This window comes from Chlorocebus sabaeus, chromosome 3 (genome assembly GCF_047675955.1).
Source record: "Chlorocebus sabaeus isolate Y175 chromosome 3, mChlSab1.0.hap1, whole genome shotgun sequence".
NCBI classification, from domain to species: Eukaryota; Metazoa; Chordata; class Mammalia; order Primates; family Cercopithecidae; genus Chlorocebus; species Chlorocebus sabaeus.
Genome location: NC_132906.1, coordinates 71,277,460 through 71,421,638, shown reverse-complemented (window position 1 = coordinate 71,421,638; position 144,179 = coordinate 71,277,460). Strand labels below are relative to the sequence as shown.

At 33.8% G+C, this 144,179-nt stretch overlaps 2 long non-coding RNA genes across 2 annotated transcripts; one reads left to right on the top strand and one right to left on the bottom strand.

The window, feature by feature from the left end:
• Positions 1–27,566: 27,566 nt before the first annotated feature.
• On the bottom strand, positions 27,567–140,612 carry LOC140711466 (uncharacterized). Its single transcript, XR_012092680.1, has 4 exons — positions 140,275–140,612; positions 127,013–127,147; positions 53,652–53,724; positions 27,567–30,232 (listed from the first exon to the last, which is right to left on the bottom strand). It is a non-coding gene; the product is annotated as an uncharacterized lncRNA (long non-coding RNA).
• Positions 73,604–95,958, top strand: LOC119627553 (uncharacterized). The gene is made up of 5 exons (XR_005243740.2): positions 73,604–73,745; positions 90,328–90,353; positions 91,180–91,318; positions 92,570–92,629; positions 95,484–95,958. It is a non-coding gene; the product is annotated as an uncharacterized lncRNA (long non-coding RNA).
• Positions 140,613–144,179: the final 3,567 nt, after the last annotated feature.

Here is a 144,179-nt window from a genome sequence, read left to right as displayed (position 1 = left end):
TCCTCTTTCTCTCTTGCTCTCTTTCTTTCCCTCTTTCCCTTTTTTTTTTTTTTTTTTTTTTTTAAGTCTTGCTCTGTCTTCCAAGCTGGAGTGCAATGGCAGTATCTCGGCTCCCTTCTACCTCTGCCTCGTGGGTTCAAGAAATTATCCTGCCTCAGCCTCCTCAGTAGCTGGGATTACAGGTCACACGCCACCATGCCTGGCTAATTTTTGTGTTTTTACTAGAAATGCAGTTTCACCATATTGGCTAGGCTGGTCTCAAACTCCTGACTTGAGGTGATCTGCCTGCCTTGGCCTCCCTAAGTGCTGGGATTACAGGCGTGAACCACCACGCCCAGCTGTCTCTTTATTTCTATAGCCCTTGTTCCCCCTCAACTCTCCACTGGGTTGATGGTCTCCTGTGTTTATTTTTAGAAGCATTTCTAGGTAGGACTATAACTGTCTGTGCTATATTTTATTTATTTTACAATTGTATCTTTCCCCAGTTTGTTTTCTCTTTACTCTGCATGTTAATTCTTTTTTTCATGATTTAAAAACTTTAATTTATCCAATTTATTTATAGTTACCCTTAGTGCTTCAGAGTTTTAATACGTAGTTATGAAGGATTATTTCAGGTTTGGTAGATTATAAAAATGATCAGGAATTTTCACTCCTTTCATACAAAGATGAATCTGTTTCTCACTCCTTCAATCTGAACCAACAAAGTAACTTGCAATAATTGTCACTGAGGCATTAGTGAAGGTGAGTGACAGAAGCAAGAGCAAAACAATCCTCGTACCCTGGAGGTTATGATCATCTTCTTGCTCTAGGAACACAAACAAACCTGGGTTAGCTGGCTTGTTGGTGAGAGACTATTACCCTTGCTGACACTGAGTCAACCTCCAGATAAAGGGGTGAGTCCATCTGGAACCAACCAGTCCCTAACAGACCCACAAACTGTCTGGACATACTTGATCAAGCCACATGGAGAGCTGCTAAGCCCAGCCCAGATCAGAAAAACTGCCCAGTCGAAGCAAGAGCAAAGCACGGTTGTTATTTTATTATTACAATTTTAAGTTCTTTAATAATCAGCGATACAAAATTTCTACTTACTGAACATTATAGAGGAAATAAATTTGCAATTTATCCCACATATTTTATGGTTGCCTCTTTTTTTTTTTTTACATTTAATTCTGATCCATCTGAAATTTGGCCCCCCCATAGAAATGGGTTAAATTTGTAACATTTTGTCTGTATGTGTACATCAATACCTCACTGATTTGAAGTGTACTTTGTGGTGGTGGGATACACAAAATTGGGAAATTTTCTGAATTTTGTATTCTGTTTCACTGATTATTACTTGCCAATGCCAAACCTCTGTAATTATATAGGTTTTAAAATATGTTTTAATATCTGACAGCACTTACTCAGCTTCTCACTCTGCTTTTGCAATGTTTCTGTTCACGCTTTTGTGTTTGTCCTTCCAAATAAATTTTATAACAAAGTTATTTAGATCCAGAAAAAAACAACTCTCAGCATTTTAAACAGGTAACACTCAATTACAGATTACTTAAGGGAGAACTACTATTTCTTGAGACTTTATATTCAAGAAAATAAACTGTTTTTGTATTTGTTTATGTCTCCTTTGTGTCAAATATTTGTCTGGATAAGACAATTTTATGATTTGCCTTGTTAAAATTTTGAATGTTGTATTAGTCTTTTCTCAAGCTGTTAATAAAGACATATGGGAGATTGAATAATTTATAAAGGAAGAGGTTTAATCCACTCACAGTTTCACATGGCTGGGGAGACCTCACAATCATGGCTGAAGGAGAATGAGGAGCAAGGTCACGTCTTACATGGCAGTAGGCAAGAGAGCTTGTGTAGAGGAATTCCCCTTTATAAAACTATCAGATCATGAGACTTATTCACTATCACGAGAGCAGCATGAGAAAGATATGGCCCCATGATTCACTTACCTCCCACTGAGTCCTTCCCATGACACTTGGGAATTATGGGAGCTACTGTTCAAGATGAGATTTGAGTGGGAACACAGTCAAACCATATAAGATGCCCCATTCTATTCTGCTTTCTTTTTAAAATAGACTCCTTCTTAACCCTAATGTAAAGTTCTGCAGGATGTAGGACTTTGAAAATTTTTTATGAAGATGAGGGGATAATATAATTATTGAAACTCATAAACATGAACCAAAAGCAACAGTTGGGTTAATAAATATTATCTAAATAAACTCTTACTTAACTTTAGGACATTCTAATATTCACAATGGTGTAAATATATTTTGGACATTCAATACAGTCAATAAATATTTTTAAGATAACATATAGATACACAGATATGTTTACTCTTTTCTGGGTGAGAGAGTGAACACTATTTTATCAAATGTAATATTTTCTGGAATTGTTCTAGCCTCAACTGTGTTTATGCTCATTAGTCTGTGCTCATATAGAGAAGAAGTTATTACATAAAATGAATGTCTTTACAATAAAGGTTCAGAATATATATTCTGCTCTAGTAAGCCTGGATACAAACATTTTTATTCCACACCAGATGGCATAGGCTCAGCCCCATGACAGTAATTATAGAAGCATTTTTGCACCATTATGGGTAAGCAAACAAGTATTAAACAGCTTCAACAATACATTTGTGACAAAAAAAGAAGCATTTCTGTGCTAATGTGTCAGCTATTACACAGAGAGCTCATTGCCATTAACAATACAATTTTGGATTGATAGGCCTCTGTAATGTGACAATGCAGTAGGAAATACACTACTCATTCATCATGTGTAACGCTAGAATACAGCAATTCCATGCTAAGAGTTAGTTCTGGATAACATGTTTCCAAGCACCTAACAGAGAAGACAGCTCTATTTCCATCATTTCCATTAACCACGTTTGATCTGAAAACCAATAATAAACTATCTACAAGGATATGCTGATGAAAAACAATAGTATTATCACAAAAATCTCACAGTATCAAGAATATATGAGACATCATATGAAAATAATTTACAGTTGAGTTTAAATTTTAAATAAACAATGGCTGCATTTGCTTTCTTTCATACAAATACATTGAAAAAGCCATTAATTGAATAGCAATGCATCCATATATTTTGATAGGTTTGTTGAAGTTTAGAAAGATAAATATATGATTTCTCTCTTACAGAATTTTTGGTCTAGTAAGGTATATTTTTAAATCTTTATATATTATGTGTTAATGTAATATTTATAAAAGAATATTTTGTTTCATAATAAAATATATTTGCTTCTATTTTTATCTATTTGTTATCTACTATGTAATAATTTAAATTGTAGTTCTTACTAAACTAGAAAGCATTCTGAATGAGTGAACTGAAATTTATGAACATTAGTAAGCAAACACAAGCATGTAGAAAGAAGAGAGAATTGAATGAAACGAAATATTTTTAGTTATAAATTCTGTTACAAGTTTCAAATATTGAAGCTTTCACAGTCAAAAAACCTTTGATTAATTTTCTTTGAATAGTGTAGTTTTTATACAATAAAACATACAAACAATTCTATTACCTCCTATGACATCTTTGCAGGTTAAATATTTCAACTTGCTAGAACCTAGAACACCCCCTCAGAGAAATCACACACACACGCGCACACACACACACACACGCACACGGTTTGTCAGTCTTGTCTCAAAATTATTTTAGTTCTAAAGCCAGACAAAATGTGAGATAGAACTTGCCAATCTAGAACAAATATACAATCAAATCTGAAAATACTACAAACATATGTTTTCTTATTTTGATAAGAACCCATGTTACATATTTGTGCATGCAAGTGCTTGGACAAATGGGATAGTGAGATTTTGACCAAGTTATCTTCTGAGTGCTACGATTTTCCTAGTGAAATAGGAGGCTACATCAGTTAAATGAGATGGAGTGGCGGATAAAGTTAGAGGTTGAGAAGAATGTAGAAGGTATGAACTAAGTATCCAGGAAAGATGTGGAGTGAATAATGACGAAACAAGGTAAGATTTTTGGGCAGCTGAAAGGAAGATGCCAGATTGCATTAAGGATAAACTTTTACTTTTATAGTTATAAATTATAGTGAACAATGAGCATAGCTATGAATTACTTTTCAGCCAGGTTCTGTAACAGAGTTTTGGATGTTTATTATGGATAAATTTGTATGTAATCAAAATTTTATGTGTAATCAAAATAAACAGAGAAATGGAGTTGAGGGTACATGAAAGCAATTGATAAAAATGTCTGACTATGGAATTTCACCTTTAAAAACAAAATGTTAAAACAAAGTGTTTCTTTTTTTTAAAGGTGAAACAAAGTACATGAGGCTAGAGATAGGAATAGAGCAAAGACAATATAATCAATTAAGCTTAAATATTCATTAGTCAAAAGATTTTGGTGTGAGGAAGCTGGCGAGAATACACTCAAAGTGCAGATCCCAATGGACAACAAGCAGAATGTATGCTTTTGTCATTATAGACAATGTGCTGCCATGGATAAAGACAAACAGTTTGGTTATGACCAAGAGAATAACTGGTCACAATAAGATGAAGAAGAAACTTATAGGGGAAGACAAATTCCAAGAGCTGAGAGTCAGACTACTGGAAGGACCTCCTACATCTGCATAAAATTGACCATGATTCAAGATCAAGTTAGATTTGGAGATATTGGAGTTAGTTAAAAAATTCATTTTAAAAATGAGAAGTTATTGGCTGCCATAATGAGAGCACATAAGATTCAAGGCCTGATGGTTTTAGGCTAGTTGGAGGCAAAATGTTCTGGAGGTAGCTCTCAGAAAGAGAGCATTTTTCCATCCAGTGTTACTAGAGCTGTGGTGGAAAACTCACATACTCTCCTACATGAGTCTCTATTAAATTAAACTTATAAAAACAGTCAGTGCCAGTTGTGGGTTGAGTTGCGTCCCTCTAAATCATATGTGAAACCGAACCCCAAGTAGCTGTGAAGGTGAACTTATTTGGAAATAGGGTCTCTGGAGATGTAATCATATTAAGACAACGTCATTAGGATGGGCCCTGATCAAAATAATCAAAAACACTTTATAATAAAAGTGACACAGACATATAGACACCCAGAGAGAAGGCCATGAGATGACACGGGCAGAGAGTGGTGTGATGGAGAGAATCCAAGGAATGACACAATTACTGCGAACTACCACAAGCTGGAAGAGACAAGGAAGAATTCTTCCCTAGAGCTTTCAGAGAGAAGCACCTGCTGACACCTGGATTGTGGGTTTCTCATCTCCAGTCTTTGAGAATAAATTCCTGTTGTTTTAATCTACCTGGTTTATGGCAATGGATTACCAAAGCCTTAGAAAACAATGCCTAAGACATTTGCAGGAAAATTGATGTTCTCAGGGAAAAATCATGTTTTCTGTCAGAGTAAGAAGGGAAATCTAAGAGACAGAGTTGTGATTTTGGTGATTATTGGACTTAATTCTAAAGGGCAGAGTGAAAGTGTGTTAGCAATATTTTCTCACAGTACAGATACTGACTTAATGCTTAAAAATAGATTCTCAGGTTATAAATATACATATTGTCTTATCTAAAAATACAAAAGATAAAGTTTATAAATTAAATTTAATTATTGTTTATCTTAGTATTGTGAATAGAATCAGTCTATTATTTCTAATACAATTAAAAGCTGGAATGACATAATGATTTTTTCTTTTAATTTTTCTTTCAAGGTTATTATAAACCTCAATATATTGATTTCTTTGTTACTAATTAACCAATTTCAAAGAAATATTCTTCATATGTAAAACAAATATAAACATCATAGTAAAAATGAAAAGGAAATACATATGTCCCATTAAACATATATAATAGAAATGAAAGACTAATACCCTCATTTCTTTGTCATGGATAATTTTTCACTTTTTAAAGTAAATGTGTTGATGAAAACAGACATCACTTAATTTCATCATAAATTCCAAAGAGGAATGGTAATAAAAACACGTCTATCTTCCTCTGTTCATTATAAGCTAAATTTATCTACAGGAGATAAGGTTGTTGTTTCAATTCAATTAAACTTGGAGATAAACTAAGTATTTCTTTTCCAGAAAATATGAAATAATTAAAGCAAGTTTTAAAATGGTAAGATGCATGTCTCTGTTTTAAATACATCTGTGGCATATGCTGAAACAATTTTTGCTGCTATAATGAAGTAAATGTTCTGGTTACTGTATTTCTAAAATATGTCACACAGTAGTCCTTTCACTATGTATACTGTTTGTTATGCTTTTGAGCAATCTTGGTAAATGCCATCATCGACATTTAATTAAAAGGTGGTAGATACTAGCACTGTAAAAAAAATCCTCTAGGCTTTAAGTGTATTAATTTATCTAATTTATCTTTTTTACTCAATTTAAACTACAGATAGATATAGTTATATAGAGATATACATAGATACATAGATATTCAAGAGAAGGATGTGAAAGCTATTAAACCAGTGATACAAATAAAATATACTGATCTTTGAACACTTGACCCTATCTCTCTCCCTTTCTGTATCAGTTCCTGTTGGTACCTTGTCCATAACCCAATGATACTCAGTTTTGCTCCTATATGCTGAAGAGTTTCTACTTCCAGAACCTGTGATTCCCCCTGACGTCTTCATCTGCAGGGATCAGTTCAGCCTAAGTAGGCAGGTCAGAAGTGCTGCATAGGTAATGATCCCAGTATTGCCCTCACTCAATGTTAGAAAGGAATTGGCGAGTAAATTACTGCAACTCTTGTTCTTTGAGAGATAAAACCTTGAGTGTATTTCATGTGGTCTTTCAGAGGTCTCAGTAGTACTAAACACCAATTCCCCATAGTGGTTATCTCATAGCACACAGTTATTGGCTTCCTTTCTTCCTTTCCTCTCATTCCCTCATTCTTTTATCATTCAAATAAACTATTAGTATTTGAATTCATTCTTGTTATAAGACCTATTTCTGGGGGCTCCCAAACTTTGACATTTAGCAAAGAATATCAACGCAGATACTCTCATCTTTTTGATCACTATCAATTCCTACTCGCCACTTCCACTATATTACTTTCACCTTAAAAAAATAATAGTAATAATCCTGACCCGAGTTTACTCTTCAGCTTATGCCCAACTGCTTCATTCCCTTTGCAGCAAAACTCCTTGGACCTATTGCTTAAATTTAGCTGTAATTGACAGAACACACTCTTATTTTTTGCTTGTATTTGTCAGAATAATGACCGCTGAAAGACATTAACTACTTATCCCTGGGACCTGTGAATACTACCTTGTAAAGAAAAAAGATGTGTTTATATCAGTGATCTTGTCATGGAAAGATCACTATTAATTATTGAAGTAGGTCCTCAATTCAATCACAAATGTCATTATAGGAGAGAGGCAGAGGGAGATTTGACACATACAAAAGAGAAAATACGATGTGAGACTGAAGGGGAGATTGGAGTGATGTGAACACAAGCAAAGAAAACCTGGCAGGAGCTAGAGGAAGCAAGGAAAGCTTCTCCCCAGAGCCTCTGGAGGGATCATGTCCCAGAAAAAGTGGATTGAACGTCCTATCTCCACTCTTGTGAAAGAATAAATTTCTGTTGTTTTATATCACCAAGTTTGTGATAATTTGTTAAGGCAGCCGCTGGAAACTAGCACAATGCCTATCTCAAAATTTGCTCCTCAATAACTTTGCTGATATTTCATCTATTAATGTTGACTATTCCACATTTCACAGCTCCTGATACTCATCTATTTCCTGTCTAGAATCTTTCCTTTTATAATCTCATCAAATTTTATCTTTAAAAATTATATTTTTGCCAATAATTTTCATTTTTTTTCTAGATTGCTGCTTTCAATTGCATATTCATCTAACCAATTGACATACAGGCCTAATAGAGATATATCAATGTCAAATCAAACTCCTGGTCTTTCTTCCTTGAAACTATTCCCCATGCCCCACCCCATCCTCCTTTACTCAAAGTGTCCCCCCTTGTACTTATTTAAATATAATAACTTGGGGTCATATTGTTTCTTTCTTTCTTTCTTTCTTTCTTTCTTTCTTTCTTTCTTTCTTTCTTTCTTTCTTTCTTTCTTTCTTTCTCTCTCTCTCTCTCTCTTTCTTTCTTTCTTTCTTTCTCTCTCTTTCTTTCTCTCTCTTTCTTTCTCTCTTCCTTTCTTTCTTCTTTCTCTTTTATTTTTTCCAAACATGATCAATACCTCAGCAAACCTGCTTGGCACCACCGTGGAAATACACCTAAACTGTAACCACTGATCATCACTCTGATTATCTTGGTTCAAGCCAATAGCAATGCTTCTCCAGATTATTACACTAACTTCCTTCTCCTATCCTTAGAAAGGCATATTCTATACTCCAGACAGCCTCTAGAGTGATACCTTAAAAATGTGAGCCAGCTGATGTTACTATTCTGCTTTAAGCCTTGCAGTGATTCCCCATTTTATGCAAAGAAACAGTCAAAGTCACTGTAAGGGACTAACGAGTCAGTTAGTATTACCTCTCACACTTCATCCCCTACTATTTTTCTACTGATTACCCCTTTCAAAGTCACCTTGGCCACCTTAATGTTTTGTTTTGTTTCGTTTTAATAATCCAAGGGTAATGCTTTCTTATCTCCTCTTGCTTTGACTGTTCCTTTTATCACGGATGCTCCTCTAGATATTCATCTGCCTAACTCACTTCAAATGTTTGCTTAAATTCCACCCTATTAATAAAATCTACCATTTTCATCCTATTTAAAATGAAATAACAATTTATTTCACATCCTATCGGCTCATTTCAGCATTCATGATACAATTCATCCTCCTCAAGTTTTCTGAAACATTAAAAAATTTAACATATTATTTACACAAGATATTTACTTTTTATTTTCTCCTCACACCACAGAATGTATGCAAACCAGTAACATATATATAGCATTTTCTCTTTAAACTCCTGATATACTTAGATTCCTAGCATGGTGTCTTTCACAGAACAGGCACACAGCCAATATTTGACTGACTGAGGCAATTAACAAAGAATAGCTATTAACATTTTCATTTGTATATATCAAGAGCACAGGAATTTCAGTCTATTTCTGAAGTGCAAGAAACATTTTTATTTATATTTCCATAGTTCTTTTATTGTTAACACTATTACATTTTAAGACTTAAGAATCTAATTGATGAACACACTTAAAGTCATCAAAAAATATACGTAAATACCCATAGTTCCAGGGTAAAATTATTAAAAATTTATCAAACCAAAGGCTTAATTATCTAGATTTACGTTCTGAAACAAATCTCTTAGTTTGTGGCTTTCATTCATTTAATCCAAATGCTCATTCTTCTTATCTTTCTCCACCTCCTTTATATCGTTAAATCAGTTTGACTGAAAGGTATAGACTAAAAATAAGTTATTAGTTCTTAGTGACCCTATCATTAGATAATTATTGAATTGCACCCTGATCGTTAATTTTCAAAATAAATGATGCTCATTACCACTCAAATTGTTTACTCTCCATAATAAAATATGAAAATATGCACTTGCCCAGAAGATAAGAAAAATAAAGCCAGTTGAGTAGGAGCAAAAAACGGTAAGATATGGAGACTCTTTTATAATGAAGCATTTATACTCTTTGAAATAAATGCAGGTGCTCTCCACCTAAATGTTATCTTTGAAAAACCTGGTTTTTGAAGAAAAAGTAGGTAAGCATATTTTTAGAATGTAGAACAATACTTCATTTGTTCCTTTGTTTAAAAATATTGTTTGAGCTACAACCATCCAAGCCAAACCAAACTCATATGTGAAATGGATTTGGCCTGCAGGCTACCAATATGTGCTGCATTACTCCATCATCCCCAGAAAAATGACAACCCATCAATCACTGCATTTTTCTAGGTTAGCAAACATTTAATAAGATTAAAAAGTGTTTACAGTATTCCTTAATCTTTAAAACCTAGTCCACACTTTATTTTCCACATTCCTAGTCCCAACCCTTAATAGAGAGTGATTTTCTGATAGTTCATGATTAACTCATGGTCATATTTCTTCTGAATTTTATTAATTCATGTTTTGATTTAAACAATGTACGTGTTTACCTACCTGAGTTTGTAATCTAGATGCATATGTATGAAAGAGTACCTGCTTCATTTGCATTCTAAAGGGTCACATCAATACAAAACAATAGTATCATCAAAGGCATAGGCAAAAAAAAATGGAGATAAAATGGACTTCATGAAAATGAAAAATATTTGTCCTTCAAAAGGCATTATCAAGAGAGGAAAAAGATAATTCACAGAAGGGGAGAAACTATTTGCAAATCATGTATCTGATAAGGGATTGATAATCAGAATATACAGAGAACTACTAAAATTCAACAACAGAAAAACAGCCAGACTCAAAAGTAGGCAAATGACTTGAGTAGACGTTTCTCCAAACAAGATGTAAAAATGGCCAATAAGTACACAACAAGATGTTCAACATCATGAATCATTAGATAAATGAAAATCAAAGCTACAGTGAAATACCCTTTAGGATGACAACTATCAAAAAAAAAAAAAAGGAAAATAGAATATAATAAATGAAGATGTGGAGAAATTGGATTCCTTGTGCACTGTGGGTAGGAACATAGAATGGAAAAGATTCTATGGAAAAGAGTATGGTAGTTTCACTTATAGTTTTGTAACCCCCTCAATTAAAAGCAGAATCCTGAAGTGATACTTGTACATTCATGTTTTTAGCAACATTATTTACAATAGGTAAATGTGGAAGCAACCCAAGTGCCCAAAGACAGATACATGGATAAGCAAAATATGGTACATATAGACTGTAAAATATTATTCAGGCTAAAAAGGAAAGGAATTTTGACACATGCTACAACATGAATGAGTATTGAAGACAATATGCTAAGTGAAATAAGCCAGTCACAAAAAGACAAAGACTGTATGATTCCATTTATATGATACACTTAAAGTAGTCAAAACTACAGAAACAGAAAGCAGAAGAGTGGCTGCTAGGTGCTGGGTGACAGAGTGTATAAGGATTTATTGTTTAATAGATACAGACTTTCAGTTTTACAAGATGAAAACAGTTACGGAGAAGAGTGGTGGTAGTCTTTGCACATTATGAATTTATAGAAGACCAATTTAAGTGGATAAGGTTGCAAATTTTATGTTACATATATTTAATCACAGTAAAATACAAATAAATAAATAAATAAAACCCACAAAAGTAATTTACTGCAAACTGGTGGCTTTACACTGTGGTTTAAAGGTATTAAAGGAAAAATATGAGACATCATACCATCGTTGGCTTCCTGCTTAAATAATTGTTGATAGAATGACACTAAAAACAACACTGAAAATGAAGCAGTTTAACACAAAAAATATTTTGTGTTAATCACACTCCATATTCAATGAAGTTGGTACAAAAAAAATAAAGGGCCCATACAATGGCACTCAGGAACTCAGTTGAATCAGTCTCCCCTTCTAGAATGTTGCTGGTTATCGTAGTAGGAGAAGGAATAGGATTTGCTTACAATATGTTGTTCAAAATGAGATACTTGGCCATGACTAACATCCGGCGGGGGCGAATATGTTAGATGGAGATTAACTGGTGAGACCCACTGTCCGTGCCTGATCGGAACTAAGGTATTTTTTTGGTTGTAAATTTCTTCCTTTCAGAATATTTTGTTTTCAATAAAGTATATTGACCTGAAAACAGTAAAATTTTCTCAAAATCATATTTTTTGTAAATATTGTATTATTCTTAAAAGTCAATTTAGAAATGTAAGTTTTCATATTCCAAATCATATTGTATTGATAGGAAGTACATTTTTGTTTCATTAATATTATCTATCCAACTAGTGGCTTCAGAGTGTATGCATGCAGCTTCACATAATACAATTCTTCAAGAAACTTAAAGACAACCAGAAATTTTAGAGGAGCAATTATTTTATAATAACTTAGACCTTGCCTCTGAAATGTGTGTGTGTCTCTCTCTCTATATATGGATGTATTTATATTTAAGTATGTGCACATGTATGTGTGTAACATTCTATTTGGCCATTAAAATCCTAAGCAATGCATTGCTTAATAAAATTATTTAGAAACATTTCAGATTTTAATTACATCTATGGCTTTTTATTCATGTGACAAGTAAAATTGTATGCATTTATTGTGTGCAACATGCTGTTTGAAATATACACATATATAGCAAATGGTTAAATCTAGTTAATTCATATATTCATTACTGCACAAAGTTATTTTGTGATGAGGACATTGAAAATTACTTTCTTAGTATTTTTTCAGAAGAGAAAATACTGTTATTAACTACAGTTACTAAGTTGTGATATGGATCTCTTGAACTTATTTCTCCTAGCTAATTGAAATTTTGTATTATTTGACCAATGTCTCCCCAACACACTCACCACTCCATTGTCCTAGTCCCTGGTTACCACTTTTACTCCCCTAAAATTGTAGTTTAATGTATGCTAGAAAATTATATGTTAAATAATTTTATGAACCACATCTAATTATACTATGTGGCCTAAAAGGTAAACAAATTATAAGTGTATCATTAAATTTTAAGATCAACACAGTCTTGAAATATGAAATGAAATGAATGGTGAAATGTGATTTAAAGCAGTGATTAATCATCTTTAAGTTTTTAATAAATGCAAAATAATGGATGTTTAAAAAGAGAAATGATCTACCACGACTTCTAAGGGTAATGGATTGATGATGATGATGATGATGATGATGATAATAATAATAATAATGATGAGGAGGAAAAGGAAAAGAAAGAAGAGCAAAAATAAAAGGGAGCGAAGGAAGAAGAGGAGAAGGAACATTTTTGGGAGGTAGGTTAAAATTCCTTTTATAATTTTTTGATTTACCAACCTCCAATATATGACTTGGAAAAAGGAAGCATTAACTTCTCTGAAATACCATGAAATGTTGAATAAATAAAAAATTACATACTAAACAAATAAATTAAATGAACATTTGGAAATAGCACAGTTAATGTATTAGTACCATCTTAAAAGTTAATGTGATCCATGACATTCACAATTTGATCTATTGTGTGTATCTTTCTCATTAATTCCAATGTTAGTTATGCATAGTTAATTTCATTCATAAATGGCAAGCAGAATTTGTATGAATAGTGCTTTCTTGCGTACAGGATTTGAGGGATAAAAAATTTTCTCCTAATCTATATCCAGATATAAATCTTACTGGACCACTTTATTGATCACACCACCCACCAAATGAAAGGCCACCGTGTATCATTATGACTTATCTCCCTCATCACTAATGATTCTTTAGATAAAAAAATTTATTGCACAAATAATTTTCGGAGAATGCTTATTAAGTATGACACCTCAGATTGGTACATTCTGCCACATAAATAAAACTGCTGCTTGCTCTAAGAACCTATCTTTTCATACTTACAGAAAATAAAAAAACAATTTAAGCTAGACAAGCCCTCTCTAGGCATGTAGAAGCACTGTGACTTACTGGCCAATTATGTTGTTCATTTTTTCACATCTTGCAATCCATTACGTATCAGGTGCTGTGCTGAGTCGAGTGCCGTGATGCCAAGTGCTGTCCTGAGCACTAGCCATGTACAAATGAAAATGCATCTCCCATGCCCTGTTCCCAGTAAAGTTGATATTTGACTTTGAACAAATATGATAAAATAATCTATCTAATATTATGATGATACTTATTTAATATAGTGAGTCCAAGGGAAAAGGGACTCCAAAGTCAGTGAGAGATTTGGAAACAAAGTTTATAAAGAATATAGCATTGGATTAAGATTTACAAATGATGAAAGGGGCAGATTTACAGGCAGATGGAACAACATCTGCCTGTGTGACAGAAAAGATGTCACACACCTTAGTTTGTGGCTCTCATTCATTTAATCCAAATGCTCATTCTTCTCATTGTGTGAAGTGTGTGACAGAAAAGAACCTAGCAAGTTCATCAAGAAAACAGTCAACTGTGATTTAAAAAAAAAAATTAATGGGAGAAGACACAATTGCAGAAGATGAAGGGCCAGATTCTGAAAGTCTTTCTATGCAAAAGCCCAGTTACTGGAAACTCTTGATACACAGAAGAGGAAGAACTTGCATTTCCCTCAAGATGGTCTTTAGTTACTGGGTTCTAGATATTAACATTGTCTGAAGTAGATTGAAATACTAAATAGATTAAAAATGTTTAGTTCAGTATGTGTAGAAGTTAAATGTTATGGTATATTCAGTTGGAGATATACAGTAAATTATCACGTACACGGGTAGCCAAGTAGCAAATTTTGACCTGAAAGCTAAAATCAGGGTCTCAGCTTATGCATGGTGGTAGAATAAATCATTATGGGTATAAAAATGATTAGGAAGAATATATGTGATAGTGTTTCTCCACCTATATTTTTAAAACATGTATTGAGATGTAATTGACAAACAATATACTCTCTTAAAGTATAAAATTGAGTATGTTTTACATGTGTTTAATATTGTCATCTGTACATGAGTGGAGCCATCAGCGCGATATAAGCAACGAATGTGTCCATCACACCCAAAAGTTCCTTTGTGTCCTTTGTAACCTTTCTCACCAGTCCTTTAGGATCCCTCCTCTCCATCCCCAGGCAAACACCAATTTGCTTCCTGTTACTATATATTAGTGTATATTTTCTAGAATTTTACATAAACCAAATAGAAGGTATTCATTCTTTTCCTCTAGCTTCTTCCATTCAGCATAAGTATTCATGAATCATTTATGTTGTAACTTGTATCAGTAATTCATTGTTACTCCTGAGTAGCATTTCATTTAACTGTGTTTTTGTCAGGATTCTCCAGAGAGACATAACCAATAGAATATATATGAAAGGTGATTTATTAGGGAGTTTTAGCTTACATGATCACAGAGGTAAAGAAGTTCCACCACAAGCCATCTGCAAGCTAGAGCACCAAAGAAGCATGTAGCATGGCTTGGTCCCAGAACTAGAGAAGCTGATGATGCAGCCATCAGTTTGAAGCCAAAAGACCTATTGACCCTGGGAAGCCACTGGTGCAAATCATGAGCATAAAAGCCAAATGCATCTCACGTCTGAGTTCAAGGGCAAGAAGAGAAAAAGCATCCTGCCCCAGAAGGGAGAGAGAGAGAGTCCCCTTCTTTGTTTATCTTAGGCAGGCCCCCAGACAACTGGATGGTGTTTGCCTGCATTAATGGCAGGTCTTCTTATGCTCAGTCCACTGGCACATGTCAATCTCCTCTGGAAACACCCTCACAGATACACTGAGAATCAATGTTTCACCAGACATCCCAGCATCCTTCAATTCAAACAAGTTAACACCTAAAATAAAAAAAAATAAAAAAAAACCCCTCACATATGAATATACCACATTTTGTTTATCCATGCAACTGATAGTGGGTGTCTTAGTCCATTTTGTGAAGTTATAACAGAGTATCACCGACTGGGTAACTTATATACAATTTACAGATTTATTTCTCACTGTTTTGCTGGATGGGTAGTCCAAGATCAAGTTGCTAGAATCTAGCAATGGCCGCTCTATGCTTCTGAAATAACACTTGGAATGCTGTGTCCTCCAGAGGGGAGGAATACTGTGATCTCACATAGCAGAGCATAAAAGAGCAAAAGGAGAACTGGCTCCACCAAGCACTTTTATAATGGTATTAATTCATTTATGATGATAGAGTCCGCGTGACCTAAACACCTCACCTGCCTCACAACATCATTGCATTGGGAATTAAGTTTCAATATGAATTTTTGGAAGGGACAAAAGCATTCAAACCGTAGCATTCTTCCCTGACCCCTCAACATTTATGTCCTCCTCACCAAATATGTTTATTCCATTTCAGTAGCCCTAAGTCTGAACTTGTTCCAGCATCAACTCAAAAGTCTAAAATTTACCATCTCATTTTAATCATATATGCATTAAACTCAAGGTATAATTCATTCTGAAGCAAATTTTCCTCCAACCAAAAGTCAAATCAAGATATGTACTTTCAAAATACAATGGTGGCATAGTCATAAAATAGACAATACCATTCTGAAAGGGAGAAATAGGCAAGAAAAAAGGAGTAACATATCCCAAGTAAGCCCAAACCCAACAAGGCAAACAACATTCAACCTTAAGGCTGAAAAACAATCTTCTTTGATTCCATGTCCTGTCTTTGGGACACACTAGGCTAAGGGTTGGGCCATCAAGGGCCCAGGCAGCCCCACCCCATGGCTTTGCTGGGGGTAAGCGATGCTTCAGCAGTCACATGCTTGCAACTTTTCCAAGCTGTCAGTGCACACGGATGGCTCTACAGTTCTGGGGCATTTTGGAAGGTCCTGCTCCCATGGCTCCACTAAACATCCTCCTGGTGGGGGCTCTCCATAGTGAAACTTCTGCACCCTGAGGCTCTTTGACGCATCAATTGAAGTCTAGGTAGGGGAAGCCATGATTTCACGGCTCCTGCACTCTGTGTGAAAGCTTAATTAACACCATGTAGACAGTGCCAAGGTACAATGCTTGTATCCACGGGAGCAGTGGCCCAAGACACACCTGAGCCTACGTGAATTGTATCTGTAGAAGCTGAATAGCACTACATCAAAATGTGGGGAACAGAGACCAATAACAGTCCTGTGTAGTGAGTCTCAATGTCCTAAAGGGACCCTGGGCCCCTCTCCAAAAACCATTCTGCCCCCAAGGCCCCAGCACTCAAGGGTCTATCATGGACATGGCATCCCAGAGAATATGGGAGGTATCTGTGGGGTCATTCTTCCTTTGTCTCAATGAATAGCAGCTGGCTTCCTTCTATCCTAATCTCCTTATCAGACTTTAGTCTTATCCTTTAGTCTTATCCTTGGTTTTCTATCCCAAGCTTGCTTTCTTATTCTTTACATGGACAGTATGAGAATTTCCCAAATCTATTTGTTCTGCTTCCATTTTAATTGTAAATTCTATGTTTAAACAGTTTCCCTCTTCTTGTGTTTTACAATAGTCAAGAGAAACAACATAGTATATCCTAAATGCCTTGCTGCTTAAAGATTTTGTCCACCCCTGTATCTTAGTTCCTCATTAAGTTCTGCCTTCCACAAAGTCTTAGGACATAAACACAATTCAGTCAAGTTATTTGCCACTTTAAAACATGGATAGCCTTTCCTCCAGTTTCTAATACCTTTTTTCTCATTTCCATCTAAGACCTCATGAGAATGGCCTTTACTGTCCATATTTCTACCAACATTCCATTCACAACCACACAAGTAATCCGTAAGAATGGGGCTTCTTCTACTTGCCTTTTCTTCTCAAGCCTCACCAGAATCATACTTAATGCTCCATTAATGGCAATCCAGGCTTTATCAAGCATTTAATTCTAAACTAGTCCAGTCTTGACCCATTACCCACCTTCAAAGCCATATCCACATTTGTAGATATTTTTTTAAGCAACATTGCACTTTTTTGATATTGATTTCTCTTTCAGTTTGTTTTGTGCTACTAAAGCAAAATACCCAATAAACTGGGTAATTCGTTAAAAATGAAGGTTTATTTCTAGCAGTTCTAGAGGCTGAGAAGTCCAAGGTCATGGTGCCGGCATCTGGTGAGGTCTGCTTTCTGCTTCTATGATGGAACCTTGAAGACTTCATACTCCAGTGGAGAAGAGCACTGTGTCCTCAAATAGTAGAAGATGAAAGAGCTAGAGGGAGAAATTTTCTCTAATAAGGCGTTTTATAACATCATTAATACATTCATGATGGCAGAGTCCTAATAATTCATATGCCTCCCAAAAGACTCTATCTCCCAACACTGTAGCATTGGGGATTAATATTCAATATGGATTTCTGGAGGGGACAAAATATTCAAGCCGTGTTAATGGACATTTCAGTTTTGGACTATTTTAAGTAAAACCTCTATGGCTATTCACATACAAGTATTTTTATGGACATCTAGTTTCATTTCTCTTGCATAAATTCATAGGAGTAGAATGGATAGATCACACAGTAGGAGTATGTTTAATTCAGACTAATTTCATTAAGATAAACTAAACTTTATAAATGTAACTAATCAAGTAAGAAAGTGTGATGTTGTTATAAAAACATAAATAAATGAATAAGGATAAGAGAGTTCTGAAATAAATAATAGACACACATCTATATATAGACAACTAATTCTTAACAAAGGTACAAAGGCAATTTATGCAGAAAAGATAGTATTAACAACAAATTATTCTGGATAAATTGGATAATCTGTTTTTTAGAAAGAGTTTTTATGCCTTATACTACATTTTTAAAAATCTCAAATATATAGTAGATTTAAATGCAAAACCTGAATTTATTAAACTTTCAGAAGAAAATTCACTGGAGTAAAACATTTCAACCTTGGGATTGCAAATATTTCTTAAGTACTAAGCCAAAAATACAATCTATAAATAATCTTCTGATGACTCTGACATTATCAAAATTAAGAATGTCTGCTCTTCTAAAGGCAATGTTAAGATAATAAAAAGAAAAAAATGCAGACTGAGAAAATAGTTACGAATAAGTTAGTTGATAATGATACTTTACCCGGAATATTCTGGGAACACGCCTCCCAAAATCTGGCCATAAACTGTCCCCAAAACTGGCCATAAACAAAATATCTGCAGCACTGTGACATGTTCATGATGGCCCTAACGCCCATGCTGGAAGGTTGTGGGTTTACCAGAATGAGGGCAAGGAACTCCTGGCATTCTTAAACCACAAACAATAGCATGAGCGATCTGTGCCTTAAGGACATGCTCCTGCTGCAGTTAATCAGTCCAACCTATTCCTTTAATTCATGAAGAAATAAATGAAATTCAGATGACGCAAACAATATAAAAGACCAATAAAACCAAAAAGTTGCTTTTGAAAAGTTAAACAAAATAGCCAAACCTTTAGCCAGACTAAGAAAAAAAAAAGACAAGACCCAAATAGATAAACAAGATCAGAGATTTGCAGGATACAAAATCAACATTAAAAAAAAAAACTCAGTAGATTTCGATATGTCAACAGTGAACAATCTGAAAAATAAATAAAAGGTAATTCTATTTACAATAGTCTCACATAAAATAAAATACTTAGGAATTAACTGAATCAAAGAAGTGAAATATTTCTAAAATAAAAACTATAAGACACTGATGAAAGAAATTAAAATGTACAAACCAAAAAATGGAAAGGTATTCCATGTTTGTGGATTGGAAAACTCAATATTGTTAAAATGTCCATACCACTCAAAGCAATCTACAAATTTAACACAATTTCTATCAAAATATCAATGAAATTCTTCACTGAAATAGAAAAAAAATTAAATGTTATATAATACCACAAAAGAAAAAGACACAGAACAGTCAAAGCTATCCTAAGTAAAAAGAACGCAACTGGAGGAATCACATTAACTGACTTCACATTATACTGCAGAGCTACAGTAACCAAAACAGCATGGTACTGGCATAAAAACAGACACATAGACCAATGGAACAGAGTAGAGAACCCAGAAACAACTTCACGCCTCTACAGCGAACTCATTTCCACAAAGGTGCCAAGAACATACACTGGAGAAAAGACACTCTCTTCAATAAATGATGTGGAGATAATTGGATATCCACATGCAGAAGAATGAAACTAGACCCCTATCTCTTGTCATATAAAAAAGTAAAATCAAAATGGGTTAAGGACTTAAATCTCAGACGTCAAACTATAAAACTGCTAAAAAAATTGGATAAACTTTCTGAGACATTGGTCTGTGCAGAAACTTTTGAGTAATGCCCTACAAGCACAGGCAACCAAAGCAAAAATACACAAATGGGATCACATCAAGTTAAAAAGCTTCTTCACAGCAAGGAACCCACAGAATGGGAGAAAATATTTGAAAAATACTTACTTGACAAGGTATTAATAACCAGAATATATGATGAGCTTAAACAACTATATAGGAAAAAACAATTTTATTAAAAAATGGGCAAAATATTTGAATAGACATTTCTCAAAAGAAGACATACAAATGGCAACAGGTATATGAAAAGATGCACAACAGCCTTGATAAGCCAAGAAATATAAATCAAAATTACAATGAGATATCATCTTACCCCAGTTAAAATGGTTTATATTCCAAAGACAGGCAATAAATCCTGGAAAGGATTTGCAGAAAAGACAACCCTCATATACTGTTGGTGGGAACGTAAATTAGAACCACCATTATGGAGAACAGTTTGGAGGTTTCTCAAAAAATTAAAATAGAACCCACATATGATCTGGCAATCACACTGTTGGATATATACCCAGAAGAACAAAAAAAATAGAAATCAGTATATCAAGGAGATATCTGCACTCCCATGTTTGTCACAGCACTGTTCACAGTAACCAAAATTTGCAACCAAACTAAGTGTTTATCAACAGATGAATGGATAAAGAAAACGTGGTATTTATTCACAACGGAATACTATTCAGCCACAAAAAAACAATGAGATGCTGTCATTTGCAACAACATGGGTGGAACTGGAGGTCATTATGTATGTTATCTGAAATAAGCAAGGCACAAAAAGACAAACATCACATTTTCTCACTTATTTGTAGGATTTTAAAATCCAAACCATTGAACTCACAGAGATGCAGATTAGAAGGATATTTACCAATAGCTGGAAAGGGTAGTGGGTTTGTATTGGTGGGGAGGTGGGGATGGTGAATGGATACCAAAAAAATAGAAAGAATGAGTAAGACCTAGTATTTGACAGCATAACAGGGTACAATTGACAGCAGTGGCTTCTGCAGATGGCCTGCTGCTGCCATCATATCCGCTACAGCAGGGAGGCGTGGCCAGGGCTGCACTCTCCATGGAGCCAATGGGAGCCAGGGACAAAAGTGATCTCTGCCACTTCTGAGTAGGGGTGGAAGCTTCCTGGGTGCTGCTGCAGCCACCCAAACCATGGCTGCAGACCTGGGCCTCTCACTCCACAGAGCAGGCAGGAGAGCCACCCTCCCAGGTGGGGCTGCAGCCACCCAAGTCGTGACTGAGGAGGCAAGGGATCCAAGCCTCCCTGTTCTCTTGGGGACCAGGAGCAGCTGCACCCCCAACAGGACAGCTGCACCACCCAAACCATGGCTGCAGACTCAGGCACTCTTTGGAGCCTAGGAAGACCCCACCCTGCCTTTGCAGGCTCGGAAGTGCGTGCTCCCACTGCCTGGCTTCTCTCTACTGCTGCCACCTGCTGCAACCTTGGAACAAAGTCCAGGCTGACCCCGGGCACCATGAAGGGCAGCAGGAGACAGACATATTCCTAGATGGAAGGGAGTGGTTCCCCGGTGAGGCCTCGCCTGAAGGCTGGGAGCTGGACTGCCAGACCCAGGGACTGAAGTGGTAACTTGTGGTGACTCTTTTGGGCCTTCCCATGGCTGTCCATGGACCAATCAGCATGCACTTCCTCTCATCTGAGGCCCATAAAAGGGCCGACCTTAGCCGGAGCAGAGAAGATGATGGGACAACCAGCTGCAGAGAGGAGTTATCCTCTAGACATCAGGACTACTAGCTGCAGAGAAGAGCAACCCACTCCAGGGCTTCCTCTCTGCTAGGAGCTGGGCAGACACTGGGATAAGCAGCTGCAAAGAGGAGCTACCCTCTCCAGGGACTCGTTAGGATAACCTACTGGCAGAGAAGAGCCACCCACTCCAATCTCTCTGCTGACAGCTGCAGAGATGACCGGATGACCTGGCTGCAGAGAGAAGCCACCCACTCCAGGGCCTCCTCTTTGTTGAGAGCTCAACACTCAAGGGGACAACCTGCCTACAGAGAGGAGCTACCAACTGCAGGTCACCTCTGAGCTGTTCTAACACTCAATAAAGCTCCTCTTCATCTAGCACACCCTCTACTTGTCTGCATACCTCATTCTTCCTGGATGCAGGACAAGAACTCAGTCAAAGGCACCACTGGACACAGAGTTTTCCAGCCAGAAAAGCAACACCCCAAAGATCCTGTAACACTATCTCATCAATAATAATTTTAATTGTACATTTAAAAATAACTAAATGAGTAACATTGGATTGTTTATAACACAAAGGATAAATGCTTGAGGAAATAGGTACCCCATTTGCAATGATATGATTGTTACACATTGTATGCCTGTATCAGAATATCTCATGTACTCCATAAATATATACACATACCATGTAACTATAACAATAATTAAAAATTCAGAAAAAAGAAAGCACTTTCTTTTATCAGTTATCTCCTGGACTGTGAAAGAGAAAATTAACAACATTGGGACATGGTATTAGTTCACAAGTGCTGCCATAACAAAATACCACTCACTGGGTGGCTTACCAGAAATTTGTTTCTCACATTTATGGAGACTGGATGGATGTTCAGGAGAAACGTGTTGGCACATTCAATTTTTGGTGAGGGTCCTCTTCCTGGCTTGCAGAACACCTTCTTGCTATGCCCTCACATGGCGTTTTCTCTGTGGGCACTTCCCTGGTGTCTCTCTCTTTCAAGGACACCGGTCGTATTAAATCCAGTCCCCAACATTATGCCTTCATTTAACTTTAATTCATATTGAAAGACCTTATCTCCAAATTCAGGTACAACTGGGGGTTATGACTTCAACATACGAGCTTTGTAGGGACACAATTCAGTCCATAACATGGCATACGATTTATATAAACATTTCTGAGACAGTTTTAATTTAAAATAAAAACTTCCCAAAATATGACAAACATTGAAATACATTGCAACTATATTGTTAATAAGTCCTTTTTATTTAAAATATGTTATAGTAATATTATGGTGCTTTTTTTTTTTTACTTTCCCAAAGGGCAAGTTTTAAGGTAGGTCAATAAAAAAAAAAATCACCATTTTTGGAAGCTTTTCATTTTTTATTTATACCAGTTTTGTGTATTTTTATCCATCACTGGGTTAAGTGGTTACATAATATACAAATAATTGTAAATAACCTTAAATATTTTTGAATATACAAATATATTGGAGAACATAGCAGTATTTTATAATAATTAGTACCATTCATCAATAATTATTAAAGATAAATTATTAAATATAAACTATTATTAAACATAAATTTCATGTTTATACAAAATCAGCTCATTCTGATACTCTGAGACTCCATAACCATTTGAGGACTAAGAGGGAATTGTACAGTGCAATTTTGACAATCAGCCCAAAGAAAAATAGTATTTTTATTTACTCCAATTATAAAAGTGACACCTATATGAAAAAGGAAAAACTATATTTAGTGGCATATATTTCTAAACCAAATTGATGCTTTTCAACTGTGTCAGTGTAATATATTTAGAAATGCTGGTACAGACTTAGATTACATAGCTAGAGGAGATGACTTATTATATTTTTATATGCCCTTTTTCCCCTAAATGTGAAGATCTCTGAGAGCTTTTATGTTTACATTTTATGGCACTTATATTCTTCCTAGCATTACTTAGCACTCAGTTCTACATTACAACATAAAAAGGTGATGAAATTGTTGTTTTGCGAGATGAGATAGTGGTATATATTATTTTAGGAGAAATGAACATTAATTCAATTGAAGACTGTGTGTGTAAATACAAGTAACTTATACAAATAACAAAACTACACTTTAAAAAAATTAGAAAATGCAACATTTTGCCAAGTACAATATATCTATTATAGTTAAGGTTGTTGTCAGCAGAAATGTACGTATTTAATTCCATTTTGCATTGAGTCATGTTTGACTTCAGGCTTCATGAAATTCTAAGTAGCAAAATCGATGACTTTTCTGTAATAATTCTTCAGACTTATTTTGCTCAATATTAATCTCATAATCCCATTATGCATGTTCTCTGATAACTGTTTTTTTTGACCCTGTCAAACAAATGTCCTTCATATACTATTGAATTATTCTCATTACTATTCTTATTTAAATAGAGATCTTACTGAAACCTGTTTCATAATGAAACAATAGTTACACAATGCTAAACCCACACTTTATTTAGTTTAAAATACATTTATACCTCTTTCCCGTGTAAAGAGACAATATACACTTTTTAGGTTTCCTCAATGGAAAATATGTCATCCAAGTTGCTCATGTTAATGTCAACAATAATAAATTTAAACAAACAATAAATCATAATTACTATATTTTGTGCCTCTAGAATTTCCAGTTTAATTTTATCAATATAAGTGTAGAGGCAGGACATGGGGGCATTTATGAACATGAAGCAGAGGCAATATATAGAAAACATAATGGAGAATATGATAAACATTTTACTTAGTAAATAACACTTTGAAAGTCACAAAAAGAGAGGAGGAGAAAACCAAAAGTAAACCTAACTCTAGTTTACAGAGGGTACAAATGTGCTAGTTCAAGCCTGAGACAATAATGTCTTTTCAAAATATTTATTATTTTCACCTATATTTTGAAACTGAGAAAAAATATTTCTCAAATTATGTCAATATAATGCTCAAATCTTGATGAAATTATAAGAAAAGATAGCAGAAAATTGTGTGTCTGAATAGTGTATCATAGATTATGTGAAACATCACAGCATGATACACATTAAATTTTTAATGAACATCATGGAAAACCTATATTTTATGATACTTCTCACCCAAACAGGATTAATTCTTCAGAGTTTCACTCCAACTTTGTGTAGATGTCTGATACTAATCATAAAATCAATTACATTGTGACAGGGAGTGAATAAATGAATGAGTTGAGCTTCTCACCTGCGAAATTACACATAACATATCGAAAAAAATTTGACATATTCATAAAATCTAATTTAAAGCAGGATCTGAGAGAAACTTTCAAGCCTTTGCTATTTGTACATAGGATTGTATGTTTGTTACTTTTCAGCAAGTCACATATCATAGGTTCATAGAAAAGTTTATGAAACTTAAACCAACAAGTGGAACAAAAAATAAATTATGCATTGCTAGCTTCACATAATTAAAGGCAGCACTGTATGGTCAAGCAAACACAGACACATAATTTCCTAGAGATAAAAGAAATTTAAGCATAAAAGCTGTGGAATTTCATGCATTATTTTCTCTTCTCTATGATTAGGTCAAATATTGCTAATTATTCAATAACATAAACAAAAGAGAAACTTTATTTCTAACTACATATAGTAGAAAATGTTTTACAAGTATGCAGAATGAGATACACCAAGATACTGATAACTTTAAGAGTAGAAAATGAAAGTTGGAAATTGGTAATAATTGTCCAACATCAGGAGAAAGAATAAACAAATTATGTTTGATAAATGAGATATAATACTGGGAATCAGTTCATAATAAGAGACATGAATCTCACAAATATAAATGTAAGCAAAGACATAGGTGACATAATAATATATACTAGATAATGTCATTACACAAACACACAATGGAATACTATTCTGAATTAACAAGAAGTTGCTTACTTATACATACTACAACATAGGTAAATGCCAGAGCAATAATTAAGTGAAAGAAGCAGTATACTAAGGCACCATACTATGTGGTTCCATTTGTGTGAAATTCTTTGAAAAGTAGATCAATGGCTGCCTTTATCATGTGGTGGAAATAGGAGACTGCAGTCTCTCATGACAGAACTTAAAGGGATGATGGAAAGGTTATAAAACTGAATTTTGCTGACGGTTGAATGAATCTATATATTTACTAAAAACCCTTCCATTACATTGCATTAAATATGCATGAACCTGCGTTGCATATGAATGAAATCATCTACATGCAAGTTATACCTCAGAAAAGCTGTTAAAGGTAAATAACAGGATATGAAAGAGTCCCTATATGTCCATGTAATTGACATGATATTGCTAAACCAATCAGTAACATACATCTTAACATTAAAAAAATTTCTAAACATACAAAAACATAATTGATTGGTCATTGTGTTAGTTTCTTAGGTCTACCATAACAAGTCATTATAAATTTGGTGGGTTAAAATAAGAGAAATTCATTCTCTAACAGTTCTGGTAGTTAAAAGTCTGGAATCAAGGTGTTGGCAATGAAGGTGCTGGCAAGGCCATGCTCCCTCTAAAGTAAATCTCTGGGATAGAAGTCTTTTTGTCTTTTGCAGGTTCTGATGGCCCAGCGAGTCTTTGGTTTATGGCAGCACAACTCAATTCTCTGACCCCATCTTCACATGGCCACCTCTCTGTGTTTCTCTGAGTGAAGTCTCCTCTTACAACAATACCAGTTATCAGATTTAGGGGCCTCCATAATCCAGTATGATTTCACCTTAACTAATTACATCTGCAAAACCTTATTTCCAAGTAAGGTAACATTCTGAGATTCTAGATGCATGTGGATTTTGGGAGGACATTGTTCAACCCACTAGAGCCCTGGTGAGATTACTGCCTCCTTTAAAATTCAAGAATATTATATGAAATGTCCCAGGAAAACATTCAATAATCTTTTGCAAACATGTTATAAAAGAGTATGCTTTGGTTGTTTCAATAAAATTAATTTGTTGTAGTGGTTTTCACTGTGGCCACTATTGAGTTATTTCATTATTTTTCTAGGAATGATTCATTTGCATTCTCATACACATATTCAACTAAGTCAAAAACAAAATTTGGAAAGAAGAGTGTCAATGGATCAATGCCAACACGTTAAATTATTGACTTGTTTTGTTTTTTTGACCAAAGAGTTTAATTTTCTCTGCAACTTGAGCCAATTTATCTCTGCTTATAGCCATGGCCTCATGGTCTGCTGTAGAAAAGCATTTCTCACTAGTTCCACAGGAAATTAATAGACACACTGTGAATAATGGGTTTTTAAATTAAGTATAGTCAGAGAAAAACTGCGTTCAACAAAGCAGGTTCGTTCCTGTCAAACTTTAAATAGCTTTAAATTTGCTAACCTGTATTATGACACACCGAGGGTGGAATCAGCTATGCAGTGTTTTGTAAGTTTACTTGAAACGGAACTCCTGTTGGACGGACTATCATTTACAACTATAAAAAATTATATGTGTATGCAATCCCTTAGGTAGGAGACGAATATGTCGTTACTGTGGCAAACCCACCTCCAAACTTGTGATCCAAGTTTAATAAATGGTCACCCTCTTGTTTCTAAATGTAAAGCTGTACTTTCCTCCCAGTTTATGGTAATTGGATTTCTATCTACAGCTGAAGTTTTGATCTTGATAAACTAATAACACCAAATCATTTAGAGGGGACTCCTGCCTTGCATTTGTCAATTATTTTTAAGCAATATTACACCTTAAACCAAAAACTGTGCAGCTTCTCAGTACCTGATTACAGACCTTTTGAACACATATTTCTTAATGTTGTCATCTTGACCATATTCCAGGACAGCAATTAATTCTACTGTAGTTTCTTCAGCCCAGTTACTCTCCAGGTCTGTCACCACATGCTGGATCTCCCCACGGATCTTGTTACCATATCATATTATTCCATCTCAGCTTTTAAAATTCAAATATGCACCCCTTTTCCTCATTTCATATCCTTCTAGAAATTTCACTATGTCACTCGCATGTTATTTTTTTCTTTATATATTTTATTAAATCTAGGTTCTTTTTTCCCCACCATGTCCCACCCCAACTATTCAAAAACATTTGTTTAAAAAATGAATTGAGTTAAAAAATAAAATGGTGGGTAGTTTTAGGTTTTTCACCAAATCAGTTATTTATTTTCTTCAATAAGAACAATTATAATATGTCAGGTGCTTCTCCAGGAGCCAGAAATACAGTGATAAAAGAGAAAAATGTCATTGCACTTATGGTTCTTACATTTTGGTAGAGGATAAAGACAATAATCAAGATAAATATAGTATAACAATCAGTGCAAAATTATAAGAACAAATCACATCAGGAGAGGGCATATAGAATATCTGGAACATACACTGAAGTTTTAGGTAGAGTGGGAAGGCAAGTCTTTCCAGGGAAATCTTTTCATATGGAAGCTGACTTTGCAAAAGAACAGAGGGAAGTAAGGGAGCCTCTTGTGCTTACACAGATGAAAGTGACTGAAAAGAAAAGGAACAAGTGAGTGGAGAAATGTGCCTTGTAAATAATGCGCAGTAAGTTTCCCATCACGTTTAAGCACAATGATGATAGAAAGAAAAATCAAAATTTTCAGAAAACTAAATGGTTTACTTATGAAGGAAAAGTAAAAGAAAAATCACAATAGATTATACAATGTTTAAATTTTTTGCTGAATGTTACTTTTTTAGTTGTTTTGTTTGTTGTGGTTTCTTTGTGTATTTTTTCCACCTAGTCCATCTCTCTTATGGTGTTGGTTTTTTTCAATAGCCTTGAGACCCTTATAAAGTATCTTCCCTGAATTTATGAGTTGATTTTGTGGACAGTATACCTGGGAAGTGTTTGTTGATGGCTGACTGCATCTTTGGATGAGTAAGGAGAAGTAAATAGAAGGGTTGGATCCCCTTACCTTTATTCCAATGCCAAATAGGGAAGACTTAATTGTGGTTACCACACCCATCATTTAAAAAAAAATCAGTAAATCATTTTGAAATGTTTTCCCTTACTTTAGCCTAAAGACAAATGATGCAAACCTCAGGGTGTGTGTGTGTGTGTGTGTGTGTGTGTGTGTGTGTGTTTGCATGCATGTCAGGGAGAAGAAGATAAAGGAGGATTATGCAGTCATCGCAAGTCAGATTTATAAGTACATAGTTTTTTTTCTTTGGACATTTCTGAAGAATTTCTCAGGAAGAATCACTTATATAATTTCTCCATGTTTTCTGAAATGTGACTATCTCCCCTCTGTTATGTCCCTTTATGTATTTATATCATCTTTACTTGTTCCTAAAATTTTGTCAAAATCTTTAGACCAGAGATCACTTCCAAATCAACTGTTTCCAAGAGGATTGAAGTTCAATATCTTTCTTATACTTCTGCTGTCATTTATATTAATTTTCAGTGGATGATTGTTCTGAACACTTTCTGTTCACCCTGTTGCTGAAGAAGGAATCCCTCATTGTAAATAATACAAGGTGGTTGAACACAGGACACTTGACAATGAACAGATGCAGTTAGCAGCAGATTATTAGTCACGTTTACTCACAGTCCAAGAAAGGAGAATGCCACATGCAGCGCAAGGCTACGCTCAGGAACAGAGTGAAACAGGAGGGGATGTGAGAGGCAGGCTTTGTATTAATAGGAGGTTGGGGTGCCACCTGGTTCCCGTGGGGGTTGTGACTGACTGGTTTGAATAGGATCTTGTGCAGGTGGGAATGTTGAGGAACAAGTTGGGTGCAGGTTGTTCAGCTGAAAATGGACCTAGCTGGATGGGGAGCTTTTGCTGCTGAGGTGAAGGGCATGTTTGATAAGAAATAAGGTTGTAGCACTGAGAATTCGGAGCCCTCAGAGGTTCAGAGGTCACAGGCAGCACATGGAATGTTGGGTCTTTCAATGCAGAAATGATCTATTTACTACTTTGGATAGAATCTTATCATATTTTTTCAATTTGTACAGACTCATAGAAGAGTTTGTAGTATTTGATAATGTAGTATTTTATCATTTTTACTTTATTTGCTTATGAATATAGCTTCCTGTTACTTCTCTCTGTTTATTCCTATAGATTTTTCTTCAAAATTATCTACTCATGTTCTATTGTGACAAGGTACTCCTGTGACTATGCCTAGACATCTTCATTTCATCTTCTCTATCTTCTGAACACTCTCTCCTTCTAAATATCTTCTGAATAGTTTTGAACCTCAAAGATTTGCTGTTGTTCTTTTCATTCTACTCATTCTTTTGAGTGATTACTCTTTCTTTTTTTGTATCAATTAACAACCAAGGCTGGTAATTCTTCAGTCTCAATCTTGATCCTTCCTCAAGTTATGCTCATTTTATTTTAAACATTTATAATTTCCTTTCTCACACGCTACTCAAAAGAAACATGTATGAAATTTAAATTATCATTTTTTTAAACAGTATTGGTCTGAGGAGTCCAACTGCTGGTTAAAAACCTACTCGCTATTTTCCAGGTGTGATCACAGATTATTACAAAGGCTTTACCTGGCAGGTCTAGAAGTGGAAGCTGCCCTTCCCACAGGAGGCTTGGTGCCCAGTCAGATGTTGGCAGTGTCCAAGGGGACTGACAGAAAAGGACTCAGGTCAGGCTGCTCTGGTCCATCATGTTCTTCCGTCATTCGCATTCCAAGTCCAGGCACCCTCATTCGTAGCTGTCTTTATCTGAGGTTTTAGGTGGAGTCCTTCTTCAAGCACCTCCACTAAGGCCTCCTTACTGGAGGAAAGACAGGGAAAACGTGAAGACAATTTCCACACATTTCTAATACTTTTCCACTCCTGACTTTCTCCTGTATCATCATTCCAGGGTCCATATAACTGCAGAAGCCTTTATTTCAGATTCCCTCAACTGAGGGGACCTCCATACCCAGGCTGACCCTTCACTGAGGCACGACTCTATGAGGTAAAATAAGACAGGTTTTTATCAGTGCTTTCTCCAGTTTTAGCTTTTTCCACTACAGAAAATGATTAAAGGCTTAATTATTTTACGTTTGGCTTGTTGCTTTAGTAGGCTATGCTGATATTTGCCAGCTCTGCTCTCTCCCACCTCAGCTGGGCTCCTGCCAGTCCCCTAAACTCTTTACTACATTTTATGCAGCATCATATATTTTCACCCTAGCTAATATACAAGGAGATATATTTGACTTGCCCCAAATGTTTACTACACACTAACAATAGTTCAAATTCTGTCCACTTGGCTTCCTAAATATTGTAATTCTATACTGAATTCAACTTTTCCTTTTGACCACTTCTAGTATCATCTAAATCCAGTCTTCATTCTTTAATTCCTGGCCTCCTGAAAAGAAATAATAAATGTACCCAGAGTTACCTACAAATCTATCTATACTGTAGACATGGCGACAAATTCAAAACACAGTACCTGACATTTATCTTCTCACCCTACCAAATCACTGCAGTTGGATGAAATCTTAGCTTTTCATTATAGTTTGGATGTTTTTACTTTTCCTGCCTCATAACTCACTGGTCTTTTCTATTCACATTATTTTCCCAAAGGACTAAAATTCTTCCATAGCCAAAATGTATTTTAACTTTTAAAATCATTTATTTAGTTATTTAATTTTACTTCTGTGGTTATACTCATTCTATCACCATTGCTTAAAATACTTTGCTGCCTCTTTTTAAAAAAAAATTGGAAAATATTTTATGGGAACATACTAGGCATATATATTCAGGGGGTACATGAGATATTTTGATACAAGCCTACAATTTGTAATAATCACATCAGGGTAAATGGGGTAATCATCACTGCAAGCATTTATCGTTTTTTGTGTTTCAAATATTCCAATTATATACTCAGTTATTTTAAACTATACATTAAATTATTGTTGACTGTAGTCACCCTGTTGTGCTATCAAATTCTAGATCTTATTCCTTCTAATTAATTGCCTCTTTACCATAAATAAATCATCTCATTTATCAAATCCAGAAAGGAAACTTCTGTTTGTATATGTGTGTGTGTGTATAAAACAAACGAGCATTAATCACCAGTGGGATATACTTAGTTCAAGGAAAAACATACTGGGAGAAGTATCAGCAATATTACAGGAGGGACCCACTCAGCACAGGAAAGAGTTGAGAGATGGGAGTGAATGTCAGAAGCTACCAGATGATGGAAGGAGTAAGGAACACATTTATGCCTCTGGGGGGAGTAGAACCCTGAAAATACCTTGATTTCTGCCCAGGGAAACTGACTTCAAAGTTTTCGCCTCCAATACTGTGAGAAAATAAATTTCTGTTATTTTAAGCCATTAAGTTTATGGTAACTTACTACAGCAGCTATAGGAAAATAATGTAGATTTACTGGCCAAATTCAGCCAATTGCCTGGTTTTGTAGAGTCAAAAATTTTGAGTGTTTTAAATATTTTTAAATGGTTTAAAAAATCAAATACAGAATAATATTATCTGACATGTGAAAATTGCAAGAAACTCAAATTCAATTGTCCTCAAATAAGGTTTTGTTGGAATATACCCAGGCTCCCCTACACATCGTTTGTAGCAGCTTTCATGCTAAATAGTAGAGCTTTGGAGTTGCTGCAGAGAGAATGTGGCCTGCAAGGCTGATAAGATATGCTCTCTGGTCTTTCATAGAAATGATGTGCTGTCCCCTGTACTGGATTATTTTATAATTGCCACTTTCTATGTTTGTCTTTTTCATTGAATTGTTAATTACTTGAGGACCAACATTTTACACACAGTCCAAGGTAAACAAATATTTAAAGACTCAGTAAACTTTTTGTTGTCTCTGAACAATACAAGAATTGCATTCTAATGCCAAATACCAAAGTACCTATGAATTACTTAGTTATAGTTTTCTTAATTTCAAAGGCTTTATATTTTTAATATATTCTAAATGATGGTGGGAATTTAGAATGATGAAATGATTTGGACTAAAACATCTAATATCATCCTGTAAGGAATCAAGATGCCTTGCAATAGATGAATTTTGAGATTATTAGAAATGTCATAATGTTGGTAATGACAAAATAAATGAAACAAAAGAGTAAATGTGAGAAAAATTTAAAAGATGTCATCAATAAGAAAGGTTGCATAGCTTCCTATAAGATGTTTATTAAGAGAACAAATAAATTAGGTTTAAGGAGCAAAATTTTTAATAAAACTGATTTTTAATTTGAACTGAGGATATTTGGGACTTAAATATTTAGATTTTTAAATATGGTAGAGACATGCTAATTAAAGATGAAAGAGCATAAAATATTAACCAACATACAATGTTATGCTGTAAGATATTACTGAAGAGTTCACAGTTTCATATTATTCTGTAATTCATGCTTTATTACTAATTGATTTTTCCTAAACGACAAACTTGTAATTGGTAGTTACTGAAGCACATATTCTCAAAGGTCGTGAAACCCCAGTGAACCTTCAGTGAGAAAACTTTCTCATAAGATAAAGTTATTTCTGAAGTCAGCATAAAACCAAGCTTTGTACTTACTATCAACTTACGAAGTTTAAATGTTATGCTAATACAAAATGGATATTCATTTTTATAAAAGACTTCAAAAGAGAAAAAAACAGTCAAACACTGCTCAATAGAAAGAAATGAGGAAGAACTGGAAAACTTAAAATTAATATCATCTTACTAGCCTCTAAGTTTATAACTGACATTAAACTATTGAGCATAGAGAACTATAAAATAATTTTGTTGTTCATTTGCTCATATGGTGGAGTTTGCACAATTCCACAGGAATATGTATTGAACTCTCTGAATTCATTTCATATTTATTACCTCTTCTTTTACAAGAATACAAAGTATTCTCTTGTTACTGGAAACGTGAATTATATTTGCACTTGAAAAGAGGAGGAGGAATTTTCTGCCCTTAATTAAGAATCACCCTTTTTTAAGGCACGAATCCATGTGTTCAATACCAATGGTAAGTTAGCTTTGGAAAAGTGTAGCTTAGAGGCTAGAAAAGGCATCAATGGTGGCCCATTCATTTTTCTACTTCTACTTTTTATTTTTTCTCCTCTCTTTATCCTATCATATTTTCTTAACTCAGTTAATTTTTACAAACTAAATGTTTATTTCCCAAAAAATATGTGTGACCATAATTGTCATGTTACTAACCAATCTCGATACTTTTTTAGATGACAGTAAGGCCACAGCTTATTGTGGGAAACAGGCACATATTAAATATTTAGAATAGAATGTGGTTTTTAATTTAAAAATATAAACAGCAGCAGGTTTAATTATCTATCTAATTGTGTAGTACAGTGGTTCACTCTTACTTAAATGAGACAACCTGATTTCAATTTTAGTGAAAACAGTTTTAGCTTTGTGGTCAAGAAAAAGATATGTGAAATCTATCTTCAGATTCTTCACTGAATTCTCGATCTATTTTACAAACTTAATATACTAGCACCTGCCTCGTAGAATTATTATAAGAATTAAAATCAAATAAGCAGTTTGTTCACTGTCACAAAAATTTGAGATTTTATTTACATGAAAAATAGTTGTCACCAAAATTGTTATATTTTGTCTTTATTATTGAGGGGAGTAGAAAACTATCAACATTTTATTTTTCTGCTGATTATGTTCTGCTTCAAGAAAAATCATGTGACTAAATTTAGACTAAGTGAGCCCATCTAAACTATTTTGTCATTTTTAGTAGTAATCGGTTAACAATGGATGTTATTGAGGAAGAAAATGCAATTTCAACTTAACGTTCTTGACTTCTCAGGGAGGATAGTTATTTTATAAAAATAAAGTTCACATTTAAACCATGAAAAATCAATTATTAAACAAATCTGTGCCCTTTCTTACAAATACTGGGAGACAAAGGTCAGAGACAAAGTTTATAACTTTCACACTACAAAACTAAAAATAAAATAGGGATAGTCTACTCTTGGCCGTAGAGAGTCATTCAGAATCTCATTCCAGAGCTTCTGTTACATAGTTGCCTACTAAAATTTATGTAGGTATATGATTGATTACATATATACTAATTTATATGTATATACAGATATATATTGTGTGTGCATGTGTGTGTGTATACATATATATATACACACACGCAGAGACACATAGCAGCATTAGCAGATCAAGTTATATTGTGTTTATTTCAGCTCTCTTAATATAATGTAGCATATTTTTTAATGTTCTCAATGAGGAAATATAGGATAATAAATAGATGATACATTTAATTTGGCCACAGACACACCTCTTCATAAATATTATATAATTTTGGGCACATTATTTGATTTACTTGACCTGTGTTCCCTCATCTATAAAACGGAGACAATAAAGTCTAATATAAAATGTTTGTATAAGCCTTAAATGAAATAGAATGGAAAAGTGGCTAATCCAAAATAAAAACTCAAAAACTTATGATTTTTGCATCAAATATATGATTATTAAGTGACAGGAATTACTCAAACCTGAAATATGTTGTATATATTAAGAGGAAAGCACCAACTTTAGTGAGGAGAGCCAAAAATGAAATTGTATTATTAAATGCAGGAAAATTGACATGTTAGCACAGCAATGTTAAAGGAGAGTGAAATAACAAGATGGGTTAATCACGTTATCTTTTTTAATCATGTTTATCTATTACCTTCTTTTTATCATAAAAGAATTAAATTGAGGGAGGCTAAGAATGTAGCAACCCTCTTGGGGAGTAGATACGAAGATCTTGTTCAGAGAGCATTGCTCAGATGTCACTCTTGTTCTACTGGAAATGGGACCCAACCACCTCATGGTATATTATGACACGATAACAAGAAAAATATATATAGAAATAAGCTAATTCACGTTAGCATCAACACTGATATAATTAGCTCCACATTGATGGAATTTCTGGGGGAAACAAAAAACACAAAGTGAATTGATCTTCAGACAAAGAATGGGGCTTTTAAAGGGCTGACTCTGAATTAAGTATGAAAGGAATAGCCTAAACTCTAAGGATTCCAATTCTGTGGCTTCTCCTAGTAAATTTGATTTAATATTTTTTGGTAGTAAATAGTTTATATATCTCTGTTTTCTGGCAGGTTCTAAATCTTACCATAAATTTTAGAGGGAAAAAATTTTTAGGGAAGGATCGATACACATTACTCTGAGTCCTTATTTTTTAAAAGTTCCCAGAAAAAAAAAAAATTGTAAATATGCTGATTTGGGGGCTACCCCTACCTTGAATAAAACCCAGAGCATCAGGCCTAATAACCATAGCTTCAGCACCACCTCCTTGATACATGAATTATCTGTGAATTAACAAATCTAATCCTTATCGTAGGATAAAGAAACTGAGATTTTAAAAGATTAAATAATTTGCTTCAATTGCATACAGTAAATAATTAATGTGTCTACATCACAGGTACAAGTTTTGGAACATATTGTCCATGTTTGGGAAAAAGCACTTTAATTTGTTCAAAATATACAGAACCTTGCAAAAACTCCCTAATAAAATAACATTTTATTTTTTACAATAAAACCTATGAAGTCTCTTAAAGTATCAATCATAAACCAGAGATCTAAAAATGCTTCAGACTTACAGAGAATTTTAAAAAATATACTTTTTTCCAATTCATGTGTGTTTTAATATATGAATTCTAAAAGCCATTTTTGGCAACGCACTGGCTTAATCATTTGAAACACAATTCTCATTATCTCCCCAAATATTTTTTTCTTTAATCTACTTTAATATAAAGATTAGGCTTTTAAAATTCCTTCAGGAAGACATCTAATTGCTTGTCATCTTCTTGTTCTACAATTAACACCATTTTCCACTGAAGTGAACTATACCTGCAAGCAATGAATATCATCAGGGGATTTTGATAATTAACCTACAATTGTAGCTATTAAAAAGGTTTTAGCAATTGTCCTTTTGAAATATTTGCTACATGATTACAATTTATTTACTTAAAAATGTCCCAATTTTAGCACCTCAAGATATAACAGATCTCGTAAAAGCTATATTGACTTAGCTTTCTCATATCATCTTGTATCACTTTAAGAAAGGCAGGCCGAAATGCAAGTAATGATTACGGTGCAGAGGAGTTTCTCTACAGGAGTAGCTATTATTAATGCCCTTTAGCCAAAGACCACCAGGAACACAGCTGAAGTTAAAAAAAAAATGGATTTATTACTCTTTGAAGTGAGGATGACTGCTTACTATAGGGAATTGTTGGGTGTCACGATAAGAAGGTTAAAAAATAAGTAATCTTTTACAGGATTTGGACTTAGTTTGGGTGATTTGGCAGAAGGTCCAAGGAAGCAAGGTTTTCTGCTAGTTTGAATGTATTTTATGTATTTCAAAATAAGAATTTCACATTGATTTTAATACACTGGTTGATGTGAAAGGAAAGCGGGGCAATTTTATGGTTGGTTAAAAAAGAAGTAGCTGTCACTAGTTTAGCAAAAGAATGGAAATACTGTTATTTTTGTGGGCTAAGGAGCAACCTAGATTTTGTTCTGCTTAGACAAATTCATGAAGTAGCCTTGCTTTGTCTCATTTTATCATGGATTTAAGATTGGTCTGAGGTTGAAATTCTGTGGAATTGTTACATAAGAGAATAACATGGCCTACAGTGAGTACTGGGTCACCTTCTGAGTGTCAAGAAATGCTCTTTGTTTTCTTAGTCACTGTGCATACCAGAAAGATAATGATTAAGAAAAATGTCTAGAAGATAATGTAAAAAAAATTAAAATATTAATTTTCAATTATTCATTTTCTTAGATCAATATTTCTATCCTAATTCTTCAAATAAATTGAGAATGCTTTTCAAAAACAGTGCTTGATATAAATTAATAAGAGAAAATATAATTTAAATTATATTGTTCTGGTAGCAGAGACAGAAATCAAAGTAAATTCAGTTACATATTTTCATGATGTAAAAGAAACAACATGGTTATCTTTTTGTTTTTCTCTTCAGAGCTATTCCTTATCCTTGTTCATCCCTCTTCTTGTCCCCAGGATGCTGGCTGGATTGTTACTCTCTGTCTTCCAGGTAATAGCTGCCAATAGGCATCCCCAGAGGGAGATCAGTAGAAGGGAATAGAGTGAGGTCAAGGTAAATGTTAGCCATCATTTTCTTCATGTCCTAGATGTGTCCCTGGACCAAAATAAACAGCTCCTGGCTGGCTGCCACCCCATGCAGCTCTTTTTCTGTATTCCCCCATCTTCTTCAACCCTTGGCCCCTTTTGGCCTGCACTGTAAAGACACCTATTTCTACCAACCAGAAGGCATTTCACTATTTATTGTGGTTTCACTACACCTGGCTTGTTCCTGTGTATCTATTTCACTCATTAAACTCTTTGCAACGTATCCCTTTTTACCTTGCTAGCAGTTTTTTGCTATAGGGCAGAGTGAAACACATATATTATATATAATATGTTTTGAAATAAAAGTATCACATTGATTTTGATACATTGTCTGATGTAAACATATTTCCCTATAAGGATTTTACTAATATTTTCAACAAGCAATGTGGAGGATTCCATATAGCTGCCAAATTGATATTTTGAAATAATTCATTGTTTAAAATGCCTATTGTTTATATTATATGCTAATGCTGATAACTAGATAGTCTGTGTTTTCACCTAGATCTGGAACAATGATGTTTAATATTTCCCAAATAATCATATTTGACCTATGCATCATCAACAAGTCACATATTATGACTTGCCTGGGAGCATCCTGGCTTATACTCAAGGTCCCTTTTACCTCCAGTTTAATATATATTAAATGTTTTTGTTTTAAAAATGTTTTGTTTATATTTGCATTAACACAAGCTAGAGGATTTGCTATACCTCCCAACTAGACTTTGAGTTTCTGATGAAGTGTCATGTATTAGTGGATGCATGTGAAACGGAAAGATTTACCACAACAATACATCACTAAATCTGAAGCAAAGGAGATCAAACCTGTCTTTCTTTTACCTTCCCCAGAAGCTAACATCTTCCCCAGAAGCTATCATTGCTAACATCTCCTTTGCATGGGTAGACTGCCGGGTGCCTACTGATAAAACATGAGTCTGCAGGGAAAGCTAGCTACTCCTGGTTGCTGGCAGGGGTCATAGAAGTGGGATGCTGCTTTCTCTGTCAGGAATCTGGTTTTAATTTTATTAAATAACAAGGCATGGCAAGAAAGAGGATCAAAATGAAAAAACCCAGAAGAAATGAATAACATAGCAATTCATTCCCACAACTAATATATATATTCAATTTTTCAGAAACAAAATTTATAATTACTTTGATAAGATTGTTCCTTATCTTGTGATAAGGAAAGAGGTGCCCAGTTTCCAGCCAGTGAAGTCATTGAAAACCCAGGAAGATTGTGGTCTAGGGGCAAGCAAATTTGTGCAGGAAATCTTCATGGAACAGCATTATGTGGAGTACATAAAGTATACGCCAAAGGTTTAAAAGAGTGGTTTAGTATTTTATTGTATAATGTAAGTCTAAATCTATTTATATAATTTATAATTTATTATTTCCTTATATCTTTTTAGGCAATAATCACATTTATCAGCAAAAAGCTCAAAGAGTTTAACTAAAAGAAATAATAAAATTTAATGTAACATTTAACTACAGACTTTCATTTACTTTGGACATTTTTCATGAATTTGGAACGAGAAACAAAATCTTTGAGAAAGTTATTCATGTTAGGAGTTGTGTTAATATTCCCGACAAGATGAAAACCAAATAACGCCAGATTAATTAAGAAATGTCATCATTTACTTCAAAAGTAAAAAATGTATTTAAAGAAAATGTGCCCAAAAGTGATGCTTTCACAAGGTACAATCATAGAAAGTGCATTTCTATTTCTGTGAACGCTGTCACAGAAATAGAATAGTTACCTATTCTATATATGTTAGAAATAGTTTTATCTGAATGTCACAATTGTACTTCCACATTAATATGGTTAATTTTTTCAAGTGTTTTGCACCTATATGCAAAGTGAAGCAATAATTATGTATTGACTTTATTATCAGAAACCTTCCACAAATGACTAGTTTTACATCAATATTATCAGAGAATTCAGAGTGAAAATCAGTAAGAATAAATTCTAACAAATGTTTTGAATTTTAAATGGAATTTATTAAATCAAAGTCAAATTTTTGAAAGTTCATTTTGTAAAAGTAGAAAAACTTCATTATTATAATTGTACTTTACAGTTACTATTTTAATAATGCATGCAAAAATATTTTTAAATATAAATATAAATTCAAGTATAGTGCTATTAAAAAAAAACAACAGCAATAACCACCTAGATTCTTATTAAATTAATAGATATATGGAGTAAAAATGTACTTGACATTGATTGTAAAGAGCCCTTAGTCCATATTTACATCTGAAATTTGATTATTCTGTTATAATTTAAAATAGGAACTATGTATTAAAATTTCATGTAAATTATACATAATATGATACATATATTTTGTATAATCTATCATTCATGTATAATATCTAAATAATTTATGTATTGTACATGAATATATAATATACATATGATACATGAATAGAAATGTATATACTTTATATATAATTTATACATAATAATGTATATATATTCACACACTTACACATTCATATATGAAACATGTATAAATAATTAAGATGGAAAAGCTGATGTTGACAACAAAAACCAATTTCAGCAGGGTGTACCTGGCATGAGACAGATGCCAGATGAACAGAACTACAAAAGATGAATAAAATATTTAAAAATCACTGAAGGCATTCATAAAACAACAAAGGCTGCCAGAACTCCAGAGCCACAATCCTATAGGACAGGGTCACGCATTGAGGTGAGCCCTGCATTTACTGCTGCTTTTTCTTTTTGAGCTTTTATTCAATTCTAAGTGCAAGACATAGGGGCAAACTGAGAGCAGCCATCCAGGACTTGCAGCGTTCCCTTGGCTGAGAAAACAGTCACTAAAATGTGTGACTTCCAAACAACCTGGAATGCAAGGCAATATCCTAAGAGAAAAGCAAACCATAGAGAAATGACCCACACAGTGTGAGCACAGTGTTGCTGTAAGACATTATTCAACTTTTACACTGTTCGAGTACAGGTGATGACGCAGGGAAAGAAAACATAAAAACAGCTGCTCAGAAACTACAAAGCAAAGCACAGATTCAACAGTCTCACCGCTCGGGAGAGACAAATACAGAGCTTAGGAACCCCTCAACACATGAGAAAGGACCTTTGTACACACCCTAGGATTTCACTTGGGAGACTTGAAAAGGTTAAACTCTAGATGTAAGCACAAACCAGGTATGTATTTCTTGTTCTGTGCAAGGTGGTGAAAATAGGTAGATCTTCTGCAGAGAAAAATAACACCATGCACACACTATATAATTTTCCATATATGTTTAGATAATTTAATTTAAAAACAAATAGTGGTTAGAAAGGGGTCCAAATGAACAAAAACCAAAAGAAATGCATAAGATAGTAATTCATACCCACAACCAATAAAGATATTGGAGTTAACTGGAAATGAAGTTTAAAATTACTGTGATTTAAATATTCAAGAATATTGACAAAAATAGAATTTCAGCAAAGAAAAACAAAAGTCAATTAGATGGGAGGTTTAGAACTGGATAATTCAATATTATATCATGAATTTAATAGATTGGTTTAAAAATAGTGTCGTCACAGCATTAAAAAGAGCAAATATACTGAAAGAGCAGGATAAGTTGTCTGAATTGATGAATCCAGAATAGATTTTAAAAACACAGTAGTGTATAAAAGACATACAATTCATGATAATAAGATCTAATAAAGCTCCCTAAGGAAGGGAGAAAGTATGAGTCAGAAACAACACTTGAAAAAATAAAACTGTACAATTTTCTAAAACCTATGAAAGCCTAATGTGAATCTACAATTTTAAGGAGATCTAAAACAATATGAAACAAAACACTACACACACACACACACACACACACACACACACACAGGCAGGCGAAATGCAAAATAAAAGCACACCTATGTTATTTTACTAAAAAAGGAAAGAAAGAAATCTTAAAAGCAAAACGAAGAAAACACATTTTCCTTAAAGAGGCAATAATAAGAATGACAGCTAATTTTCAAATAGAAATAGTGGAGATAATAAAAATATAAAAATATTACTTGAAAGTGCTAAGAGAAAATAACTGCCAAGCAAGAATATTTTGTGCAGAAAGTATCCTCCAAAAATGAAGGTAAACAAAGGTATTTTTGGCAAAAACAAAAACAGAGTAAAATATTCACCAGCAGAGCTCTGCCCTTGGAAATTGTAAAGTATATTATTTAAGTAGAAATAAAATTAGTCCAAATAGAAACTGTAATGCAGAAAGGAATGAAAAGGAATACAGATGGCTAATATGTGAATAAATCTAAGATAACATCGACTACTGAGAACAATAATAGCAATATCTTATGAGGTTTAAAATATATGCAGAAATATAATACACAAGAAAAAGAATGGGAAAGCTAAGAGGGGACATAAATGTAGGTAAAAATTATGAGGTCTTTGAATTTTTTAGAAATAAATTAGACATATACTCATTTCATTTGACTAATCAAGAGCAAATATTGCAACGTGTGCAATAGCCATTAAATACAAGTAAAAGTAGTTTCAATTAACAAGTTAACAGAGAGGAAGGAAAGAAAAATATATTTGTTATGTAACACATTGTATTCCATAAAAACAATGTATTTTTAAAAGAATAGAGCATAGAACAAAAATATAAAATGATAAAGTGGTACATTTAAATACAAAATCCCTTCATTTCATAAAATGTAAATGTTATATATTCTTCAATTAAAAGCAAACGTTGTCAAACTAGCTGAGAAACAAAATTCTAACCATATGCTGGCATAACAGAAAACCATATTAAATATAAATAAAATGGTTGACAGCCAAGGATAAAAACATGCATAATGCAAGAACATTAACAAACAGGAAGCAATATAGCTACATTAATACTAGAGAATGTATACGTCAAAGGAAGAAGCATTTCTAGAGATAAAGATCTAATAATGCCAAGAAGTTAAACATCAAGAAGCTAAAATAACCCTAATTTTGTATATGCTCAATGAAATAGTTTAAAGATATTTAAAGGAAAAACTGCAAAATAGCTTGACGAATAGATAGAAATATTTCAAAATTGGTGTTCTTAATGCAACTATCTCAGTAAACAACAGAACAAGCACACAAAAGAAAAATCCATAAGTATACATTTAAACAACACTCAGCAAGTCCCAACTAAATTATATTTATAAAATATAATATCTATCATTATTCTAAAGTTTATATCAAAAAGTAAAAAACAGTAGATCATCTGTTATTTTAAAAATTTGAATTCAGAATAATGGTTGCCGGAGCTAGAGGGAGGGAGGAATAGAGAGATTCTGGACAAAGGATAAAAAGTTCCATTTAAGCAGGATGAATTTTTCTGAGAATCTAATGTATTGCATGGGAAATACAGTTAATAATACTGTATTGTAATTTGAAACTCACTAAGGTAGTAGGTTGTTAATGTTCTCATTTTCCCCCACAATGCAAAAAAATATAACTACTGAGATGATGGATATGTTAAGTAGCTTGATTAAGGTAATCATTTCACAATGATTTTGTGCATCAAAACATCACATGATACATCATATACATATATACACACACACATACAGTTTTTAGTTTTATATCTCAGTAAAACCAGAAAAAATAAATCAAGAAGGAAATGAATAACTTGATTAAAAATAAACAAAATAACTCAACAGACACCCCACTAAAAAAGATATACAGATTGCAAGTAAATTTATAAAAAAAGTAATGTCCTTTGTTATTAGGAAATTGGAAATTAAAACAGCAATAAGATACCACTATGTATGTATTAGTATGGCCATAATCTGAAACAGAGATAGCGTCAAATGCTACTGAAAATTTGGAATGACAGAAACTTTTATTGATTGCTTGTGGAAATGCAAACTTGTACAATCCCACAACTAAACATATTCTAACCCATATTATCCAGAAATCATGATCCTTAATATTTAGCCAAATGAACTGAAAGCTTATGTCCACACAGAAGCCTCTACATGGACATTTATCTCAGCAACCAAGATGTCTTTCAAAAGGTGAATGAATAATTAAACTGTGGTACAACCCTAATGTAAACTATGGACTTCAGGTGATAATGATGTGTCAATGTAGGTTCATAAGTTTTACAAGTGTACTACTCTGGTTGAGGTTTGTCTATAGTGGAAGAGGCTGTGCATTTTTTTTAGTGTGGAGTACATGGGAACTCTCTGTACTTTTCATTAAATTTTACTGTCAACCTAAAAGTTCTCTAAAAAATAAAGTTTATAAATTAATAATAAAAAAGAATTTATATAAAAAGTGCCTTGATAAGTTACAAGTTAATACAATAAAAATAATAACAGATAAAAGCACAAATATTTGGAAACTAAACAAGCAAACTGTATTAAGTGGCTGGAAAAAACTACAATAAAAATTAGAGACATCTTGAAATTAATATTAATAAAATATAAAATATAATACATTAAACTTATGGGGGTACAAATAAATGTCTACTTGAAAGGAAACATATAACTTCAAATATATGCATTTAAAAAAGGAATCTTAAAATTCAAAGATCTCAGAATCTGTGTGAAGAAGGTAGAAAAAGTATTAGAATTAAAGGCAAAATATGCGATTGGGAATAAAGATAAGCACATATATACTTTCAAATAGCAAATAAAAGCAAAAAAGAGAAAATCAGCAAGAAAAGTCTCCCAGAAAAAAAAAAAAAAAACTCTGGGACTTGATGGCTTCATTGTTGAATTCTACCAAACATTTAAAGAAAAACTAGTACCAATTCTACTCAAAACATTCCCAAAAACAGAGGACGATAGAATACTTCCAAACTCATTTTACAAGGCCAGTATTACTCTGATACCAAAACCAAAGGCATCTCAAAATAAAAAATACCAGCAAATGAATTCAACAATACATTAGAAAGATTATTTATCCCGACCAAGTGGGATTTACCACTGGGATGCAGAGATTGTTTGACATACAAAAATAAATGTGCCACATCATAGCAACAGAATGAAGTACAAAAACCATATGATCATTTCAGTTAATGCCAAAAAAGCACTTGATAAAATTCAACATTGTTCATGACAAAATCCATTCAAAAACAGGATATAAAAGGAACATACCTCAACATAATAAAAGCCATATACGAAATACCCACAGCTAGTATCATACTGAATGGGGAAAAACTGAAAGCCTTTTCTCTAAGATCTGGAACATGACAAGGATGTCCACTGTTCCCACTGTTGTTCAACATAGAACTGGGAGTCATAGCTATAGCAATCAGACAAGAGAAGTATGTGAAAGTCATCCAAATAGGAAGGAATGAAGTCAAATTATCCTTGTTTGCTGATGACATAACCTTATATTTGGAAGATTCCACAAGAAAACTATTGGAACAGATAAACAAATAAATTTTCAGGATACAAAATCAACATATGAAAATCAGTAGCATTTTTGTATGCCAACAGTGAACAATGTGAAAAAGAAATATGAAAGTAATCCCATTTATAATAGCCACACATAATATTCAATACTTAGTTAAGCAAAGAAGTGAAAGATCTCTATAATGAAAGCTATAAAAGACTAATGAAATAAATTGAAGAGGACACAAAAAATAAAAAGTTATTCCATGTTTATAGATTGAAAGAATCAATATTGTTAAAATGTCCCTACTACCAGAAGCAATCTACAGATTCAATGCAATCCTTATCAAAATATTAATGACATTCTTCACAGAAATAGAAAAAACAATTCTGAAATTTACATGAAACCACAAAAGACCCAGAACAGCCAAAACTATTCTAAGCAAAAAGGACCAAACTAGAGGAATCACATTACCTCACCTCAAGTTCTACTACAGAGCTATAATAACCAAAATAGCATGGTACTGGCATAGCAACAGACACATAGACGAATGGAAGATAGTACAACCTGGAAACTAATCCACACACCACACAGTGAACTAGTTTTCGATAAACCTGCCAAGAATATACAGTGGGGAAAAGTCTCTTCAATAAATGGTGCTGGGTAAACTGAATATCCATGTACAGAAAAATGAAACTACATCTCTATCTCTCATCATATACAAAATGAAATTAAAATGCATTAAAGACTTAAGCCTAAGACCTCAAACTATGAAACTACTAGAGGAAAACATTGGGCAAATTTTTCAGAAAATTGTCTGGGCAAAGATTTCTTGAGCAATACCCCACAGTCACAGGCAACCTATGCAAAAATGGACAAATGGAATCACACCAAGTTAAAAGACTTCTTCATAGTAAAGGATGCAATCAACGAAGTGAAGAGACAATCCATAAAATGGAAGAAAATATGCAAAATAGCAATTCAACAATGAATTTATCACCAGATTATATAAGGAGCTCAAACAACTCTGTAGGAAAAAATCTAATAATCTGATCAAAAAGGGCAAAAGATTTCAATAGACATTTCTCAAAAGAAGACATACAAAGGGCAAATAGATATATGAAAAGGTGATCAATATCACAGATCATTAGAGAAATGCAAATTAGAAATACAATGATATATCATCTCACCCCAGTCAAAATGGCTTATGTTCAAAAGGTGGGTAATAACAAAGGCTGGTGAAGATGTGGAGAAAAGTGAATCCTAGTACACTGTTGGTGGAAATGTAAGTTAATACAACTACTATAGAGAACACTTTTGGAGACTCCTCAGAAAACTAAAATAAACTAAAAATAAACAATAAACAAAAAATAAACAAAAACCTAAAAATAGAGGTACCATATGATCCAGCAATCCCACTGCTAGGTATATACCCAAAAGAAAGGGAATCAGAATCTGAAAGAGATATCTGCACTCCTATGTTTGATGTAGCACTGTTTATAATAACTAAGATTTGGAGGCAACCTAATTATTCCTCAACAGATGAATGGATAAAGAAAATGTGGTACATATACACAATGGAGTACCATCTGGTCATAAAAAAGAGTGGGATCCAGTCATGTGAAAAAACATGGCTAGAACTGGAAATCATTATGTTAAGTAAATAAGCCAGGCACAGAAAAACAAACATCGCATGATCTCACTTATTTGTGGAATATAAATTAAAACAATTGAACTCATGGGTTTGAAAAGTAGAAGGATAGTTACCTGAGACTCGTGTGGGTAGTGAAGGTGTGGGGGAAGTGGAGGATGATTAATAGGTACAAAAAATAGTTTAAAAAATGAATAAGACCTACTATTTGATAGCATAACAGAGTGACTATAATCAATAAGAAGTGTACATTTTAAAACAACTTAAAGAGTGTAATTGCATTGTTAATTCAATGAATAAATGCTTGACTGGATCGATATCCCATTCTTCACACTGCATGCCTGTATCACATTGCATGCCTGTATCAAAACATCTCACATACTCCATAAGTATATACATCTGCTAAGTACCCACAAAAATTTTTAAAAAAAGGAAAAACAGGTAAAGGTTGTCAGAATTTAAAAATGCACATTAAATACACAAACTGTCATTTAAAAATCTTAATAAGAAATATTGAACTGATTCATGCTTATAGTATAAAATTTCAAATTAAATGAAAATACTCCTGAGAATATAATATAACCAAAACAGATCAATAAAATTATGACTAGTGCCATTGATATTTAAAGCACCAAGTCCATAAATTCTACCCTCAAGGAAACCATTAGCTTAGATGATATCACTGGTAAATCCTTCTAAGGATTTAAGGAGACAATAACACTCCAGGAAATGTAAGTAACATTTTGAGCCCGACAGAACACTGATAACAAATTATATTAAGAATTATAAACAAATTTCCAAGTGATTACAGGCAAATATTTCATAATCATAATCAAAAGGTTAGGAACTCTGTTATAAAAGAACATTAAGGACAATAAAAATTATAATATGCTAATGAAAGAAGAATACCTAATCATAAAATTGGTTTTATTTTAGGAATGCAAGTACGATTTATTGTAAGAAAATCAACACATAATATTAAGAAAATTGATAGAATGATAGAAGAAACTCATATGATTATTTGGGTACAGAATAACCACTTGAAAAAAATGTACACAATTCTGGATTATGAAACCAAATAAAAATGTGATAAGCAGGAATGAAAGGAAACTTCCTTAATATGTTAAAATTGTAATTGTAAAATCTATAGTATATTGTATTTAATGGTGAAATTGGGAATATTTTTGACTGAGATTAAAAATAGACAATACCTCTGTCACCATTTGTATTCAATATTATATTAGTAGTCTCTCCAGTGCAATAAAGCAAGAAAGGAAATAAGAATTAAAAAATTTAAAAATCTTTTTTCAATAACTGTGTTTAAAAACATTACAAAAGAATCTAAAAATAAACTGTGGAATATTTATGATGAATTTAGTAATACAGGATACAAGGTTCATAGGCAAAAATAAATCATATTACCAAAATAAAAAGGAAAAATGTTTAATGCTCTGATATAATTTACATTAGAGACACTAATTATATATGACCACATCAGGACTTTTTTCTTGCTTATATTGTAATGTTTGTGTATTTATCAACCAATATGTTTTTCTTCTCTTTCTTCTCCTATATTTTTCATACAGGAATTTTGGTGGTGATATTACTGCAATTTAATCTTTAGGTTAAAGATTAACCTAAGATTGGGTGTGTTGTGTCTGTACCAGATAAGAAATTAGCCAAACATAAAATCAATAAAGGGCAAATGAGATAGGATTTCCCTCATTTGGGAAAAGTGAATCGAAGCCTCTTTGTTTGAACTAGAGAAATTTAAAATTACAACAGGCAGAATAAATTCTTACCCTCTTGCTGTATTGAAGTTTAAATATGAGTTGAAGAGAATACCTTTTGAAGATTTATGTCTTGGATGTTAGACTCACACTTTCTTATTTTCTGATATGCACAGAATGGCAAGGGGACCTGGCAGCTGTGTTTATCAGAATCTCTTACCTATTGGTTTCTTATTAAATCTGGCCAATGAGATGTAAAATCCGAGAAGAAGAAAAAATAATCTATATTCTGCTTCAGAATCTTAGAGCTGAAGTGATGGTCAAGGAAAGGTGATTGGGGCTCACAGTGTTGTTGGCCCGCCCAGAGGTGTCAGTGTGCCTGGAGGGACTCAACCTCTTGTTGACAGTGAGGTGTGGCTTGTGGTTTCCTGCTCAGTGACTGGGGTGTTCAAGGACAGTGTTCCCATATCCCCATTTCCATGTGAGTTTGTGAGCTCTGGTAGCACCAACTCTCCTTTTGTATTCTTGCCTCTGGAGGCCAAGTGACTTTCTGCATTTATTGATTTCTGAGTAGAATCATTTTCTCTTTAAGGTTCTTTATCATTTCTAACTCTTCCGATCAAATCCAGCAGGGATATACTGGAAATACAGCAGGGCCTTGAATAACATCATTTTCTTCATCCACAATTCATTATAACAGTGATGAGAAAATTTAAAAAATGGATTCCTGGCCGTGTCCATTGTCTGTGTGGACTTTTCACATTCTCTCCACATCTATGTGGATTTTCTCTCCAAGTACTCTTGTTTTACCCCCTATCCCAACAATGTGTGCATTAGTTCATGGGCATGTCTATACTGTCTCAGTGTGAGTGAAGGAGGGAGGTGTGTGCATGCACCCTGTCATGAAATTGTGCCCTGTCCAGGATTGAATCCTGCCTTAAGTCTTGAGCTGCCAGGAGAGGTTCAGTCACCCTCTATCCTGAACTGGAATAAGCGGGTTGGAAAAGGGATCAATGAGTAAATGAATACAAATGATTATCAAATAAAATTCATAAAGTGTACAACAATCATACAAATTCACAGAAACTGAAAACTTTGGCATTTGGAAATAAAATTTGACATGATCAAGACTCATTTGTTGGCAAAACATGATGAAAACTGATGTGAAGCTATTTATAGTATTTATTCATGTTACTGTGAATATTTATAAGAGTGTCTATTTCCTAACATCATAGCCAAAGCTAGGTAATTTAAAAATAATTTTATTTTTGGCTATTTGACATAAAATATTTGATTTCATTTTTGCTTGAATTTTTATTTATATAATGATGAAAGAAGTAGAGAGTATTTTCAAATATTTATTGGCCATTTGTATTTGTCTCATGTTTATGTGAATTGGCTACTTTTTCCTTTTTAAACATATTGATACATAAGCTGCCTTTTTATTAATACAATTAGCCTTTTGATAAATATTGCTTTTCCAATGTTATTGTTTGCATATCTTATTTTTTCCATGTTGACAATTGAAAGATATGTTGTCTTAAATTTTATGAGGCAAGCTAAAGACCTATTTCCTGCTGGTCTTCACTGGACCCTTTTTGTTATTTATTTATTTATTTTCAGCCCATACGTAGTCTCCAAGCGGGAATGCCTTTCAGCTCTTTTTTCCAAGAAAATTCAATAAGAAAAACATAATTGGAGAAAAGCTTCCAGACATTGTCATTAATGTTTTGGTATGTTCTTATACTTTTCTTAACGCTATTACCAGTTAGCAGGTTATCTGACTTGTAAGTCAGCAGGTAAGAGATTAACAGGGGTCTGGCTAAGTCATTGGAAACTTTACCAGATTTTCAACCTGCAAACTCTAGATTCTCTCACTCTCATTCTCTCTCTCTCCCTACACACACACAAACACACACACACACACAAACACACACACACAGAGATAGAGAGAGAAAGAGAGAGGTCTCCTTCATCAGACCAAACCACACTAGCTTTCTGTTATTTTAGAATCCACCTTCCAAATCCCAAATTCTGTAATGATTACAAATTACATTCTGCTTCTAGTAATTAGAAAATTACAGTGGCTTAAGCATCATAGACAATTACTTCCCTTGGGCAAAAATTAATTCTGGATGTAGCCCTCCAGGAATAATGTTATGGTCTTACATCTTTATCACTAAGGATCTTTATATTATTAATTTTTTTGGCACAGCCATTTTTTCCTGGAGCTCATTCTTCAGGTAGGTGGAGAGGCATAAGGGCATACCTTCTCATTTTGAATGAGACTTCCCAGAAGTCCCATAAAACTCTTGAGCTTATATCCAAGTTTTCAGAATTAGTCACCTAGTCAGATATAGCTGCAAAGGACATTGATGATCATATACTTTATTCTGGGTTATACAATACCCAACCAAAATATTCAGGTTTTTGCTAAAGAAGGAAGTAAATACATATTGGTAGGCAATTAGAAGTGACTCCCACACCGTTGTTTTTTAATGCAGTTTTCCTGGTATTTCTCTTTATTTTTCTACATATAATAGAGGAGAAAATAGATACCTGCCCTTGCATTGCCTAATTTATATTTTGCTAAGCAAAATATAAATCTAGTTGATAAAATTGTTCCCATATTTCCATGTCAGCATAATTTACATTACTAGAGAAAGTAAATGTTAATGAGCCAGTAAACTAAAAAATCCTTTATTTTCTGACTTATATATGTCGTAAAAGTGAAGCAAGTTCGCTTGATGATAAGCATAATCTGAGAAAATTTTATTTTTAAGATCTTACTTGTTTTCATTATTTTCATTATGCAAGTTATATATTAATTTTATGCTCTCATACATAATTTTGTACATGTAAACATGTAACTACATGTTTGTTTGTTTGTTTTTTGTTTTTGAGGTAACTACATGTTTGGAGTTCTCTCCAGAGTAAGTATTCTAGTATTTAAAAGTTTGTCTTTAAAATTCCTGCGTACAAACTCCAAGCATAGTCGCTAGGGTAGTTAAATAAAGGTTCTTTATATTTGAACACAAAATATCTTATCGGGCACATATTTGACAAAGAAAATTTTATATTTAATATTTCCTATTTAATATTCCAAAGTGAGTTAATATTTTGAGACCAAACATATTAGTATGGATTTCAGGGGGATGTTAAGTTTACTTAGGGAAAAAAATGAAAGAGAAAAATGCCTACTAGAGGACAAAGCAAAGCATTATATCAATTTTGTAGCCTCCTGTTCTCTTATGCTCTCAGGATAGATCTACACATGGTTTGAACTTTTTTCCTGTTTATGAATGTATTCCTTAAAACCCTTTGTTTTTCAGCAGTGAAAACAGAGGCTACTTGATAAGTGGTTTTAGTTGCAAAGGGAATTAATCTCATAGGCTGGCTGACAAGAAGAAATATTATAAGGATATGAGTACAGAACGCATAGAAAATTATACAGCCCACTCTATACACATTTAAACATATACCAATGGAAAGCAAAACTGTATGACAGCAAACTGGAATGTTTTAACTAAGTGATCTAGTTTAACATTGTTCAAGTCATTTTTCTTGTTCCATTTCCAACTAGCAAATTATTTCAATGCTTCTAGATTACATCATGAAAGAAAGAAGAAAACAAGAATTAGATTCAATCAAGCAATAAAAATTGCAATTGCTTAGACAAAAATCTGACTGCATTTTAGATTTGGACCACCTAGGTCTAGTGCCCAATCTTAGCCACAATAAGAGCAGCCCAAATAATTAGCAGCCCGGTAAAGGTCCTCTTAGTAGATAATGAATGAAAATGTGTAGCAGCCTGGGAAACTGAAAGTAAAGAGACACTTTCTTTATATAAATACATCCTAATAATATGATATTATAATTTTACCAGCTACTGGATATTGTTAAAAATAATAATAGCTGATTCTGAAAACACAACATACTTTTTCCTTTATGAAGATTTAAAGAACATTTATTTGAAATCTGCAATTAGTATTTTTCTATGTATATCAGCATGATTTTCTCTGTGGTATAGGCATTCACTGATTAAAAATATTAAGGATTTCTCTAGGCTCATGAATACTAATTTGTTCTCTTTCTTTTTTAATTAAAATTTGACAGCATGAGTCCTACAAATTTTCTTCCTCAATTAATTGGGAAAAGCACAAGTAAATAAAAAATATTATTGAAAATGTTTAATTTTTATTTTACATATATGCTTCTCTGAAATCTCACAACCCAAACCAGAAAACTGTAAAATCTATGGATAACATTTAGCAGTAGATCAAATTATTTAGTCAGAGATACTTAAATTTTAACCCTTGAGTCATCTGGATGCACATCATTACATGATTTCTAGCTTTCCTAAGCAAAATATAAATCTAGTTGATAAAATTGCTCCCATATTTCCATGTCAGCATAATTTACATTATTAGAGAAAGTAAATCAAATTAAATATTGTTACCCTATGGCATATTTAGATTACAGTCAATGTTTTCCAGTTGCACTTCTTCTGTTAGCAACATAATTTTTGCAGTTAATTAATGGTCATTGTGAAGAATACTTTCTGAATAAATTATAGGAAACTCCTTGGCTTTAAAAAATTTGTAATCAAATTTGATAAGGCAGATAACATTATCAGCACACCTGGAAAGCCTTTTTCTTATATTGTTACTCATGAATTTTCAAAGGGTAAAATAATATAATAAGATATATTTTAAAAATACTTATTAATAATTATATGCATACTTTTTAAATTTCGATATCCATTCCCATATTGATAAGCATTTAGGTTGTTTACAAAATTTTACAAATAATGCTGTAATACACTTGTATGTGTGAAGTATAACTCCAGAACTATGAATAGAAAAATTTTACACCAGTTTCAGAAGAGTGATGTACTCAGTGAAAGTGGAAGGGATGAACAAAGTCACAGAGTTTCCCTGACCTTTATCAACAAACATAATCAATTTATAAAACTACACACATCAAATGTGACATCAATCATTCCTTGTGGCATAGTGCTCAAATTATTCTTATATTTTAAATATGGTTAAATTTAAAAGGCAAAAGAGAAAAAAAGAATACAAGCATGACTACACGAAATTAGTATTTTAAATGTAGGACTTGTTTAGAACTTGCTTCTGCAACCATATTTAATTACACACATCTTAATAATACTTCTTAAATTTACTACCCAGTTTTCCGATTGTTATTAAAACTGTTCTCAGAAACTGGGAATATCGCATGACTGTCTTTGTATTAGTCTGTTCTCACACTGCTAATAAAGACACACCAGACACTGGGTAATTTATAAAGGAAAGAGGTCTAATTGACTCACAGTTCAGCATGGCTGAGGAAGCCTCAGGAAATTTACCAGTATTGCAGAAGGGGAAGCAAGCATGTTCTTCTTCCTGTGGCAGCAGGAAAGAGAAAAGTGAGAACCGAATGAAAGGGAAAACCCCTTATAAAATCATCGGATCTCGTGAGAACTTACTATCATGAGAATAGCATAAGGGTAATTGCCCTATGATTCAATTACCTCCCACCAGGTCCCTCGCATGACATGTGGGAAGTATGAAAACTACATTCAAGATAAGATTTGGGTGGGCACACAACAAAACCATATCAGTCTTTTAAAAGGTAAGTGAGTTGAATCCATGTGTAGTAGAAGTCATTATGAATGCTTTTATTTTAGCCAGGAAATTAGCAATGAAGTTGGTAGTAATGAATCATCAGTTTTAAGTGTTATCTTAGGATTCAGACCACTTGATTCCTAAGATAAGAGCTTTGTGGACTTGATTAAGCAATGTCTTAAGGTAGCACAATTGGTATTGAAGGATATCTGGGGTGACCACAGTACCAAGTACCACATTTCATCTGGGGTTATTAAAAAGAGTTAGCAAATTGCTCGAAGTCACAAACACTTAGTAAGTCTCAGAAGCAGTATTTGATTCCAGGTGGGAGGAATTCTAAGTGGAAGAAAAACCTCCAAATTGAGTGTCCCCATACTTGTCCAAGGCACTGATATGGAACACTTAAAAATGTGGATCTTGAAGTTAGGCTACTTGGCTTAAATTCCCCAGGAAACCACTGGCCAGCTGCTAGCCTTTGCACACAGGTCTCTAAATTCACAGGCTAACATCCCCCTATCTGCAATTCCAAAATTCAGTAGCTTTGACATATCGAAGACTGTAGAGGTTTGGTACAAACTTACTTGGTGTCCTTTAAAATGAAATTTAAATTTTTTATTAACTCTGTTACCTATGGATATCCAAACGTTTCATACAGACCTGCTAATATTTTTATTCATATGTTTCTCAATATGTTTGACTGTACTGCTATAGACACCTCTAGAGTTGTTATCAAATAGAGTAAATGGATCACATCATATTTCTAAAATATTTTGTATGCTCTAGCACGTCTAGTTTAAATAATTCTGCATAATACATTTTTGGTCCTTTTTGATCAATCGTAGAATTGGAGGAAAAAAGTATCTCTCATATAGAATTTTCATGGCAATTAAAATAATGTAGATTAGTCACTGAGCTCAATATCTGCCTCTTATTTTAATTACTCAGTCTACATTTACTATCATTAATATACTCTCAGGGTAAAAGTCAAAACTGACTTGTAAAGAAACTCTTATAGGATATTCTAAATAACTTGAAATTTCTATCTGACCCAGATCATTGCCCTACTTCCATTTCTTTAGCATACAGATGGCCTATGTCTATAAAGAAAATCACATAAAATGAAAAAAATAAGGTTAACTTGAGATAGATAATCTTTCTCAGCATCAAGATTTATAAAAGAGTGGTATGATATCTTCAGACTATGCAAAGATTCCAGAACTACCTGACCTAGGGTTTTAATTTTTTAATTTTATTAATTTTATTTTATTTTTGTTTTTTTGTCAGGAGGTCAGGCAAAAATGTAACCATAAAGGACAAATTCTAAAATAAGAAACTCAAATCTCAAGTTTCAAAATAGGAAGACTTATTTGATGGTGAAAACTTGGAACAAATATAAGAAAAGTCAAAATAGATAACGCATGCTTGCTGTTTCTGTGGCGACAAAAGATCAAGTACTGAGTGCTGTACCCACTTGGAATAGGATAGGCAGCTGGTAAGAGGCCTCCTGATGGTCCCTGCCTCCTGGTACTTACACCCTTGAGTAATTCTTTCCTCTTGAAAGTGGGCTACATTTAGATGTTTCCTTCTCATGAAAAGAGTATGGCAGAAGTCAGTTTCAAGTATAGGTTGCAAAAGGACCATGTCTTTCATCTTACATCCTGTTTCTCCCTTGCTTGCTCTGAGATAAGCCAGCTGTCAGTATGTGAGCTGTAGTAAGGAGAGGCGTTAAGTGGAGAGGCCCTGAGTCCATGAGAAACTCAGGGCTTCTGCCTACCATCAGGTTTGGAATTCTGCCAACAACTGCATTCCAGCCTGTAGCTTATCAACGATCAGGAACCAGAGGCACTCAGCTAAGCAACATTTGGAATCTTGGTCCACAGAAATGGACAAGGAGCAAATGTTTGCATGCTTAAGCCATGAAGCTTTGGGATAATTGTTTACATGGCAATAAAATATATTTAACTATAGAGATAATGCTACATGTCTTCTGTTATGGAACTGAATATAATTTTTATGTATATGAATAAAGCTAAAATGGATAGTGTAGTTGGAGGTGACAAAAGAAATAGTATAGTGTGAGTTAAGTGCTGGTACAAAGAAATATATGTGTTCTAATTTTTAAATGGATGTTATAGTGGAGTAAAAATACTATTTAGAATTCAAAAGTTACGAAATGTAAATATAAGAATATGATTTGTCAATAATGAGCACTAAATGAAACCAAATAACATAAAATAGTGCACAAATAATGCATAATGAAACATGGATATTATTAAGAATAATAATGAAGAGAAAGAGGAAGGGGGAAGTAGCTAACATCACAATTTTGTTATTGCTGTATTAGTCAATTTTCATACTGCTATGAAGAAATACACAAGACTGGGTAATTTATAAAGAAAAAGAGGTTTAATAGACTCAGAATTCCACATGGCTGAAGAGGCCTCGCAATCATGGCAGAAGGCAAAGGACAGGCAAAGACACATCTTACATGGCAGCAGGCAAAGAAAGCACGTGCAAGAGAACTGCTCTTTATAAAAGGAACAGATCTCATGAGACTTATACACTATCATGAGAATAGCACAGGAACAACCCACCCCCATGATTCAGTTACCTCCTATCTGGTACTTCCCATGGGGAGTTTATGGGAGCTACAATTCAAGGTGAGATTTGAGTAGGGACACTGCAAAACTGTATCAATTGCTGTCCATCTTTTTAGCCCTTTATATTCATTAACTAATTCAATCCTCACAACAACCCTAGAAAAACTGTGAGATTGACTGATTGATTGATTGATTGATTGATTGATTTTGAGGTGGAATCTCACTCTGTTACCCAGACTAGAGTGCAATGTCATGATCTCAGCTCACTGCAACCTCTGCCTCCAGGGTTCACGCAATTCTCCTGTCTCAGCCTCCTGAGTAGCTGGGATTACAGGTGCCCACTATGAGGCCTGGCTAATTTTTTGCATTTTGAGTAGAGACGGGGTTTCACCATGTTGGCCAGGCTGGCCTTGAACTCCTGATCTCAGGTGATCCACCTGCCTCGGCCTCCTAAAGTGCTGGGATTACAGGCGTGAGCCACCGTGCCTGGCCCGATGTGTGCTATTTTTATCTCCATTTTATAGATGAGAACAGTAAAAAAAAAAAAGGTACTATACAATAAAACTCATGTCAGAGTTAATTATGTGCTCATAAAAATAAACCCTCAAATGTTCGTTAGAGTAAAATAAATTAACAATGTTAAAAAAAAAAAAAAAAAAAAAAAACAGAAAGAAAAGCACCAGAAAGGAATGAAGGATTTAAAAAGAGACTATGCACCCTTCCATGCTAATATATATATGTGTGTGTGTGTGTGTGTGTGTATATGTCAATGTCATATATATATGACATAATCAGAATCCTTCCCAAGTTAGGAAAAATCTGCTTTCTCCTTTCTCTATCTGGTATCTGGAATTCTCTCCCCAGCAGCCCTATCTTTACCCACATGCCCATCTTTCCTTTATCTTCTTACTGGTCTACATCACTTCCTCCCATGAACTTCTTTGAACACCAAAACTAAAATATCCTTCTTGTGGTCTCCTTTTTTCTCTTTAAATCTTTGATAATTCAGGTACATTAAGTTAATCATATCCCTCATTTATTAGTCATTATCTCTCACAAATTTATAATTATCCTCCTTTAGTGGTCTGTGAGTGCCTCTAGGTACTCAGTTTAGTTTATATCACTTTCATTACTTTTCTCTTTCGTGTTATCCTCAATCTCTATCTATTCCTCATTAGTCACCACATACAGTACTCTTGACAAGAACCATAATGGATTAATTTAGGTCTTGTAATTGTACCTATAAGTAGGATAAAAAGGCTTATTCTTAGAAAAAGAAATTCAATGCATTTTAAAAACTAATTCTAAGTAAACACAAAATATAGACTAAATGTTAAACTCTTTTGGGATTAAGAAGTTAGCTTATTCATTACTACCACCATTGATTGTATTAAAAATTGTATTCATAGGTTTACAGTAGCTATTTCATCTGCCATTTCTTTGTTGATGATAAAAAATATCTTGTCAGAAAGTTTGAGTCATAAATACATCAAGTTCACCACATAATTATTTAAGAAAAAGTTTAGCACATAATTATTTAAGCAGTAAAAAAATTAGGCAGTTCAGAAATATAAGTACATTGCAGAAAAATATGTTCCAAAATCAGACCATTTAGATATGGGTTTTTTGTTTTTTGTTTTTTCTTTGTTTTTGAGACAGTCTAGCTCTGTCACCCAGTCTGGAGTGCAGTGGCACAATCTCCGCTCACTGCAAGCTCCACCTCCCGGGTTCACGCTATTCTCCTGCCTCAGCCTCCCGACTAGCTGGGACTACAGGCACCCGCCACCACGCCTGGCTAATTTTTTTGTATTTTTAGTAGAGACAGAGTTTCACCGTGTTAGCCAGGATGGTCTTGATCTCCTGACCTTGTGATTTTCCCACCTTGACCTCCCAAAGTGTAGCTATAGGTTTTTTGGTAAGAATTTTCTTTGTTAAATAGAATCTTTATGAAAATTAATATTTTTGCAGTGGCAAAATAGTCACATGGGAACCATTATGATCATTGGTATTATAGGTGAAACAGTTCTGAATAAAGTTCAAAAGATGAGGAAAGAAAATATTATATTGTATATTCTGAGGGTTTTTTTTTTCTCTTTTATCCCTCAGACATACCTACAGTTGATAAAATGTCAAGGCTTACTTTGATACGTAAAGAACTGCAGACAGATGATATCTACAGAGGTAATCAAAAAGAAACTAGCAATAGTAACTAATAGCAGCACTTGGAGAAATTCTATGGTCCCTCCAAAGGAAAGTTGGCCTTAACGCTGGAAGTAAGCAATATATTTATTGACGTTGCAAAAGAAAAGGCACCATATACTTCTGATAAATAAATACAATTTATACATTTTTAATATGTTCTTTTGTTCAATCCTTGTTTACATAACTGAAACCTCAGGGCTTCAGAACTACATAAAACACCTATCCTTTTCATTTAGCATTTCCTATAAAGAAAATCATTTACAGTTAAAATTGTATGTCACACAAATCATTTTCTTAACAAGCAAACAAAATATTTTATTTTTTTCATCCCCTAGAATTTCTGTAAAAATGTTTGTGTCTCCTAAAAAGTTTGGAGCAATGTGATTTCACATGACTATCTGTTCTTTTGCCACTGTTATGTTTATGTGATTTAGTGTCTGTAGATGTAATATTGTTTTCATGGATGAAACTGACCATCCATCTCTTTTTTCATCCTTCCCTCAACTTTTTCCAAGAATAAAAATGAAAGAAAAAAGATGATCCTTGAAACAAAGTAATTAGAAAAAATGAGTTTTACTGTGAAATTTATTTCATATGACTGACGAAAAAGAACAAAAAACTAGAAGAAATACTGCAAGTATGCTATCATTACTGAACCTAATAGAAGTCCCATACTGAACTGCAAACTTTCAGCTACAAAACCATTTGAATCCAAACTGATAAAACAGAAAATATATTAACATACATTTCCCTATCTGGTCAGAATAAACTTTCTGAAAATGGATAAATACTGAGAATTAGAAAAAATATTAATTAGCCTAATGTGATAAATATATATTTAGTATATAGGCTGACCAATAAAAAAAGCCAACATATACCCTTCAAGAAGCTCTTTTGTTCATATTCCCTGGTAATAAACATTTCAGGTGCCAAAAAATTCAATGAAGAAGCTTGAAATCTATATTTTGCACAGAAATCTGTTTGGGGGGAAAAAGGCAAATTTAAGCCTAAAACAATAGCAATTTTTAAGAAGACAAAATTAGAACAAACTATGGAAGTCTAGAAACCAAAATGTTAAGTTTGTAGATGAGGAATCAGATACCCAGTGAGATTAAATGACTTCATTAAAGGCATGGGCAGCAAATTCATTAAAATCCAGATTTCTCAGTTCAAGTTCATGTGGTTTTTACTTGTTCAAAGAGACTGTTCTATTTCAGGACCAGTAAAATTAGGTAGAGTCCTGAAAATAATTCTTTAGGGAGTAGTCATTAACATGCTTTGTAGTTTCTAATATACAATGTTAAAGCAATTTCAGAGTAAGTCACATATAAAAGATAGTTTGCAAACTTAAGGGGTAAAAACTAATCTTTGAACAAAAAAATTTTTGCAAAAAAGTTGAAAAGTTTCATCTCTTTGTGAATAACATCTTAGTTGAAATAATTGTCCACTTTGTCCACTGAAATAATATATTTTTCTCTACTATGGGACATGTTCTACATACTTTTAAATATATAAAATGAGAAAATGTGTTATAATTCCAATATTCCTTAAAGATTTCTGAAAAAAATGAGAAAAATATTCATAAAGTATTGGTTTTTCACTGTAGGATGAAAAAATGAAAATATAACATAGGGAAAATGAAAACTAAAACACATAAATTTGTTATAAATATAAAGACTTTCATATGCAATAGTTCGGTGGTGTATAAAACACAATTACGTAATATCCATTCTAAACTCCCAAGTAGAAAACCTACATTTGAAAGTAAGTGTGGATTTTTAAAATGTAAACTATAGATGTAGCAAATATATTTTGAAGGACAGAATATCCAATTGTACTATACAATAAATATCTGATATATTAATATTTAGAATGTATTTTTAATCTATGTAAAATGTTATATTCAGTCATGACATACCAATTTATCATGCATTTCCATGCCATTACTAGATATTCTTGGACCTCAAAAATGAACCAAACAATGAAACAACAAACACACATCTGTTTTCAGGATCTCAGACCTCAGGATCTATTCTAGGGAGTAGACAATTACCAGGAAAATTAAATGAAAATAGAACATGATAAGTAGTGATGAGTATTAAGGAGAATCTTCAACAAGGAGTGACAGAGATGCTCAGTGGGAAGGTGTAAATTTTAGGCATGGGGTAAAAAGGGACTCACTGGAAGGGTGACACTGAAGTCAAGAGGTGGCCTATTGAAGAATGTGGATCTCTGGGGAAAACATTAGGCAATGGAAAGAAAAAGTACAGTGTAAGGAGATGTTATGGAAAATGGTTTATTTAAGGAACAAACAGCCAACAAAGCAGTGCATCTAAAGAGGTTAACAGGCAGAGAAAACAATGAGAAGAAAAAATATCATGAAGTTCTAGAGCATTGTAAGGATGTTTAACTATGAGGAACCCATCGCAATATTTTGAGAGTAATGGCTGTCAGCATTTAGTTGCATTAAAATTACCTGAAAGGACTGTCAAAAATACTGCAGAGCTCTCTCTCCAGAATTTCTGATTCAGTAGTTCTAGAATCTGTCTCCGGAATGTATTTCTGGATCAATGGCCACACTAAATATCATGGGCATGGAAGAGCAACATGACATGTTTTAATCCAATTTATCTGGTTTACTTTTGGCAATAGACTAAAGCAGGTCAAGGATAAAGCAAAGGTGGCAAACTTCTTTCTCTGAAGATTGTGGCTGAATTTAGTTTCAGGTTTACATGGTTTAGTTGTATTGTGTTTGTGTGTGTGAGTAGTGTGTGTGTGTGCTTGTGTGTGTGTGAGTGTGTGCGTGATTTTCAAAAGACTATAGAGGCTACTTCTAGGGCAATCCTCAATCATGGTGTAGACTCCGTGTTCACCTTTTTTTGCAGAAACGCATCCTCAGGGACGTGTTGGGGTTTCACCGTTCCTGGGCTGAACATAACTCAGAGGCTTCTGCACAACCTCAGGCCAAAGTCTCTGAGCCATTTACTCCAGGCAATCAGTTTGTCCCACTACCGGATAAAGTTAGTGTTACTTAGATGTCTAGATTGTAAAAAAATGATTACTTTCTTGAACCTCTGGCTACTTTCTTGAAGAAAGTCATCGTATTTAACATTAGGTGGTCTGATATGTGATGGACATGCAAGCCTAAATGAGACTTTGGTAGGACCAGTGAAACCTATGGCCAGTCAGTCTTTGAGGTTTCTGGGGAGATACTCATTTTCACTCAGTCTTGAGCTCTAGAGAGGGAGGCCTTGCTTTCCGTAGTCCACCACCTTCGGTCATGGCTTGGTAGAATTTGTGACAGCCCTTGCGAACCTCCAAGAGGAGTTTAGCTGGCCATCCTTCTGGATTACTTGAAAGACTCATTGGCCATCAACTACGGGCACAATTTTTGTGGCTCCTGCATCAATATATCCTGGAAAGTTCTAGATGATACCTTTTCCAGTTCTGTCTGCCATTTTTACTGCCCAGACGAGAACTTCAGGCAAAATCCCTAGCTTAGTAATTTGACTGAAATTGCTACGATATGCAGATCAGGAAAAAAACAACAAGAAAACACAGGATAGAATACCAGGTGAATATTCAATCAAGAATATCAATATATACCAAGAATACCAAGAATAAATATAATTGGTTTCTGACTTTTCTCTGTGAAAGGGACCTAGAGGTTTTGTAAATACAATGAAGTTTCTCCTCAAAACAATGAAAGCACTACATTTGCCCCATTAAGAATGCTGCCTCCACCACAGGAAAATTCTTAAATGTAGCACTGAATTTGAAGATCAGTGTGGAAGGAATTGAAACAGTGATAAATTTGTAAGCCAACACATCAGTGGAGCTGAAAAAAATGTAGGAGAGAAGAAATACATTCTGAATTTTAGCAAGTTAAATTGTTTTCACTGAGTGATCAAGAGACTATTATTAGGGAGATGCAAGATGAAGGGATGGAAATTATAAAAACGTAAAAACCTTACACAATTATCAGATCATGTATTCACATTAAAATATCTAGTAAGGGAAGTAGAAAGCACATATGTGCACTCTGAACTGGAATTACTGAAGTTACAAGTATTTGGCTGAATGACAGAAACTTAAAATATTCTGATTTATTTTTATTTTGATTAAAAAATATGAATTCTGTCTTCTACAATATTCTGGGCTGGACAAAATTATTAAGCTATTTCAAGTAGATGTGATTCTGTATCTTGAAACAGCACATCCTCAGCTTAACATATTTCAGTACAGAAAAATTATGTAATATGGAAAGACAAAACACAATCTTTATTATAAAACAAGAAAGCTTTATCTCTGCTCTGCTCTCCAGCTTCTAAGAAATGTAATTATGGCAGACATTACTGGGAGGTAGAATTGAGTAACAAGCCTAAATGGATGTTGAGGGGTTCTCAAGACTGTCTTGCTCAGAAATGACAGAATCAGCTATTATTTCTGGGTGATTCTTGGGCAATCGGGGGATATGCTCAGGGCAGTTATATTGTATTGAGTCCTAAGAGAATCCAGCTTCTTCCAATATTAAGACCCAGGAAGATGGGCATTTTTCTATACTATCAGTTTGGTGAAGTTCCCTATAATATTAAGAATTTATAGACTTCTTCTGTATACTTTTAATGATTATTTTACAGAAGCCCTTTGACATTATTTTTGTAGTAGAACAGATTTCTGGAGCTCTTAAAAATTTCTTTGGTAACAGACTATGGAAGACAAAGTACCTGGAACACAACTGTTTCTTTTCATTTTCTTTCCATTTGCAAGTATAACTTAGCCAATAAATTTAGTCTCAGTAATTTTGATTAAGTTTTACACCTTAAAAACCAGAATAGTTTCTTTTTCCTCATTTTCAGCAACTATAAAAGCATGGTAGCAATACAAATTTCATAGATACTTTGGGTGTCGATCATCAAGTGTTTTGAGATTTTGAGATGAAATATTTGAGATTTATATTACTTAGCAAATTTATACTACTATAATTTTATGTGTCAATGTGGCTAGGCTGTAACAAAATATTTAATCAAACAGTCTAAATGTTGTTAGTGAAGGTATTTTTTAGACAAGACTAATATTTAAGTCAGTAGACTTTGAATAAAGCAGATTATTCTTCATAATATAGGTAGGCCTCAACCAATTAGTCAAAAGATTTAAGAGAAAAAAAGACAGAAATTTCCTGAGGAAGTGAAAAATCTCCCTGCAGTCAACTTTCTGGAGACGGGATCCTCGACATCAACTCTTCCTTGGAATCTCCAGCCTGCTGCTATTCTCTGCAGATTTTGGACTAGTGAGCATGTGCAATCGGGAGAACCAATTCCTTATAATAAATCTATGTATATATCCATATATTGATATATGCACACAGACATATACATAAATACACACATATATTCTATTGGTTCTGTTTGTTTATCAAACCTTGATTAATACAACATTTTGTACCTTTTTTAATTAAAAAATACAATATGGCTGGGTGCGGTGGCTCATGCCTGTAATCCTGGCACTTTGGGAGGCCGAGGTGGGCACATTACGAGGTCAGGAGATCAAGACCATTCTGGCCAACATGGTGAAATCCCATCTCTACTAAAAATATAAAAATTAACCAGGTGTGGTGGCGGGTGCCTGTAATCCCAGCTACTCAGGAGGTTGTGGCAAGAGAATTGCTTGAACCTCACTGTAGAGGTTGCAGTGAGCTCAGAGCACGCCACTGCATTCCAGTCTGGTGACAGAGCGAGACTCCATCTCAAAATAATAATAATAATAATAATAATAATAATAATAATGAGCTTGTATGGTATTACTTATTTAGACCTTCTTTTCTGAAAATTTGAGCCTTTAAGAAGCCGTCACAGAAGAGAAACACCCGTCCTCCATGCCTTGATTTAAAATAGTCAAAGCAAACAATCAGTGATTTTGTTAGGTGGGAAGACTTTTAGATAGAATCACTGATCTAAAAAAAAAAAAAGACTCAGATAATCATGAAACATGATGAAACACTGCTACATAGCATTTAAACCTGAAATTACAACGCTTGCTAGGAAATTATGGACACCTATACATTTGAATTAAGATATCTCAGGGGAGCCTCAGGAGTGGGCACAAAATGATCTGAAAACTACTTCCAAGTTGTGCTACATCTCACCCTGACCAGTCCTTGTGTATTTTTCCACTATGATTAAATAGTGTTAAATTACAATGCATATTGATCTTTGTGATGACACTTCACAAAGAATATTAGTCATACCAGATAAACATATCTTTTAAAGTTGTTTAGATCCATGCCCTTTGAAGCAATTTTTTATGGCTTGATAAGATGAAAATAAAATCAAGATTTTCCGCTAACAATAAAAACTTAAAGCATATACCTCAGCTTTGGATAGTGGTTTTAAGAATTTGAGGGATTTGGCCGGGCACAATGGTTCATGCCTTTAATCCCAGCACTTTGGGAGGCTGAGGCAAGTGGATCACCTGAAGTCGGGATTTCTAGACCAGTCTGGCCAACATGATGAAACCCCATCTCCACTAAAAAAAAATACAAAAGATTAGCCGGGCGTGGTGGCTGGAGCCTGTAATCCCAGCTACTCGGGATGCTGAGACAGGAGAATTGCTTGAACCCAGGAGGTGGAGGTTGCAGTGAGCCAAGATCATGCCACTGCACTCCAGCCTGGGCAACAAGAGTGAAATTCTGTCTCAAAAAAAACGTATTTGGGGGATTCAAATAGTATGTTTAAGGAATAATTATGAAATTCAGTGTTAATAAAGCCCACAATGTGAAATAAATAAATCAATTGATGTTTAAAAGAGTTATGAGCCCAAAAAAACACCAAGTGTGATGAACAAGAGATTGTTAGTATTATCCTTTTGGAAAAGGCTAGATGCAGGAATCTACATAAACAGAAATTAGTCAATTAAGGCAAAATAAGCTACAATTAGCTATTCTTCTCAATATATTGCTTATTAAAAAAATAATAGGAGGAGGTCAATAAATTGTGTCTGTTGACTGTTACTTCTCTTATGTACATCAGAGCCCTTAACCACTTAATATATTTTCTAGCATAAAGACCATTGCAAAACTGCTATTCGGTTCCCCATTTGGTAAATATGAAAGTCATGAGCAATCTTCCTTTAACTGCCTATTGCATACATGGTACTTGATGGTAGTAAGATATCATCAAGACCTTAGTTTGCGGAACCATTAGACTTAATGCCGAAGTAAGTGTGTGAACTCACAATAGTAGCCACCTCTCAACCCCTCTAGTTGCTACTGTTGGATATTCATTTGGATTGTGTTATTTAGGCATGTAATTGCATTTTATGTGGAATCATTACAATGCATTCAATATTATTGAAAGTCATTTGTGGCAACAAGAGTGTAAGTGGTAAGACTGAATTTATGCTTTGATTATCTGATATCAGATTTTCATGCAAACAACGACATTATCTGCACAGTACAACTTTTCCTGACTTTGCCCTTTTTCTCTCTTCATTACCTGCTAGTTTACTTGCAAAGCGTTTTTGCCATCTGCAATTGGTGGCTACGGTCCTATAATAAATCAGAGTTCTAAATAAGAACTTTTCAAACAAGGATTCAGAGAATTTGGTATCTTGGCTTGTCAGATACAAAGCTTTGAGGATAACTTGTGTACTTTACTATTGTATAAAGTAGAAAAATTGAGAGTTCCAGAACCCAGAAAAAGAAAAAACAAAACAAACAAACAAACAAAAACAAAAAAGAAAGGATGAGAGCTAAGACAGGGGAAGTCACAGAGAGAAATACAGACAACAAACTGGGTCCTATGTACATTTGTCCTTGATATTCAACCATTTTTCTTGACTTGAGTTTTATGATATGTCCAAGAATATTTTTTATCTTTCTTAAGTCACATGCAAATGAATGACACTCTAGACACTGTTATTTCCCTCATTCCAAAACACAATCATTGGCTACAATTGAGAAACTTTCAACAATATTTTTACCCACAAGAGGAAATATAACATGACTTTTAATAATAGGCAGGCAATCACTTAAGATGTTGAGAAAAGTTTTGGCCATCCACTTATTTTTTAATGCTGTATTCAGAGGGCATTATTTGATGTTGAAATTCTAATTTTCATGTATCTGTACTTGTATGCTGGCACAGGCTCATATATGTTATTGCTCACTACTCATCACTTCTTGTGACTATTACTTCTCTTGCATTGGACCTGATCATTGATTTTTCATGCCAATAATGTACGATTCTTTAAATAAACTAGGGAAAGGATTGACCCACTTTCCTCGATCACAGGCAGGGAGATATTCTTCACTTTCTCAGTCCATCACTGGGTAAATCTGGAGTGGTTCTAACACCTCAGCACATTTTTCAATGGGGCTAAAACTAGAGCCCTGAGTTAATGTAATATTGCATTTCAATCATCATCTTAGTTTGTATTTTTATATTATTAATTTTGAACAGAGTTCAAACATAGGAAAAGTTTTCACCCACCACCATCAATATCAAACATTGTTTCAGGAAGATGATAAAGTATGATCAGCGAGATGATGTAAACTTAGTGGAAATGTAATTTACGGTTTTATTGTATCTGCAGTAAGATTATAAAGTCATTCATGTATATGATGAATACAACATGATGACATGGGTTGATAGAGGAGGAGAATGAGGCAAGATACCTCAGTCTTCAATAATGGATTTTTTCATTAATCTGTGTAATGTATGAAAAATGTCTTCTATATTTTGGTTTTGACTTTTTCATTTAATTAAACAATATATAAAATATTTGAAATTCATTTTACAAAACAGTATATGAAGTATGATTTCGTGCTTATGTTGTACAAAATAAATTTAAAATGCTAAAAAGTGTTAATTTTCTATGCACAGACACGTTTTCCGAATATCTAAACTTTTATTGTTTATATTATTTTAACTTCACTCTTATGAATACTTTCTGTTTTTAAGACAAAGGTATTAGTCCATTCTCATACTGCTATAAAGAACTACCTGAGACTAGGTAATTTATAAGGAAAAGAGGTTTAGTTGGCTCATGGTTCCACAGGCTGTACAGGAAGCCTGGCTGGGAGGCCTCAGGAAACTAACAATCATGGCAGAAAGTGAAGGGGAAGCAGGCACATCTTACATGGCCAGAGCACGAGGAAGAGAGTGAAGCGGGAGGTGCTACACACTTTTAAACAACAAGATCTCGTGAGAGCTCACTATCACAAGAACAGCAAGGCGGAAATCAGCCCATGATTCAATTACCTTCCACCAGGCGGGGGACACAAACCCAAATCATATCAACAAATATGCCTTTCATAAAATTTAAAATTAAGTCAAAGACAAAATAACAACATTAGTGAGAATGAATGAAACAGGCAATATCATACATGTGTAGGATTTTCTGGTATAATAGATAAAACAGTTATTGTATGCATGCAAATTTTTACAATATATTTTATTTGATACTTACATATTATACACTATAGATAATGTATAACATAAAATATATAAAATTTATTGCACATATTACATATATTGTATATATTATTCATATATATTAAAATAAATACTATATGCTATTACAATAGTCTGTGATAGACAAGTTGTGTGTAAATAATTAAAATATTTAAAGAGAGATTTGAAGATATTTTTGAAAAGCCAAATCTCAATTAATTTCTCTCTAAGGGTTTAATATAAATATCACCAGAAACCTTTGAAAAATGTTTTAGTAGATTTTTACACATTAAGAACAAAACATGATTACGCAACTTTTAAGATGGTTTATAATCGCACATTTTAAAATACATACATTGAAGAACAATATGAGGGAGCCAGAGCTATGGAGATAAAAAGGATAGAAAGAAGGCCAGAATGTTAATATACTAAAGGAAGCAAATAAATATTGAATAATTACTGTGGTTAAATTTGTGAGTACTTTAATCCCAGTACTTTTCTTGGTTTTACTTCTTTAACAGTTGTGTGTCCTTGAGTAAATTGCTTAAGTCTCTGCTGTAGCTTCTTTTTATATAACATAAATATAATTATACCTAACAAATGGAGTTCTCTTGAAAATAACTGAGAAAATATAATGCAATTGTGGTGTAAGGATATATACATAACATTGCTTTTTCTTTCCCGGTTCCTGGTTCCTAACACCCATAGCCCTTGTTATAATTGTCTTTCGTTACAACGTTTTGTGTGCCTGGCCTCAGGAGCAGGCCTCAGGAATGAGAATCTCTCTGACCTCCTCCTGCCCTCCTTTCACCTGCCCCATAGCAGGACTTTAAACTTCCCCTGCCTGCCTTTCTGATTGCAGGTCATAAGACTCCCATTCTAGAGAAGAACCTGCCCCATACCCTTGGAGAAGGAGTGCTGCCATCATGAAGCTTCCATGCAAACCCAGGAGGACTGGGTTCAGAGTGCCTCCTGATAACCAAACCCATAAAGGTTCCTGGAGGGCGGTGCACCCGGAGGTGACATGTAAGTGCTGCCCTGTCCCCCATACTTTGCCCTGTGCATCTCTGCATCTTTATCTTTTAGAATATCCTCTAGAATAAACTGGGAAATGTCAGTGCTTCTCTGAGTCCTGTGAACTGCTCCAGTAAATTAATCAAACATAAATAAGGGGTTGTAGGAAGCCCAACTTGAAGCCAGTTGGTCAGAAGTTGCAGAGGCTTAAACTTGTTACTGGTGTCTGAAGAAGGGTCAGTTTGGGGGACTGAGACCCCAGTCTGTGGGATCTGACATTATCTCCAGGTAGATATTGTTGGAATTGAATGGAGGAAACCCAGTTGGTGTCCACTACAAAACTGATTTCTTGCTTGCTGGTGGGAAGATATCACTACATATTTTGAGGTCACAGAAGTCTTCTATGTAGTTGTGTTGGTGTGAGATTACAGGGAACACACAGTTTGAGAGCTTTTCCAAAACTACAACACAGTATAATTCAGTAGTCCAAAAAGAAAGCAAAAATAAAAGTTCAATACATAATTACAACAAAAATATTTTTTCTACATCATTTGCATTATTTTTATAATTAGAAAAGATACCTGAGCTAAGGTTATTCTATCATTTATCTAATATCAAGTTTCTTCGATATCATTGGTTCAATTTAGGATTTGGAAGTATATTTTGCCTCACTGGCAACTCACTATTGTTAGTTGCAGAATTCTTATCATGCTCGTGATTGGTCAATGAGTTCCACTATGTGCTTATATATTTGATTGTATTTTTACATATAATTTATATTAAATGCTTTATGTAAAGGTAAATTCTTGCTACTACTTTTGCTAAGGGAGAAAGGCCATAAATCAGTAGATTAGGCCTGTTGATGGCCCATTCACACAGTCATATGCTGCATAATGACATCTCAGCCAAGCAGGGACTATATATACAATGGTGGTCTCATAAGGTTACGATGTAGCTGAAAAATTCCAAGCACCTTGAGACATCATAGCCATCTTAATTTTGTAGCACAATCCATTACTCACGTGTTTGTGGTGGTGATGCTGGTGTTAATAAACCTATTGTTCTGCCAGTGGTATAAAAACAGGACACATGAGATCATGGACAGTCCACAATACTTGATAATGGTAATAAACGATAATGTTACTAGTTTATGTATTTAGCATATTTTATTTTTATTTTATAGTGCACTCCTTCTACTTATAAAAATTGTGAACTGTAAAACAGCTTCAGGTGGTATTCCAGAAGGAAGCATTATTATCACAGGAGATGACAGCTCCATACCTATTATGGTCCCTGAAGACCTTCCAGTGGGGCAAGATGTGCCGATGGAAGACAGTGGTAATGATGATTCTGACCCTATGTGGGCCTAGGCTAATGTATGTGTTTGAGTCTTAGTTTTTAACAAAACAGTTTAAAATTATTTTAAATACAAAAATAAGAATAGGAATATAAAGAAAAAATATTTTTGTAAAGTTGTATGATTTGTGTTTCAAGCTGAGTTGTTACAAAAGAGGCAAAAGTTTAAAAACAAAGTTTTAAAGTTTATAAAGAAAGAACAGTTTAAATGAGCTAAGTTTAATTTATTATTGAAGAAAAAAAGACATTTTGTGTATCCTAAGTATACAGTGTTTATAAAGTCTATAGTAGTGTACAGTAATGTCCTAGGCATTCACATTCACTCACTCCTCACTGTCTGACACCCAGAGCAACTTCCAGTCCTGCAAGCTCTACCCATTGTAAATGCCCTATACAGGTGTACCATTATTTGTATTTTATGTTATATTTTTATTGTAACTTTTCTGTGTTTGGATATGTTTAGATACGTAGTTACAATTGCCTACAGTATTTAACAGAGTAACATGCTGTGCAGCTTTGTAGCTTAGGAGTAATAGGCTAAACCATACAGATATAGCCTAGGTGTGTAGTAGCCTATATTATCTAGGTCTGCATAATTACACTCTATGATGTTTGCACAATGACAAAATCATCTAATGACACACTTTTCAGAATGTGTCTTTGTTGAGTGAATCATGAAGATAAACTGTTCCATACCAGGAGGAGACAAACAGTACACTCAAACATGGAAATTCTTGGGCTCATGAAAATTGGATTCTTAAAAGAGCATTAGATACATTTTTAAGAAATACCAAAATTGAGATTTTGATAACATTTTTCTTTTTGTTGTCCAAAAAATGAATCAATCTTTGAATTTTTTGCCTTACTAAATCAGAAAAGTGAGTATCCTCTGTCTTTGGTAATATCCTGTTAGTTCACAGATTTTGAAATATGTTGAAATACACTCTATAATAGTGGAGAGAGAAACAATGAGATAGCTTTAGGAAAGTCATCCCACAGCTGCCTAAAGATATGGTCTATGCAGATAATGTGCTCAGTTCCCTGGCTCACCATTTGTTTTTATCCTAATGTTTCATGTTCCAGTTGCCTCCTTGCACATTGTGGAAAATGCTGGGTGAAAGAAGTCGTAATAAGGAAAGATATCAATATATAAACCACGTGTTTTTTAATTCATTTATATCTGCATTAACTTCTGATTGAAGAAAAATAATTTGTTGTTCAAAAAGACAGCTTGTAGATAATGGCTATCTATTTGATCACATAGCAATGATGTAGGAACCCAGTGTTCAGTTAATTAGATATTACTCAGGTAAGTAGAAGAGATTAAAAAAACTTAATAAAAATTTATTTACACATACTAATGATTTTTAAGAGAAAATGCTGGGTTTCAGGTCAAATGAGTTATGTATTTAGTGTACATGTATTTAAGATATGTACTAAGAGAAAACAACAACAAAAAAAGAATAGAAGAAACGAAGAAAGAAAGGTTGGAAGGAGAGAGAGGAAAGGATGAAAGAAGTGGTAATGTAACAGAGACAAGTATTTAAAACGATTCACGAATTATTTTATTCAATGAGCATATGCCATAGAATGAAAATGAGATGGGGGATGTTACATGTCTTTGCCTTCATTCAATTTTGTCTCCTGTGTGTCTCACAGTGTGACATTCTCACTTTCCTGAGTGTGAATCCAATATTTAAAGATACAGTGAAAATTATTTTGTTCATGCCCCCTAAATACAAGCTACTTTACAATGGACTCAGCCAAGAAGCTGTGATCTGTTCTGTCACTGGCAGAAAAACCAGGTGTGACAGACTTGTTGGCAGATGTCCCTAAATGTACTTCACGGCTTATTTAAGAGAATGCCAGTGAGTAATATTGATTATAAGAAATTTCTGAGCCGGGCACGCTGGCTCACACCTGTAATCCCAGCACTTCCTAAGGCAGCCTGACTTCTGTCCAAGCAGGAGTTCTGCACAGGTTTCTGAGTTAGTGCTCCTGTTTCATTCTTGCTAACACTGACACAGGGATAGCATGTTTAAAGGCAATATATGCCTGTGCCTACTCCTCTACTTGAAGCTCTTGATTTACTTCACATTGTTGTTACGGTGATGTTTGAACTATTTATTATGACTAACAGATTATTACTGATGTCCTTGAAGCATGATAAATGCCATGTGCATGTTTTTTTTTTAAATAAAATAAATAAAGGTAGTCCTGTCTCTGGACTCTGACCCTCAAATCTAGTCTATTTTATACCTACACTTACGTTTTTTTCCTAAGATGAAATACACTGATTCCACTAGCCTGATCTGTCATGTCTGTAGTATATTTTTCTGCTCTCTTTCAACAAATCTAAGCTTATTTCTCATGTTTTCTGTTATCCACACATCAACTATTGCTAAATAATTTTAAAGCAGTCTACTTTTTTACATCTCCATGAAAATAACACTTAATATTTCCCTAAACTATAGCTCTCGATTATATTCTCTCCTACATAGTTAGAATTGCAATTAGTAAACAAATAGAATTCTACATACGCCTCTATTTGAATATACTTTTATTAGAATTCTACATACGCCTCTATTTGAATACATTTTTATTAGAATTCTATATATGCATCTGTTTGAATGTCCTTTTATTAGAATTCTATATATGATTGGCTATTCTTGGTGTTTTTCAAAATTCAGTTTAAAAGAATGGAATTCATTGCCTTCCAGATTCTCTCCAGATTCATTTGCTCCTTTTTTTCCCGTAATTATTTGCTTATGGTTCCACCAGTATGTACTCTAGAGAAATGGTCATGCATGTGCTGAAGGAGACGTGCACAAGGATTACATAGATACATACATTACAACATGAAGAAGTTGTTGACATATTTACTTTAAAATAAAAACTAATTTTAGAATAATAGAGAGCATTAAAGACATTTAGATAAAATACACAAAGAGACAGATATGTCTTATAGCTACTTAACCTCCTTTCTATATGCCTTAGTAAGGTTTTGAATACAATAAGAAATGCAGGGGATTTGAATCTAGGCAAAATGAAGCCATGGCCCAGGATTCTTCTTTAAAATGTGGCTTCTATCTGGACAGATGGGACACCACTCATTTGACAAAAGATTACTCATATGAGTGGTAGTAGGACAGAAAGAATGTCACATATTTTTTAGGTGTGCATTTGACAAAGCATACAGTCCATTGAAAATTCATAAAACCTACCTTATGGTGATTTCTTTTAACCACGTGATGCTTATGGCATTAAAATATAGTTGTTAAAAGCGCATGGATGACACTTTTAATGTTCATGAGGGTTGTTGATTTCTAAAATTAAATAGTTATAATAAATATGCGGGCTTATGCGAGTTAGCAGATTTGATTGCGTTACCATGATTAAATGGTTTCTTCAGGGAAATACTGTTGAATATTTTTGTTCGTGTTAATTTGTAGACCTGTAACTTGGAAACACCTTAAAGTACATATTAGAAAACTCTGGCCATATTGTAAAAATTAAAGTAGCATACAAATGTCAAATATTGTAATTTTTAATATTGAGACATTGAAAATAAAGATAAGTGCATATTGTGTTCGTATTCTAGGAAAATGTGAATAAAAATCAGAGACATTGTATCTTTTTCTAAAAGCACTGATGGGAAAGTCTTGAAATGACAGGTATAGTTTAAGAAATTAAGGGCATTATCAGCTCATTTCTATAGTTGTGTTAATTCAAAGTTCATGGTAGAGCACTAGAGCTTATAAATACACAATGCAATTGGACGCACTGAGAACATTTCTTCATGAGTTATGCAAAGCAGTTTAAAGCAGGTTACCTACCTCAAGCCTGCTGGCCAAAGTTGTTAGAAAAACAGCTTGGGAAGTTTTAAACTTAGAAATAATGAGTTACCCAAAATCCCGAGAATGAAACAGTAAATCGTGGTACAGTGTGCTCTTAATTTTTTCCCCATCAGTTCTTCTATTTAACTCTCTAATAATAAAGCTAGCAATAATTAATTACATTCATTTTATCTAGTTATGAATGAGGGCAGAATGTAATGAAAGTTCAAATATAGCAGAAAAGTAAGGGAGGGGGATATTGTATTTTTTTCCTAATTTGAATTACTCTTTCAGGAAATGACTTTCTTAAAATTTTATTTATTTTAAGAGCTAATTAATGTCACAGATTTATTTGCTAACACAGTTATCTGCTACATAGCCCAATATTGGTAAACACTGGGCTAAATTACTGTAATATTATTGAATCTTAACTAATTTTAACAAAATTATCAATTAAAATTGAAATTAATTTGATCACCATATTCTGTCCACATGAAGGGAGGGAGTAAAAGAGGAAAAGAAGGAAGGGAGACAGGAAGAAAAAGAAGAAAGGAGAAATATACAATTATGATGAAATACATAAAAACATAAAAATACTAGCAGATAAACTAGCTCAAATAAAAACTATCAAGCTGTTTAAATATCACATAAATTCAACTAACTTAGTCAATTAAGTAAGCAATTGAAATAATTACTGATTTTGAATAGTACCTGTATTAGTCCATTTTCATGCTGCTGATAAAGACATACTCGAGACTGTGTAATTTATAAAGAAAAAGAGGTTTAATGAACTCACAGTTCCAGGTTCTGGGGAGGCCTCACAATCATGGTGGAATGTGAAAGGCATGTCTTACATGGCAGCCGGCAAAGAGAGAATGAGAGAGCAGTGAAAGTGGAAACCCCTTATAAAACCATAAGTTCTCATGATACTTATTCACTGCCATGAGAACAGTATGGGTGAAACCACCCCCATGATTCAAGTTTCTCTCACCAGGTCCTTCTCATAACACATGGGAATTCTGAGAACTACAATTCAAGATGAGATTTGGGTGGAGACACAGCCAAATCATAACAGTACCTTTGAAACAGTATTTTATTTTGGTAAAATAAGACATAAGTCCTTTTACATATAATTCTACATAGATGATCCTTATCAATATTAGACGTTCTATAAACATATTAATGAAAGGAATATGCTTTTTATTGAAATCTTGATGAAATTACTGGTTATCACATGCTTTTCTAAAGAGATTGTCAACTATAAAACTATTATGTGATATTAGTTTAATAAATAGGTTTAGTGACACATCATTTAAGTTAAAATGTTTTAATTTCTTTTGGTTCTTAAATGTATTCACATATTGAACAATTATTAACTTTTAAAATAGTTCAAGTATTTGATTTAACAAATAATTTAGAATGTTTTTTCACACTAAAAATCACATTTATAGGCACATATACAATGTATATAATTATCTTAATCAAAAATTAAACTGTAAAATGTTTTTTCCTATTTTATTGTATAGGTTTGTGTATTCACATGTATAGGTAGCTAGATACATAGATGAATAAATACAGATAACAGCTATAGACATATACAGCTAATGATTTGGGAGAACTGATAAAAGTGAGGAATCTAGATGGAGCGGATTTGGATTTAATTCTTGATTTTAAGTCAATAAGGATAAATCATAAACTGTATATACAGTACTTAGCATGCTTGACAATAAGCAATTCATAAATGATAGTTATCACCATAATCATTATTATGTTTAATAATTATTTTGTCCCATGACTAGAATTTCTGTTTAAGAGAAAAAAGTCACAGTTTTGACAGTCACTTAATTTATGAGGTAGTTTGATGTCTGTCATTCAATTTTATATTTATTTCTATATAAAAAAAATTGTTTTACCCAGCACACAAAGCAAAGATGACAGCTGACCTTGGAAGAGAACCAAGAATGCCTTTGTATTCTTAATGCAGTTTCTTTTTACAACATTAAGTGTCTTTCTATTTTGTCAGGAAAATAAAGAAATGAGTGAAAGAGGCATGAAGACTGGGTGTCAGAACTGGTTCTAAAATTTACAACTCTGTAAATCATGATATTTTATGGAGAACAATTTCAATTTCATCATGGTTCAATTGGGATAAATAATACTTTTCCCTATAATTTGCTTAGATTATAAAAAGATGTGATAGTAGTAATTTAGTTTATAATAGTTTGCTAGAGTTTAATTTGCAATTCATATTTATATATATTATTTGAAAGCATACTTCTCCAGGTGTTAATTGTGCTTAAAAGTGAGCTACACAGGAAAAATATATCCATTATAGTGACTAGCTTAAGAGAGGGGGGACGAGTTATAACTGACAGGACAGGTGAAGGCAATCTCTGGACATAAATAGTATTTACTCGGATGTTTGCTTCATAATTATTGGCTAAATTATATGGTTTGATTCCATGCAGTTTTCCACATTCTTATTTCACAATAGAACATTTAAAAGAGTCAAGCAAAAATATATGCAATATAATATTTACTTCTAAGTAATAATCATGTAGCATAACATGCAGTAATCTGCCCTTATTCATGAGTGATGTGCTCCAAGACCCCTAGGGATTGTCTGAAACTGTGGATAGTGCCAAACCCTATAGATGTCATTATTCCCCTACACATGCATACCTATAATAAAGTTTAACTAATACACCAGGCATAATAAGAGATTAACAACAATAACTGACAATAAAATATAACAATTGTAACAATATGCTGTAAAAAATTATGTAAATGTGGTCTCTCTCTCAAAATATCTTGTTTTACTCTACTCACCCTTCTTGTGTTGATGTCAGATGATAAAATGCCTCTGACAGGAGCATGGGATGAGGATGACTAAAGGGAGGGACAGCATGAGATTTTATCATGCTATACAGAGTGACATGAAATTTAAAATTTACATATTAGTTTATTAAACGGGATGAAGGCATGAGAGCATGTAACGAATGCTTAAGCAAATTGGAAGTCACAAAGTTGCTAACTCCAAAGAAAAGTTCAAAATTTCCTGTTTCTAATATGCTAAATCTAGTAATAAATAAAATTACTAGACATAAGTGAGGTCACCATTGTGGCAATCTTGGGAGACACAGATAAAATGTAAATTCTCATTCCTGTAGAATAGGAATTTGGATAAGCACTTTAAGAGCGCTAACCCACAGTTATAGAAAGCTGCCTTTAACCTATAGCATCGATTTATAAATATAAAGATTTCTTTGGATACAAAAACTGATTAGCCCTGGTCTCAGCACAGTCAAAATTTGTCTTAAAAAAAGAGACGTCTGAGTTGTAAGAGCATTCATTCTAGGAGCTAAGAGGGAGAGAAAAGGAAAACCAAACAATTTGATTTTTATATCACCTACTTCTTGGTCTTTCCCATTTCCCAATAAGACAATGCTTTAACTGCTGATTATTGTGTCTACTTAAGTAAACTGTTAACATAAGTTTCCACAAGACTATGATAAACTCTTATCCCAAGATGAAAAGTGATACTGAAAGTGCCCATTTACTTCCATTCAATTTGGGGATTTCAGGCACATTAACACACACGAAGGGGGCAAACATGTTTTCAGCGTAAGGAAGGTGCATATAAGACTGCAAATTGTTACCGTGGGTGGTTGTAAAATCACAAAAGATCAGCCTAGAAATGAGGCGAGCAGAAATATCCTTTCTGTTTCTTGTGATTTATCGGGAGTCTTCTTTAAGGATATCTCTTAAACACCTGTATGAGGTCAAATCTACTATCTTCCAATCTGATAATTTTTGTTGGTACACTGGTACCTTGGAGCCATCTAAAATGCTTAGTTTAAATTTTGGCGTAATATTACTTTAACCTATAGATTCAAACATTACAAAAGATGCTGTTTTGAGGGTATTATTTTAATTTCTCATTTATATAATATATTATTAAGGCAGTGTAATTTAAGAACTACATTGTTAGTGAAATATGTGTACAGACCAAATTTATCTAACAAGATTTTTTAAAAAATACCTCCCTTCAGTCTGTCTATTCAAAGATTGGTAATAATTGATGAAATGCGTGTGGAAATGCATCAACTTGCCCTTTCGCACACCAATCAGAACATACACTCATATTTGTTTTAAATTTCCTGGGTTATATGTGAATATAACATATTTAAATAATTTTATTTGTATCATAAGTATTCAGTTCTTGTTATGTGCAATCTACCTTCCTTTAGTAAAATTAATTACCTAAAATTCCAATCATAGGGTAGTTGGCCAGTCTCATTTTTAAGTGAAAATAAATTAAAAATTCACAGAAAAATTAGAAGAATTTCTTAATTTACTTTTTCTACATAAAACTATACATATTCTCCAGTATTATTTTCAGAATTCATTTAATAGTAATTTATTAGTTTAATTGCAGACCAAGTCTAGGCTGATCAAATGCATGATAAAATGCATCAACGTGCTCTTTTGCACACCAAGCAGAACATAGACTTGTATTTTTTTATTATTCAAAAATGGGGCCAATCTTGTTTTAGGACATTGATCAGCACTTAGACCCTTTTTTGCACACAGGGAGTCCCATGAATTAACTTTGAGTCCCTTTACCTTCCTACCACAACCAGGGGTCCTGCCTATTCCCAAGGAGCCCTTATTTGTTTAACGTATGCTAACAATCTGGTATTTGCATTGTACTGGAAAGATTTATATAGCCAAGGAAGTGCCTAAGTTTAATGAACATATAAATTTCACTGTGAAATTGAGGTAAAATTGGTCGGGCGCGGTGGCTCACGCCTGTAATCTCTGCACTTGGGGAGGCTGAGGCGGGCGGAACACGAGGTCAGCAAATCAAGACCATCCTGGCTAACACGGTGAAACCCCGTCTCTACTACAAATACAAAAAAATGGGCCGGGGCTGATGGTGGGCACCTGTAGTCCCAGCTACTCGGGAGGCTGAGGCAGGAGAATAGCGTGAACCTGGGGGGCGGAGCTTGCAGTGAGCTGAGATGGCGCCACTGCACTCCAGCCTGGGCGACCTAGCAAGACTCCGTCTCAGAAAAAAAAAAGAAGAAGAAGAAAAGAAATTGAGGTACAATTGGCTGAAGGCGGAATTCTTTGGAGGAGGTAAATCATTTGAATTTTCTTTTTTGAAAAAAATTCAAATTTTATTTTAGATACAGGGCATACATGTGCAGATTGTTTACATGGGGATACTGCATGATGCTAAGGTTTGGAGTACAGATCTGGTCACCCTGGTAGTGAGCTTAGTACCTGCTAGGTAGTTCATAAACCCAACTCCCCTCACTCCACCCTCTAGTAATTCACAGTGTCTATTGTTTCTATAGTTATGCCCATATGTTCTGAATGCTTAGCTCTCAGTTATAAATGAGAACATAGGGTATTTAGTTGGGTAGTCCTGTATTAATTTGCTTAGGATTACAGCTCTATCCATGTTGCTGCAAAGGACATAATTTTATTCTTTTTATGGCTGTGTAGTATTCCATGGTTTATATGTACCACATTTTCTTTATCCGACCTACCATTGATGGGCACTTGGGTTAATTCCACGTCTTTGCTATTGTTAATAGCACAGTGATGAACATACAAATGCATGTGTCTTTTAGGTAACATGATTTATTTTTGGGGGGGATGTATATATCTAGTAATGTCATTGCTGGGTTAAACATTAGCCCTGTTTGAAGTTCTTTGAGAAATCTCCAGACTGCAACTTCTGAAATTGAATGACTAATAAAGAACTTGTCAAGCAAAAGAGTTCTGGAGGATGGATTCACTGCTGAATTCTATCAGACACACAAAGAAGAACTGGTACCAATCCTACTAAAACTAATCTAAAAATTGAGCAGAATGAGCTCCTCCCTAATCCATTCTGTAGAGCCAGCATCAGCCTGTTACCAAAATCTGGCAGAGACTCAACAGAAAAAGAAAACTTCAGACCAATATTTCAAATGAACATAGATGCAAAAATCCTCAACAAAACACCAGCAAATCAAATCCAGCAGCATATCAAGAAGTTCATACACCATGATCAAGTAGGTTTTGTCCCTCAGATGCACAGCTGGTTCAACATCCAGGAATCAACAAATGTGATTCACCACATAAACAGAATCAAAAATAGAAACCATAAGATCATCTCAATAGATGCAGAGAAAGCTTTCGATAAGATGCATGATAAAAATTCTCAAAAGACCGGGCATTGAAAATATGCCTCAGGATAATAGGAACAATTTATGACAAACCTACAGCCAACATCATACTGACTGAGCGAAAGTTCGAACTATCCCCTTTGAGAACTGGAACAAGACAAGGATGCCCATGCTCACAACTCCTATTCAACGTAGTTCTAGAAGTCCTAGTCAGAGCAATCAGGCAAGAGAAATAAATAAAAGGCACCAAAATAGGAAAAAAAAAAGAAGTAAAACTACCTTTCTTCATTGATGATATAATTCTAAACCTAGAAAATCCTAAAGACTGCCAAAAGACTCCTAGAATTGATAAACAACTTTAATAAAGTTTTAGGATATAAAATGAATGTATAAAAATCAGTAGCATTTCTATGCACCAAAAATGTCCAGACTGAGTGAAACCAAGAACACAATCACACTTCCAATAACCACAAAAAAGAGAAATACCGAGAAATATATCTAACAAAAGAGGTGAAAGATCTCTACAAGGAGAACTGAAACACACTGCTGAAAGAAATCAGAAATTATACAAATAAATGGAAAAACATTCCACTATTGATTGGAAGAATCAAAATTTTTAAATGGTCATAATGCACAAAGTAATTTATCAATTCAGTGCTATTCCAATCGAACTACCAACATCATTCTTCACAGAATTAGAAAAAATAAATTCTAAAATTTATATAGAAACAAAATAGAGCCCAAACAAAGTAATCCTAAGTGAAAGAGCAAAGCTGAAGGCATCAGACAATCTGTCTTCAAATTATACTATAAGGCTAAATTAACCAAATTGTCATGGTATTGGTACAAAAACAGACCCATAGACTAATGGAACAAAATAGAAAACTCTGAAAGAAAGCCCTACACTTACAATCATCTGATCTTCAACAAGGTCAACAAAGACAAGCAATGGAGAAAGGACACCTCATTTAAAAAAAATGGTGCTGGGATAGATGGCTAGCCATATGCAGCAGATTGAAGCCAGACCCCTACATTTCACCATATATAAAAATTAACTCAAAATGTATTAAAGATTTAAACGTAAGATTTCAAACTATAAAAATCCTGGAAGACAAAAATAGGAAATACTCTTCTCGACATCAAGCTTGGCAAAAGTTTTTTTTTTTTTTTGCTAAGTCCCCAAAAGCAATTGCAGTGAAAACAAAACTAGACTAGTGGGACCTAATTAAATTAAGAGCTCCTTCCCAGCAAAATAAACAATTAATAGAGCAAACAGACAACCTACAGAATGAGAGAAGATATTTGCAAACTATGCCTCTGACAATGGCCTAATATCTAGACTCTCTAGGGAACTTAAATCAGCAAGCAAAAAACAAATAACTCCATTAAAAATGGGCAAAATTTATGAACAGATAATTCTCAAAAGAAGACATACAAATGGCCAACAAACATATAAAAAATGCTCAGCATTACTAATCATCAGAGAAATGCAAATTAAAACCACAATGAGATGCCATCTCACACCCGTCAGAATGGCTATTACTACAAAGTCGAACAACAACAAATGCTGGTGAGGCTGCAGAAGAAAGGAAATGCTTATACACTGTTGGTGGGAAGGAAGTTTCTTAAGTCACTTGAGCTACCTATCTTATTTCATATGTAGGTTCACTGAATTGGGCTGATAACCCCAACTGCATAATTACTTTCTGTACCCAATATTCATTCACAAAATTTTTCTTTCATCTTAGAATTGATACATGGGCTATATTCTGAAAGGTTTGAGGACCATGGTACAAACATGTGGACAAAAGACAAATTTTTATTATAACTACAGTATATTTTAACTTTTAAGAGAAATGTTTTATGTGCCCTTTAAGAAAGCATAATGGGTTGGTTGGTTATTTATTTATTTTGAGACAGGGTCTCATTCTGTTGCCCAGGCTGGAGTGTATTGGCGCAATCTCGGCTTATGGCAACCTCCGTGTCCTGGGTTCAAGTGATTCTCATGCCTCAGCCTCCCGAGCAGCTTACAGGTACCCACAATGACACCTGGCTAATTTTTGTATTTTTGGTAGAGATGGGTTTCACCATGTTGGTCAGGTTGGTCTCGAACTCCTGACCTCAAGTGATTCTCCCACCTTGGCATCCCAAAGTGCTGGGATAACAGGCATGACCCACCGTGCCCAGACGCATAATTGTTTGTTTTACATTATTTACTACTTTTATATTTTTCATATCATGGTGATGACTGTAGAGCTCATCAGAAAGAAAACCCTATTTAAAATTACTACGTGGTGTTTTACTGACAAAGCACAGTTGACTTCTACACACATATGCCCACACCACAGAGAAATATATATTTTACCTTCCAATTTACAATAAAAGAGTAATGAAATATAAATTATAGAATATCTTTAAAACAAAGAATTAGCTAAGATATTTTTCTGTCTTAGCTGTTGCCATTTAATGACTTTTGATGTAATCTATGATTAATGTAGAATTGAACATCTTGTTCTCTTTAAAACTTCTTTATACCAAACCGAATTTCTTGATTGCATTCTATATTTAAAGCTCAGCTATGTATATTGATCAAACTGACCTCACCCAAAATAAAACGGAAATATATGTAATCTGGACATATGATTTTGCTCTTACATTCCACATTAGGTATGTCATTTGTATTTGAAGCACAATATTGACCTCAAATTATGAGTCACTCATTCACAAAATAATACAAAGATATGGCATTCCCCTGTCTCTGGCGCAGCTTTAGAGTTGCCAACCAGCCATATAAGTTAACACAATGAAACAGTATAAATGATATTATCAACTTTTTATTTGTAATTACTTAATTCACATTTTCCAAGGATATAGGTAACAGAAACTTGTGGGCCTTCTGTGATGGATGACTCTCAGTGTAATATTTGATTACTTCAGAGGACATCTCATTATTAGTTGGCTTCATTTCAGAACTTCTTTTAGGATGAGAGGAAAGAAAACATAAAATGCACTGAACAGGAAGATAAAATTGATTTTCAAGAAAAGATAACACTATAAGTCATTCACCTCACATAATCATGACAAGGTTTTAAATACACATCAATCCCTAAAATATTTTAGAGAAAAAAGTGAAATTAGCACTAAATAGAACAATAGTAATTTTTTGAAGAACAAAAATGCAGCAGATAAATGAAATATGATGTTCAAATATAGAATAAACTAAGGTTATTGGTTTAGAGGCAGGGCTGAAAACCATGGCACATAATATGTACAGGGGACTATTTTCACCAGCTTATCCTAAAGTAATTGAAAACTGAATTTATTTTTAAGTAATTACCTAAATAAGAATATATATATTAATATAATATGTAATATTTATATAATAAAGACTAGAAAAACTATTAAAATGTAATCACTGCTCTAAGGGGTAGTTCCACTCTGGAATAGAAACAAAATATCTTTGAAATCAGTTCCCTACCAATAATTTTATTTGTTGTAACAAATTTTTATTTGATTTAAATATTTCAGTTATTGTTTTATGGCAATTCACACATTAGTTTGCATCACTTGCTACCTTTCGTGTGAGCTGATGACATAGGAATGTGAGAAATTCTTCTCAAGGGCATATATTTTTCATAAAAGTAGGTAAACAAAAATGATTTTCTTAGCGTTAAGCAATATCCCATCAAACATTAAAAATTACATGATTTTATTATCCATTACATTTGTGTCACCACTGGATGGATTTATTTATTTATTTATTTTTGACATAATTATAGATTCCCCTTCAGTTGGAAAAACTAATACCGAGAGAAAATCTATATACCTTTCACCCAGTTTCCTACAGTGGTAACCTCTTGCATTGCTGCAGTATATCAAAACCAGAAAATTGACATCGACCTGATCCATCCATTTTACTTAGATTTCACCAGATATACACGCATTCTTGCATGTGTGTGCATGGATATGTGTGTATGTGACCTTAGTTCTATGCAATTTTGTCCCATCTGCAGATTTGTTTTACCATCCCCTCAAGTCAATATACAGGACAGCTGCATCATAAGGATCTCCTTTTGTAACCTTAGCCACTTCTAACCTCTGCTTCCTAATCCCTGGCAATAACTAACCTGCTCTGAATCTCTGTATTTTTATTATTCCATGAATGTAATATAGATGCAATTGTACAGTATGCAACCTTTCAAGATTAGCATTTTCACTCAGAATAATTATTTTAGCATTATCTAAATTGCTATCTCATTTTTACTGCTTTTTATCACTGAGTATTATTTTATAGTATAGATACACCACAGTTTGTTCAACTATTCATGTATTGAAGGATATTGTAATTATTTCCAGTTTTTGGCTATTATGAACAAAGGTGCTTATAAATATTTACTTTCAAGCTTTATGAATATAAGTGTTCATTTTTCTGAATTAAATGCCCCAGAGTACAATTCCCGGAATATATTATAAACAAATGTTTAGTTATGTAAGAAATTGCCACAACCTTTTCCAGGTGACTGGTCTGTTTTACATTCTGACTAGCAATGTCAGCGTGGTCGAGCTAGTTACTTCATATGCTCATGAACATTTGATGTTAATCCTATTTGATTTTCCTCATTCTAAGTGTGTAGTGATATATCCCTATTGCTTTAATTTGCCTTTCCCTAATGGTTAATGATGTTGAACATCTTTTTTTATGTGCTTATTATCAACTGTATGCACTATTTGGAAAATGTCTCTTCATCTATTGCCCATTTTCTAATTGGATGATTTGTTTTTATACTGTTGAGTTTTTAGTGTGTTACATATTTTAGATGAAATACGTCTGTTGGATATATGGATTGAAAATATTTTCTTTCAGTCTATAGCTTAGATTTTCTTTCTCTTCACATGAGTTTTTGCAGAAAAAAAACAATTTTTCATTTTGTGGATGTCCAGTTTATCAATTTTGATTTTATGGATTGTTTTTTTAGTGTTAAGACCAAGAACTCTTCACCTAGTCCTATGTCTTAGCCATAGATGTTTTCTTTACTATTTTATTTTTTCTAAGACGTTTTTGAGATTTGCGTTTTAAATTAGGCTCATGATCCTAGTTTTAGTTGATTTTTTATAAAATATGTGAGTTTTAGGTAAATGTTCTTTTGTAAAAGATTTTGTACTTACGGATATCCAATTACTCCACTACTATGTACTGAAAAGTTTCTCCTTCTTCCATTGGATCATTTTTACACTATTGTCAAAAATCTGTTGGTCTAATTTTTGGAAACTCTTTCTAGATTCTCTGTTCTCATGGTTCTTGCTTCTGTTTCATGGATCTGAGCCTTCTACTTCATGAATACCACTTTCTTTTACAAATTGTACTTTCACAGTAAGGCTTAACATCTGACAGAGCAATTGATACCACTTCTTTTTCAAGATAATTTTAGCTATCCTCTATTCTGTTCTGTTTCATGTAAATTTTTGAATGAACTTCTCTGTGCTTTATAAAGCATCACTGATGTTTTGATGGACAGATATAGGAACCTATAAATTATTTTGGTTTTCCTACTCATTTATACCCTATATTTATATATTTAGGACTGCTTTGGTTTATTTCATCATGATTTTATAATTTAATTTTTAGCCTATAAATACTATATATATTTGCTTAAGTATAGAGCTAACTACTTTCTTTGAAACACTAGTAAATAATGTTGCATTTTTAATTTCAATTTTCACCTGTTTGTTGTAAGCATATAGAAATAAAATTAATTTATATTCATCTATCAATTTATGTAGCAACTGTATTTTTTAATCAATTGTATATGTCTTTATACAATTGCTCTTATATCCTATGACTTAACTCATGTATTCATTCTAGGAGATTGTGTGTGTGTGTGTGTGTGTGCACACACGTGTGTCACCCTTGGGATTTTCTACATAGACAATCATGTCATCTGAAAAAAAAGTTTTATTTCTTTCAATTTGTATGCATTTTTTTTCCTTTTTTTCTCTTCTTACAGTGGAATGATCTTCCAGTATTATGATGAAGAAATGTTGCAAAAGCAAACGCCCTTGCCTTGTTCCCAGTCTTAGAAAAACACCATTTGACCTTCACTATTAAGTATAATGTTAGCTGTGGGTGTTCTGTAGATGGACTACATCAAGTCAAAGAGGTTTCCCTCTATTTCTAATTAAACAAAAAATCATTCTGAATGGATGTGGAAATTTGTACTGTATAAAATGGTAATATTACTCTGATTTTTTTCTTCAGCCAATTTTATGAAGATTTCATCAGTTTTCAAATGTTAAAAAAGTCTTACATGATTTGAATAAAGTTCGTTTGGTCATGGGGTATACTGCTTTTTGCACATTTCTGGATAAGATTTGCTAATATTTTGTTGATGCTTTTATCATCTATATTTACAGATGACATTGTTCTCCAGTTTTTTTTTCTTTTTAAAAATATCATCTTTGTTTAGGTTTGGTATCAGAGTCACAGTAACTTTACAAAATAGTAGGGAAGTGTTCCCTTACAATAGACTATAAAAAAAGGAGGATAGTTAATTATTCTTTATTTGTTTGATAGAATTAAGCAGTGAAATAATCTTACTCTGGCCATTTTTTAAACAGATTTTACTTATAAATTTAACAGCTTCAATAGTTACAGAACTGTTTACATTGTTCATTACATCTTGGCTAAGTTTTGGTAGATTTTAATTTTCAAGAAATTGATCCATTCTTCTGAGTTATTGAAATTATGCATGTAAAGTTACTCCTCATATTCACTTATTATCCTTTTATTAAATGCAGTGTCTACAGTGATATCTCTATTTCATACTTGACATGTTAAATTATGTCTTCTCTTTTTATTGCTGTTCCTGCTAAAGTTTTATAAATTTTATTTTATGTCAGAGAAGCAGTGTTTTTGTTCCTCTGCTGGTTTATTTTTTTTTTCAGTTTCACTGATTTCTGATCAAACATTATTATTTTCCTTTTTTCAGTTTATTTTGCTCTTTTCTTTCTAGTTTCTTGAGGATGAAACTTAGATGATTGATTTGAGAGCTTTTGTGGTTTAAAATGTAAACATTTAATGATATACATTTTCCTCTCAGCACTGTTTTAACTGCATCCCAGTTATTTTGATTTGCTGTATTATTATTTTCATTCAGTCCTATGTATATTATTAAATTTCCTTGGAGACTACCTCTTTGATCCATACATTATTTAGAAATGTATTATTGAATTTCTAATATTTTAGAAAATTTCCAAGGATTTCTGTGTTTTTGAAATCTAGTTTGATTCCATTGTGGTCAGAAAAAAATGCTATAAATTTTTAACTTCTTTAAATTTAGTTATAGTTTTATGGAATATAATATTTTCTATCTTTGATGAATATTTTATGAGCACTAAAAAATTGTTGGCTAATGTGTTCTACATAGATCAATTAGATCCTGTTATTTCATTATGTTGATCATTTATTTCTTGCAGTAGGGTAGAGGCAGAAGTTCAGCTCTCTGCTGATTTCATTGTCACCACAGGAGGTTGATGAAACTAAAGTGTCATCTAGACCTATCTTCCATTTTCTTATTCTACTTTTTTTGTTGCTGGGTAGGGGTAGAGGATCAGCTCCCTCTGGGTAGGGGTAGAGGATTGCAATCAGTTAACTGCAGGGTTGAAAACAAGTGGCGTTCTGACTGGCCCTCAATCCTATAGCCTTGAGTCTTGAGTTCAGTCTTGATGATGCCAACCAGATGAGTTTCAGCTCACTGTTAGTGCCTGCCAACAATATGCAAGGGTACAGCGAAGTGGAGTGGTAATTAGCCCTTGCTTGCAATGCTTTATTAGGTCTCATTGTTATAAAGTGGGGCTGGAGGTAAAACCACCTTTGCAAAAATTATCTCAGTGACAGAAATCTAATCTAACTGACTCCATCTTGCTTTTAACCTCACAAGCTAAATGCCTTTGTTAATTTTAAAACAAAGATGATAGTCGCTTTCCAAAACCAACCACCTTCTTGCTCAGGGACCAAAACCATCTTTGCAAGACTAATGAAAGTTCACAAGAATAGGATTATGGGAGGGCCCTGAATTCTGCTAAAATGTAGGCATAGTAAAATGATAACTGGTCATTGTCCTCTATCTTGCCTTTCTGTAATCACTTACTGCTTGAGAATCACATAGATGGAGGTCACAGGATTTGTAACTTCCTCAATTTCTCCTATAGAAAATGATACTGTTGTCAGAACTTAAATATTGGTATTTGAGGTATTTTTCAGATTTTTGCATTCTGGAAATCAACTGACTCTTTCCAGACCCATGATTCGTACCAGGAAACTGGCTCAACCTGTCTTGGAACCCCCTCTTAGAAACTCTCAGCACATGAAGACCATTTGGACATTGCTATGATTTCATCTCCAACCAATAAGCAACACCCATTTCTTCATTTCCTGCCCACCAAATAATTATTTAAAGTCCTAGCCTCTGAACTTTCCAGGAGAAAGATTTGAGATAAATATCCCATTAATCTGCTTGGCTGGCCTTGTGCTAATTAAACCTGCTTTGGTGCAATACCTGCTGTTCCCAGTGCATTGGATTTTCTGGGCAGTATGCAAGGTTAACTTGGCCTGTTACAGACGTTCATCACATCACTAACTGTATTCCAGTGACACTACCCTGGCATTAAGTTGGAGCACCATTTTCTTCCTCAAGAAGATCAGCCCCCATTCGGTTTGCTAGCACCACACAGTAGGAGAAGCCATCCTGTCTCCTTCTGCCAAGCAACTGGGTGAGGTTAAATATCTACTTTATTCTTGGCACGAAAACCATGAATAGGGTATGATTGTTATGTTGGTGCTTGGCTACAGTTGGATCAGTGTTGCCAAAAAAGGCCTGTGGTGATGCCACCATTTTCCCACATCTCGGCTAAAAAGCAGTGCATAGTAGAGAAATACGGAGCTTTTTTCTCATACTTTTTTTGGAGCTTTTTTGTTTGTTTGTTTGTTTTATGCCTATTGGTTCTAGGACAGAGACCTTTATGATGCTCTGTGTAGGAAAAATGGAAGAGAAAGAGAAAACCTAGGGAATACAACACTGTGTCATTCCTCAAGCTCCTATGTCCTTATGAGGTTTACCTACCTCTTTGAAACTTTCAGTCTTCTTGACTGTATTATTATGCTATGTGCTGGGTCTTCTACTTGTAAGAGAAACCACCTAGGGGAAATGGAGCTAATCTATCTTGGCTAGAAGCAGATGTGTATGGATTGAATTATAATGATTAATTATACTGAATGAAATATTGAAACTAAATGCAAATGATAAAATATTTTTTGAATAAGGGGCTTTAATTTTTTTAAAAATGCTGCAATGTTCCACACATTTTGGAAAAAAAAATCTTTCAAAATTCTAAGCTTATAGTTTTTACATCTTTTCTAGTTTTGCTAAAATAGAAATATTACATGTGGGACTTTGAGAATAATAATTATGCCATTTTCTTCATTAATATTCTTGACATCCACTCATGCTGAGTTTAATGATTACTTTCTAGATTTTAATATCACCTATGTGAACTAATAAGGCATCTACTTAGAGTTTTTGTGTTGACTTAAAGATTTAGGCATTTTATGGTTTATGTATATTAATACTAGATGAATATGCAGTGGGCTTTATTTAAATGTTTCAAAGCTTTTCAAACATTGTAATAATGATTAATAACAAGTTTATATTCTGTTCATATTAGCTTTTCCTATATTCCTTAGGGATTTTAGAAAATATAATTTTAAAGGTAACTGAATTTTAACTTACATATGTACAGTTTTACATACAAATTCAACCAGTGTTTTCATTTGTAATTTAGAATGTGTTGCTTTATTTCTGAGCAGGGAATTCCTAAAACTTCTGTATTTTAAAAACTTATCCAGTATCAGTAAATGAAAACAAGATGTCATCGTTCCATGTAACTCTACTATATATTTATCTTTATGATACAATCAGATTATTTTTTAAATTAAAAAAACAAAAGATGTAAAGATTATAGGTGTCAAAAGTAGTTACTGGCCTTTCCTTTAATGTAATGAGCAGAATTGGAGATGAAATATTAATCCATTTATGCTGATTATCTGCATATAAACAGTTATCTCAAACTCAGGGTCAATTGACAATATTTAAGAATTATTGAAAGAAGCTTTTAAACTGAGATATTTAAAATAATTAAAGTCGATTTCAATCTTCTATGGGGCTTACATGATCCCACTAAATTGAGCTCTTTTAACATCAAGCAATTTAAAGGAAAACAAAAGAGGGAAAATAAAAAGAGATGAGAAACCTTAAATATTTGATGTAGGGAAGAAAGAAAAAAAAGTAACTATTGTTAATTCACTTTATTCAACAATAACTGGGCTCAGGGTAAAATGTTTTCAGATCTGGGATGCCTTCTTATCAAAGACTTTAGCTTGCAGTGGATGTGGTAGGGGTGATTCTTCTTGCATGATATCTGAATTTCTTCAGAATTCCTATTTTCAGTAGCTTATCAACATGGAGAAGAATTCGTGTAGAGTATCATAAGATAACTCAACAATATATCTGTGTTTATGTGTGTGTTTCTGTTTAAGGGGGCAGTAGTTCAATACTGCTTTAAAAATAATACTCCCTGGCCGGGCGCGGTGGCTCTCGCCTGTAATCCCAGCACTTTGGGAGGCCCAAACGAGGGGATCACGAGGTCAGGATATCAAGACCATCCTGGCTAACATGGTGAAACCCCGTCTCTACTAAAAATACAAAAAATAAGCTGGGCGTGGTGACAGGCGCCTGTTGTCCCAGCAACTTGGGAGGTTGAGGCAGGAGAATGGCGTGACCCCGGGAGGCGGAGCTTGCAGTGAGCGGAGATCCCGCCACTGCACTCCTGCCTGGGCGACAGAGCGAGAATCTGTCTCAAACAAACAAACAAACAAACAAACAAACAAAAAAACCTCCCAAAATTTTCCCCAGGAAAGTAGGACCTAAATTCCACAGAACTCTCTCCCCAGTGATGTTCACATTTGCAGTGAGAACTTTCTTGTCCTCCTATTCTTCACATAGAATCCTAGTCGTCATTATTACAGGAACATCTGCCTTATCGTATTTGGGGTAACAGGATTTTCTAATTCTAGGTATAGAATTATGAACAAATCTTATTCTTTGTATAAACCTTATTTTCTTAAATTACCTGTATTTAAAATTTTTTAAATATACTTTGGCTTTTTTTCCATTACAAAGGTAAAATAGTCCTAAGTAGTATTTAGTTGGGAAGTCCCATGTTTATGCTAAATTTGCTTACTTTTGTTATTTTCTCAAAATATTTTCTTGAAAAAATTATTAATAGATTTTTCTAAAGGTAATTTAAAAAATGAATTGACATTTAAATAACATAGTTAATTACATTTAGTTACCTATCATTTAAGCAATGGAATCCTAATTCAGTGGTTATTTAACTTCTATTTCACATAAGACATATCTCTCAAATAAATATTCAAATTATTTTCGACTTTTGTTGGACATAAAGTCTCACTATGTTTCACTCCTGGGTTCAAGCAATCCTCCCACCTCAGCCCCCTGATTAGCTGGGACTTCAGGCACATACCATTGTATCCAGCAAATTTTCAATTTATTAAAAGCTTAATTACATTTTGTGATCATCAAGATTAAACAAACATTTTAGATTATTGCATATAAGCATCTCTCTTTCTCACTCTTCACATATACACACAATAAAAATGAACTACAGTTGTGGTTACTCACTCTATTTTAGATACTTACATCTTTCCTTTGTCAATAATTATATTTAATATATTTATATATGCTATTTGTTATAAAAAGTAAATATTAACTAATTTTAAATAGTTTTAAAATATAGTATCTACTACAAATGAATTCTATATCACTCATAAGCTAACATTGTTGCTGGAATTAATTTTATTATTTACTCATATTTATAAAACTCAATAGCTTTTCCTTCTATTTCAGACAAATTATACCTATTTTTCTCAATAACACATGGCTACAGTGAAAGACTTCCATTTATTGGTAAGTTTTATCCTTAACTGATGAATGCCCCATAATAATAGTAGACATGGTAAAGAAGAAAGAAATTATTTATATAACTTTTTGTGAAAGCTCATGATTTAGAGACTAATACAGTGGAGCTTATTGTGCAACTTACTGTGAAATTTCATGATTTATTATGCAGTTCTTAGGAGCTTATTGAGTGTCCTTATTGTCACACTTCATGATTTACTGAGTAATACAGAAGAGCTTATCACATAACTTGATAGTGAAATTCTGATTTACTGTGAAATAGTTGTTCCAATATGTTTCTACAATGGGAAGAGTTTATCTAATGTTTTCTAATTACAGACAAGCCTCATCAGACACTTCGTTTTCAAAGCAAGTAATATCTATAAGAAAGCTTTGAATGCATCTTTTACAATAGGAAAATTTCTCCCTTCAAAATGATCATTTATCCTAATTTCTGAAGCATTTAAGTCTGGGAATTGGCCCCAAGAAAATGAAAGGCCATTTCTACTTTACTTCATAATGTACCATGATGACACAGCAGTTGATGATAGTTATTTTTCAAGAGACTAAAGTTAAATTTTTCTAAAAATGATAAAGTCACTACACTTGAATGAATTAAACGTCTCGAATTATTTTTGTAATACCTGGCTTAACTGTTTCTCTCTTTCACTTATCATTAAGCAAAGCCTTAATGGAGAAATTTTATAATTTGATAGCATGCAAAATTGTAAATTTATAAATTACCACTAAAACTGTAATGCTTTCATAATATGTTTATGCTAATTTTTGCTCAAATATATGAGGAAATTCTATAACATTCAATGTTTTACTAATTTTTAAACTCTTTTTTTGTTCATTTTTATTTCTTAAACTTTATATAAGCTTAATAATAGTTAAATATGTGTAATGCAAATAAGTAACTTAACTCTTGAGAGAATATATGACTTTGATGTTTAATTTCACTTATCTGAAAACTAAATTGTGCAAGCAAATTAGGATTATTTCTTTTAATTTCATTTAATCTATGCATATATTTTGATATAGAAGATGTTAAATGTGGATTGTACGCAGTTACAAGAATCAATACTCTATATGCCCAAATATAATTTCACTCATATACCCCAGGGAGCATGAAATACACAGAATTGTTTTTAACCATTAGCATGTCTACAATTTGAAAATTTTGGATCTCTTGACATTAGGGAGAAAAGAGAAAGAGATAGAGGGTGGGACACAAATCTTTGGGGAAATTTTATAGCTAGGAACAAAAGAAGGAAAAGTAGTAACTGAGCAAAATGGAAAAAGAATAGTTATAGAGCTAAATACAGAATCTGAGGACACAGTGCATTTTTGGATACAGTGCATTTTTTCACCTTAAACTTAGTCAGTTTTGAATCCTCTGGTAAGGCTTATTATTTTCCTGGCAGCCAGTAGGCAATTTGATGCAAAGCTAAAAAGCTGTTATAAAATAGGGTTGATTGACAGATAATGTGAAGGAAAAAATCATATTCAAACAAATAGCTTTACTAAAATATAATGAAATATATTCCCTCAAAATTGAGTTGGTAAAGACAAAGTAATTTCATAAGATGTAGATCCTATTAGATAATAATAGTACAAAAACTACAGAAGTAGACTATGCATAAAAATAGTTAATTTATTAAGAGAGTAGAAATTTTCATTTACTTTTATGAAATTAAAGACAAGGCAACAGAATCTTAACTAGGAAAACTAAAGGGAACTATATTAAAAGAAGAAAACTACAATTCTTTGAAAAGCATTGTGTTGTAACAGGACAATCAAGAAATATGATGGCAGGAAGTGGAACCAAATACTGACTCCACAACACATCTTTCATCTCTTATGAATTGATGAATCCCTAATGAGAATGTATTTGTGGATATAACTCAGTCACACCATCTATTATATTTAGTAATCATTTCAGTAACAAATGCTTATCAAATTCACTTCAAATATATAGATGATTATTGTTCTAAAACTTTACGTTTGTGTATGATGTACCAATGAACAGAAACCTCCACTTCAACACACACACACACACACACACACACACACACTAGCACACTCTTTCTTTCTTTTCTTTTTCTTTTTGTTTTTGAGACGGCATCTTGCTCTGTCACCCAGGCTGGAGTGCCGTGGCACAGTCTCACTGCCGGCCTCTGCCTCCCAGGTTCCAGTGGTTCTCCTGCCTCAGCATCCTGGATAGCTGGGATTACATGTGTCCACCACCACACCCGGCTAATTTTTGTATTTTTAGTAGAGAGGGGGTTTCACCATATTGGTCAGGCTGGTCTCGAACTCCTGACCTCAGGCAGTCCGCCTGCCTCGGCCTCCCAAAATGCTGGGATTACAGGCGTGAGCCACCGCACCTGGCCCACACTTTAACGTAGACTTTTTCTTTCTTTTTTTCTTTTTCTGAGATGGAGTCTAGCTCTGTGGCCCAGGCTGGAGTGCAATGGCACGATCTCGGCTCACTGCAACCTTTACCTCCCGGGTTCAAGTGATTTTCCTGTCTTAGCCTCCCGAGTAGCTGGGATTACAGGCGCCCGCCATCACATCCTGCTAATTTGTGTATTTTTAGTAGAGACGGGGTTTCACCATGTTGGCCAGGCTGGTCTCGAATGCCTGACCTCAGTTGATCCGCCGGCCTCGGCCTCCCAAATTGCTGGCATTACAGGAATGAGTCACCATGCCTGACCCACATAGCCATTTAAACAATTTATCAAAAAGTAACATTTAAAATTTGTACTTTGTTATTTGAAATTCACAACCTTAGTCAAGTAATAAAGCAGGGTTGAATGGACACTATTCACTCGGCTTCATATCTCTACACTCCCTAAAGATCACTTTTTGGCCTCTGGCTGAGATCAAGAGCACTACCTGAAGATGAAAGATGCCAGGAGCTGATTTGCAGAGCCTCTCCCTACACATTTTGTTGTATTGAATTTGTTTCATTTTATTCTCTCATCTTTCATGGAATGTTACAATTACCTAAATTATAGACTAATACAGAAGTTTTTGAGCAAAAAAGTGTATGTGCTGTGAAGGTCCACATTTTAAACGATCCTAAAACGTAATTGTTTTAGAACGGGCACTTGTCCGGGTCCCACTGAATGACTCATTTTACGGCATCACATTCAATATGGATTCTATCAAAGGAAAACCAACTCATTCTCAAGATGAAATTCATCCTTTGCATATTATGTACCAATGACATCACTCATTCAGTGCCAATTATGGAAAAATAGGTTTCAACATAGAGTGGCTTGTACTGTTTATTTAATAAAACTTTCAGAATGTGTTTCCTTTATAATTTCCAATTATTGTAAGTGTTAAAGTAAGTCCTGCAATAGTCTTTATAACACAAGAAAAGGCTTCAAGGGAATCATATACTCAATAGTACTTGAGTGGGGTATTGAAAAAATAATGCCATTATTGCAATAGCAAACATCATCGACTATATAAATACCTTCTTGTCTCATTTGAAATATGCACAGGGCTTTATGTCATCATCCATTTTACAAGTGCATTATTGTCTCCCACAGCAGAGACCATGTAGGATGCTAAAATTTGAAAAGCTTTCTTATGCATAGATTGATAGATTATGCATTATTAGATGTGTATTAGAGAATCATGTATTTATGAAAAGCAGTAAGTGCTCTATTCAGCAAAAACGTTACTCTGTTCCTCAGACTATAGAATATGTCTGACTTCCTGTGGTAGGGTTTTTAGTCAATTTGTTGGAGTCTTTCCAAGGACAGTCCAAATGAAATCAGGGGTTGCAGCATTTTAATATCTCTTTGAACCTAAGAATTGCTGAAGCACTCAGAAATCTGCAAATTTGCCAACTCTCTTGTGGGCCTTTGTAGAGTGTTGGTAGTTAATTAATTACTCCCTAGTAATCAACTTTGCAGTGTAATAGCAACTGTTTATTTTATTAACTTTATCAAATGCTGAATGAAAGATTAACCTGCACTATGTGCTGTATTCAGTTGTAAACTTTTATTAAATTTAGCCAAAACAGATAGATACAAATAATAAAAAAGTTACCTGAATATAGATCGGAGAAAAAGGGAGTTTAAGTAATAGAATAGCCACAGTACATTTAAACTTTTGTTTTTGGTAATGTAAATTCGATATACTCAACATATTACCTCAGGAGTAGTAATAGAGTACATAACTCAATTTCTGATTTTGCTATTAAGGGCCATGTCAATATTACACAATAAAATACATATTTTGTGCAGGAACAAACAAACATGTTTCTAGCATCAGAAGGAATATATTCATTGATAAAATTGTTTGCTCTTTTGGATCTGACTAATATAACTCAGTTGAAGACGTATGCTGTCACTTTTTGCCCTCTAATATGAAGGTACCTGATATAAAGATACCAGATAGCCCTTGACTTTGAATTTAGACCTAGTACTTTTCATTGACCATTTGTTAACTCCAGTGAATTGTCTATGCAAGTATTGCTAGCCATATAGACATAGCAATTGGGGTGGCAGGGCAGAGAACGCACAGATGACAACTTATTGCATCTGCCCATAATCAACTTCCATTGTTCCTATTTTGCACCATTTACTTTTTTATATTCGTACTGTTCTGAGCACAAAATTTTGAGTTCTACACAAATTACTCTTAAGACAAAATGAGCAATTCTGTGACCCTAGTATATGCCAGACAAGTGCTAAATTCCCAGTGTTCAAAAAAGATTTTTAAGTGTTCTTATTATTTTCATAATTAGAATAATTGTGAAAAATTTTAAATATTTTATTTGGGCATGATTATGTTAAAAAACAAGTTATATGATAATATCCAAGGGTGCAACATGTTTTCATTATAACTTTTGCTTCATTATCTTGTATATGAGTTATACAATTACTTGGATAATTGTCTTTAAAACTAAGTGCATTGTGTTATGGTTTCAAATGCATGAATGGTATGTTAAAGAATTATTCAGGGAGCTGAGGTGGCTCAGGCCAGTTGTCCTGGCGCACAAGAAGGCGAGGCTATGCGTTCGAGGCCAACCTGGGCAACATTAAAACAAAAATTTAAAAAAAAATTATTCAAATATTCTTAATTTACTTTGAGGATTTTATGTGTTACGTTACCAAAAAAAAAAAAATTGTTTTTAAGTATCTCACAGCCATTAAAGACATTTTACATTTTACCTTTTTTTCTAATAAGATAAATCATATTACTACATTTATTTATAAAGTAATTCATAACAGGTTGAAAGACTAAATTATTATTGTTATGTTTAAAATTACCACCATTCTTTCTTATTTAAAAAACTATATATTAATTTTGTAATCACTTTTTTGTCAGCATTTGATATTAAACTTCAAAAATATCAATACATTAAATGGGAATGTTTTCATCTAAATTTCTTTTCTGCAACATAAAAATGGTTTTCTATGATATGAAAATGATTTAAAAAAATCAAAAAAAAAAACTTGCTTTAGTACCATGTTGGCAGGTTGCCTACCTTGGATACAATTCTTTGAAAGCTTTTCCTATCTCTTCATCCATTATTAAGTCTGTTTAAATTTTCCTTACTTTATAATTAAATTTGGATAATATGCTGGGGGAAAACTGCAGTGTCACACTCACACAATAATGATATACAGAGCTGTACTAGGCATCTTATGTTTATGATCATGATATTCCCTCTGTCTGAGATTTTATTGCCTTTCTAATTGTTCACTTTGTTAATGTGACTGTATAGAGTTAACAGGAAGAAGCCCAGCAACCTGCTGGAATCCTGTGTGGTTTGTCTTCATTTTTGGCTTTGTTTACTAATACTGATGATCACCTACCTGCAATAAAGAAATGCTAGGAAAATTTTGATCTCCTTTCCCTGGATGAGCTTACTTCAGCTTACTTCTATTCTTAACCTCCCTCAATTAGCTTTTTGTATCCTTCTACTTCTTTCTTTAACAAAGAAAATCTTTTTCAGAAATATTTTAATCACTGCTCTAATAGCAGATTTATCAACCTGGCCTTTGATATATTCTTTGAATCAGCTGCCACTTTGAAGATAAAAAGGAATTCAAAACAATAGTAACTATGTTTAGAGCTTCCCTGTGTGTGTGTGTGTGTGTGTGTGTGTGTGTGTGTGTGTGTTGGCTGGGAGGTGGTGGGTATAGAGTTTACAACATTGGCTTGATTTTTTTTTCCTTCCGAACTTATGTAATTTTTTATTATGTCAGAATTTATTCAGTAAAGAAAATAGACAGCATATACTGTTATTGGCTGGATACTTTCCTAAATGTTTAAATCTTGATAAATTTACATTGATCCTCCAAATTTAGCAGATTATAGAGGCACACATTTTTTCTCAAAGATACGTGGCTCAGTCTAGGTGGTCTTGTGTTATTCTAGGTTCTTCTTCTCTTTTATCCACTGCAGGTTTTGAGAGCCTTCTCCCTGATCAACATGGCATTTTCTTACAGGACTCTCAGGCTCTTCTCGTTTCAAAATAAAAACAACTAATCTCGTGAGCATTACTGAGTCATGCTTTTTTCTTTTTTTCTTTTTTTTTTTGCTAGTGGTGATACTGAGAGGGTATAATGATGAGTAGGTTATGTCATTCTCTACTGGGGTGTTTGTATATGTCTATATTTTTCTTAAAAATCTTTAGACTATTTTTAAAATACCTTCTTGTTTGACAGCAGTAATTCTGAAGTTAGACTGTTTTAAAAATAATTAATCCCTTATTAAGTTATTGACTGGATATTGATTGTATAGAGTCTATAATCACTATAACTAAAATTTCATTTGTGTATCACTTTTAATACTTTCAGTTATGTTTAAAGAATTATATTTGCTCATAAACCTATGAAGGGAAAAATTTGTGATACAATATTCAGTGATCAAATTATTTGCTACACAATTAGGTGTTACAAAGCCTGCCTTACTGCTGACACTAAAAAGAAAAGAGTTTGACCCTTCACCAATTTTAGTGTAGCCATTCAGAAATACACACTAACATATGGCTTATTGGGTGAACAAAATATGAAAGGTGTATAATAATAGGATAAAATATAAATGTAGTACTAACACCTAATACTAATATATCACACTACTCAAATATTTAGGTTTAAAACAGTTATTAAAATTATGACAAACTCATTCTAAGACATAATAATCAGTTACTTTCAAATGAATGCAATGAATTACAAACCCTTATCTTCATTGTGTATATCCCTGAAATAAATATATATGTCAGACACTAGATAGAAATTTACATTCCTTTTTATTTTATTGTGGCAAAATATATATAACACAAAATAGGCCATTTTAAATATTTTAAATGTGTCATTCAGTGGCATTAATTATATTTATACTTCACAACTTTTTTCTAAACTACAGGAGGTTACATCCTCTTTCAATACATTTTTAGCCAAAACACATACACACACACACACACACACACACGAGATACGATGAGATGGTGATATTTTCATAAAGAAATGGTAATATTTTCTACCACATTGTGTTCCAAGATTAGTGAGAGATAGTGAAGAAGTCATAAATCCTCTGAATCTTTGTGTAAGGGAAATATGTTCTTGGTATTACTTTACAAAGTAGAGAATTTAAAGGAGAATCATAATAATTTCTTAATCTCGTTATTAATTGTAACTGTATATTATCACTTATTCCTGTATTATATTTGTGATACACAATGGATATTTACTTCATATTATTTATTTAACTATGCCTCATTATTGGAATAATTAATAATAATACAGATTTAATTAGTGATAGTCACTTGGTTTTATTTTGAGACATACAAAAGAGTTAGATAGTGTATTATTTCCTTGTGTACTAGGTAAAATATTCAAAGAAGATGAGATCTTTGTCCTCTCTAGAAATTTATGATTCATTTTGTGGCCACACATGATGACTTTGTTTATCTATATTTGCATATGTAAAATATTTTAAATGTTTTGTTATTGTTAAACAAAACAATACATTTTCCTTTAAGTTCACTCTGGGTTCACTTATAGTTCACTCAAAATTATACTTAGATATATAGATACATACATACATATGTATCACCTTTACATTTGATTTACTAATTTTAAAAGAGCCTGTAGGAAACTCAGTAGTCTTACAAATATAGTAGTGTTGGGACATAATAAAAATGTATACATAAATATGTATTTTATACATAATTTATATTATTAGTAGCAATTCATCGTAAGTTAACCCAATGTCTATCATATTGAAGTATTATCTTAATAAAAAAGTTTTATTTTGCTTCATATTCTTACAAAACTATATACAGAAATATGTACATGAAAGTAACTCATGTTTATAATCATAATATCATATGAATCTTATTAAAGTGGCTTGCTATCTTGGAATACTTAATAGTGAAGTGATATCAAAATATTTTATGTTATTTAGTTACACAGTAAGCCAAAAAGGGTAAAAATATCACCATGCCTCATGGGGCTCATGTGCTTTATTTCATCTATCCAATCCTACATTTTGCTAATGTGTTGGGTTCAGGCACTTACCTCTCAATCTGTATTCATGCAAACTAAAGGTGGTCTCATGTGGAGCTCTAACACTTTGAAATATGTCAAATTCTACAGGTTAGTTCTGAGTAACTTTGACTATACCGGAAGAAGGAAAATAAAGATTGGGAGGAACCATTCCTTCACTGTAGATAAATTATCAAAATTCCAAACACTGGGAAATGATATACCTATCTCCACATCTTTCTAAAATGAAACAGGACCAAAATCTCTCTCAGAGTGTTTATGCAGTGAAAATAGATTTAGAAACTTAGAAACCTTTAGACTTTTAGACTTAGAAACTTAGAGACTTAGAAACTTAGAAGCTTAGAAAAGCCACACCAGGTGGCCATCTAAAAGCCCCCGCCCAATGACCAGGTGGCCATCTAAAGCACCCACCCAATGACCAGGTGGCCATCTAAAGCACCCACCTGATGTCCGTGTGGCTATCTAAAACACCCACCCAAATTCCTGGAACTCAAACAGAAGAACAAGTCCGGGAAATACCCCGCGTGGGTTCAAACCAGGTTCAAACCAACCAATCAGAGTAAGACACCTTGCTCAGGCCATAACCTGCTCCAATCATCTTGCGCCTCAAGCTTTGTGAATTTTTGTGGTTTTTGCCTTTATAAACTGTCTGTAACAAGCATTCGGGGTCCTGTGGCCAACTTCGGACATAGGACCCTAGCGCGCTAGCAATAAATCTCTCCACTGTGACTTCTGTGTCGAGTGGTCTCTCGCGACGACCCCTGCCCAGGAAGGAATCTAAAAACTAGGTTCCTACAGCAGAACTGGGGAAATGTGACACACTTTGATCTCACTTAAATATATTACTTAAATAAAGTCAATAAGACAAATTATTTTTAAAAAATACAGGGACAATATTTAAATGTGAGGCTAAATAGTATTGTTTTCTTCAGCTAATTAACATTTGAATTATATTAGATATAATATATCTAAATTTGTATACAAAGTATTTTACCATGAGTTTTTTGTTATTTCAATTTTCAGATTCTCAGTGTAGGTAAAATAAAGACATGAGATATTTAGGAAAGAATGACACTTTGATAAAGTAAATGCAAATAGTCATCTTATTCTCCTCCCAAGATTTAATAATGCGTTATGTCTGTTAGGAATGAGCATTTTGGTAATGTAGCCTGAAAAGTAAAGCTGGGTGAGGGAGTTGTAACTTTGTTTTAACATACAAATATAATAATATTAAATCTTCCCCACACATCATATTTATTTAAATTAAGCAGTCAGGTATAGGTGATGCTACCACAAGTTATAGCTGTTGCTTATACTTTACTTTGCTATCTTTGTGAACTCTGAAAATCAGAGATGGTTCTCAGTTAATTTACAAAGTTCATTTTGCCAAGTTGAGGATGCGTGCTCAAGAAACAGCCTCAGGAGGTCAAAAGCACAATTTGGTGGTATACGTTTTAGGAGACATGAGACATCAATCAACATATGTAAGACTGGTTTGATCCAGAAAAAGTGGGACAACTCAAAGCAAAGGTGGGAAGCTCAAAGCAGGGAGGGGGCTTCCAGGTCACAGGTAGATAAGAGACAAATGGTTGCATTCTTTTGAGTCTCTGATTACCCTCTCCAAAAGAGGCCATCAGATATGTATTTATCTCAGTGAGCAGAGGGGTGACTTTGAATAGAATGGGAGGCAGGTTGGCCCCAAGCACTTCCCAGCTTGACTTTTTCCCTTTAGCTTAGTGATTTGGGGCCCTCAAATTTATTTTTCTTTCACACCTTTTAACGTATAACTTTATTATAAACATGGTGCCTTAAACCATATCATCAGTATATCTTTCAATTTCAACTTTTGGTCGTTTGCAATTGCTCTTCCATTCTTCGGCATGTATTATAGCATATTGGATAGTAGGATTCAATAATTCCAAAAGCTTTTGTTCACCCAATCCCAACCTTTTGACCTCAACTGTATCTTCTTTTCTATATTCTTTATTGGAGTTTAGATGAATAAAACCCCAGTTCTCCAATTAATCATGTTTTTCTTCCATTATCTAAACAAGTATGCTGAATTTGGCATCCCGAGTAAATATTTTAATTTCTTAGTCTCTTTCAGCAAAATTTTATTTCAATTTATTCAATCTGGAATAAATAAAGATGGTATAATGGAGCCTTTTAGTCAAGGGTGATTGCTTGAACTGGTGTAACTACCTCCCTCACAGACAGTGTCAATGTGTGAAAAAGTCTCCAGTAGTAAGCTCCTGAATATCCCTCTGTTTTATCCTTTCTTTATCAACAACTTGACTATTTCCGGTCGGTTTAGCTCCTTCTTATTCCAATTTCCTTTCCATTATTCTATTTTTTACACTTCCTCTTTATTCAAATAGCATAAATCTTTCTGCATCATCATAGATTTTACGTACCAGACATGAAGGTAGTTTGGCTACAGTTTCTTGTGTCACTCTTGGAGAGTCTAACAGCATATGTTTCAACAAATGTTTAATGATTATTTCCCTGCCCCAGTCCTGGAATGAGGCATTTCTCTATTTAATTTCAGGGCTGATTTTAGTAGAAAGTAGTATGTAGAAAGCAAGATCTGGTTGCTGGATATGCTAATTGGTAAGAGAATTTTTTTGCTCATAGTTCCTCTCATTGAATACAGACAGAAAATAAGTATATGTATATATATGCATTTACGTATATATACACATGTGTATATACATGTATTAGTATGTATTACATTTATTTAAATACATGTAAAAATACATGTATTTTTCACACTGCTATGAAGAATTTCCCCTGCTCAAGCCTGTAATACCAGCATTTTGAGAGGCCAATGCGGGTGGATCATGAGGTCAAGAGATCGAGACCATCCTATCCAACATGGTGAAAACTCATCTCTACTAAAAATACAAAAATTAGCTGGGCGTGGTGGCACACACCTGTAGTCCCAGCTACTTCGGAGACTGAGGCAGGAGAATCACTTGAACCCTGGAGGTGGAGGTTGCAGTGAGCCAAGGTTGCACCACTGCACTCCAGCCTAGGCAACAGAATGAGACTCCGTCTCAAAAAAAAAAAAAAGAATTTCCCTGAGACTGTGTAATTTATAAAAGAAAGAGAACATTTCTTTTTCTCCTTCCCTCTGCTCATCTCATTTCTTCTTTCTTTCTCCCCTGCACCCCACATCTTACAATGAAGTTTGCATTTTATGTGTATGTTGTTAAGCATACTGTGCTCATATTGTATAAATGTCCAATTAGTAAGAATAACAATTCATCCATGATTTTGATATTCATAGTTGTCAAAAAACAATATTTGAAAAGATTATTTCTAAGAGAAAACCCATAAGTAATGCTAAGCCCATTACCTGGTAAATACTAAATAAATTTACTTCTTATAGTTATTAAGAAAGTAGTGTTAAAATAAACATAATAAACTTGATTATCCCCATCAATGTCATGAATATAGACTTTCTCTCTAAAACGATAAGGAGTAAAATATAACACATCTTTGGTGTTATTTTTACCAATCAAGTGAGATTAAATGCACTGGGTGTTAGTAAGTTTTCATTTTTATCTTCATTATAAAGCCTATCTTTTGAAAGCTGCAACTAGGAAAAAAAAAAAAAGAAAGAAAGAAAAAGAAAGAGAAAGAAATGAGAGCATTTGTAAAATATACCAGATACATCAGTTAATTTATTTCAGGCATGTAAGCCTGATAAAGCAGATTTTATATGTTCGTCGGGGTTTTTTTGTTGGTTTTTTTTGTTGTCTTGGAAAGAAAGTGTTGATTATAAATTCAAAGTCAATTTCTAAAAAGAATAGTTCAAGTGTAACTGCAATTCCATAAAAGTATTACATGGAGCTTTAGGAAATCGACTGTTGAACTGCTCACAGTCCAGTAGTATAGCAAGTCAATTTGTTATTGTGTATCAGTAAGGATTCAACCAGAAAAATAGAACTAGTAGAATAAAGATTCAAAGATGAATTGCGAGGTATTGGCTTATGCTGTTGTGTAGGCTGGCAAACCAAGTCTGAAATCCAGCAAATACCTCATCAGAAAGGCATGCAGAAACTGTCAGGTACAAGCTAAAGCACCTATGCACAAACATAAGCTCCTTATTCTTATGGAAACCTCAGTGATGTCTTCAGGTTTTTCAACCAACTGAGTCAGTCCTGCCTAGAATATTGAGGAGAATCCTGTTACTTGAAGTCATCTAATTACACACTTCAGTCACCTCTATGAATTACCTTCATTATCACACCTAAATTGATGTTTGACTAAATAACTAGAAACTAGAACTAGCCAAATTGACACATAAAGCTGACCATTACAGAGTGCTCTGTAGACATATAGAAAAAGGAAATTTAAAAATCAAGTGCCAAAAGATGAAGTATCACACTTCATAAATAAGGAACAGATATATTAATCAATAAAAAGTGAGGATTAGAAGCTAGAACTTCCATGACAGCTAACTGGACACATAGCCTTCCATATCTTTTCTCCTACCATCCTAATAAAAAGAATCCCACTAGGGCTTAGGATGGCATAAGAGAATGTAATAGCAAACAACATTTATTTAGAGCTTTTTGGGCAGTTTACATATATTGACTGTCTTAATCTCTTAATCCTTAATAAATCTATATCATAACACTGCTCTAAGTACTTTTATGATTGTCATTTTATATAGGAGAGGATGGGGAAGAGAATTGAGACTTCAGAGTAATATATTCTATAATTTGTCAAAGTTACAAAGCTGGGAAGTAGTGGAGCTAAAATTTGAATTTATGGAATTTGTTCATTAGGGTACACTTTTAGTTTCTATGGTCATTATGCTACTACCTCTCTGTGGAATAGATTTTGAAAGTTTTGGTACTAAGATTACAATACTGTCATGCCAAGGAGTACATTAGAAACAGAACTGTGCTCAAAATATACAATAAATAAAGGTCTAAAAAAAGCTAAAAAATTATTTTTGAAAGCATATTTGGCAATATCTATACTAGTTTTTTACATACCACCCCTTAGTTTCACTTCACACAGAATAGTCTACAACTTATTCAGAAATGTAATGATGAAACATCATAGCCTGATATCAAAAGATATCTATTTCTTTTTTTATCTTTCAAATTAAGAGGATAAACATTTATAGATTATATTTGTGAAAAAGAACATCAAAATTACCTACTGAACAAAAAGGTGAGGTCGTCACAGAAATGTTGGCTACTCTCTCTTTTTATGTACAAAATACCACTAATTCAAATAGGATAAATGTTAATACAAATCATCTTTAGAAATAATAAAACAGAGAAACACCATTTCACTGCACTCCAGCCTGGACAGCAGAGTGAGACTCTGTCTCAAAAAACAAAAAAAGACAAAGAATAAGACATGTGGACAAGTGCAAGAAACTGTCATCTATATTACTCATACATATATGTATACAAGTATGCATACACTCTTACATTTACATGTATACATAGGAGTATGCATGCATGTGTTTATGCACACAATCCATATATAGTTCATGTATGCCTGCAAACATATATACACACATATGTGCATATACAGGCATGCATGTGTATACATACACATACAACACATGCACACACACATATGCCAAATACACACAAACGTGACATTTCACTAGAGCAAAACTTCATAAAAACATGGGACTCCCCTGCACTAGGACTGTGCCTGCTATATTAGAAATTTCACATTAAATATTTGTTGCACAGGTAATAAACAAAAATCCTAAATTTGACTGCAACAAGCAGGAACCCGAATTCATATCATTTTATGTCACAGTTATATTTTTAATTATAGTATAAAAGTATCAACAAGCTACTGCAATATTTTACTTAGGAAAATTCCATCATCAGATTTGTATTTTTAAAGCAAACTTTTTGTTAACAAAGTAACTATGCTAGAAAAAGGCAGATTGGAAACACAATAGGAAGTTGGATCAGTCAGTAATATTTTGGGTGCAAAACAGAAAAGCTAGATTCAACATATATTAGAAAATAACAAGGAAACTTAATAAAAGTATAATGTTCAATCACAGAATGTTTTGATCGAATGAGGAACAATAAGCCATACAGCTCAGTTACATGAAACATCTGTTTTACAGAAATAAAGGATCTATTTATCTATGTATCTACCTAGCACTCCTCTCCTCTTCCTGGGTTCTTCTTGCATATTTTTAATCCTAAAGAAAAAATGTATGATATTCCTCCTTATACTGGGGAAGAAGGCTGCTCAGGAAGCTTATTTTGTCTTCTGTGGCTGTTTGGCTAAAGAGAGATTACACAGATTTGCTAAACAATATTATGCTTATACTTAAAGCACTGTATTGTACACTTAAAGTGTATTAGGGGTAGCTATCATGTTAAGTGTTATCACAGTAATTAAATAAAATCTTCTTTAAAAATTCAGGGAAGTTATTGTATTTGTCCAGCCTGTTTAAATGCTGAGCTAATCATCTGTAATCTGAGAGTGAAGGGTGTAAAGCATATGGTAATAGTTCAAATTTTATGGTTGGAATATACAAACGTGGAGCTTTGCTAGTAGAAGGACTGGGAGGAATACTGCATAAATAAACAATATATAATTCACTATACTTTTTTAGTAATCACACAAATAAATGAAAACTATAACATCCCTAATATACACATCTAAGAGGTAGTAAGTAGGAGGTGTGATATCTCAAGGATAAAATTGATAGAGTGGTGAGCAATAATAATCTAAGAAGTGAAGGGGAAGTTCCCTAGTGTTGTATCTTGGGGACTTGACTTGGAAGACAGACAGGTATTTACATGTGGACATACTGCTGTTACGGGAAAGCCATCTAGAGATGTCTTGAAGGCATTTGGGCACATACTCGGACTTCATGAGTAGCACCTTGCTTAGAGGGCTTGTTTAATTTTTGTCTATTCCTGATGAGGCAGAGTGTGGACTCTGAGGAGGAAAGAAAGATTAGGCTGAAACTCTAAATGGTAGTGTAAATAGGAGCAGGAGACAATCAATCTTTTTAGGCGGTCATAGTAACACAAAGAGAGATAGAGGAAGAAGAAAAAAAAATAGTATCTTAACAACCAGTAAAAAGCAAGGAGTTTGAACAGTTTCAAATTCTAGAAAGAGTTTAGATGATGCCAGGCATGATGGCTCCTGTCTGTAATACCAGCATTTTGAGAGCCCAAGAAGGGAAGATTGCTTGAGACCAGAAGTTTGACACTACCCTAGGCAACAGAGCAAAACGCTGTCTCTACCAAAATAAGAAAAATAAAAAGTTATCCTAGTGCAGTTGTGCATAACTGTGGTCCCAGCTACCCAGAAGGCTGAGGCAGGAGGATGGTTTGAGCCCAGGAGTTCCAGGTTGCAATGAGTTATAATCACGCCACTACACTCCACTACACCGGGCAACAGAGCGAGACCATGTCTCATAGAATAATAATAATAATAATAATAATAATAATAATAATAATGACGATGATGTCTAGAATAGAATGAGTTTAGTAAAAACATTAAAAATTGTTTATTGTAATAAGCATTTGGGAGGTCATTGTTGAAACTGATGTTAGCAGCATATTAAGGAGTTAGAGGAAGAAACAAAACTTACAGTATATGATGCAGTGACTGAGCTTAAGATAGTGCAGACTACACTATCTAAAGCCTAGAAGTTATCACAACTAAAAAGGCACTCATTTTCTAGAGAGTGCTTTCCTATGGTACTATAGGAAACATTATGAAAACTGCTCATAATTTAAACCTTAAAAATAGAAAAATTTTAAAATTTTGAACATTCTCCCATTATTGTTTGATTTACATAATTTTTTAATTTTGAATTATAGCAAATCATCACATTAATTTTATGAAATTAAAATGCACTGCTCAATAATTTATCACAAATAAAATGTTCATGTAACAATAACGAAGGTTAAAAAGTAGGACCTTGTTGACAATTCCTAGAATTTCCCTGCAATCACTGTCTCTCTATGCTTAAATATAACCTTTACTTTAGATTTGTGTTCATGAGAGTGTGTGTGAGAGGATCACTTAGGATCACTAATTTCCGTGCTTTAAAACAATATATAAGTGTAATTTTAAAGAAAGATCTCTGACAACAGTACGAGTTCATCCACCTATAATTGATCCATATTTGCCAATTATGGTACATTTTTTTTTTTTTTTTTTTTTTTTTTTTTTTTTGAGACGGAGTCTCGCTCTGTCGCCCAGGCTGGAGTGCCGTGGCCGATCTCAGCTCACTGCAAGCTCCGTCTCCCGGGTTTACGCCATTCTCCTGCCTCAGCCTCCCGAGTAGCTGGGACTACAGGCGCCCGCCACCTCGCCCGGCTAGTTTTTTGTATTTTTTAGTAGAGACGGGGTTTCACCGTGTTAGCCAGGATGGTCTCGATCTCCTGACCTCGTGATCCGCCCGTCTCAGCCTCCCAAAGTGCTGGGATTACAGGGTTGAGCCACCGCGCCCGGCCTATGGTACATTTTTATAAGCATATGATATGTACTTAAAAATATATTTATTGAAGGCTAGTTATGTATGTCCATTATTTTAATATATATGTTTGCTGATCATATTTTTCAAATCTATATTTACTTAGTAATTACTTTCTGGCAGTTCTCAATTACTGAGAGGTGTGTGTTATTGTTCATTCTGAATGTCATTTTGATTCATCCTCTTCTTAATTTTGACAGTTTTTGTTTCTTTATTTAAAGTTTTTAAATTTATATACATTTAGAATTGTAATTTCTTCCCAGTAAATGGAAACTCTTATTATTACAAAATTTCTCTCTTTATTAAAGCTTTTTGTCAAATGTCAATTTTCTCTGATATTAATATAGCTCTCAGTTTTATTTTGCTTAGTATTGACATAATTCGTTTTCTTTCCTTTGTATTACTTTCTGTAGCTTGACATAGTATAAGTTTCTGTTGTAAAGATCACATAAGATAAACAGATAACCTCTAATGTTTGTAGCTCTGACTAATATAGTCTACATGTACTTCAGTTTTGAATGCATATTTTCCATTTTTACTTGTCTAATCAGACTACTTTAAAACCTATGTTAATCCAGCACAGTACATTACCTCATGTGGTCATCATTGTTCTAGAATGCCTCATTTTACTTCTAAGTGCCCCTTGCTTTTGTTTACATTAAATCACTATTTAAAGATGAATAACTTCCTGTTAAAGTGATTGTAAACAGAAATGCACGTTGAGTCTTGTAATGGCAGAGCAGTACTAAATTATAAGCTGCTCATTCAGATGATAGAATATACACTTATATAATTTTATATTATTTTATAATGAAAATATATGCACAAACTCATACAGGAATTTATGGACACGATAAACTTATCAACTCACATAGACGTTTGTGAACACCTAAGAATTTATTTCTAGGCACAAAATTGTCCTAAGAACACAGGTTGAGAAATTTGCTGATCTTAAAATCTAAATACCTGTCTGACATACATATGTGGATTCTTTCCCATTCTTCTATTCTCTCAAACACAGTCCAATCAGGCTTTTGCCAGAAGCGTGTACCAAACACAGCTCCTGTAAAAGTCTCATGTCTTCTTTGATCCTAAAAGTCTATAGACAATTACTCATCTTTACCCTACTGGACCCATGTTTGTCAAAGGTAATTACCACCCTCCTGTTAGACATTATTCATTTAATAGCTGCTAAGAACACCAACCCCTCTGCTTTTCTCAACATTGTCACTTATTCCTCAGTCTCCTTTTCTATATCTTGTCTTTTCACTGAATTCTACATGGCTCAGTCAAATTCCTCAGGTTTTATCCCTTGCTCTTCATTTCTAATTATAGTCACTTTCCAGGCGGTTTTATTTGGGTCTTTCATTTATATTCATATATATGCTTAATAATAAACTTATTTTAAAAAGAAATATATACTTTGTAATTCAAGTTATAGTATAAAACAAAGATTTTTCCAATATGTATATAATGAATATATTTTTATATCTATCTACAATTTTATATAAACTGATAGACTTATTTTATTAAAAAATATGAAAATGTATCACATTCAAAAACCTCCTTTAATATATAGGCCAGAATAATTAATATTATGAAAAGTTTTCTTACATATAATTTTATACAACAATGGATAATAATCTGATAATTTCTAAAATTAATGTAGTTTAATTTGATTTAAAGTTAAAATAAAAACTTTTGAATATGTGCCTTGAATCATTGTATTATGTTAAGAAATAACTATAATTTTTCAACATATTTAAATTACAATATATAATGAATATACATATAATTTGGAAGATTATAAATGTCTATGTTATTAGTAAAGACGTATCTCCTCAGCCTCAGATTTTACATAACTGAGTATACTATATCCTGCTTTTTAAAAAAGAATCTATGAAGATTATAAAACATACTTGCAAAGCTAATCAGAATGTCTCGTTATATCTATCAATGAATAAAATATATTATTTTAAACTGGTTATTTATTTGGGAAAGAGAAGTAGCCATGTACATTGTTTATAAGTTATAGGCATCAAATAATTTGGTACTGGGTGGTGGTTGATCTGGGTTATAGGACTAGAGCTAGTTTTATTTTTGCTTTTTATTTTAGTTTAAGTTCTGGGGTACATGTGCAGAACATGCAGTTTTGTTACACAGGTATACATATGCCATGGTGGTTTGCTGCACTCATCAACCGGTCACCTACATTAAGTATTTCTCCTAATGCTATCCCTCTCCTATCCCTCCACCCACTGACAGGCCCCAGTGTGTGATGTTCCCCTCCCTCTGTCCATGTGTTCTCATTGTTCAACTCCCACTTAAGAGTAAGAATGTGCAGTGTTTGGTTTTCTGTTCTTGTGTTAGTTTCCTGAGAATGATGGTTTCCAGCTTTATCCATGTCCCTGCAAAGGCATGAACTCATCCTTTTTTATAACTGCAGAGTATTTCATGGTGTATATGTGTCACATTTTCTTTATCCAGTTTGTCATTGGTGGACATTTCTGTTGGTTCCAAGTCTTTGCTATTGTGAATAGTGCCACAATAAACATAAATGTGAATGTGTCTTTATAGTAGAATGATTTATAATCATTTGGGTATATACCCAGTACTGGGATTGCTGGGTCAAATGGTATTTCTGGTTCTAGATCCTTGAGGAATCGCTACATTCTCTTCCACAGTGGTTTAACTAATTTACAGTCCCACCAACAGTGTAAAAGCATTCCTATTTCTCCACATCCTCTCCATCATCTGTTGTTTACTGACTTTTTAGTGATTCTAACTGGCATGAGATGGTATCTCATTGTGGTTATGATTTGCATTTCTCTAATGACCAGTGGCGATGAGCATTTTTTCATGTTTGTTGGATGCATAAATGACTTCTTTTGAGAAGTTTCTGTTTATATCCTTTGCCCAATTTTTGGTGGGGTTTTTTTTTTTTTTTTTGGAAATTTGTTTATATTCTTTGTAGATTATGGATATTAGCTCTTGGTCAGATGGATAGATTGCAAAAATTTTCTCCCATTCTGTAGGTTCCCTGTTCACTCTGATGATAGTTTCTTTTGCTGTGCAGAAGCTGTTTAGTTTAATTAGATCCCATTTGTCAATTTTGGCTTTGTTGCCATTGTTTTTGGTGTTTTAGACATGAAGTCTTTGCCCATGCCTATGTCCTGAATGGTATTGCCTAGGTTTTCCTCTAGGATTATTATGGCTTTAGGTCTTATGTTTAAGTCTTTAATCCATCTTGAGTAATTTTTGTACAAGGTGTAAGGAAGGGGTCCAGTTTCAGTTTCCTGCATATGGGTAGCCAGTTTTCCCAACACCATTAAATAGGGAATCCTTTCCCCATTGCTTGTTTGTGTCAGGTTTGTCAAAGATCAGATGGTTGTAGATGTGTGGTATTATTTCTGAGGCCTCTGCTCTGTTCCATTGGTCTATATATCTGGTTTGGTACCAGTACCATGCTCTTTTGGTTACTGTAGACTTGTAGTATAGTTTGAAGTCAGGTAGAGTGATACCTCCAGCTTTGTTCTTTTTAGTTAGGATTGTCTTGGCGATGCAGGCTCTTTTTTGGTTCCATATGAACTTTAAAGTAGTTTTTTCCAATTCTGTGAAGAAAGTCAATGGTAGCTTGATGGGGATAGCATTGAATCTATAAATTGTTTTGGGCAGTATGACCATTTTCACAATATAGTCTCTTCCTATCCATGAGCATGGAATGTTTTTCCATTTGTTTGTGTCCTCTCATTTCTTTGATTAGTGGTTTGTAGTTCTCCTTGAAGAGGTCCTTCACATCACTTGTAAGTTGTATTCCTAGGTATTTTATTCTCTTTGTAGCAATTGTGGATGGCAGTTCACTCATGATTTGGCTTTCTGTTTATCTGTTATTGGTGTATAGGAATGCTTGTGATTTTTGCACATTGATTTTGTATCCTGAGACTATGCTGAAGTTGCTTATCAACTTGAGATTTTGGGCTGAGACGATGTGGTTTTCTAAATATACAATTATGTTATCTGCAAACAGAGACAATTTGACTTCCTCTCTTCCTATTTGAATACACTTTATTTCTTTCTCTTGCCTGACTGCCCTGGCCAGAACTTCCAAACTATGTTGAATAGGAGTGGTGATAGAAGGCATCCTTGTCTTATGCCGGTTTTCAAAGGGAATGCTTCCACTTCTTGCCCATTCGGTATGATATTGGCTGTGTGTTTGTCATATTTTGAGATACATTCCATTAATGCTTAGTTTATTGCAAGTTTTTAGCAAGAAGCGGTGTTGAATTTTATTGAAGGCCTTTTCTGCACCTATTGAGATAATCATGTGGTTTTTGTCATTGGTTCTGTTTATGTGATGGATTATGTTTGTGAACCAGCCTTGCATCCCAGGGATGAAGCCAACTTGATCATGGTGGATAAGCTTTTTGATGTGCTGCTGGTTTCAGTTTGCCAGTATGTTATTGAGTATTTTCGCATCAATGTTCATCAGGGATATTGACCTGAAATTTTCTTTTTTTGTTGTGTCTCTGCCATTTTTGGTGTCAGGATGATGCTGGCCTCATAAAATGAGTTATCCCTAACTCTCTTTTAGTTATAGAGAATAGTTATCCCTATTCTCTCTTTTTCTATTGATGGGAGCAGTTTCAGAAGGAATGGTGCCAGCTCCTCTTTGTACCTCTGGTAGAATTCAGCTATTCATTTGTCTGGTCGTGGATTTTTTAGGTTGGTAGGCTATGAATTGCTGCCTCAATTTCAGAACTTGTTATTGGTCTATTCAGGGATTCAACTTCTTCCTGGTTCAGACTTGGGAGGGTGTAAGTGTCCAGGAATTTATCAATTTCTTCTAGATTTTCTAGCTTATTTGCATAGAGCGGTTTATAGTATTCTCTGATGGTTGTTTGTATTTCTCTGGAATCATGGTGATATCCCCTATATCATTTTTTATTGCATCTATTTGATTCTTCTCTCTTTTCTTCTCTATTAGTCTGGCTAGTGGTGTAGCTATTTTGTTCATCTTTTCAAAATACCAGCTCCTGAATTAATTACTTTTTGAGGGGTTTTTCGTGTTTCTGTTTCCTTCAGTTCTGCTCTGATCTTAGTTATTTTTATTTTTATTTTTTTGCCTTCTGCTAGTTTTTGAATTTGTTCTCTGCTGCTTCTCTAGTTTCTTTTAATTTCAATGTTAGGGTGTCAATTTTAGATCTTTTCTGCTTTCCCTTGTGGACCTTTAGTGCTATAAATTTCCCTCTACACACTGCTTTAAATGTGTCCTACAGTATTTTTAAACAGGTATACAGAAATTCAAATATACTAGAAACAGATTCTGCTATAGCAGAATCCCAATACAGATCATCCCCTCCACTGATTACAACTAAAAGCTCTGAACAAAACAATAATAATACATAATGCAAATGTGAATATTAATAAACTACTAAAGGACTCTATGCTGAGTAATCAAATATGAAGAATTTACTCACATGGGGAAATAAAGGCCAAATTAAGACATTCCCTGATTAAAGAAATCTAAGAGAAGTTTTGTCATGAGACACACTGCAAAAAGTGCTACGAAGAAAATTCTTCAGGCTGGAGACAAACTATATCAGATGGCGAATTACACTCTCAAAAGGAAATGAAGTAGTAACAATAATGATAGTATCTACCTGTATAAATATAATATACTTCTTTTCCTCATTTAAATTATTTAAAATGGGCCAGGCGTGGTGGCTCATGCCTGTAATCCTAGCACTTTGGGAGGCCAAGGCAGGCAGATCATAAGGTCAGGAGATCAAGACCATCTGGGTTAACACGGTGAAACCCTGACTCTACTAAAAATACAAAAAATTAGCTGGGCATGGTGGTGGGCACCTGTAGTCCTAGCTACTTACACAGTGATAAAAGAGAATATTAATTTATGAATGTGTATAAGGCTAATAGTAGAGCCTTAAAAGATACAAGACAAAAATTCACAGATTTGATTGGAAGGATAGCAATAAATTATACATCTTTCAGCAATTGATAGAACAATTATACAAATATTTAGGAATTCAGAAAAGATATAAATGAAATTATAAAAATTACTGATTTGATTGACATATGTAGAACAGAATGCTCCCTCCAACAACTGCAGAATGCAGATTTTTTTTTCCAGTGCACATGATACATTTAAAGACATAAAACATTTTAGAAACTGGAACTCCCAAATACATTTTAAAAATATAAAAATCATGTGATGTGTATTCTCTGACAACACAGACATAAATTCAAAAAATAAATTATGCTAAGCTATATTGGAAACTCTAAAAATACATAAATTAATTCCCATTTAAATAATTAATGGCTCATAGATTAAATCACAGGAGGAATTAAAATATAATTAGAATTGAATGATCATTAAAAGATAATGTATGAAAATTTATGCAATGCAGTTAAAGTAGTGCTTAGTTGGAAACACAGCAAGCTATAAAGCCTAAAATAGAAACGAAGCAATTAATAACATATATTAAAACTTAAAATAGCAATGAAGAAATATCAAAAAACAACGATCTTACATTCTGTCTTAAAATATACAATACATGGCCAGGCACAGTGGCTTACACCTGTAATTCCAGCACTTTGGGAGGCTGAGGCAGGTAGATCCCTTAAGCCAGGAGTTCCACACCAGCCTGGGCAACATGGTGAAACCCCATCTCTACAAAAAATACAAAAATTAGCTCAGCATGGTGGTGCATGCCTACAGTCCCATCTACTTGGGAGACTGGGGTGAGAGGATCATCTGAGCCTGGGAAGGTCCAAGGCTGCAGTGAGCCATGACTGCACCTCAGCCTGGATGAAAGAATGAGACCCTATCTCAAAAAATATATGTAAAATATAATTAACAATCCCAAAATAAGTAGAAAGAAGGAGATGGTAGAGATACACATAGAAAATAGAGCAATTTAGCAACACCAAAAGATGATTCTTTAAAAACAATTTTTAAAAAGTGGATTAATTGCTAGATTAATCAAGAGAAAAAACGAAGCTCAAAAATTACCATAAATGGGATCTAAGTATGGTTATCAACAGAGATTTGACAGATAGAAAAATGTGTAAATAGAATACTATGAATAACTGTGTAATGAAAACATTAAAACTCAGAAGAAATTTGAAAATTTCTTGATAAATGTAACTTGCCAAAACTGACTCAAGAGGAAATACAAAAACTAAGTAGTCCTATATCCTTTCAGGAATTTTAATTCCTTTTATAAAAGTTTTTATTGATATTTAATATTTATAAATACTTATTATACACGTTATATGTCAGTAAATGCATATAATGTACAATGATCAAATCAAGGTATTTAGTTTATCCATCACCCCAAACATGTATCTTTTATTTGTGTTGGAAACATTACAATTCCAACCTTTTAGTTATTTTAAAGTATGTAATAAATTACTGTTAACTATAATTTCTCTACTGTACTATTGAATATTAGAACATATTCCTCCTGTCGAAATGCATTTTTGTATCTGCGAACCAATTTCTCTTTATTTCTCCTTCCCGTTATCCTTCAAAGACTCTAGTAACCACATCTCTACTCTCCATCTCCATGAGATCAACGTTTTTAGTTTGAGTATAAGAGTGAGACTATGCAATAACTGTTTTTCTGTGCCTGGTGTATTTGACTTAACATAATGGCCTCCAGTTCCACCCACGTTGCTGCAAATGATAGGATTTCATTCTTAGTTTATGTTTGACTAATGTTCTATTGTGTATCTACATCACATTTTCTATCAATCTATTAATGGACCCTTAGTTTGATTCATATCTTGGGAATTGTGAATAATGCTACAATAAACATGGGAGTGGTGATATCTCTTTGATGATTTCCTTTCCTTTGAATATATATCCAGCAGCGGGATTACTAGATCATATAATTGCTCTATTTTTAGTTTTTGTAGGGAACACCATGATGTTTTCTGTAATGGCTTTACTACTTTACATTTCCACCAACAATGTAGGAATGTTTGTCTTTCTCCACATCCTCGCCAGCATTTGTTATTTTTTATCTTTTTGATAAGTCATTCTATTGATTTTCCTTTACCTGATGATAAGTGATAATGAGTATTTTTATATATACTTGTTGGCCATTTGTATGTTTTCTTTTGAAAAACGTCTACTCAAGTCCTTTGCTCATTTTAAAACTGGATTATTTGCTTTTCTTCCTACTGAATTGAGTTACTTACATAGCCTTATTATTAATCCCTCATCAGATGGATACTTTGCAAATTTTTATGCCATTCTTTAGGCTGTCTCTGCCTTTGTTGATTAATTCCTTTGCTGTATAAAAGCTGTTTATCTTGATGTAATCCCATTTGTCTATTTTTGGTTTTGTTACCTGTACTTTTGTGGTCTTATTCAAAAAAGCTTTGTCTAGACCAATGTCCTGTAGTGTTTCCCTGACATTTTCTTCTAGTCATTTCATAGTTTCAGGTCCTACATTTAAGTCTTTAATATATTTTGACTTGATTTTTCAATATGGTGAAAGATGAGGATCTAGTTCCATTCTTCTACATATGAATATCCAGTTTTCCTAACAATATTTATTGAAGTGTGTCTTTACCCCGATTTATATTCTTGGCACCTTTGACAGTAGTAATCATGCCATAAATCAGTGAATTTGTTTCTGTATTCTTTATTATGTTCCATTGGTCTATGTTCTATTTTTATGCCAGTACTATTCTGTTTTAGTTACTACAGATGTTTAGTGTAATTTGAAATGAGATGGTGTGATGCCTTCAGATTTGTTCTTTTGCTCAATTTTGCTCTGGCCATTTGGGGTCTTTTGTGAATTTATACAAATGTCAGGGTTTCTTTCTATTTCTGTGAAAAATGTCATTGATATTTTGATAAGAATTACATTGGAGCTGTAGACTGCTATGGTAGTACAGACATGTTAGCAATAATATGTGTTCAAATCCATGAGCATTTGTTATTTGTTGTGGTTTTGATTTGCATTTCCTTGATTAGTGATGTTGAGCACTTTTTCATAAACTTTTTTTCCTTTTGTATGTCTTATTTTAAGAATGTCTATTCAGATCCTTTGTCCACTTTTTAATGAGACTGTTATTTTTGATGTGGATGTGTTTAAGTTCCTTGTAAATATTCTCGATATTAACCCCTTGTCAAATGAATGGTTTGTAAATATTTTCTCCCATTCTGCAGATGTCTCTTTATTCTGCTGTCTTCTTTGCTGTGCAAAAGCTTTTTTAGCTTGATGTAATTTCATGTCTATTTTTGCTATTGTTGCCTTTACTTTTGAGGTCTTAAGCCATAAAATCTTTGCCTACACAATGTCCCAAAGCATTTTCCCAGGCTTTATTTCTAATAGTTTTGTAGATTTCGGTCTTGTGTTGAAGTGTTTAATCCATTTTGAGTTGATTTTTGAACATGGTAGGGGATTAGGGTCTAGCGTTTTTCTTCTGCATAAGGATATTCGGATTTCCCAGCACCACTTATTGAACTGGGTGTCCTTTCCACAATATATGTTATTGGTGTCTTTGTCAAAAATAAACTGGTTGTAAAAATTTGCATTTATTTCTGTGTTTTCTATTCTGCTCTAATGATCTATGTGCCTATTTTTATACAATACTATGCAAAATAAACACACAGAAATCAGTACCATTTCTATACACTAATAACAAACTAGATGAAAAAAATTAAGAAAGCAATTTCATTTTCAATAACTAAAAAAAAAAAACTAGAAATAAATTTGATCTAGGTGATGAAAAACCTCTACAAAAAAAAAAAAAAAAAACTGATGAAAGAAATTGAAGAGGAAACAAACAGAAGGAAAATCGTCCCATGTTCTTGAGTCAGAAGAGTTAATATTGTTAAAATGACCATACATACTACCCAAAGCAATCTACAGATTTAATGCAATCTCTGTCAAAATACCAATTACATCTTTCAAATAAATTTTAAAAAAGAATCATCAAATTTGTATTGAACCACAAAAGAGCCTGAACAATCAAAGCAATATTGAGTAAAAAGAACAAAGCTGGAGGCATGACACCGCCTGACCTTAAAATATAGGGCAAAGCTATATTAACCAAAAGAGGTATTTGAATTATTTACTCAAAATCTTCCTCAAAAGAAAACTTCAGGACAAGATTATTTCACTCGTAAATTTAATTTAATATTCTAGGAAGAAACAACAACCTTACCACAATCTTTTCAGAAAATATACCTTAAAATATTGTATACAACCCAGATTGTACTCCCTAGTATCAAAATCTGGCAAACATATTTTCTTGGACTTTTTATGAAGAGAAATAAGCAGTTTTTATCTTTGTATCCATGTATGTCATATGTCTTTCTTTCTAACCACTTTTTTGTAAGACTACAATTACATAGATAGCAACTGTTTGATATTGTATCCTTGTTTTCTTTAGCTATGTTCAAGTTTTTCAGCCTTTCATTTTTCTTCTCTGTTTCAGTGTAGACAGCTACTCCTTTAAATTTGCTGGTTTTTCTTCTGCAATGTCCAATTTGTTGTTTAGCACAGCCAGTTAATTTTCACCATAATTATTATATTTTTGAGCTTCAGAAGTCCCTTTCTGTTTTTTGTATTTTCATTTTTTCTTCTATTTGTGGTCAGTTTTTCCTGTAAATATTTGACTATAATTACAATTGCTCTAAAGTATTTTGTAATTTTTTAAATCACCTCTGTGTTTCCTGGAACTGTTTCTATGAATATATTTATCTACTAGTGTCGGCTCATATTTTATGGCCAGTTGGCATTATTGAACAAATGTTACATTGTTTAGGGATGGATTTTGCTGTCTTCATTTAAATACTATTACTGTTTTCTCTTCATAGGCTATCATGTATTTGCAGATCAGCTTAATTCTTTTGAGACCTGCTTTTAAACTTTGTAGGGTAGGTCTGGAGTAGCTTTTTGTTTATGATTTACTTAGCCCCACAACCAAAATATGTTATCCTACACAACTGAAATATTGGGTGTTCCATGAGATTTTGTACTCTGGTTGGTCAGAACTTAAATATCTCTAGCTCACAGGTCCCTGGTAATTCTTCTTTGCCTAGCCTTGCAGAGTTTCATTCAAGTTATGCTTGGGTTAGAGTTCAGCCAAAAATTTATGGCTATTCCTGTGCAAATTTCTGGATAGTGTCCTTTTTAAAGTATTTTGCCCACTAATTCCTAATACCTCAGCCTTCACTAATTTTGACCTATCGCTTTGACTTATTATGACCAGAATGGTATAGATTTATTTTTTCCTGCAAAGTAATTCCAGGAAGAAATACATAGCAATAGTAATAACCAACTGATTTATTCCCATTCTGTCAGGAATTGCCATCATGTGATGCACATTGTCTAATGCCTGTTTATCTTTTCATTGTGTAATTCAATTTTTTGCTGTTTTTAGTTTTAGAAAGTCCAATACCAAGGAATCCATAATGGCTAGAAAAGGAACTCTATTGCTTTTCTTTCGACATTATGTCAGAATTACCGCTTATCCAAGGCTTCTATGTTTTATGTCTCCTAAACATTTTTAACAGATGATCCCATACCAAACTAATAATGTAAGTTATTATCTTTCTCCACACCAAGAAATCTTCCTTTTGCTCAATTATTCTTTTCTCTCATGTTCAGAAGCCTTGATTGTTTTCATTTCACATTTAAAATTAAATTTTAATTATCTACTGTTGTCCCTATGTTTCTACAGTTATCTGGCCCCCACCTCTTCTCTGATGACATCTCCAAATATTTCACCCTTTGATCACTATGTACAAGTCATACTGTCCTCTATTCTTTTCCAAGAAGACATAAAACTTGTCTCTCTTAGGACTTTTGCACAAGCTATTTACATACCTAGGCAACTCTTTCCCCAAATTCTGACATCAGAGTATCTTTTGATGTGAAAGTGTTATACAGGAGTATAAAAACATAAGAAAAGGCTTAAGTACTACTCAAATAATTTTCATAAAAAATACACATCTGTGCAACCATAATTTACAGAATATTAAATTATTAATATCATTGAAACTACTTCATGTCCCCCTCAGACATTACTCCACAAACATAACCATTATTCTGACTACCATCTTAATAGCTTTTTTGATGTTTTTCAAATTTATATAAATAAAATTATGTAGTATGTAAGCTTTTCTGTCTAACGTTGTATACTTCCTAGTTATTTTAGTAGAATATATTTCAGCCTAATTGGTTTACTCTTAAAAATTCTGCCTTGTCAGGAGGATAGCTTGTGAGTCCAAGAATTTGAGGTTACAGTACACTAAGATGATAGCTGGGAATAGCCATTGCACTTTGGCCTGTGCAACAACATAATGAGACCTCATCTCTAGAAAAACAAAATTTGGCTTTATGCACTTTTAAAATTAGTTATCTTGTAATTATTTAATCATCTACTTTTTTTCTAGCCCCTTTCAATATCTGCCAGTTTATCTACCTACGTATTTATACAACTGTGTATCCCCCTTAGGAAAGATACTCCTTAAAGCCCAATGTCTAAAAATGTGCCTGAAACAAGTAGGTACTCAGTGAAGATTTGAGAAGTGAACCAATGGATATTTAAATCAGTGATATTGTCACAGGATCTTTGGGGTGTTGCTTTTCCAGCTGGAAACCTCTGTGGCTGGTGGTGCCTTTGCCTGAGTTTTACTCGGGCCCATTGGACCCATTCTGTCCCTCAGCCTAGCAGGCTGCGGCTTGTCAGGGCAAAGAGCTCCAGCCACCAGCATAAGCACTGGTTCCTTGCGAGGCTGCAGCTGGACCAGGTGTACCACAGGCGGCTTCCATGGTGGGCACCAAGGATCACGGTGGCACTTGGAAACTTGGAGATGCCAGGAATGCAGAACCCTAAAGAGGATGTCACAGCCCTGGCTCAGGGAACTCTTAGGACCGGGCTCCCTGAAGAGCTACCACTTTTCTCTCCTCTCTTCTCATCACCCACAAGGTGGTGAGCAAGAGGTGCATTTCAGCCTTGATTTTGTTACAGCTCTTTCAGCCTCATGATTCAGCGGGTCCTGAGTTCTTGTCCCATATTCAAGAAGAATGAAGTACACTGAGAAGTGAAGGGTGAGCATGGTGGAGAGGAGCCTTCCTGCATGACAGAGCAGCTCAGAGGAGAATTGCAGTGTGCAGCTCCTCTTTGCAGGCAGGTTGTCCCTTGGTCTACCCTAGTCTGAGGTTTTTATGGGCTTCAGAAGGGAGGAAGTGCATGTTGATTGGTCCATGGGTGGCCATGAGTGGGTCCAGAAAAAGTACCATAAGTTCTCACTCTGGTCCCCAGGCCTCAGGGTGTCCCTGGCCTAAAAGTGGGGTTTCAGCAGGGACCCACCCTTTTCCACCCAGGAGCCTGTCTGCCTCCCACCATCGTTAACCTTCTGTCCACAGTGCCCACAGCACCCAGGCTGTTCGTGCCAAGGAATGCCTGCAAGCCCATGATAAGCTGCCCCCTTGGCACCTCTCTCATGCTCATTGGCACTCAAAGTCCAGAGGGGGATGAGGTGGCAAGGGGCTGGCATGATAGTGCTGCCCCAAGCATGCACACACCTAGCTGGGTTGTCCATAACTTTGCTCCAAAATCAGAGTAGTTGTTGGGAGTGAGGAGAGGCCAGGCATCCCTCACTGCTGCCAGCATTATGGCAGTGGCCACTCCAGACCTCCAGCAGTAGCAGAACACCACTGTTGCCTTCACTACGAAATCTCTCCCGTTGCCTTCACTACGAAATCTCTCCCGTCTTGTCTTTTCCATTAAATTCTTTGTAGTTTCTGGCATTTGAAGAGACTCAAATTTGCTTTTGGTTCTAACACCAACTTGCTACCATGTTTTTCACCTCTTTGTTACTTAGATAAATTGAAGAAATAGGAGTATTCGATGCAAGAGTTCAAAATCTGAGCTTATCTAGAGCTTCTCACATTTGTCTTAACTGCTTTCCTTACATCATTTTTTCTTTTTTGTCAAAAATGAACATTGAAATACTATGTAGCAACTCTGGAATCTAGAAAAATAGTAAAGAGTTGTAAGGCTTACATGTGCACATTGGTATCTGACGACTTACATATACTGTGAACATCCACTGAAAAATGAAAGAACCACGCTTATTTAGTGAATTGCTACAAGTACCCATTTGATGTGGTTTGGCTGTGTCCCCACCCAAATCTCATCTTGAACTGTAGTTCCCATAATCCCCATGTGTCATGGAAGGGACCTGGTGGGAGGTAATTGAGTCATGGGGGCAGTTACCCCCATGTTGCTATTCTTGTGATAGTGAGTAGCTCTCACAAGATCTGATGGTTTTAAAGGGGCTTTCCCCTTTTTGCTTGACACTTCTCATTGCTGCTGCCATGCGAAGAAGGACATGTTTGCTTTCCCTTCTGTCACGATTGTAAGTTTCCTAAGGCCTCTCTAGCCATGTGGAACTTGAGTCAATTAAAACTCACTCCTCAATAAATTACCCAGTTATTGATATGTCTCTATTAGCAGCATGAGAATGGACTAATACAGTAAATTGGTACTGGGTAGTGGAGTGCTGCAGTAAAAATACCTGAAAATGTGGAAGCAATGTTGGAACTGAGTCACAGGCAGAGGCTGGGAAAGTTCGAAGGTGTCAGAAGAAGATAGAAAAATGTGGGAAAGTTTGGAACTTCCTAACGACCTATAGAATGGGTTTGACCAAAATGCTGATAGTGATGTGGATAATGAAGTCCAGGCTGAGGTGGTCTCAGATGGAGATAAGCAATTTTTGGGGAATTGGAGTAAAGGTCACTCTTGCTATGCAAAGAGACTGGTGGTATTTTGACCCTGCCCTTGAGATCTGTGGAAGTTTGAACTTGAGAGAGATGATTCAGGGTATATTGCAGAAGAAAATTCTAAATGGCTAAGCAGTCAAGAGGAAGCAGAGCATAAAAATTTATAAAATTTTCAGCCTGATAATGTGGCAGAAAAGAAAACCCTATTTTCAGAAAAGAAATTCAAGCCCACTACAGAAATTTGCATAAGTAATGAGGAGCCAAATGTTAATTACCAAGACAGTGGGGAAATGTCCCTAGGGCATGTCAGAGACCATGATGGCAGCCCCTCCCTTCACAAGCCTGGAGGCCTAGGAGAGAAAAATGGTTTTGTGGGTGGACCCAGGGGCCCCTGCTATATTCAGCCTTTGGACACGAGGCCCTGTGTTCCAGCTGCTTCAGCTTCAGCCGTGGCTAGAATAGAACAACATACAGCTCAGGAAGTTACTTCAGAGAGTGTAAGCTCCAAGCCTTCGTGGCTTTCACATGATGTTGGGCCTTTAGGTGCACAGAAGTTGAGAATTGAGGTTTGAGAACCTCCACCTAGATTTCAGAGGATGCAGGGAAAGGCCTGGATGTCCAGGTAGAAGTTTGCTGCAAGAGTAGAGCCCTCTTGGAGAACCTCTGCTATGACAGCACAGAAGGGAAATGTTGTGTTGGAGTACCCACACAGAGTTCCCATTGGGGAAATGCCTAGTGGAGCTGTAAGAAGAGGGCCTTCTTTCTCCAGCCCACAGAATGGTAGATCCGCTGACAGTGTGCACCCTGCACCTGGAAAATCTGCAGACACTCAATGACAACCCATTAAAGCAACTGGAATGGGGTCTGTACTCTGCATAACCACAGGGATGGAGTTGCCCAAGGCCATGGGAGCCCACCTCTTGCATCAGCATGCCCTGGATGCGAGACAGAGTCAAGGAAGATCATTTTGGAACTTTAAGGTTTAATGACTGCCCTATTTGGTTTTGGACTTGCAAGCGGCCTCTAGCCCCTTTGTTTTGGCCATTTGCAACTAATGTATTTACCCAATGCCTGTACCCCCATTGTATCTGGGAAGTAACTAAGTTGGTTTTGGTTTTGCAGGCTCATAAGCAAAAGGGCCTTGCCTCAGATGATACATTGGACTTGGACTTTTGAATTAATGCTGGAATGAGATAAGACTTTAGGGGACTGTTGGATATTGTTTGGCTATGTCTCCACCCCAATCTCTTCTTGAATTTTAGTTCCCATAATCCCCTCATGTCATGAGAAGGACTTGGTGGGCGGTAATCAAAGCATAGGGGTAGTTACCCCCATGCTGCTGTTCTTGTGATAGGGAGTGAGTTCTCACAAGATCTGATGGTTTATAAGGTACTTTTCCCCTTTTGTTTGGCAGTTCTCCTTGCTGCTGCCGTGTGAAGAAGGACAAGTTTGCCTCCCCTTCCACTATGATTGTAAGTTTCCTGAGGCCTCCCTGGCCATACAGATCTGTGAGACAATTAAACCTCTTTTATTTATACATTACCCAGTCCCAGGTATGTCTTTATTAGCAGCATGAGAACGGACTAATAGTCCATTCTAGAGAATATATTAGAAATTGGTTTTAAGTCTATAAAATTTAATTGTAATATCTATTTAGAATAGGGGTTTAAAAATGTATGGTTTAAAAAAGCAAAATGTATGGTTTAAAAAAGCATACATATAAACCATTATTTTAAATAATAATATAATATATAATAATAAATTATTTTAAATAATGGTTTAAATGTATGCCCTACTGTCAAGGCATACATATAAAAGGAATCTTCTGGAAGAAAATAGAGTGAATATAAAACCACTCATCTTAAGAAAAGAATAATTTATGTCACCTTAGATTATGACTCTATTAGTATATGTATACAAAATTTGATGATGCATAACTAGAAAAATGAAAAAGTGTGTCCTTTTAGAACATTCTTCAGCTGAGTTACATACTGAAGCTGAAAACCATAAGCAGGCACTAATAATATCCTTTATATTTCTAACTATAGGATGTTGATATTCCATGTAAGAATATCAACTTATATAGTATGTAATAAAATATAGCACTCATAAATAACAATAGAAAAGAATTCAGCTCATATTTTAAAGAAAAATACTATTTAATTTTTAAGTGTATATTAATTATCAACCTAACTTTTCTTAAATAGCACTGTAAAAATACATATATAATATATATGATAAATTTTGCAATGATATAATAATAAGCATACATTATAAACCATTATTTTAAATAATAATAATGAGGTCAATATTTTCTCATCTTGCATGTAAATCCATAGAGTCAAAAGATGAAAAATATTGCCAACCAGTTAAACACAGGTAAAAAACTAGAATTTAGAAAACAAGTCCATACTCTCGAGCCTAATTCTATATGTCTTTTCACTACAGCAGGTACAATACAGTTAAATTTAAAATAAAACAAGAATGAATTTAAACTTTACATTTAAAATTTTAAATTTAAAATGTTACATTTAAAAATGTGTTCCTTCTATACATGAGAAAATATGCTTATTACCTTGTCCAGTGTTTTCTCAAATCTTGTATTTTATTCCCTCTAGTATGAAAACTTGGGTCTGTATCCAAGAATATAGGAGTGCAGCTGTTGTTTATCCTGAACTATTCACTTTTACTTCTAACAGTTCATGCACAGCTGTGGAGTTGAAGGGATTAAAAAGTTAGAATAGAGAAAGTTATGCACGATCTACAAAAAGAACAACAATTTTAAACTCTTCATAGTTTACAAATGTTAACTTCTATCTCCTGAGGTAATCCTGATTTCATTATATATTCCTGGACTGCTAAAATGACCAACATTTTCCTTACTTTTGATGTTGGAAATAAAGTGTTTCTTGCCTTTAGCAATAATAAAATCTTTACAGAGAAGGTTGCATCCCACAGACTTGAAGCAGTATTACAAAATATAATTCTTTTAACCATGATCTAGTGCCCATAGCACTTGAAAAAAACTTTAGAACTAATATATAAATTGTGCTAAAGAAAAGAAAGGAAGAAACAGAAAGAAAGCTTTCAATTCTTATTTTAGTTTTGGGGTACTGTTTCTGCATCTAGAAAAACATGTTGTTTAAAAATCCAAACTTTCACAAATTTGTAATTAAGCAGTTTAGTATAGAACATTGTACTAGAAACCAAGCAAAATTAATAGGAAATACAACATCCATGCCTCCAAAAGATGATCTCAAAAACAGATAACAGAAATTGAATTCTATTTAGAGAAGAGATCCAATACTAGCCAAACCAGAATTACACTTTAGTCTAAAACACATGAAATGCTAGATAAAACATGTCTCAAAATCGTAACTGCCCAAATTAACAGGTATACCATTCAGCATGACTGCATTAAGAACAAGTTACAATCGGATGAAAATATTGATCATTTAGCTTTGAAATTAGTGAATGGTACTTTAGGCAGACAGGAATACATCCCACTCCTACAGAGGCTGCTCACTTCACATGGACATAACTGCATTCTTTTACCCAAGTACACTTTACTAATCATATTGGTTTCAATGTATGGCACAAATGAAAAACTTTTTGAAGTATTATATTAACCATTCTGTGGTATGTCATGGAAAAAGCAATCAATAGAGCATCCAAATGAAGAGAAACCAGATACACCTGAAAATATGGAAGACTATGAAGAAAGGGAGAACATATGGATACTATGGTTTGTCTACCACAAATCAAGAGTAAATGTGCAGCAATCTGAGACACCAAGTCTGTTGTATATAGACAAAAATGTCAATGGAACAAAAAGAAAGTCCAGAAACAGACTCATAAATAGACGGAAACTTATTTTTCATAACTGTGACATGAAATGTGGGTGGGTGGGGAAAATAGTAATTAAGTGTATTTTTTTTATAAGAATTAGTATTTCAACAAAAATGTGAAAGAAATTTGATAGTTATCCTTACACTTTTATTTAACATAAATTCTAGGTTTTTAGTACTCAAATGTGAAAGGCAAGCTATTAAAGAATAGAGAAAATATAGGAAACTGAATTAATAATTATAGAACAGGAGTAAATTTCCTAAATAAGGGACAGAAAACACATAAATTATGAAAAAAGGATGATAAATTTTTCAGTGAAATTGCTAAGATATGTTTATAAAAGGCAGCATAAAGTCATTGAAAGATAAACTGAAATTACACATAAAATTGGCAACTAGAATACCCACGCACATTCACACATACATGTAGACATCCATACACAGTTGTGTGTTTGTAGTCTGCAATTTAAGAGGACAAAAGACAAAAACATTGAAAAATTGGGCAAATACTTGAATAACCAATTCTGCAAAAGAAAGAGTCTTAGCTATATGAAAAAAGTATTTATCATATACATTAATCAGATGCTATCCAATCTAGTAGACCAGCAAAAAATTAAAAGGCAAGAGAATTCCAAGTGGTAATATGTAGCAAGATGAGTAACTACTTCATTGCTTGCAGTAGTATCAATTAGTACAACCATTTGAGGAAACACTTTACATTCACACTATGACACATCAATAATAGTACTTTGTATGAACTACAGAAAAACACTTCTCAATATATATAAAAATGTTCACATGAACAACCTTCAGAAGAATAAACAACTGAAATGTCCATCAAGATTGTAACATGTAAACATATTTTGCTTAATTAATATAATGAATACACATGGCTTCATCACAAGCTCAATGTTGAGTCATTATTTTTAAAAAAATAGAAAAATAAATTGCTCTATAAAATGTTTATAAAAAGAGAAAAGTATGTTATTTACAGACACATAGTTGGTAAAACTATGAAGAAAAGTAAAGTAATAATTGATACATAGTGTAAAATATTTCATTTTTCTGGTTCAGAGATTGGCAATAGTGAAAAGGAGAAATGATTGAGAAGGGCAAACAGATTCCCAGGAGAAACAGATAATATTTATGGCTGTACTTTGCAACAAAAGCTAAGTCTCTCCTGAGATGTGGTCATTAGCCAACTTGTCAGAGATTCTGAATTCGAATCCTTTTCTACTGTGGCTAAAATACATTGATATAAATAAACATAGTAGTTTCTTTAGGTTTAGATTTTTCAAAATCTTATACAGTTTTCTGTAGGACATTTTCTTTTGTAGACTGCTCTACTAAGTATATTTAAGTTGATACCTGTTTATAGAAAACAATTTATTTTTATGTATGTCTGTTAGCTTGAAAATTAGAAAAAGGAAGCTATGATAAGCTGAGCACTTTATTCTATAAAGAAAAGAAGTTTTTCAAATTCTGTGTGCACAATTTTATCCATCACTTCTCTTGGAATGATTTGTCTGTCCACATAGAGTACAAGTGAGGGATGGCACCTTCTTAAGAACGAAAGTATAATTCTTATTACCATGTTAGTCAGAATATAAGATTATCCTACTAGAATATGCTAAAAATTCTATTCTAGCCCAGGCACTTCCAAGTGGAAAGTGAATGGCTTACCAATTTTTAGATGCTCAATATTCACTAGATAAATAAGCAAATTCCAAAACTATAAACTATTGGGATATATTTTGTAAATATAGAATGATAGTATCAAATCTGTCTTCACAACAAATATACAAATTAATTACAAAGCAACAACATTGATCTACATACACAAGAAGAGCAGATGCCAGATACAGTAGAACCAGGAAGCCAGTGAACAATATCAAAGCTAAGAGCAAGACCTTCCTCAGTATGCACATGACTTTGATTTATGTTGTGGCATGATTATTTTTTGTTCTTTTGATATAATTGTGTTGCCTAGTTCCATAGTACTGATTAGGTCTGTGAAGGAGTCTTACTATGATCTTTTTTGCTACAGCAATTGATTCCCTTCTGACACTTTGAGAGTTTTGACCTATAACTTAGTCCAGGATATAAAATAATTTAGGTGAGCAATAAAAAGGAAAAATTGAATGTGGAATTAGTCAAGGCTGGGATATTTGAGTTTAGTGATTAACAATGGTTACAAAATTTGGAATTCTATGATTTTTCCAGTGTTATACTCATTATAGCTGTTCAGTAATTAAGCACCGTGTTTAAGCTGAGCTCTTGTGTTATAAAATGTGCCTCTGGAGCAGCAATGAATTGCAGATGTGCCAGCATTTTCTCTCTCTGAGATTCTGAGCTCCTATAGATTATTGTCTTTCAACAAACCTTCCATATATAAATACATTTCAAAACTAATGTTATGATGAAAAGTATATTTATAAAATAATACTTTTTAAAGGTAACATTTTGGCTAGAAATTTTATGTCAATCATTAATTCTATACCAAAATCCTAGCAAGAAAAACTGAAAGTTGTAAAGAAGCTGACCGAATATGTCTAATAGTTGACAATGATGATGCTCACATCAAAATACCTTAAGGACCAATTTCTATGCTCTAATTATGAAGTACTGTGTTTTACTACTACACAATTCATGGCGAAGTACTTCTTTACAAGATTTTACAATAAATGACACAGATTTTAGTCATATTTTGTATTAGTAAAAATGTGTAAGAGTACGCCTGAACTCCCCAGGAAAATGTTAATTTACAGAGAGGCCTATTGCTGGGCTAAAGATTAGCTTTGATCACAAGAACAGAGTTCATGTCTCATGCTTTTCTTGAAATATCTATATCATTGAAAAGATTAAAAAATGTGGAATATACACATAATGGTACACTTTCAGAATTAAAAACAAAGGATATTCTGTGATTTGTAGCAGCGTAAATGAATTTAGAAGATTCATTTCTTTTTGACTATTTTTGCTTTTTTGTTTTTTTTTTTTTTGCTTTGAAGTAGTATATAGGTCATAACTGTGAAAATACACTTCATAGTTAGTACTTTTGTCTTTCCCTTATTACTACGTAGGATTTTTAAAGAGTTGGTACGTAGATACATTTTGATGAATTATAGATAGTCGAATCTCAATATTGAAAAAAGAACTTTCATGTTTATTAAAGTCTTAATATATTTCAGGCTCTGTAGTAGGTTAATATAATGCATCATATATAATAGTAAATGTTTGTCTTTTTCAGTACCATAGTTGTGATATGGAAATAAGAACTTTGATTTAATTTTCCCACCATGTTTTAAACATTGACACAGGTATTTGTATTAATTATATAGACACATTTATTATAATGTTGGATTTAGTATTTAATTTACAAATAATTGTTTTCAAGTCATAATAACTTAATAGAAATATTTTATTAAAAAGCTCCCCTTCAATCTAGAAGGTGTGTATTTAATACAAAATTTATATTTTATGCTTTTATTTTTATACACTGGTTTTTGCTTTATTAGAAATGGAATGAGAATGCTAGCCTTTTCCCTAATGTGTCAGCGCAAATGCTCTGCTCTAAATCCTACCATAACTAAGAATCTGAAGTTCCCAGAGGGGCACACAGAACTCTGGCTTTTCTAAAACAATTTCCACGCAATAAGCCTAGAATAATATAAATCCTGCTTCTTTCTGAGGATGTTCTGATGGCTTTATTTTTTCCTAATGTGAAATTATTATGTTAAGAAATAAACTAATGATTATAAGAGGCCCAGTTTTTTTTTTTTTAATCACTTCACTTAAAAGTACACAGAGATATTCTGTTGTTTGAAGTCCATTGTTTGAGTATGTTGCTTTCTCTTTCTGTCTGGGCTTGTCAGATAAGTAGATCAGTTCTCAAAATCCCCCCAAAATGAAACGTGGGTTAGAATAGAGAATTCGGTCATATTTCTACTAAAGGTTTGCTGCAGCATGTTAATGGTTCTCTACATTTTTATTTGTCCTTTGTACTACATGTATTATTTGATTATTTTATACGTTTACCTGAGATTTTGGGGGTTATTTTTTTAGATTCAGCTAGCAATATTTTAAATAAAAGCTAATTTATGTATTTTTTTCATTTTTATGTTTATCAGTAATCTCAAAGACATAAGAAAGTTTGATGCAATAATACCTTAAGCTTTAAGAAAGATAAAATATCCTTCTACTCTGGTGTATTTGATTTCACAATTTTTCAGTATTGTCTTTAATTATTAGATGCTCTTATTATTTCATTAAATGAACCATTTTAAATACTTCTGTGTTGTGTATGTGTGTGTCTATATATTTCTGTGTATATATGTATAAACATATATAGGTGTGTGTACATATATATTATATATATACACATACACACACATACATACACACATATGTTAAAGGTGGTTCATTTAATGAAATAAGAGAATCTAATAATTAAGGAAGATATAGGAAAATTGCAAAGTCAAATATGCCAGGGTAGAAGGGTATTTAATATATAATACGCTTCTTAATACTCTTCTATAAATATAATATTCTTCTATATATACATTTAATTATATCTATATATAGAGAGAGAGAGATGTGGGGGGGGTGCTGTTATGTTTGCAAAGATAACACAAAGGAGAGGTTAGTCAGTTTGTGTTGAATAAATTTAGTTAACAGCGTAAAGTGATTTTACCTTTACATATCAATTGTGTATTACTGGTTGTGTTTGTTAAACTTAAATTATTATTATAATTTTGGGATATTTTATCTTTGTTCCACTTAAGATGAATTACTAGCCCCAAAATGGTAATGATAAAAATGCAACCACAGAACTCAGAAAAAGAAATACAGAAGTTTATGGTGAATACAATCGTGCAAGTACAAATAAATCAGCAAGTATGAGTTTTTCACACAGGTATCTGAAAACAGGTTTGAGTTGGAACTTAGTGGCTCAGTAATCCATTTGTCTTTAATTTCCAGTGTGATCCCTTTGAGTAATTTGTTTTAACAAATGAATGCAACGATGTTATCAAGGTTTTCATTCAATTTTTATAGAAACATAGTGGCAGTTCTAATAAAATATATTTTCTATATTTTCTCTGAATGTGTTATGATTTTTCAGCTTAGGACAGAAAATTTAAGAAAATCAAAGAGGCAGTCTTCAAAGGTTATGCCCTTATACAGCAAAGATAAGTACGTGCAATGTTACTGCCAAGACGTTTATAATGTCAAACACAACAATAATACTAAATTGTGTGTTATGTAAGAAAACACAATGTGTTTACTAACAATTCTTTCTCAAATGATACTATTCAACATTTCACAATATGAATTACATAGTATCAAAGAGCAATTGCCATTATTTGGACTTGGTGGTAGGTATTTCAACTTACAATTTAATAAATCCTCCCATGTGCAGAACATGAATTGGCTCTTGCCATGTTTGTATTCAGAAATAAAAAAAAGTACACAGTTTCTATTTATCATTGAAACCATTGTAGGTGAGAAGATTTCCTTTTTTAACCATGTTAGGTATTATTTGAGCTGTAGAACTTCTAGAAAGAAGTCCTTAGGACAGTGCTGATAGAGCATCAGCTGTGTATAAAGCAAGCAAGATGAGGCATCCCTAAGCAAATAGAAGATAGAACTAACTGCCAGTTCACACACCACTGGATTATTCAATAAAACAGTGGGCGATCACTTGCACAACTCATCTGGATTCAGTGTTAAAGGAATATTTAAATATTTTGATATAATCAAATTATGGTCACAGATTATGTATTCACAACACATGGTGTCCACCCCAACAAACAGTGAAAACAGGATATAAGTGTTCACCTCAATAGGCTATATCTGTCCATACACTATGTCTGTCCATGTTCAGCTCCATATACTATGTCTCTTCTTGTTCACCTGGATATATTATGTCTGTGTATGTTCACCTTGATGCACTACATCTGTCCATGTTCACACTGATGCACTATGTACATATTCACCTTGATACACTGTGTGTGTCCGTGTTCACCTTGATGCACTGTGTCTGTGCATGTTCACCTTGATACACTGTGTCTGTCCATGTTCACCCTGATGCAGTGTCTGTGCATGTTCACCTTGATACACTGTGTCTGTCCATATTCACCTTGATACACTGTGTCTGTCTACATTCACCTTGATGCACTATATCTGTCTATGTTCACCTTGATACACTATGTCTGTCTATGTTCACCTTGACTCACTATGTCTGTGCATGTTCACCTTGATGCACTATGTTTGTCTATGTTCACCTTGACTCACTATGTCTGTCAACTGCCCACATAGTTATTTCAATGCGGAATGAGGTTATATATTGTTGGTTAAGACCAGTTAATACTATTTCTTTGAGTTCAAGTAGCTTATTTTAAGGACCTGTCCCCCTGATCAGTGTCAGAGTAGGTTAAATACCCGTTTAGCTCATAACATATTTCTTATGAAGAAAGTGCAAACGTGCAATGTCTTTTTTATTATGGTATGTTTCTGTTTAGATACAAAGGAGCACAGAAAATGATATTCTATAAGAAATCTCTCCACGGGTCCATTTACTTTCCGAGCATTTAAACTACAAGAAAAAGCCTTCAAATACTTGATGTCATGTCTGAAAATATAAAATTGTAAATTAGGTAAATATAATATAGTAGTAACAAGAAATGCAAAAAGCACATGAGAAATCTAATCTAGAGTTTAAGTTGTCATACATTTCACATAATTGGTAAATATTATTTAAATATCAACTTTTAATAGAAGTCAATTACCATAATCAATTTTAATGCACCAACTATTTATAACTTAAGATACATATAGGCCAGGTGCAGTGGCTCACACCTGTAATCGTAGCACTTTGGGAGGCCAAGGTGGGAGGATCACTTGAGGTCAGGAGTTCGATACCAGCCTGGCCAATACGGTGAAACCCCATCTCTACCAAAAATACAAAACAATACACCAGGCACAGTGGCTCACGCCTTGCCTGTAATCCCAGCACTTTGGGAGGCCGAGGTGGGCAGATCACTTGAGGCCAGGAGTTCAAGACCAGCCTGGTTAACATGGTGAAACCCCGTCTCTACTAAAAATACAAAAATTAGTCGGGTGTGGTGGCGTGTGCCTGTAATTCCAGCTACTCGGGAGGCTAAGTCAGGAGAATCGCTTGAACCCAGGAGGTGGAGGTTGTGGTGAGCGGAGATGGCGCCACAGCACTCCATCTTGGGTGACAGAGTGAGACTCCATCACACACACACATACACACACACACACACACACACACAAAGCCAGGCATGGTGGTGGTGTGCACCTACTCTAATCCCAGCTACTCAAGAGGCTGAGGCATGAGAATAGCTTTAACCTGGGAGGTAGAGGTTGCAGTGAGCTGAGAGAGCACCACTTCACTCCAGGCTGGGTGATAAAGAGAGACTCAGTCTCAAAAAAAAAAGATATAAAGGATGTTTTGCTAAAATTGTTGCTTTTCTTATGTATTGTGAATGTCCATGAAATTGTTCCTGAAAATATTAGTAACTAAGTGAATAAGTTAATCATAAATTAACTAGTCAATGTTTTACAGCATGAAAGCTAGCCCTTTTTAGAATAAGCACCCTGAAAATGAAATGACAGTAAATAAAAGTAAAAATTTTAGACTATTCATGTCAACTCTGACATGAGTAAGCATGAGTAGCAATAATAATGATCATCTGCTCAAACCAAGTATAGTCTTTTATTTTCTTATCTAAATGACTAAAACCCTTTGTCATCTGTAGACAACAAAGAACCTTAAATATCAAATATGCCTGATAACATAATAATACATCCTAATGAATCAGGTGACACAAAATCTAAATAACCTGTTTTTCAGATGTAAAGAAGCTGCCATGTTACATTTTCTTATCTAGTAAGCAACTTCAAATAATACAATTTTTTTGTCAATTTAAAAAAGAGTTTAAAAAACAAATGAAAAAATCTGAATGTAAAAAGGGATGTCATATTTTACTAATATTCTAGTATATCACTAATATTTTGCTTAGAAAGCAAGAGTTAGTGCTGCAAAGACAGATGCTGGAGAAAAAGTCTGTTTGGTTTGGGTTTGAATTAGGAACCTATCTTCTATTAGCACTACTTTATGAATGTTACTTAGCTGATCTGTGCCTTAGTTTTATTTCTATAAACTTAGAATCATATAGCAACACTGTGGTAATATCAGGAAATTTGAAAAATTTTGAAAGGATGAGAAGGTGATATAAACAGATCTTAGTGAAAGAGTCATTCAATTCAAATAAATAGTCATTTGCATTATTATGAAGATAGTCTATGTTTCACAGAGAATATTATCATATTTTAAAGACAGCTATTCCCAAATTAATCTTTAAATTAATATCCTAGTTGAATAAAAGAAAACCTCAATTTAAAAAAAGATATATGAAAGAAAGAATCATAGTCCTGAGGTCAACTGATAACCACAGTGGAAATTTGCTTAATAACTATATTAATACACACTAAAAAAAAACCTCATAACATTCAAGATAATTCTGCCAAAGAAAACAAAAAAAAACAAAAACAAAAAAAGAAACTTCTACAGAAAAAAAATGGAAAAGTATATAAATAAGCATATGAAGAGATGTTCAAAGTCACTCATAGTTAAGAAAATGCAAATTAAAGCAATAATGGGTTCAATTTATCTTTAACAGAATGGCAAAATGTAAACAACTATAAAATGCCTTGCAGCATTGGAGAATGTATGAATACGAACATTTATGCACTGAGGGTGAACATATAAATTTATCTTACTCAGGCAAATATAATTCATTACCCCAAAATTTTATTCCTATTTATAAGGAGATACATCTTTCTGGAAAATTATGATTTAAAGACATATAGGAGAATGTTCATCACAATGTTAAATTGTTAGCTAAAGATTGGAGGCAATTTGGGATTTTTTTCACTTAGTAATGGATAATTAAAATATTATACATGTATGCTGAGAGTATAAGCTCAGAAATATGAATACACTAAAAATTGAGTGAAAAACAAATAGAGGGAATGATTTGATTTACTATTTATATAAAGGCAAACATTCCTAGAAAACTGGGCATATGTGACACACTCTCTCTCTCTATATATATATATATATATATGGCTTATAATAACTAAAAGTTCCATGGTGTTTAATATGAAAAATTGAGAAAATGAAAATATAAATTATACTATGTAGTAAGATTATGATGGACATTTTGATATTGAAGAAAAAAGAAACAGGGTACATTCCATAGTTTTTGATGCAATCTGGATTCTTCTCCATATGCATATGTGTATGGATATACATCACACATAATAAATCAAATTACTATATCAAAATATTCCTTTATATATATACTCACAAAATGCAGACAAAAAAAGACTAAAAACAAATACATTGATATGGTTTGGGTCTGTGTTCCTGTTAAAATCTCATGTCAAATTGTAATTCCCAATGTTGGAGGTGGTGCCCGATGGGAGGTGATTGGATCATGAGGGTGGTTTTCCTCTTGGTCTGCTCTCATGATAGTGAGTGAGTGCTCCTGAGATTCAGTTGTTTAAAAGTGTGTGGCACCTCCCCCTTCTCTATCTTCCTCCTGCTCTGGCCATGTGAAGATGTGCCTGCATCCCCTTCGGTTTCTCCATAATTGTAATGATTCTCCCCAGCCATGCTTCCTGTATAGTCTGCATAACCGTGAGCAAACCAAAACTCTTTTTTTTGTAAGTTACCAAGTCTCAGGTATTTCTTTATAGCAGCGTGAGAATGAACTAATACATACATAAAATAAAGGAGTAAATGATAGATAAAATGATAAGATGTAAAGGATTATGTTTATCTTATTTAAAATTAATGTGAATTCATTTTTATCAAAATAAAAATAGCCAAATTTAAAAATATGTATTATTATTTCATTTTTGTTACAAGCAATACACCAAATTAATTTTTTTTTTATTGGTTTGTGTTTTGAGATGGGGTCTTACTCTGTCATCCCAGCTGGAATGCTGTGACTGACTGCAACCTCTGCCTCCCAGGCTCAAATTATCCTCTCACCTCAGCCTCCTAAGTAGCTGGGATCACAAGAGCATGCCACCATGCCCAGCTAAATTTTTTTTTGTATTTTTGGTAGAGATGGTGTTTCTGCATGTTGTCCAAGTTGGTCTTGAACTCCTGAGCTCAAGCAATCTGCCCACCTTGGCCTCCCAAAATGTTGGGATTATAGGTGTGAGCCACTGTGCCCAACCTAAATTAATTTCTTAATGTCACATCAATTAGAAATTGGGACCTCTAGAAAATATGTGTTTACTATCAATTCATTTTCATCAGGTTTAATTTTGGCTTGAAATTTTAGATATTTTTGCTCATTGATGTGGCAGTGGCATTTGATACTTTACAGAGAATATTACTTTAAACTTTTTAAATTACAAAATTAGATGCTACAGATTTACCTTTGTTTCACTATAATTTCAAGACTATTTTATTTCCATTCATTTTAATTTAATACATACTATTACTTAAATAGTCCTATCTTAAATTAAAACACCCTCATGTCTTGATAACACAAATAAAGAGAGGTGAAAATGCGTAGCATGCTAGCTATCATTATTTTCACCTCTCTATTTATCTGTGTTATCAAGACATGAGGGTAAATGTTTTAATTTAAGATAGGACTATTTAAGTAATAGGATGTATAAAAGTGCACTTTCGTGTAGGTTTTATGTATTACTTTATTTTTACAACAAACTTTGAGAAAATAATCATTATGCTAACTGTGTCGGCGATTAAGGAAACTGAGATGTATATATGCCGTGCAGCTAGAGGACAGGACAGCTATAATCCAAACTGCGAATACCTGGCTTTATATTCACTGCTCTTGATACTTAGCCCTACTCTCAAACAGAATTTTGGTTTCTATAAAGAAGCACTGTGAATGATTTTTGTAAATTGTCTCAGTGACTGATTCAAATATCTGATTTAAATGTAATCTTCCTATTGAGAAACTAATTTTTGATTATCACTATGGACTACTGATGTAACAATTAATAGAGTGGTCTTTTAAAGGCACCTAGAGTCTAGAGAAATATCTTAGTGCAAATGTTAAAAGTAAGCGTATCTGCCACCCAAAACACAAACATCAAAGAAAAAATAGACCAATCGGACCTCATTAAATTTAAAATGTGTATGTTTCAAGGGACAACATCATAAAGTGAAAAAAGCAATCTACATAATAAAGAAACTAATTTGTCAAGTCATATGCTTGACACAAGACTTTTATCTAGATCATATAGAACAAATCTTGTAACTCAATAGTGAAAAGACAAATACCTCAATTAAAAATGGGCAAACAAACTGAAGAAACAATACTCAAAAGGAGACTTGCAAATATCCAAAAAGCGTGTGAAAATATAGTGAACATTATTGGTGAATCTGGGACATGAAAATTAGACCCGGCCAGGTGCGGCGGCTCACGCCTGTAATCCCAGCACTTTGTGAGGACGAGGCGGGTGGATCACCAGGTCAGCAGACAGAGACCATCCTGGCTAACACGGTGAACAACAGTCTCTACTACAAATACAAAAAATTAGCCGGGCGTGGTGGCGGGCGCCTGTAGTCCCAGCTACTCGGGAGGCTAAGGCAGGAGAATGGCATGAACCCGGGAGGCGGAGCTTGCAGTGAGCCAAGATCCGGCCACTGCACTCCAGCCTGGGCGACAGAGAGAGACTCCGTCTCAAAAAGAAAAGTAAAAAGAAAAAAAGAAAAGAAAAGGAAAGAAAAACCCGTGAGATATCACTTCACACTCACTGGGATAGCTGTAATTTTAAAAATACAGATAATGACAAATGTTCGTAAATTGTGAAGAAATTAAACTTTTATATACACTGCAGGAGGAAATGTAAAACGGTGCAGTCACTTTAAAGCACAGCGGGGCAATTCCTCAAAGATAAAATATAGACTTACTCTGTTAGACGGCAAGTTCACTTCTAGATACACACCGTAAGCAGGAGTCCCTATCCTCCCGACTGCAAACCGGTATCTGCCTGTGGTCTGTTAGGAACTCGGCCGCACAGCAGGAGGTGACGGGCTGGGAGCCTTACTGCCTGAGCTCCGCCTCCTCTCAGATTGGCAGCAGCATTAGATTCTCATAAGAGCACGAACCCTATTTTGAAAAGCGCAGGGGAGGGATGTAGGTTGTGTGCTCCTTAAGAGAATCCGACTAACGCCTGAAGATCTGAGGTGGAACCGTTCCGTCTGTGGAAAATTGTCTTCCACAAAACCGGTCCCCGGTGCCAAATAAGTTAGGGACTGCTGCTGTAGAGAAATGAAGGCGTTATGTCCATACACATACTTGTGCACAAATGTTCATAGCAGCATTATTTCCTATAACCCAAAATGTGGGAAAGAATAAATATCCATCAACACAGGAATGTATAAACAGATATGTCATGTCTATTATGAATAATAAAATATCACTCAATCATAAGAAGGAACAAAGTACTGATGTTTCCTATAATATAGATTAACTTTGAAAACATTTTGCTAAACAGGGAAAGTAAGTCACAGAGGACCACATAATGTATGATTCTATTTGCATGAAATGTTCAGAATAGGTAAATTCTTAAAGATAGTAAGCAGATGGCTGCTTTGCTGGGACTGGTGGAGTAAGGTGGAGAAAAAAGGAGGTGACTGCTGGTGAGTACATGGTTTCTTTTAGGGGTGATGAAAGTGTTCTAAAACTGACTGCAGTGATAATTGCACAACTGTGTAAATATTATTTCTTAATCTTTTGTAACAAATTTAAATAAAACACTATGCTTACATCTAAATTATACAAATATATACAGAGGTTATAATAATCATGACTAACATATCGCACTTACTAGATTGCATACACATTTTTGTGTCTGTAAATTGTACACTTTAAATGGGTAAATTTTATGGGGTGTGAATTATTTTCTTTAATAAAACTACTAAGGGAGAGACACAGAGACAGAGAGAGAGCTCCATAGTCTTAGGTTTTGGACATAGTGAGCAAGACCCCTAGGATAGGCTGTAAGCAAAGCTTGCAGGAGAGTGATGGGGAGCCTAGGAAGGGTGTGAAGCTGAGGAAGGTCTCAATTGGATTTCTCTGTTTGACAATCCTATTTTCTCCCTGGCGATCCCCTATCACAGCACCTTTATTCTCTAATAGTGTGGTTATGTCATTAACATTATTTTCCCACCAACTCCACCCAATTAGGGGCTTCCAGACTCAGTACCTTACAGCCTCAATGACCAGCCAACAACCAAAACAGAATCTTCAACACATATCTATTGACTAAGTGAGCAAAAGGTAAAAGAATTAAAAAGACGTACAACTGCTTATAATAATATTTTATTACACTGATGGAAAGTTATTACTATAAAGACAATTCTCTTTCCATTTAAAATGTCATTTCCACAGTAAAAAAAATAAAATTAAATACATGTAATGGTGTAAGTATGAAATTCAAGAGGAAGGGTTGAGAGGTTACAATTGATTTACTAACTGCCACGATTCCAGCCTATCAGAAAATTAAACTGGAGCAAATTGTTTAGTATTTCTGACTCCTGGTTTTCTCAGTTATCATATAGGAGTAATAAAGGTACTTGTTTTCTTTTTTTTTTTGGCAAAAGAAAGTCAAATCAGTTATGCAAATTTCTTATAATGGTGAGCGTGACTCCTTCTTTTTCCTCTTTTTCTTTCCCTTTAACAGTAGCCATAACACCAGTGTACAGGAAATTTAGGTAATGGTTAAGTAAGCCAATGTATATACAACTTCACCTCCGTAAAATTATTATGACATTCACCTACTTTCATTATGTATATATGTGTGTGTGTGTTTGTGTGTGTGTGTTTGTGTGTGTATTTTCAAAGATCTGACAGGCAATGGAAAGGAAAAACAATTGTTGAAAGTATTTTTCCCACTGGGCTTGGTGACTCACACCTGTAATCCTAACACTTTAGGGGAGACCGAGGCGGGTGGATCACGAGGTCAGGAGATCGTCCTGGCTAACATGGTGAAAACCCATCTCTACTAAAAATACAAAAAATAAATAAATAAACAAAAACAAACAAAAAAATTAGACATGGTGACATGTGCCTGTAATCCCAGCTACTCCAGAGGATGAGGCAGGAGAATCGCTTGAACCTGGGAGGCGGAGGTTGCAGTGAGCCGAGATCGCACCATTGCACTCTAGCCTGGGCAACAGAGTGAGACTCTGTCTCCAGAAAATAAATCAATCAATAAATAATAAAAATAAATTTAAAAAAGAAAAAAGAAAAAGAAAAGAAAGTATTTTTCCCTGTATTATGAATCTCTAAGACATTTTCTTATTTTAATATCCTTTAGTAGGAACTTTTGGTTTAAAACTCTGAACATAATCAGAGGAGTCACCTAAAAATATTGTACCAACAGCAGAAAAATCATAACTATGTTTGTTACCACTTTCATTTAAGTTTTGGTAGATCCAAACATTCCAAGTAGAAGAGTTTTAACAATTAGGTGTTTTGGTATGTGAGCACAAACACATGATTACCTCAATTAAGTGTGTGACTAACTTTAGCACTATAATTGCTAAAATATTTATTTTATGTAATCAAAGATAATCATTATTATTTTGAATGTTATTGCTATTTGACTCTATGTACTACCATGTATTAAGACTACATTCCATAACGATGAGGAAGAAACATTGGTATTATAGTGCCAAAATATTATTTACTAAAGCTGCAACATATGCCAATCATTCAAATACAACCTTTACCTATAATTCATTTATGATTTCTATTTTACCGTTAAGGGGCCCAAGTCTTTGAGTGATTAGATGAAATCCCAAAGGCAAGGAATAAATGTAGTAAATAATAGTTGTATATTTTCACCAAGGCCTCGTAAATTTTTCTAAATTATTTAACTCCTACATGTTATAAATAAAATACACAGACATATACACTGTACAGCTTTCACCCTTAATACATAAGAAGTGATACATTCTTCTCTTGAATAAATAAAATGTATTCTAATTTTATAAACTTGAATTTTTAATGTAATGTACACTCAGTAATTCTAACTCAGCTTTAGATGTTTTATCTGTATTCAAATTTCCTGCTGTTAAAAATATTTTGTCTATAATAAAAGTGTTTCATAAAAGGTATGGGAAGGTTGTCAGAATCAAAATGGAGTCATTACTATTAGAAGGAAAAACAAAAACTGACAAGTAGAATCAGGGAAGGCCACATGAAGAGAGGGTTCTCATGCCCATTTGCCTGAAGACAAAAAACTGTCACAAAAATCACAACCTTGCGCAAAGATCACTGCAACCTGAGACGTAACAACGCTTCTGCAAGGACATCTACCCATCAACTGCCTGTCCAACCCTGGGCTGGCATCACCCTCATTAATGATCTTCATCGTCAAGGATAATTATTTCAAAACAATTATGCAATTCTCTATATTTTCCTTTAAAAACCTTTGTCTTCTTTTACCTCCCAGGATATGTACATAGTTTACTGTAACACATGTATTCCCTCAATGTCCTATTCCTGAGAAAACATTGTTTCCTGTTAGAGAGCTTCTTTCTGTTTTATTTAGGTAGACAGATGCTTCATATTGCATAAAAACAAATAAGCCAAAGCTTCCTATCACTTGTAACGTGTTCTTTTTCAAATATTTTTAAATATTTTTGTATTTTATTTTTAAAGCTATATTTTTTCAATATTTGAGATGTTAAGGTTTTTAAAAATATGTGTTGAGCAGATATTTTGCTTGACCTCATCAACATTTCACCAAAAATAAAACTTAGCATTATGAACAAAGCAGAAACTCAGTATGTTCACCAGGATAATT